Source organism: Camelus bactrianus, chromosome 11, assembly GCF_048773025.1.
Source record: "Camelus bactrianus isolate YW-2024 breed Bactrian camel chromosome 11, ASM4877302v1, whole genome shotgun sequence".
Lineage (NCBI taxonomy): Eukaryota > Metazoa > Chordata > Mammalia > Artiodactyla > Camelidae > Camelus > Camelus bactrianus.
The window spans coordinates 23309496-23429809 of NC_133549.1; the positions used below are offsets into that span (position 1 = coordinate 23309496).

The 120314-nt window shown below is 49.4% G+C and overlaps 1 protein-coding gene and 1 long non-coding RNA gene across 7 annotated transcripts; one reads left to right on the plus strand and one right to left on the minus strand.

Moving 5' to 3' along the window:
• Positions 1-18467: 18467 nt before the first annotated feature.
• On the minus strand, positions 18468-28465 carry LOC105067353 (uncharacterized). 2 transcript variants are annotated; one of them, XR_835148.3, is made up of 3 exons: positions 28342-28465; positions 21912-22025; positions 18468-18681 (listed from the first exon to the last, which is right to left on the minus strand). It is a non-coding gene; the product is annotated as an uncharacterized LOC105067353 (long non-coding RNA). The 2 variants fall into 2 exon arrangements; XR_835150.3 differs by having other exon boundaries at positions 18468-18684.
• A 17447-nt stretch (positions 28466-45912) lies between these two features.
• CHST15 (carbohydrate sulfotransferase 15) lies at positions 45913-119952 on the plus strand. 5 transcript variants are annotated; one of them, XM_010952891.3, is made up of 8 exons: positions 45913-46110; positions 88571-89631; positions 90316-90655; positions 92489-92635; positions 95715-95871; positions 110668-110824; positions 115723-115870; positions 117521-119952. In XM_010952891.3, the coding sequence occupies exons 2-8, from the start codon at positions 89086-89088 to the stop codon at positions 117709-117711; spliced, it is 1686 nt and encodes a 561-aa protein (XP_010951193.1). In that variant the 5' UTR covers positions 45913-46110; positions 88571-89085; the 3' UTR covers positions 117712-119952. The 5 variants fall into 5 exon arrangements, with proteins under 5 accessions (XP_010951193.1, XP_074229539.1, XP_074229538.1 ...); XM_074373438.1 differs by lacking the exon at positions 45913-46110 and adding an exon at positions 46212-46351; XM_074373437.1 differs by lacking the exon at positions 45913-46110 and adding an exon at positions 47072-47212.
• Positions 119953-120314: the final 362 nt, after the last annotated feature.

Genomic DNA, 120314 nt, shown 5'->3' on the forward strand with positions numbered 1-120314 from the left:
TATCACAGACCCCTTTGGGGGCTGACAGCACGGGCAGGTAGAGGGGACTGAAGTGAGGCACCAATCTACTGCGATGTAGCAGAGCATGCAAGTGCTCAGGACTCTCAAAGCAGGGCGCCCCACAGGCTGGAGAACAAGCATGGCCTGTGCCTGAATGACCTGTCTTTGTCACTCTGTTGGAATTGGGGAGGGATTCGGGGGTTAACCGCATTGCCACTGCATCAGAGCTCCACTCTAAAGCTCACTCAGAGTGACCGAGGGGTGTGCGCAGGGGGTAAGTGTTTCCCCCTCCTATTTCAGCCAGTATTTGGGCTTTAACATTGTCTCTTCCCCAGCTTTCTGGGATCCTATTGCTCCTGTGGTCTGCTGTGTAAATCGTGGGAGCCCGCGGGAGCGAAAGGGCGAATGGGGAGACTACAGAGGAGAACCAGCCATCGGCCAATCAGAAATTTGTTGAGCTCCTACACAGGCCAGGCCCCAAGGGAGGGGCAGTCTCAGAGGAGAGGGCTGGTGTTCTGAGAGGTCCGAGGTCACACAGCTGACAGGTGCCAGGGATCCGGACTTCCTGACTTCTCTTTGCTCACTTCCTTATGTGGACCACATGCCCTCTTCAAAGTGGCAGGGTCGGGCTGATGATGGGATAAACAAGAGTGAAATATGCAAGATACAATTACTTAATTAGCCTCATATTTGAAAACATGTGGCTTCAAATTGGGTGCCAGTGGAACATTCTGGCCCACATTCCCTGTTCCTCCAAGACCTGAAGCCATGCCATCTTGCATCAATTCGTGGGTGTTAGCAGCTGCTGCCTTCCCAGCAGACCTGCAGCCGTAGGAAGGAAAAGGCTGGTTGGGGAGACTGAGACGCAGCCGCCCCTCGCGGGAGGACACAGGACCTAAAGTCAAAGACTCTGCTGCTGTGGAATTGCTAATAGCGCATCATATCCCTTCACGTGGATTTACTCTGATTTCCATGAGCAGTAATTTATTGCTGGACATTTGGGTTATTTTTTCCCCCAGAACTTTCAGTATTATAAGTATCAACACAATGAATATCTTTGTATATTGAGCCCTGCCTCCATCTTGACTAAGTCCCTTGGGATAAAGTCTTAAAATAATTACTGGGTCAAATTTATGTACATCTTAAAGGCTGCCAGATTGCCCTTCAGAAAGATGATGCCAATTTAAACACCCAGTGTCAGTGTACCAACGGCCCATTTCTTTGCTTCTTCACCTGGGCCAATCCATTTTTTTAAAAAAATAGCATCTTAGTGTTTTAATTTGCTTTTAATGTTTAGCAGCTTTTGAGACGGAACTTTTTCCCCTGTGCTTTTTGACCATTTGTAGCTCTTCTTTTGTAAGTGGCCAGCTCATAACATTGGCCACTCCTCTCCTGGCTGCCTCTCTCTTGAGTACTTTGTGTATTAAGGATATCAACGTTTGCGGTGAAGGTCATGCCTACTTTTCCCGGTTTGTTGTTTGCCTTGTTTTCTTTCTGTTGGAATCCAACTTGGAAACCTTGACTTTTCGGGTAGAGATGGTTCCCCAGGAAGCAGCGATTGTCCAACTTTTGGGTTAAGGGATTATCTCCCAATCATCTTAAAAGAAAAAAAAAATAGAAAGCTCGGCTAGAACCAGAGAGGTCAGTGGGGAGGAAATTCAAGGGCTCAGAGCATATCCTGTTCCTCTTTTCACAAATCATGCTGCTGATTGCCCAATTTAGAGTGGTTTGGTGGTGACTCTTGGGCCACAGGATGTGCGTTGCCTCACATACAAGGACAGCTGAGGAGGTTTTCATTTTGCTGGGTGGTGCGTCAGGAAGTCCCACGGTCCCACGGTGGCCCCTGGGGCGCAGTGATGAAAGCCCCGGTCTTGGAGTGGGACAGACCTGGGACAGACCTGGGACAGACCTGGGACAGACCTGGCTGAGCTCTGTGTGACCGTCAGGGGTCATTGAACTCCTCTCAGCTTTCTATACCTCAAAGATGGGCTCTAACACTTAGCCTGCAGTGTCGTTGGCACAATTCAATGGGTGGCCGATGTGAAAATGGTCCTGCCTGGGGAGGTGGTGATCTAAAGCCTTTGAAATGACTCTCCTTTGACCCCTCAGAGTTATGAAATGCCATATGAGAAATGTTTATTTATGCCCTTACTCTGTGGGCGGCGGTTCAATTTCCTCTCCCCATCTGTAAAATAGAATTGTTTTTCACGGGGCTGTGTGGCTGTGGCACACGCCCCCTGGGCTGTTTTCCTCCTAACAGAACTCTTGGTCACGCGCTTCTCTGGAGACTCTGCTGCCTGCGGAGTGGCAGGAGAGGGACTGCCTCGTCCTTTTGGGCTGCTGTGACACAGTGCCAACGACGTGGGGGTTGTGGAGGAGTTATAAACACCAGACGTTGATTGCTCGTGGCTCTGGAGGCTGGAAGTCCAAGATCAAGTCTAGCAAGGGCCCTCTTCTTAGCTCATGGCTGCACCTTGGAAACCATGTAAGGGAGCAGTGGGGTCTCTTTTAAAAGGGCACTAATCCCATCCTGAGGGCTCCACCCTCACCTTCATGATCTAATCACCTCTCCAAACTCTACCTACTAAGAACATCAACTTTGGGGGTTAGAAGTTCTCTACATGTGAATTTGGGAGGATGCAAACTTTCAGCCTGTAGCAAGACCCTGCAAATCCCCACTCTGCAATCTCCCTTCCTACAGAACATAGTTATCTGGGGGTGGGGGCTTTGTCACAAGTAACTGTGGCCTTGTGATGACAGATGGCTGAGTAAAGCTGAGTGCCAGGCCCTGTGCTCACACTTCTGAATCAGAGTCTCTCCATGCGTGTGACTGTCACCACGGAAGCCACACCCAGCTCTCCCTCTGAAGGATGTCTGGGCTGGGACTCAGAGACCCCCCACCTGGACATGAGTGTACACACACTCACGCACACACAGACATGCTCACACTCATATACACACACTCATATTCACACAGATACACTCACAGACACATGCACATAACACTCACAATGCACACAGACACACATATACACACAGACACGCACACTCTCACACAGGCAGACACACACCCACGTATACAAGACACAGACACTCTCACACACTCACATAGACGCACCCACACAATGGCATCAGACATGGCCCTGAGTGCTGGGCTGGTTCCTGGCCATCACACATGAAGGCAGACACCAACTGAGGCCCATTAGGAAGACGGTGGGTGGGTGGAGACTGTTTCCTTAGTCCGAGACTTCTGGGGCACCTCTCCTGGGCCAGGAGCTGGGATAATGTGGTGATGAAGGGGCAGACCCAGCGTCTGGGTTCTTCCAGAGAGGGTCGTCTGCAGGGACAGTTAGCTGGGGTATCCACGGGAGCTGAAGGGCTGTGCAGTGCCAGGAGGCAGAACCCGCTAGTTCCCCATCACCACCTGTGTCCGGGCTGACAGGCGACAGGGATGCTGACAGGGGCGGAGCTTCATCACCTGGGCCGGGGGATTGGAGGAGATGCTCCACAAGACTCCCCCTCATCTCCCACTCAGAAGCTGCTGTTTCAGGTTTCACACTTGGTGGTTCTCGCAGGAAGAGGAAGTAATAACAGTTTCTTCTTCTCCCACCCCTGGGCTCTTCCGGTGGCCTTATTAGAGCACATCTCTAGTATCAGTGGTGGGGGAGAAAGGGTGGTCCAGCAGCCCGATGACCATTGCTTTGCCCCTCCCCCACCCAAAGGCAACATGCTTCAGCAGATGACCATTTCCAGTTGGGAGGCCCAAGGGGTCAGAGCAGTGCAGAAGAAAGAGCAGAGTGTGGCCTGGGAGGCAGGAAGCCTGGCTCCAAGCCTCTGCTCTGTAGCTTAGTTGCTGTGTGCCTTTAGGTGAGTTGCTCACCCTCTCTGGGCTTCTACTGTAATTTGAGGGAATTGCACCAGCTGATTTTATAGTTGCTCCAGCCATGAAGGGCTGCAAATATCCCTGTAGCTACTGAGCCCATGACAGGCCCCCACAAAGGGTGGGTGGGTGCGTGGGTGGGCTAGCCCGCCTTGCTGTGGCTGCCAGGCTGAGTTCAAACATCCAGGCAGGAGTAACTGTGGAGTAACGCTATTTATTCCTTTCTGGGTTTCAGAACAAAACCCCAGAAGCAGAAACCACTGACTTTTTCAGCCCCCAGAGGTTTCTTTCCAAGGATGATATGTGCTAACCGAAGACAGCTGCATCAGAACTGAGATTTTTCTTTAAACTCTGCTCTGTAAACCGCCACACTGGACACACCATTTGTCTACTATAAAACTTGGATGGTAACTTTAAATAGAATCCTCAGAGTCTCAGATTTCAGCTGAGGCAATATCCACAAACTACCAAAAGCAAATGAGAAAATGAAAAGTTTCAGAAACTTGTATTTTAAAACTTACAATAAGCACGCAGCAAGCTTTATGAGCTATTCCATGATGCTAACTGGTCCCTAGTCCTCCCAATCCTTAGATGAAATCAATGCTGGTAACACACCAGTCAGTCGGCATAAACTTTGAACCATTTCTACAAACTTCATGGTGTAGGTTGACATCCGTTTCCTCAGCCAGCGCCCACCCTAGGTGATCCAAGCAGGGCTGTCTTCGTGAGTGGGCACAGCATCATCTGCTTGGAAGGGTCTCATGTGTGGTTTCATGTCCACCTGTCACCATCTTAAAAGTCTTGATTTTTGAACAAGAGGCTCTGTGTTTTCATTTTGTACCAGGCTCTGAACATTATGCAGCCTGTCTGAACCCAAGGACAATCTTCTCCAGCAATTATTGAACTGACGGCAAGTGTGCTGCTATCTGGTCTAAAGCCATTTAACTTTCAGAAGAACTAACCATTCACCTTTGATCTACTTAGCCTACTGACTTGTCCAGAGACGATGTCAGGCACAAAAACAAAGATAGGTTTTTTTTTTTTGACTGAAAGAAGTAAAATCAAGTCTGTCTCATATATAATTTTTCTCATGTGTAATTCCAAATACAATTGCCCAAACTTATATAAATTTGATGCGACACCTACGAAGACTGTAAGGAAATTCCAACTTTCCAACACTTGAATTAGATGATTTAGATCAGGGGTGAGTGAACTACAGCCCTGGGCCAAATCTAGCTTGCCACCTGTTTTTGTAAATAAAGTTTTATTGAAACATAGCCACCCCATTCATTTACCTACTGTCTATGTCTGCTTTCAGGCTACAATGGCAGAGTTGAGTGGTTGCAAGAGACAGTAGGACCAGCAAAGCCTAAAATATTTACTGTCCTGCCCTTTACAGAAAAAGTTTGCCATCCGTGGTCTAGCTATTAGAATTTCTAAATTTCTGGAATACTCTAGTGAAGTTCTAGAAGCATGGTTCTTGAGAATAACAATACACCCTTGAGCTAGGGAACAGTTTCTTGGACATAAACCATAAGTGAAAAAGATTTATTTATACATTTGATTACATACAAATAAAAACCTTTGCATGGTGAAAGCCGCCATCAACAAGGTTAAAAACAAACAGCTGTCTAGGAGAAAATGTTTTCAAAATATTAAACAGGAAGCAATTCAGCTTATATGAAGAAATCATGAAAATCCAAGAAAAGTAGAAAAAAGCAGGCAAAGGATAGGCACAGACAATTCACAGAAGACATAAAAATGGCCAGAAGAAGCTTACCTTCATTTAACAATTGGGAATATGCACATTCCTGGGAAGGGAGCTGATACAAACACATGGGTGACCCCGCCCCCCGCCCCCCCCCCCCCCCCGCCCGGGGCCGTGGCATGTGGGAGGCTGAGGGACCAGGCCAGAGAGAGCACTTGGGGTCAGCCTCTGACCAGCACCTGCCCCAAGGCCCGTGCGGTGCTGTGACTGGGTCTGTGATGACCCTGAGCTATCTTAAGGGGCGGGGATCCTTGACGAGGCAGAATCATCAGAAAATGTGATCCTAGGCTGGGAACGTGGCAGGCTGCCCGGAAACAACCTGGAACCCTAGGCAGAGGGGAGAGACGTGGAGAGAGAACACGACGGACAAATAAAAGAGAAAATTTTGAGTCACCAAGTCCAAATGAGTGTGCAAAACACATTTTTAATAAATAAATAAATAAATAAATAAATAAATAAATAAATAAATAAATAAATAAATAAATAAATAAATGGAAAATCATGAGAAATCTGATGCTAATAAATGCAGTCAGCAATTTCAGAGATCAGAATATTAAATCATTACAAATGGAATGAATTTTACAGAATTCTGACAAAAACTGTAAAATTAGTACATTTAAGAGGCTCTCCATGAGCCTCTTAAACAAAAATAAGTAAAAATAAAAAGCTAGAGAATATGTAAAAGCAGCTATTAGAAACCGTAGAAATAAAAAAAAATAGGGTCATAAAAAAATTTTTTTAAAGATAATTGAAAGGAAAAGCTCTAGGGTGAGAATTTGAGATTTGGAAGCAACTATACGCAGACCGTGGAGATACTGAGGGCTTGGCTCCAGGACACCCTAATAAAGTGACTATCACAATAAGGTGTCACATGAAGTTTTTTGTTTCCCAGGCATATAAAAGTTATGTTTGTACTACACTGTAGTCTATCAAGTGTGCAATAGTATTATGTCTAAAAAACCAATGTACCTACCTTAATTACAAAATACTTTATTGCTAAAAAATGCCAACCATCATCTGACAACGCAGGGTTGCCACAAACCTTCAGTTTGTAAAAAACACAGTGTCTGCAAAGCACAAGAAAGCAAAGTGCAGTAAAATGAGATATGCCTGTGCTGAGGAATTTACTTAGAAAGCAGTATGTAGAGGCAAAGAGTTAAAATGCAGGAAATATGGGGGCTATATTTAGAAGCTTCAGTGTAAATCCTTCTTGCTGTCAAAGCAAAAAGGAAGCCACTCCTTTACAGGAGTTCCAGAAGAATAGAAAAGAGAAGAAATATTTGAATGGATAAAAGCAGTTAATTTTCCAAAATTGAACAAAGCCATAAGTCCTCAGACCAAAGTGAACTGTGAAGAGAGATTAAATAAAAATAAATCTCTATCTAAATACACAGTGGAAAATGGCAGAACATTAATGCTAAAGAAAAAAATGGAAAAATATCCCTGAAAGAAAGGGCAGATTAACTAAAAGGAACAACGTCAGACTGACAGAAGAATTCTCATTTGTAACAATGGTTGTCAGAAGACAATAAAGTTATATCTAACAAATGCTGGGAGAAAATGATGGCAAAGTTAGAATTCTATACCTAAGTGATCACTGAAGAGGGAGGAGAAAATAAAGACATCTTAAGACATAGAGACTGAAACCAGGGCTATAGAACCTGGTTCTATACGAGAACACTCAAATAATGTGTTTCAGCAAGAGGAAAAGTAAATATAAGAGAGAAGTTACAGGAGACATGGCATATAAGAAAAAAAGTGGTAACAGATATAGATTTAAATGTTTGCAAATTTGGGTGACTGACTATAAAAATAAAACCCAAACACTACTTTTCTGTTTAAAAAATAAAGTAAAACTAAAACTTTAATAAACAAGGACGAAGTAAAGTGGTTTTCAGTAACAGTTAAACATGCTAACATTTGTGATGTGTTCTGGGGGAGGGTGGAAATCTACATAGATTTTTACTTGGTTAGAAAAATTTGTAGTTGAGTATGTTTGTTTAAGATTTAAGGATAGGCACTAATAATAATAATAATTTAAAGTTCTCAACTCAGTAGAGCAAGAAGGAACCTAGACTACCTAGAAGGCTGAGAGTGAGGAGGGAAAAAAAGTAAACATACCAAAATATTAGAAATGAGTAACCATGTCAGTAATCAGTATACGTTAAATGAATGAAGCTAACTTATTAAGAGAAATATTGTCATATTAGATAAAAATACAAAATCTAGCTAATATATTGTTTGACAGGAAAAAAACCAACATAATTGCAAACTTAGAAAAGACAAAGAAAAAATATGGGAAAAGGTATACCCTAAAAATGCCAGCCAAAGGAAATGTATAGCAATGGTAATGTCCAATCAAAGAGAACGAGGGCAAAGAAAATTACTAGGAATAATATGAGTATTATAATAAAAAAGAATAATGCATCAGGAAGGTGCTACAATATGACACATATTGAACTTTAAAGGCCAAAAAAGTCTTGAAATATATAAAATAAACCTGAAATACAAGAAGAACTTAAACTCACATTCACAGTGGGAAATAAACAAATATCTATTAATCAAACAGACAAAGAAATTGGTGCAGATACTGAATTAAGTTTAATTTTATGAAAGGATATATAAATAACCCTGTAGCCAATATATATTATAACTTATTTTAGCTGTGTATGAATAATTATATAATTTATCATGTAGTAAATCTTGAATAAAGTCTCAACAAATGTTGAAGAATTAACATCATACTCTGTCTCTGAACATATGTAATTAAAATCAGTGGTAAAATGCTAAAAGTATGTTTGGAATTTTAAAAATGTTCTGCCAAATAACTTATGTGTTAAAGATAAAATCACTATGGAATTACAGAATACTTAGAATGGAACAAGAATAAAAGAATGCTACATCACAATTTGTCGGATGTAGCAAAGCAGTGCTCAGAGGAAAACTTATAGTCTTATCTATAAATGAGTTCAGTGTTCAACTCAGGTATCTAGAGAAAAACTTTGAAGTGAACCTAAAAATATAAAAGAAAGAGAAAATGATAAATATAAGAGCAGAAATTCATAAAATGGAATACAAAAGGATCAATTGCCATATTTGAGAAATACGGGAGCCAGGTTCTGTATTTTATTATGCTTTTTCACTGGCATGAATAATTTCATCAGCAAAGGTATCACAAACACAATTGCCTAGTAGCTGTGCAGTTATTTATTTAATGTCTGTCTTCCCTATCACACTACATGTCCTATGCTTGTTTTGTTCACCATTTTAAATCCCACAGCCTGGTCCTTGACAGACACTCATTAAATATTTGCAAACTGAATGAGTGAAAGAAATCCCAGCTCTGCCATTGATGATGCATCTTTGAGCAAGTGATTTGACTAATCTGAGCCTCTCCTTTCTCATCTGTCCAATGGGGGAAAAAAGCTTGTTGTAAGAAACAAATGATGTAATGTATTCGAAGGTTTTGCACAGCTCCTGGTACAAAGTGAATAGTCAGTAGATGGAGAGAGGTATAATTATGAGTCATGGAATTGGCTCAGATGTAGGACTATAACCTGCCTGCCCAGTGGCCCCCACCTCCATCGTGATCCCCCCTCTCTCTGAAGGGCAGCACTTCACTCTGTTGGAAGGCAATAAAGAGGCAGGCTTGAATGGAAAGGGAAATACAGGCAAAAGGGAATCATGAGTGAGGTCAACCAGATGACCAAAGCCACGGACAAGTCAGGAGTCCAGTGCAGCCATCCCTGCCCTGCCTTCTCTGTATTCCTTTGGTCAAAATTCTCTTCCCCTCCTTTGCGTGGCTCCCTCCTTTCAGCATATGGGTCTTGACTCCATATTGCCTATTGAACTACCTGGTGTGGGATCTGCTTTCTCTGTGGGTATGAGATTAAATATCTGGGATTCTGTGACTTTGGTTTGCAATTACTATAATAATTCAGCCAATTTGGAAATAACTCAAAAATTTTGAGTTTCCTTGTCCAGAGTTGTCAGCCCGGTTAATAAAAGCCAGAAATCACTAATTCCTTAGAGTGCTTTGTCCTGGAAAGCCACTGCTCTCTGTTAAGTGCTCAAGTGTCTGCACTCATTAGGAAGAAATGGAACAGAGAGGCCATCACTCAGATTCAGCAATGACCTGACAACGTGGGCAGCTCACACAATCCATTCCAAGTACCAATCAACACATAATTACAGCAGCGCAGGCCAGCAGAACTCAGCCAAGCTCACTGGAACCTGCCATTCTAAGCTGCCTCTCGCAGCACATGGGAAGGCTGCAGCCTTTGTGTTTTGAACTTTAAGGCAGCTGCACACTGAGCAGTCATTTCCATGGGGGCGCACCACGAGCGTTAGAAATCTTTTGAAATGTGCGCTGGATACTTGACAGCTTCTCTCTCCTCATTGGCACAGCCTCTAGCCTAGAGTCCCCTCTACTTCTGGTCTAGACCACTCCCCAGCTTCCTACAGGGTCATCTGTTCCCAGAATGCCCCCTCCTCTACCCTATCCCCTCCCAATCCATCCTCCACACTGCCACGAGAATGACCTTTCCAAAATGCTTCAAGAACTCAATCATTCACCCACTTAATACCCTTAAATAATTCCCTTTTGCTTTCAGGATAATTTCTTGGCTCCTCAGCCTGGCACTCAAGATTACCACATGGTCAGTTCCTCCTACCACATCTGCAGCCTTAACTTTGCCCATCCCCCTCCATATGTGCTTTAAACACCAATTTCTTGTGGTTTCCTCAGTCTATCTGCTCCATTACCTCTCGGCATCTTTGCACATGCTCTTCCTTTCTCCTAGTATACCCTTCCTTCCTTCTTCATCTGATGCTCATCCCTTTCCCCATCAATTTTAAAACAAAACATCTGCATTGAAGGGTTATAAAGAATATCCTTACAAGCTTAAGAAATAAAGTATACCAACCCAGTCAAGGCTGTCTGCACCCCTTCCTAATCCTCTCTCTCTTCCTCTTTTCTCCCAGGTAACCACCATTCTGAATTCAGTGTTTTAACATCTATAAAGATCTTTATATTTTTACCATGAATATAGGTTTGCATCCATAAGCAGTATGCACTGTTGCTTAGAATGTTTAAAAACTTCATATAAATCTCATTCTCTGTGTTCTCCTATAGCTTGCAGTGTGTGCCCAATATCATTTTTAAGATGTTCCACTTTAATGCATGCGGCCTTAGTTCATTCATTTTCAGTACTGTAGAATATTCTAGCATGTGTGTGCACATACGTGTGTTCATATCCATTCTCTTGTTGAGGGACATTTAGATATTTAGGTTGCTTTCTGATTTTTTTTTTTTTTTTTTTTTTGCTATTACAAACCTTGCTGCTATGAACACTATAAACACATCTCCTTGGGCACGTCGGCAAGAGCTCTTCAAGGGCATTCTGCAGAAGTGGAATTACAAATCACAGGGCAAGCACATTTTCAGTTTTGCTTGGTGTTGCCAAGTAATTTGCTAAATGGTTGGAGCAGTATATATGCTCAGCAGTTGCATATAAAGAAAATTCCTTCCCGTCTACATGGTTGTCTAAACTTTCTAATGATACATTTTAAAGATTTTTGACAACACATGGGTGGAAAATGAAATCTCTCTGCGGTTTTGATTTGGCATTCCCTGATTATAAGTGGACTGCCATGGTCCCCCCTTCTGGGAAATGCCTGTTGGTAACTTCTGTTTGTGTTTCATTTTTCACTCTGGTGGGTTTTTTTTTTTTTTAACGTTTTGAGGAATTTAAAAAATACATTTTGGATAATAATCTTTTTTGGAGATTATATATATATAATCTTTGGAAACTTGTGACAGCTAGCTGGGCAGACCAAAGTTTATAAAGCAAATAGCTGTCCTGTATTCCATCGGGACTATATATTTACTGCAGATATCTTTTCCCTGTTTGTGGTTTGCCTTTTTCTGCTTATGGTACCTTTGAATAGCAGTTTTTTAAAAAATTTAGTCAGCTTATTCTATTTTCCTTGTATTATTTATGCCAGTTATCTTTTTTCCTCTATATAATCGGAGGCAGGGATCCATTTTTTTTCCCAATATAGATAATAAATTTCCCAGCACCATTTATCCGATAGTCAATCCTTTACTCTTCTAGTCAACTTTTTCTATTGAATAAAAGCAGTGAACTTTGACATCCTTGCCTCATTCATCATTTTAAAAGGATGCTTCAAAATGCTTTACTGTCAAATGTGATGTTTATGTAGATTTTTAATTTATTATGTTAGGTTAAGTAAATTACTATCTTTTTCTAGATTGCTAAGAGTTTTTATCATGAATGAGTGTTAAATTTTATATAACCCTTTATTTTTACTCTTAGTGAGATTCTAATATGAAGTTTCTTTAATCTCTTAATATAATGAAATAAGCCATCTTCACATTTCTAGGACAAACTTAACTTGGTGATTATGCATTATTATTTTATAGACTTTGATAGATTTGGATTGTTAATATCCTGTTAGGACTTTTACATGTAAACTTGGGAAAAATGTGAGCCAGTGACAGTCCTTCCCTGGTTTTATTATCAAGGTGCTGCTAGCTTCACAAATAACTTTTCCTTTTCTACTGTCTGGAAGAGTTTAAGTAAGATTAGAACTGGAAGTTTGGTAGGATTCTCCCATGAACCCATCTGGGCCTGGCAGTTTCTCAGTGATCCTAATCCAATTTATTTAGGGGTCACAGAACTGCTCAGGTTTTCTGTTGCCTCTCAAGTCCACTTTGGTGAGTTAATTCATGAGGACTTAAGACTAATCTCAGGTGTCGTATCCTACAAGAAGCCTTCTGTGACCACCCCCTGCCTGCCTGGACTAAATTAGCCTCCATTAACTCCCACCTGGCAGTGACATGCATTCATTGAAGACATATTTTTTGAGTCTGTACTATAGGTATTCTTCTGCATGCAAGGGAAACCACAGTGAACAAAACAGGCAAAATCGTGTTCTTACAGAATGACTCTTTCTTAGGGGGAGACAGACGATAAACAAAACAAATGAATGAATTAATAAGATATCCCGGAGGAAAAAAAAAACCAGCATAGATGCAGTCCCAGGGTGCCAAGGCAGGAGGGCCCACAGGCTGTGACACAGAGGTCAGAGATGTCACTGTTGACATTCCTTCATTTAAGAAATATTTGTTGTGTATATACTAGGGGCTGCATACTAGGATTATAATGGACAACTGAATAGACACTGTTCTTGCTTTCATGCTGATATTTTAGTGGGGAGACAAGTAATAAATAAGTAAAAATGACAGCTATTGATGAAGGAAATTGGTAGGTGATGGGATAGAGTAGGGAAGAATTGCATCGAGTGTTAAGGGAAGAAACGGGGGGCCTTGAAGCTGGGGCTTAAAAAATGAGAAGGACGCGGCTGGGTCGAGCATCACATTGAAATGGTCTGTTCACCTCTTGTGTTTTCCTCTAGTCTATGAGCTCCTCAAGGGAAAATATCATGAATTATTTTGGAGGGCTATCCCTGACCTAGCATCGGGCCAGGCACAATGTAGATGCCCAACACACGTGTGTTTGACTGTTCGGAAATCAAGTGTAAGGATTGAAAGGTCTTTGAAAACTTGTAATAGCTGGCTGGACAGACCAAAGTTTATAAAGCAAACAGCAGTCCTCTATTCAATCAGGACTAACAGTCCCTGGCACTGGGCTCTAGGTTGTGAGAGTAACTTCCCCTAGAGGGGTCACAATCTAGAAGGGGAGGCAGATGGGTTTTTTCTCATTCATAACAGAGTCCAGGCCCCAGCAGCCCCAGCACAGAAAGGCTGATGTGTGGGGTGGATGTAGACCAGGAGCTGTGCCTCCAAACAGTCAGTGGTGCACAGCTGGTGTGTGCCAGGTCCCGTGGGATGGAAAGGTGGACGTGGTGTCAGTGGCCTGGGTCATCCTTGGTCCAGGGCCTTCGATATGGATTTAGTGGTGACCAGACTCCACCGGCACATCAGCTGGGCTCCTTGCTGACGGCAGGACACGAGCCATATCTGTGGAGAAGGTTGCCCCTGCAGACGTTGCCCGGCATTCAAACCCTGCTTCCAGCTCATTCAAAGCCCCTGGGGATGCTCCCTGGCCATCCAGGCATGTAAATTGCATAAGCACTTGCTACCTTGTCTCAGGGAGTTTGATAGGACTAATGGGATGATTTGCACTCTTGAGACGGAGATAAACATCCTCCTCTGAGATGTGTCATCAAAACAGTGACAGCATTTGGAATTAACTGGGCAGGTCCATGTTTCTCCATTTCCTACTAGTGTCCCAGTGACATCTTCTGCCAGTTTGCTAGGCGCAGGCCTGCTCAGAAAAGTCGAATGAGTTGATGGGCTTGGGCACCTGCACCATTTGGCTAAGGCTTCACAAGGGAAGCTTCGTCTGGAGGTGTCAGGAAAACAATGACAATGTCTCGTTTCAATATTTATCTACACCTTGTAAGTATGGGCTTCTAAGACTTAAAACCTGCTAATTTCTTACTGATACAATTCAGTAAGTATGACATAGATTCAAAATAAGAGAACTCTCCTCTACTAAAACAAAAATTAAAAAGCCATCTCCAACTACTATAAACAAGAAAAGTAACTGACAATTTAGGAAAGAGGCTAAGGAATTGCAAATGTGTAGGATCAAGCAGATACCTTCTCAGATACTCCAGTTAACAACTGTTCCTGCTCAGTCAAAACCCACCTTTGTGCACAAGCCGTGTCCTGATGGCTACCAGAACCACTTGGGGCCACACGAATGTCCAGCCCTGGGATGCTGGGATCAAAGCCCCTGTCAGCAGCACCCATCCGTTGGGATCCTCTGGCAGGAGGGACTGTCACTGCCCACCCTGTTGGGGGTTGCTGTTGCCCTCCACACTGGCTCTGAAGCATCCCCCAGGGCTCTGGCCTTCCCTGGCCAGGCTGGCAGAGCAGAAAGTGAACAATAAGGTCGTCCTAAGAGGCAATCTTCCTAAAACCTTTCCAAACAGAGACCACAACTGCTGCTTTTCTTACTTTCTCCAAGTTTTCTCCTTTGTACCTTCTAACCACCGCCGACTGATCTCTCTGGGAGGCTTGCAACCTGCCTTTTTCTTCTGTCTAAATTTAGTCAGAGCTTTTGATTCCTTACAGCGCTTTATCAAATAGGCTTTATAAGCAAAAGCCAAACAGATAAGACTGTCTTTCTACGCAGACTCCAGGCTTCATCGTCACATCCCATGGGACTTGCCCCCGCTGTGCACTTGATGCTTGCACATCAATTCTTGTCTTTGATCTTCACCATCCTTTAGCTGGGGGTCCTGGTCAGGGCTTATCAGACACAGTTACCCCATTGCTCTGATGGGAAAACCCAGGCCCCGAGAATGCGGTTACTCATCTGGTCCTGCTCATTCTTTCTCCATCCTCACTGTCCTGAGATCAGGTAGACATCACCCCCTTGTCATTTCACACTTGGAATCCTCAGTGATCCTGTCCCAGGCCTCAGCGTGTCCCGCTTTACCTGTCCCAGCCCCTCTGGGGCCCAGGACGGGTGATGGAGGTATCCTCCCAGTTGCTGCCCCAGCACACGTGCTCGGGTGCTCTCTGCAGTAGCAGAGAGGGCTCTGTGCTATAACCAACCCTGGGGGACGGGGGCAGGGGCTGGGTCTCCGTCACTGCTGGAGCCTCAGTTGTCTGCGCCAGCTGCACATTGGAGTAACCGCACTGAGTAAGTGGCTCAGCAAATGGTATGAACTTACATGTACAAAATGCAAAAGAAAATTCTAAAAATGAAACAGAGTTCTCCAGGTTCCCTGGCTGGTTGGGGGTGGAACTAAGGGGAGAGGCCTAGCCCCGACTTCTGGTCCAGGACCCTTCCTGTCTCCTTGTGATGCCTCTTTAGATGCTGGCATCTTGTTTTACTTTTCAGGAAAGAGTATTTGACAGATAGGTGCTTTTTTTTTTTTTTTTTTTTTTCTCGCTTTTAAAGCCCAGGAGTAGAATAAAAATGTCCTTTGCGTCAATTTACAAAAAAAGTGTTTAAATACTGATTGCAGGCACACTTTGTTTTATTGTGCCTTGTAGGTACTGTGCTGTTTTGTTCTGTTTTGTTTTTTACAAAATGAAGATTTGAGGCAACCCTGCATCAAGCAAGTCTATTGGGCCATTTTTCCAAAAGCAGTTGCTCACTTTGTGTCTCTGTTAACAAAAAGATTTAAGAATTTCTGAAGCTTCAGGTGATGGTTGGCATTTTTTAGCAGTAAAGTATTTTTAAATTAAGATGTATACCTTATTTTGTTTTAGACATAATGCTGGTGCACACTTAATACAGTAGAGTATAGTGTAAACATAACTTTTTTATGAACTAGGAAACCAAAAAATTCATGTGACTCGCTCTTTTATGATAACCACTTTATAGGGATGGTCTGGAACCAGGCGGGCAATCTCCGAGGTCCACCTGTACGGCTGAGATTATGATGCTCTGGGTGAAGGATCCAGTTCCTGCCTCAGAACTTGCCTTTACCTGTGACTGGGCCTAGGGGATGCCCAGGTGTGGGGAGAAGAAGTCTTGCCTCTCACAGAAAAGCTCCCCACTCAGCTTTCTGGAGGGCAACCCATTCAGTGCCCACCTGCCCTAGCAGCCAGACCCTCCCTGGGACACCTGGTGCCCTGTCCCTGAGCCAGCATGACTCTGGCAGTCTTGGCAGGTCTGCAGTGCTTGCTAGGGTGCCACCAGATTGCCTTCCCATTATGCCAGCCCCTGCCCCTGGCCAGGGATCCAACGCTGCTAACCGCTGGTAAGCTCAGCTCACACTCTTTCCCCCCAGCCTGGCTCCATCAAGGTAATTCTTATTAGAGCAGTCTTTTTGTTATTTCTCCCAAGATGACAAATTGTAGGATTAAACTTGACTGGTGTTTTGGGAAGTTTACAAATATTAAAAATATGTAAAACCATTCCAGCAACTTTAAGTGGTGTCATTACCTTCAGAACCAAGACAGGGATGTCGTGGGCAGTCCATAACGTTTGTGTTGTGGAAACGTCAACCCCTTGAACCACTGGGGGCAGGAAAAATGATCACACAACAGCCGAATTTTGAATTCTCTATTTTAGCTTGTTCTTGCTTTAAGAGAAGTGCATGCGCCAATGTTAATGTTTAATATCGAGGAACTTCCAAGTTTCAGCCTGAGGCTAACTAGAAATATCTGTGACTCTGGAGAGAGCTGGCAAAATAACAGCAGGGAAAAAAAAAAAAAAAAAAAAAAAAAAGAATGGCTTCTGCCCAAGGGTCTGCAAGGAAATCCCAAGATGCTGAGTAAAATGCTACCAATGGTGTTATTTTAAAAGACTATTTTCCCTATTTAATTTCCTGAGCTATTTTGTTTCTGTCCTTATCTTCTCATTCCTTTCCTCCTGACTCTGTGCCTTATTTCCTATTTTATGGATTCATTTCACTCCTCCAGGGACTAAGTAGCCCAGCAAATTTCTACTTGTGCCCTGACATCCAGGGAGCACAGGGAGGCTGGGAGCGGAGTGAGAGGGGAACCAGGAAGCCAAAGAGGGAGGGAGAAGAGGAAAAGATGCTCTCTACCTGCCCGTCCCCTTCCCTCCCGACACTGGGTCCCTGGGGCCTCTCCCTGCAGCGGCTTCAGCCCCTGGACAGTGTGGCAGCAGTCGGGTAAATGGCACTGACCTGGCTTCTGATGTGCTGGCCCCCAGCCCTGGGTGACTGCACCCAGAATCGCACAGCCTTTCCCCACCCTAAGGTGATGGTATGCTCTGCATTCCTTGGTGACTGCCTCAGTTTCCCTGCTCAGCACTCCAGGCTTTTGCCCCATCCTGGAACCTTCTCTGAGCTGTCACTTTCTTGGCTGGCACCTGACCAGTGTCCTGGCATCCCTTAGTTCTTCCCCGCTGCCCCTGGCCAGCCCAGCCCCTGCCTGGGCCCCCTCCTGCTGAGACACAGCAGGCTCTCTCACAGCAGAGTTCTTTCCCAAAGTCCCTTAAATGTCCCTCCAGGCTAGAGGAGGATCTTGAGGTCCCTGTGCATCTCAAACCCAAGCCCGTTGTGTGTGTGTGCACGTGCGTGTGTGTGCAAATGTGCGTGTGCGTGTGCATGAGGCTGTCAAGCTCTCCTTTCCTCCATCCTTCCTCTTCCAGGGAAGGAGCAGTGCCCCCAGGTTCCCCCCAGCATGTGAGGGGAGAGCAACCACCTCTCTCAGCACGGGGTGGGTTTGCTCACAGAGCTTGGCAGCTTCGGGGCTGGGCAGAACAGCATCTGGAGACCTGGAGTCCTGGTCCTGCCATTCCTGCATGTACCTGTGACACCATGCAGGGTCCCTAACCTCCCTGGGCTCAGATGGCCATATACCTGTAAACCACAGCGCTGCTGACAGCCTCCTTCTCAAGGCTGCTGGGAGGTTCTGGATGCTGACGGCACTGGGTTAAAGTCTGCATTCTGGGCCAAGCTCCCGGACAGTGAGGACCAGACCAGCTGCCCCTCCAGAATCCTCGGAATGGCAGCCTAGGTACAGACAGGTTCCACTTTGGAGAGCAAGAGCAACGGTTGATATATAGAGAGCAGAAGCTGAGAAGTGGTGGCCCGGCCGTCTGAGAGATCGGAGGCAGGGCGTGGAGTGGGGCCTGTTCCCCGGCGACAGCTGCTCCTTCACTTCTTGTGCTCTGGCACAAAGGCCTGGACCCCCTCGGTGTGGACCTCTTTCTTTAATGATGAAAGGAACAGATGCGAGTGGATTGAACTCCTTCGAGGAAATAGATACTAAAGGCCTGGGTGCTTCTGGAAACATCTCAGGAGGATTTGCAAGGGAAATCAAAGGTGCAGCAAGAATCATAATTGGAAACCCCTTTATTACATTAATTACCCCTCTTGGAGACAGGAGCAGGGCTTCCCAGGAAGCTTTTAACATCCTGCATTATGGCCGTGGGCGTCTCAGGGCTCCACGTGGAAAGAATGGGGCTCGTCAATTATGCATGGTCTGAACGGCGGCGGATGCGGCTCTGCCTGAGTGGTGGGGATGGACGGCTGAGCCTCGGATCATGATCTGCTGGGAGAAGGAATGGAAAATGGCTCATCTCCAAGCTGCCCTGCCGGTCTCCCCCTACCTGGGCTGCGTCTCCCCCGGGAATGACTTGGGAGTAGAGAGAAAAATCACTTGAGTGGTGAAGGTTAAAAGGGAAAATGATTACTGGGAGATCTGTGCAAGATGGGGCTTGTTAACACGTGAAGGCAGACAAGGAAGTGCCTGTTTCTCACACATTCTGGGCCTTGGAGTTTGGATGCTTGGAAGGTTTGAGCTGGAAAAGCTTTGGAGAATGTCTTATCCATGCCCTCAATTTAGGGATGAAGGTGCACAGTGGGGCGTGTGACTGATCCAGGGTCACACAGTGGTGGGGAGGAGGTGAGCAATGCGGGAATACAGGAGGGGCCCAGAGGGGCTTCTTGGGGAGACTGGGGTCTGGAGCGGGGAGAAAAGTATCCCTTCTAATGCCCCTTGTAAGTCTTGCGGCATCACAAGCCTGGAGCTGAATGCCTGCTGCTCCCTCCTGGCCAGGCCTTTCAAGGCAGAGGGGACCCTGCCTCCTGCTCCCACCACGGGTCCGGGGTGCTGAGGCTGGCTCTGCAGGACCTTTCCTATCGGCCCTTGGTTGGGCCAGTGTCCAGCCTGGCATCCTGGTGTCAGGGAGCCCATGAGTGCCCCCAAACAATTTCTGACCAAAGTTGCCTTTAAATCCACAGGCACTGGAGCCCTGCCAGGTAAGGGGACAGAATAGTGGCCATAGCCAAGCAGAGAAGAGGACAAAATGGCCTGGGGAGGGCTGACAGCCGGTCAGTGCTAGAAGGAGGGGAGGCTCAGGGCTGGGGAGCTGGGAATCTTCGGGGATCACACAAGGGCTGCAGGCCTTGGAGCAGGTGATCATTTTAGCGCTGGAACAGTGCAGGAGTAGGAGGGTGTTTGCCCCCAGGGAGGTGCCCTCTGTGGTCTGCTGAATACACACGATGCAGATTCGATGTCATTCAAAGTCTTGACATTTATCTCTGCAGGTGGCTGGCTGTGCTGCTGGATGGGTCTCTTGGGGTGAGGCTCCGGGCAAGGTGAGGCAGCGCAGTCCCGACTCTCTTGCTCACCACCAGGCTGATCACTTACCTAAGAGGAAGCTCTGATGGCCTGTCCTGGCGAGGAGACAGAGTCCCCAGGGCCAGGGTGCTTTGGGCTTGAGGGCAAGGTGAAAATTTCTAGAAACAGGGCCCCCAGAAAGCAGCTGCAAGGGGGTTTTGTGCTTGTCTTGGCAAGGTGAGAATGAGGGTTAAGGGATCCTCTGGCCGGTGGGGGACAACTTTGGTCTCTCCCAGGACCACTGAGCTGTAGTAGTGGGAGATGTAGAGGGCAGTCAGGGTTCTGCCCGTTGCCAGCTATTATGGACTGAATGTTAGTGTTCCCCCAAATTCCTATGCTAAAGCCATATTCCCTAATGTGGTACGATTGGAGATGGAAGTAATTAGGGTCAGATGAGTTCATGAGGGTGGGGCCCCCATGAAGGAATTAGTGCCCTAATAAGAAGAGACACCAGAGAGTGGCTTGCTCTCTGCCGTGTGAGGACGCAGAGAATAGGTGGCCACCTGCAAGTCAGGAAGCCTTCTTGCCAGAAACTAACCCTGTCGGCATCTGTTTCAGCCCCCATGATGGTATTTTGTTACAGCAGCCTGAGCAGACTAATACACATGCCACATGGCCTTCAGTGGTCTCTGAACTCTGTGTGGTGGGCAACTCATTTTAGAGAGGAAGACAGAGCATGCATTTATGCTTGGATATGCTCAGAACAGAAGACCACAGCCCTTTCTCTGGGGGAATCTTCTTTCCAGCTATGTGACTCTGGGGGTACAGCTAAACAGATTCCATTCTTATGAGGATCGATGGCATTTGAAAACACTTGGCATGGTGTCAGCTGCAGAGAAGGCACTTGATGGACACAGCAAATGCTGGCAGAACTGCCTTCTTTTCACTGCTTCCTCCTTGTCCACCACCACAAGAGGCCTGGGGCCAAGAGGCAGGGCTAGACCCTGTGCCCAGTGAGACCAGGCAATGGTGTCCAGCGAGCAATGAATGGATAAAAAGTGGTGGAGGGGAAGAGCTTTGAAGTCCATTCTGGGCTTTGCGTTCAATTCACCATCCAAGGCCTGTGTCTGGTTCCTTATCCCTCACCAGAGAGGGGACAAAGAGGTCTCAGGTTCCTTCCAGGGCTCTAAATCCCCGATGGCTGGCATCTACTGCCATCCTGCATGCTTGCTGGCTGTGGGAGTGATGCAGGAGGCACCCTTAGGGGCCTTGGTGGGAGGTCTGGAGCACAGGCATTGCCCGATTAGCTCACGCTGGGGGAATAAGCTTTCTGTGAACGCGCTCAGCTCAGAGGCCAAAGGAAGACCAGGGCTCGGTAGCTAAGAGGCTGGACAGCCAAACTCAAAGTGGGAATAGATCTGGCAACTGGCAAGAAGACCGTATTAAGAGGCAATTTTTGTTCTGTTATAAATCTATTAGGAAATTAAACATCTAGGCTGTGACTTTAAAATATGGAATGGAATTTTCTTCAGGGCCCCTGAAGGTAAATTTTTTCCCTTAGTAAATGCTGAAATCTAATGAAGCCATATCCTCTCACTGAGGATAACAGTCCCAGAGAGTCTCTGCTTCTCCTTAACCATTCACCGACTTGCAGCTAGGCTCGTGTTTTCAGAAACATCCACATAAAATCTGACAGTATTTGCCCTGAGCTGCTCATAAGTGTTAAGAAACCCCCACAAGGTGCTGGGACCCACAGGCACTGAGCTGGGGGCCTGGAGGTGGGAAGGGCCGCTTCCCAGATGGGTGAGGTCCGCACAGATCCTGCAGCGGGTTTGGGAGATGGACGAGAGAAATGATGCACAAAGGTGCATGTCAACCAGGGCAAGTTCAAGTTCAACTGGACTAGTTAGTCTTCAACTAGGGAAGTTTTTGTACAATCAGGTCAAGGTAGTACAGTCAGAGAAGGCAGTGTATAACCCGGCAAGTCAGAGTACAAGCAGGTCTAGTTACTGTACAAGCAGGTCAGGTTAGTCTTCAACAAGGTCAAGTTAGTTTATGACAAGGACTAGTTAGTGTACTCCAAAGTCAAGTTGGTATATAACCAAGACTAGTTAGCTAGTGTACAGCCAGGGTAAGTTAATGTACCACATGTAAGTGTTTTAATACTCCACTAATCCAGAAATCAGACTTTGAGCAAACTCAGATCTGGAACAAACCTGGAGTCTGGAGCTGGGCGTGCAGACGGCAGGGAGGAGGCTCTGCAGAGCCAGGCGCTTCACTTGGCGGCTCTTCCCTCAACATTTGTGCTTCCAGGTCGGAGCAGGAGGCATCTGTGGTTTTGAGAGGGGCGTCGGCCAGCAGCCCGAGGACCAGAGAAAAGACCCCTGCAGAGGCCCAGGGTTGAGAGCCCACAGACCATCACTGACAAAGCCCGCCTCTCTCTACAAACTCATGCTCATAATGATGACCTTAAATCACCAAGAAAATTGTAGGCCTCCACTGATGTCAGAATCCAAGAGGCACATAAAAATTTTATCGAGCTTTTTGACCAAAGTGGTTGAAATTTTAAAACCTTATGTCCTGCGGGTGAATCTCACTAGCTGAGGATATTTGATTTAGCTTGATACACATTCTCCAGTCATGCTGGGTGAGTGTGAGAATGTCTGTGCGTGTGTATGGTGTGTGTGTGTGATGTGTATGTGTGTGGTGTGTGTGGGGTATGTGGTGTGTGTGTGTGTGTGGTGTGTGTGTGTGTGTGGTGTGTGTGTGTGCATGTGTGTGGTGTGTATGTGGTTTGTGTGTATGTGTGTGGTATGTGGTGTCTGTGTGTGGTGTGTGTGGTGTCTGTGGTGTGGTGTGTATGTGCTTTGTGTGTGATGGGGGGGTGTATTGTGTGTGGTGTGTGTGTGTGGTTCCTGAGCACTGAATACGTGCAAAAGGGCTGCCAACCAGGGAGATAAAGGCCCACGTGGTGTTCTACAGAGAAGAGGAACTTGGCCAACTCAAAGGTAGGGTGGGGCGTTGGAAGTAGAAGAGGCGTAAGCAAATGAATTAACTATTTTGACCCCAAATCAGGTAATAATTTACTCACAGTATGTTTATACAACTTGGTTGTATTCAAACCCTGTCAACAAGGAGACATCCCCTCTGCTAATGTCCCAACAGTGGCAGCGGAGGGTCACAAACATTGTAAGGGACTTGCAGATGTGGTTCCTGAATGATTCAGGGGGTGCAGGGAGGGGGGTCTGTCATAGAATTAGTTAGGAGTTAGGAGACTAAAGTTTTGGTCCCACTCTGCCTCCGACTAGCTGTATGACCTGGTACAATGACCTTTCTGGGTTCCATTTTCCATAAAATCTGTAAATTTTGTCTGAATACCAATGGATTATAAACAGAGTTTGTATCAGAATCACTTTAGATGCGTTTTCACGGGGTGCACACCCAGGTCACACACCTGATCTACTGAACCAGCACAACCAGGTAGAGTTCAGGGACCTGAACGTCAAATAAGCCCCACGTGTGATTTTAGTCACAAGACGAAGCTGGGAGCCAGCTGTGTTAGATGCTGCTGCTCCTGTGACAAGCAGCCCCCAAAGGTCACTGGTTCCGCATGACTGCAGTTGGCTCTTGGTCATGTGACAGTCTATGCAAACATCCCAGCAGCAGTCCTCCCTGACTCAGCCTCCCTGACTCCTTCTATCCTGTGTCTTGTCATCTCCAGTGACATCTTCAGCTGCATCTGTGGTCTTACAGGGGGTCGTCTGCATCCCAGTGAGCTGGGAGAGGGAAGAGCATGGTGGACACATGGACTGTGGAAGGCTTTGAGGGCCAGGCCTGGGCGTGGGGCACGCCACGCCACTCACACCCCCCTGATGGGAACGCAGCCTCAGGGACACTCAGCCACACCCACTGCAGGGCAGCCTGGGAAGTGCATTCTGTAGGAAGGTTCAAGCTGAGTCATTTTGGTGTCACATGACTTCCTGCCTTAGCTGACTGGACCAGGATGGCAGTGACCCAAGGCCACAGATCAATCAAATGGTTTCCCCAGAGAATTGGAATGACAATGTCAGCCCATGAAGGTTAACCTGCACTGCTCATCCTGCGTCCCTGAGCTTTAAAATTCCCCAGAAACAGTAGGCACCTGATAGATATTTACCAACAGAAGGACAAACCAAGCAACCTAGAGGCTGCTCAGCATGGGATGCCACTGAAACTGCAAGATCATACGCACTGTGGCAGATGAGAAAGAGAAAAGAGAGACCTGGAGAGGAGGGAGACTCTGGTCCAGGGAGGAGAGACCGGGACAAAGATAGAGAGACAGAGACAGACTCGTGGAAAGACAGAGACACGTTGAGTCTTCATGGCTTCCCCACTCCACCTGAATTCCACAAACCCTTAAAATTAACTCCCTTTCCGAGCGATAAGGATTAGGATTCAGGATCCCAGAACTCTCTACTAAGCAAGTATCTTTTTCCCCATCAGAGACCATATCAAAACCCCAGGCTCCTCTATGAGAAATAGAAATCAGCTTTCTCGAGAGAGGATTCTTAAGTCCTGGGCATTCTGTTTCTTCTGTAGAATTCTTAACATCTTCCATCTCACATGGGATTCATCTTCTCGTTCTTGGGGCGGGGGCGGGGGTGCTTCTGCCTGAAGAACCCCTGGAGGTCAGAGAGCAACCCAGGCTGCTATGGCCTTGGTTCCATCTGCATGCGTGAATGGAGCTCATTCCACAGGCAGCAGGCAAACACACACACACACACACACACACACACACACACACACACACACACACACCACCACCACCGCCACTTCCCATTTTTCTTTACTGTAAGGCCTGCCCTCTCCCGGGCCACCTCCCCTTCATGCTGCCAGCATCTTAAACACAAGGCGTCTGAATGATTCTGCACAATTCAGGCAGTGTTCCAGTCCCCCCTCATTTCCTCCTATTGTTTGAAGAGTATGCGTTTAATGCCGTGTGTGTGTGTGTGTGTGTGTGTGTGTGTGTGTGTGTGTGTGTGTGTTTATAACGGAGGAAATGGCTGCAAGATGGTCAGTTTGTCAGGTTTATCAGGGAGGGGAAGATGGTGTAAATCCTAATTCCTGAGGGGGAAACTGGGGGTGGGCATCCTGTGTCCTCGCCTCCTGGGTATTTTTAATGCACTGAACACGTGTTTGCTGAGTGCTCACATTCCAGCCCTTTGCTGGGCATTGACAAATGCTCAGGAGAAAACAAGGAAAAATAAGACCTGGACCCACACCTGGGGGAAGCTGACAACTGGCAGGTGGTGAGGGGAGGGGGGGGATAAGGAAAGCAGAGGACATTTGTGGAGCGCTCGCTGTGTGCCTAGGACTGGTCCCACCTAGCCCTTTTCTCCCTGCCACCCGGGAGGCGGGCTCCGTCTTACAGATGAGGAAGTTGGAACTCAGATAGGATGTGATGCAGCTATGAAGTGGGGAGGCCAAGATCTGAGCCCAGGTCTGCCACAGCTGGGTCATCAGGCCAGGTTGACTTTGGAAATAAACAAAACCAGCGAAAGAAACAGTCACAGACCACGAGCTGCTGGAACTGAAGGTGCACAAAAGGGTGCAGGGAGGAGCCGAGAGTGAAGACAAGGCTCCTGGGCCGAGGAAGCCTTGAGCCAGATGAAGTGCCTGCTTCTGGGCTCCAGACAGGAACCTAGGTGCCTGAGTTGATTAAAATGCCCATCCCAGCCAAGTGGCTCCAAGGTCCCTGCCCATGAGTCCAAGAGGCTGAACAGAACCAGCCCTGCACTGGGAACCGTCCTTGTGGCCTAAAGGGAACTTGCCCCAGCATACACTGGCCCCCTCCTCTCCCCTCCCCTCCCCTTCTTCCCACCTCCCCACCCCAGCCTTGCCCTCCTCCCTCCTTTCAGGCAAAGCCGGTGGGGTTGCAGTGTAATGCTGGGTTGCTTAGTGTCTGGAATGTGCTTAGCCGCGACTCTGTTTCCCCAGGAGCAGAAAATTGCTTATTTTACAATGTGCCAAGGAAGAGTCATCTTTCTCAACTTTGTGGGGCCCAGTCTTAATAATTCACTCCAATGGGGAGAAGAGATGGCTTCATGCCATCCTTAGAGTGCCAGCCTGCACTGGTGGACTCGCCCTCTGATGGGAAATTAAAAGGACACAAGAGGATGGATCCCATCTCGGGCCACAACTCAGTTACTGGGAGGAGTCAGGCGGTTGGCCCTCTCTGTGGGTGCGGCCCGCCTGTCCCATGTCTGGTGCCCCCAGCCCCACATCAAAGCCTGCTTGGCCCAGGCAGCCTGGGGACCTGGGGTCCAGCTCAGGCTCTGAGACAAATTCACCGTGTGACCTAACAAACTGCTCTCTCCTCTTGACCTCAGCTTCCCCATCAGTTCAGTGGGGATGTGGGACAAGAAAGTGGCCAAAAGTTGGAATCACCGGGGAGCTTTAAAAACACAGCTAACGACTAACGGCTGGTCCCAGGCCCAGGGATTCTGACTTAATGTGTTTGACGTGGGACCGTTATTTGTGCCTTTAAAAGTCTCCGCCAGCGGATCCTAAGGCACAGCCAGTGCGGAGAACCAAGGTTCTAGGTGAGGGCGGGGAAGCTCCTCCAGGTCTCACCTGGGGCTGGGGTCTTGCCTTGGGGAGGGGAAACAATGGATTTGAAAGTTAGAATTGTTTTCACCTCTGAGGGTCTTGTTTCTCTATCTTGCCCATCAACTCAGAGGATATGTACATAACCTTACTGCGATATTGGCTAGCGCTTTCCTAAAATTACAGCTGGAGCGCAGGGGCAGCGAGAGTGGTGCTGTCCCCTGCAGCAGCGCCTAGCCTCCTGTGAGAAACTGATCAAAATGAAATAAAATGAAATTTTCAGCTCCTCAGCACTCAATACCCCCACGTGACTAGTGACAGCTGGATTGGACGGCATGGGTATAGGACGTGTCCGTCAGCACGGAAAATTCCATGGGCAGTCCTGTGCTAGAGACTAGATTGGAGCCCAGCCTTGTCCTCTCATGGATGGGGAAACTGAGTCCCACAGAGGCTAAGCGTCTCGCTTGGGGTCTCAGAGCCGAGTGAGGCTGACAGACCGGGCATCCCCCACTTTAGGAGAACTGGGGAAAGAATTTGGACTTTCGAGACTGGAGTCCTGAGCCACCCATGTTCTTCCTCACTGTCAGCCTCCTCCATGAAAATGTAATGCTGATGTCTGGTTGTCTCTGCCAGAGCCTGGCACCCACTGGGTGCCCAAATATGTGTTGACTGAATAAGCAAAGATCAGGAAGGTGGCAGGCATCACGCAGAGAGTAGAGAAGGGACTGCAGGAGAAATCTTTTAAAAAGCATCTCAGCTCGAGGAGGAGCAGAATGACAGGGAATGGCCGGAGAGGGAGGAAATGAACCAGATGGAGCGGGAGAGAGAGGAGTTCCAGGAGGAGGGGGACCACCGGTGCCAGGAGACCAAAATAGGGACAAAGTGTAGGGGGACATCAGGGGACACTTTGCATGGAGGCTGAGGGCCAGAGGGGCCGAGGCTGTTAGCTGCATGTGGGTGGAGGTGTTTGTTCAGACCTTGGTCAGTGCCTGCCCACATCCTATCCTTCAGGGCCTTCTGTGGCAGGTGTGTCCCAAAAGACCTCCACACCCTTGCCCCGGGCCCCTGTTTACAGATGCTGGCACAGGCTGGCTGCTGAAGGACCCTCACATCCTCCCCACCCCACCTGACCCGTGCTGGTTGTCAGAAGAGGTGCCTGCCCCCGCAGCCTCTTTCTCTACTGAGCCTGGGGCCTGAGACCAGGGAGGGCGTGGCCTCCTTCCCAGCCTGAGCCTCTCCTACCAGCTTCAGGGGGCTGCTTCTGAAATGGCCCCTGCTGAGCAGAGTGGAAAACAGATTTTCTCTGCAGTCCTCAGCTTGCAGCCCTGAAACATCTTTACAAAAGGGTGTTGATTTTAATCAAGTGTGGATCAGAGCCAAGCCTGTTATCTGAAGAGACACCTGAACTGGGCTCTCAGAATCCAAACACCCACCCCCTGGGCATCCTCCTCCCCCAGTCTCAGCCCAGCCCTTCTCCCGGAGCCTCCACTCCTAGTCTGCAGGCTGAAGGAAAATTTCAAATGGAAGGTGTTTTTAGGATAACATTGAATAAGGTTTTTAAAATGCGACTTCATTTTCTATTCTTTTTTCAAATTCTCGGTGGAACATATGACTATTTGGGTTTTTTTTAGTATTCAGGGGGCTGAGCTAAGGGCAATTAGAACAGTCACCTAAAATATTCCACCCCAATGCTCTGAAAGTGATGTGCAATCAAATTATCAATGCAAGCAGGATTTCTGCCAGAAGGAGGAAGAAGGGTGCAGCTCTGCTGCTCTGTGCTCTGGTCTTCCAGTTGGGATGGAGGAAATCATGTTGGCAGGAAGGTTGAGCTGTTGCAAAACACATGGCATCTTTTAACATCCCTAGGGGTAGGTGGGAGGGTAGTCATGATGGCTCTCTGCAAAGCAAACTGTCTATTCTTAGGAAAGCCGATGGAGGTGCTCAGTGCACGGCCTAAGGGGCAGATTGCCACCCCATCTCTTCTCTCTGCTGATGGCCTTGCACCTTCTTCAAGGGGAGAACTAGAGGAACCTAAGAGACGGCCACAAGCCCCCCACCTACCTGCCTGTTTGCCTTTGCACTTGGTCTTCTCCCCTGGTCCTGTGGACCGACCACGTCTGTGTCCAGCCCTCGGGTGCCAGATCCCATCTTCTCCCTCCTGCTCTAAAGACACTGCTGCAGCAGTTTCCCCCACTTCCTCCCACGTCAGAGCTTTCGTTCTCATGGGCTCACCCCCATCACCATCCCCACCTGCTCTCCTTCTCCCTGTAAACCAAAACCGCTCTCATGACCCCACTTCCCCTCCGTCTGCCACCTCGTTCTGCTCCTTCCTTTCACAGCTAAACTCCTGAAGAACATTGTCTGTACTCGCTGTCTCCAGTGTCTCTGCCTGGCCTCTTATTTCTCACCACACCCATTTGGTTTTCTCCTTACACCTGTCACTGGCAGGCTACGAATCTTATGCATCTGTCCCCTGCTGCCTCCCTACAGTTAATCTCCCTGATCACAGGGATTTAGTCTACTTTATTCACAGCTGTCACTTACTACCTAGGACAGTGCTGGTCTAGAGCAGGGGCTAAATAAATACTTTTTTTGGGTGGGGGTTAGGTAATTAGGCTTATTTATTTATTTATTTATTTATTTATTTATTTATTTTTTATTTTAAATGGAGGTACAGGGGATTAAATCCAGGAACTTGTGCTTGCTAAGCACACACCCTACCCTTCCCCCTAACTAAATATTTTTAAAATAAATGAATGGATGAATTCACAAATGACAAAGCACTTCCATCTATATTGGTGAGTTATCACACTGGATTTTCACAAAACCCCCTGGGGTTGGTCCCAGTTGGTCTCATTCTGCAGAAGAGCAGACAGAAGCATGCTAGGTTGATGTAGGCCTGGATGGAGACGGCTCACTTTGCAGAGAGCGATCATGACTCCCTTCCCCCCTACCCCTACGGATGTAAAAGATGCCATGTGTTTTGCAACATGTCAACCTTCCTGCTAACATGATTTCCTCCATTCCAACTGGAAGACTGGCGCACAGAGCAGGTTGTTGGGTCAGGATGGTGGTGGGCCCAGCGCATGTCTCTGACTCTTAGTTCAGTGCTCTCTCCTTTACCCCTCCCCTAGTTGCCTCCAGCAAAGGGCCTCCACTTCTGCGTCTCTAGGGCCCTGATGCGAGCCATCAGCTTTGCAGACGGAAGCCAGGACTCAAGCTGCAGGTGACCTGCATTAACCCCGTGGCCCAGTGCCTTAGTGCTAACCCCCTCTCCTCCCCCATCCAGGACTGACCTTCCATTGCCTCCCAAACCCTCCTAGTTCAGCAAAACATCGATTGCGTGATGCTTTGGTTAAGATATTACATTTGGGGGGTGTAATTATTTCAAAGGCAATTAAGTACTCGATATTTCTTATTCTGCCTGCCAGTAGGAATTAATAGAAAACCTTTCAATCAGGAACAACTGCAAAACAATTTCTGGCCCCAAAGATAATCAATATTGCCCAGCAGAGCATTCTTCTGTCTTCAGGAGGCTATTCATTTCTGGTACTTTCAAAACCAGAGGGGGACATTCTATTTCCATCTTCATCAGAAGCCCCTGCCTGCATCCCTAACATATAGTCTTTTCAAAGGCACAGAAATCTATATGGCTTTTTCTGACCATCCATCTCCATGTCGCCTTCCAGGGTGCTGGGAGTAGTCCCAGAAAACCCTACTTGGTGGGATGGTGAGTGATGCTTACATTATCAGGAACGCTAGTCGCTGCCTTGCCCTGAGCCTTCCGACCAGACTTTCTGGAGCTTGAGATGGGATATGAGACCCTTAAGCATCTGGTAGTGGAACATTCTAGAAGTTCCCCCCGAGCCCACAGACCTGGCATCCTCCCAGGAGCACCTCGGGAGCAGTTGGTGGCATCTTCCCTCCCCTCTGTGGTGCAGGCGCAACCCCAGGGCTGGCCTCTGTCTCAGTGTCCCTGCTGTCACAAGGGCTGGTGTCCTGCCCGCTTGGCAAGGTCCCTGACATCCTGTCCAGCTCTTGCAGGGCCCTCCGCAGGGTGGAGGCTGTGTGTGTGGTGGGGGTGGGGGGCAGCGGCACACAGAACAAAGGTTGATTGTTGGGTCCTACCCACTGCTACCTCACGTTCTGTGTTCACATCATGTTCCGCTCTTAATTCTGCTTGAATTATGGTGGGAGGGGAGTCACGCATGAATAATGGCAGTCAATGGAACAGGAAGATTTTTCATATGCTAACAGGGACAGCGATCTCAGACCACCATTTACAGACAACAGGGTGAGGGAAACAATAGGGCAATCAGGTCAGAGGGAGAAATGTAAAGAATGTTCTAGAACAAAGGCATCTTTGGCATTGGCTTCTTGAATACAAGGATTCTGTTCCTACTGGAACCAGTGTAATTTCTGTACTTCCAGGCTTTACCATCCGTGAGGGTGTGGAAGTCCTATACCTTGGGTTCATCTATAATCTAGAACGCTGGCCACATAAGCTGCTGTCTTGGAGATGCTGTGGGATTTTGAAAGCTGATGGAAAAATTACCACACAGCCCATTCCAGAAAGGAGACTAGAGACCTATAAGCCTTAAAGGTTTGAAGTTGGAGGTAAATGGCCAGCCTGTTTCTATGGCCAGGCGAACACGATGGTGCTGGAGAAATCGCAGGAAGCCTCAGGAATCCATTGGACCCCTCCTGTATTCAGACTGTGATAACACAGATTCAGGAGGCTGCATGTTAGCTGGGCCAACATGCGAAGCACTTTTAAAACAATCTATTTAAGCTGAATTCAAAGGTGTAATAGTTAATTTATGGAAGAATAAAATTTTAGGAGGCTAAAAATGGGAAAATGTTCATTTCTAATTATAAACCAGCGAGTCCCCCTCTTCCAGCCCTGCTCTTCCCCTCACGTTCCCCTGCCCTCCACCGCTCCTGAATTCCTGGCTTTTAGTTCCTCCAAAGACCCACACCCTTCTCCTCTAGCCGGAGAGGTTCTAACTCTTACCAAAAAGGGTTTGCAGAAACTGAGGTGCAGAGAAGTAAGGTGACTGCCTTGTGGTCACCTGGCCAGGAAGTGGCAGAGCCATGATGTAAACCTCAGGGTGTGTGAATCCACATGCCTTCCCCAGCAGAGACTCCCAAGAGAGGTTGGGTTAACTCCACACAAATGTCCGGTGAGTGCCCTGAGCATCCCGTGGTCCATTTGCCAAGCATTTAGTGCACACTTAGGATACAGGAAGTGGCCTCAGGCTGTGTGGCTCATCCGAGCAGCACATACAGACCAAATGTCCTAACTTGATCCATTCTGTTCTCCGAAGACCCCACAATGGCATTCCCTGGGCTTCTGGTCTGAGATTTCTCCCTTTGTTTATTGTTTAAGGAAATTAAGAGGTGATGGCTGTGATCACGTGGTTTGCAGTAAAAGATGCTCTCCAAGGGCCGCGTGCTGGCAAGTCAGGCACAGTGCTGCCTCCGTGGGCAGAGAGGTGATGGGCATCTTGCCTCTGGTGGGTACCTATCACATTGGATGTCTGATGTCGTTCTAGACATGGCACATTCCTAGTGGCAGGATGGGTGAACTGCTCCATGGGTGGCTTCCCACACCTGGTAAAAGTTCTTTGCCAGGTGAGGGGTGGCATGGACTGGGGGCCTCCAGCCCCTACCGGATGCCAGTCCTTCCTGCTCCTGACTCCTGAAGTCCCTTTTGGAAGAGCCTGTCTCCTTTAGGACAGTCTTGTGCTTTTTGACCGGGTGGTGGCTGTCTGTCCATCTGTTCACACATCCATCCCCTCATTCATCCACCCATCCACCCATCTATCCACCAGCACATTGTCCATCTGTTCTCCGTTGCCTCAGGACAAGGCCCAGACTCCTGGTGCCTCAATTTAGGATGATTTTGCTCTAAGGAATAAGAGGCCTCAATTCAAACTGGCTTCAACTATAAGGACGTTTGTCATCTCACGAACCAGAAGTCCAGGGCAGGGCACACGCTAGACAGGATGTCAAGGCTCTGACTTCATTTTTCCCAATTCCATTGGCTCCACCCAATCCTGAACAATGGCTTTGTCCTCAGCCTGGAGGCAAAGAGCTGTGGCCACTCTGGACATCACACTGTCCCAAGGAAGAGGAAGGACCCTCTTTTCTTCTGTCTCTTTTGGTGGCCTTTGGCTGTGGATTTTCTCATCCCCAGGAGAGGCCATGAGCCAATCACGAGGAATGAATTCAAACCCAACTGGCTGTCTCAGTGGGTCTCAAATCAGGCCAGGCTGGTGGAAAAGGCAAACGATGACCTTCAGCTGATTCCTGGACGCCAAGCGACTGGTCAGCTAAGCACGGTCGCTCTAACACGTCCCTGCTGGGTGGACAGCGCTAAGTCTCTCTCTCTTCTCCCCAGAGCCTGGCTTCACACAGCCAACCATTAAAGGACCGCATCCGAACTGCCTGTTCACCTGGCAGTCTCCTCCCTGCATCCACGCCCCCTCCTGGAACTGACCTCCCCTGGGGACTTCCAAAGAGTTTTCTCACTTGTTCCCTTGGATTAGATTTTCTTTCTGCCCAGGAAGGAAGACAGTCAGTATAATGGCTCCCTTGTGATAAATGTGACACCAGAGACAGGCTACCAGAGCTGCCTGCAAGCTCCTGCCTTTACCCTCTTCCCACTGCTCAGGCCCAGCAGGCTCAGGCCCAGCCCAGCACGCTCCTCTGCCCAACAGAGCAGGGCAGCGTGGGGCTGGGAGATCACACGGTCTCTGATGCCAGAGGACCTGGGCTCAAGCCACGTATCCTCAGGAGGCGGCGAGTAGCGGTAAGTGTCTCACATCTCTGCCTAGTGTTATTATCTAAGAAATGGGGATAATAATTCTGTATCTCAGAATCAAATAAGACACTTGGAAAGTACTTTGCACACAGGGGAGAGCTATGCAAGTTTTGGGATGGGAGGCAGGGGGCTATTCTAAGACTGGAGAGGCTGAAGACTTTGAGTCCCAGTGTCCAAGCAGAAGCAGATGATGAAGATTTTATTCATCCCAGTCATTCACAGTTTCCTTTCAAAAACAAAACAAAATACCAAGCTCCATCACACACAAAAGTCTTCTGCAAATTGAGTTGAGAGAAAACGTCTGGAGGGAGCAGGCACGATGGGGATCTCTCTGGGCATAACTTGCCACTTGTCCCAGTGTCCAGTGGGCAGCCCCTCCTCTCCCCCAGGGTCTACTACATAAAAGGAAGGCCAGAAAGCAAGCATCATTCATATATCATTCAGCAAATGTCACGCTAGCACCACTAGTGTGCTAGAACCCACTGTGTGCTAGAACCAGTGCCAAGTACCAGGAACAGGGAAGTGGATAAGGAAGGGGTCGGGCGGTGCGGAAGGACATCAGCTATGGGCTTGGATGGACCGTCCCTTGGCACCTAGGCAACTAAACAAGCCACATAACCTCTCTGAGCCTCAGTTTCCTGATCTGCAAAATGGGCAGAAGAAACAGTATATGCCCGATAATTAGGATCAGATGAGATGTAGCGTGTGCGAAGCATTTAGATAGCAGTCAGGAAATGATAGATGAGGATGATGGTGACGGTGATGGTGACCACGATGGTGGTGATGACTGAGTCCCTCCCTTTAGGTAAATCACAGGACACGGTAGAAGCATAGGTTGGGGACCTGAGTTTTACTGGGGACCTGGGTCAGGGGCTTCCGGAGGGTGGGACTCTTGAGTGTATGGAAGAGGGAAGGGAGTTCCCCAGGCCGTCAGTCTGGGTGGGTGAGGCCTCTGCTACAGTCACCGCAACGCTCGCATCTCACACACGATTTGCTTCTTGTTCACACGCAGGCCATGGATGCTGAGAGACTGGACATGAGGTGTCCATCCTGCAGTGACTCGGTGATTGAGGCTGCTTTGGCCTGGGGAGGGGGGCAGTGGTTCCACCATCTCACCAGGCCCCACGTGGAGAGCGCCCACCTGCTCTTCTGTGCTGCAGCCAGAAATGACACGTGTCATCTCGCTGGCAGTCCCCTGGCCAGAACTCGCCGTGTGGTCCTGTGAAACTGCAGGGAGGGCTGGGGAAGGGAGGGGAGGCATGCGTAGGGTGGGGGTAGGGAGAGCCTCTGGGGAGGAAGGAGCAACAGGCTGGAGGGCCCAGGGACAGGAGAAGAGTGTCTGGGAGACCGTGAGCTGATCAGGGTCCCTGCAGTCAGGTGGGGGCTGGGGGCTGGGAGGTGGCGAGGAAGGGACAGTGGGCTGCCCTGGAGAGCTCTAGCTGTAACCGATTGGCGGGCATGCCTGGAGTCTATTGCGTGGATCTGGGCAAGGGGGCTGGAGGCCCAAGTTTGGGCCATGGTTTTGGGATGAGAGAAGGGGACAGGGCCTTGAGTCGTCAAAGAGAACCAAGAGACCAGTTGGAAGTCAGAGAGAAGGGTGCAGTTCAGGGCAAGTTCCAGCCTCCTCACTTGGGTGACTGCCATTCCCCGAGATGGGATCAGGGCGGCTGGGGCAGCTCTGCGGGAAGATGAACCCGGTGGTGTCTCTGCCCCAGCCATGGCACATAAGATTCCAGGGCTTGGGAGAGCGGTCTGGGCTAAAAAGCCATCAATCCACGGAGCACAGCCACCTTGCCCACCTCCCTGAGCTGTCTCCACGCTGAGTGCCGCCTCTCCGCTGCTGCCCATCCACAGACCCCTGCTAGGCAGCCATCAATCCACGGAGCACAGCCACCTTGCCCACCTCCCTGAGCTGTCTCCACGCTGAGTGCCGCCTCTCCGCTGCTGCCCATCCACAGACCCCTGCTAGGCGCTGCTTAAGGAGACAGGGAAACCAGCCAGTCCCGAAAGAACAAAGGGAGACCGACAGATTAAAAAAGCACCACGTGTCACCTCAGCCGCTGAAGTGCTGAAGCAGGTGGTCAATTCCCAGTCTGAACGCACCCAATGCCTGGGCAGGCCAGGAATGGGTGGGGGACAAAAATCATGGTGCTGATTATGGCACGTGGAGGCACACTTTTAACACAGGGGACAGCCAGGGCACATTACATCGATATCCTTCTTTACAACTGTTGAGGTAATCGAAACACGATTAACCCCCCTGGTCTTTGGTCTTTGGGATTTGGAATTCAGTATATTGTAAAGGGCTTCCTTCTGAAACTGGCTGTCTCAGCCCCTCCTCTGCAGACAGGAGCTACTCACATAAACGTCATCAAACCTCCTGCATTGTTGAACAGGAGAGGTAGTTTCCGTGTGCCCTGAAGTCCTTTGCTGTTTTCTCTGTTGCAGTCTGGCTTTTCAAAGGCTCTTTTCAAGTCAACATAGAGCCACGGTTCAGCCTCCAGGAGGAGCCCCTGGCCCTGAACAGGGAGGTTATCTGTAGATGAATCAGAAGCCAGCTCTTTACAAATCAATCAATACTTGCATTTTATTCTAGCCATTCTGCAGATGGGTAAACGGAGGTGGGGGGGTTAAATCATTTGCCGGGTTCAGTGAGGAAACCATATTAAGGTGAAAATAGGGAACGGAAGTTCTGCTCTGGTTTCTGTAAATCGTGGCTGCACCCGGCCTCTGCAGAGAGAAGACAAAAGCCCAGCTAGAACAAGAGAGTCACCCCGCACGGCAGTGACAGGCTTGGGAAGGACAGCCACGCTTGTGGGAGCTTCTCTGCCCCGTAGCAAGGCCTGAGCACCTTTTATGAAACAGAGGACTATTCAACAATAAATATTTCTCACACACGGCCAGCAAAGTTACCACAACTGGCTCTTTCCCAGCCAGGCTGAGTCAGCAGGAAATCAGCCAAGGTGCAGAAAACCTTGTGTTCCGTGGTTCTGGCGTGTTGATATTTTTTAAATACCGGGCTGGAAAGCAACAGGACTGAAAAACATCCTTGAATGCCATCACCCTCATGGGTACCCCATCCTGGAAAAAAAAAAAAAAAAAGGGTCAGGATCCCAGGGTGCCCGGAGCCTCCTTGGGTGAAAGGATGGGTGGGGGAACGTTACAGGGGATTTGGGAAGGGGCCCTTGCGAGGAGAAGCTCACTCAGCGGCAGTTACCTTACCTATAAAGTGGGTGGAATAATGCACTCCCCCCAGGGCCGTGATGAGGTGGAGATTTTCTGCTGAGGAAAGAAGGTTTAGTAGAGAAGGCACTGGTCTTGGATTGAGTCCTTCCACTATAGTAAGATGTCTTACCTGGGCCCTTGGGCAAAACCCTTTCTCTTCCTGGATCCACTGCTTCTTTATAAAATGGTGCATTAATATGTCCCATATGGATCTTTGAGAGACAGGTACAGGGGCCCAAAGGACTGGACAAATAAAAAAGATGCGTAAATTGTGACGCCCTAGAGGTACTCCAGGCATGATGGTTTTTTTTTTAGTGCTGTTACTGTGGCCTCTGCCTGGGGCAGGTCCCCACTGAGGTCAGTCAGCTGCATGTGGGACTTTGTTTATTTGTGTTAGGCTTTTAGCTGAGATTGGGGACAGCTTCTTTCTTGGAACTTCATGGAAAAAAAAAAACCCAGTTCTGTTGTTCCCTTCACATAATTAATATTCCAAATAAGAATTATGCAGTCGTTTCTATGAATATTTGATTCCTTGACTCTCCAAATATCGGCTCAGCTCTCGGGCTGAATTGAAAGAGGAAATAATTGTTTTTACAAGGACCCTAACGGACTAGCACGGTCCTGATCACAGCCGGAAACGGGATGGCTCAGTTTGGTTGACAAGATGCATTGTGCAAATGTCTGCATCGTGGTTCCTGAAGGGGAGAAGCACTACTCGCTCCTTTAGAGGCGAATATCCAAGGGATGGACTTCTGGGTCCCAGGCCCCTGGAGGCAGGAAGGATCCCTGTGTGAGGCTGGTGTCAGGGGAGCCCCACAGCAGGACATCCAGGACTCACAGAGGCCCAGCCTTGCGGGGAGATCATGGATGGGGAGGGCAACCCGAGGCTTCATGTCCAATGTAGCCCCCATGGTGGGCACCTGTGGGAGGCAGGCAAAAACCAGGACTCAGAAAAATAGATCCTCTCTCTTCTTGGCATAAAGACAGTGGTCCTCCCAACTCTGGAAAGGAGGACAGCAGGCCTGCATGTGCTACAGAACCCAGGGGTATCTGGGTCTAGAAGATGTCCTTCTCACTTCTTGGGTCTCAGACTCCTCCCTCTGAGATTGCTCCCATCTGTGGGCCTGTCAGAGGCCAGATACATTGTACCTACCATGATACAGGCTGGCCCAGCCAGGCAATAGAGGGAGTAAACAAGAAATGACAGCCTAACCTGATAATCATTGTCATCTGAAAATGCTCACAGTCCTTGTTGGCATGTGCTGTGTGTACGTAAGTATGCAAATTAGGAGTGAGGTGACTGGTGGCCCCTTAGGTTCCTGGAGGAGACCCTTGACTGCATGCTCCATCCTTCTCAGTGCTAACCTGCTAGGGTGGGACTCTCGGGTGATAGCTGACCCATTTCTGGGATGGGGGGGTACCCTGAACAGAGCACTGATTCAACGGGTAATGGGTCCCATCCCATCTCCTGCTCTGCCATTTGCAAAGCCACTTGCAAAGCTACCGGAGCCTCAGTTTTCCCACTTGTAAAATGGCACAATATTCTCTTAGTCCCACTCAAACCCTCATAGGAACAGATTGCTGAAGGAGCCGTTGGTACAGAGCTATAAAATTTATATCCTATGGACATCCCTTGTGTAATCTGGCTGAGTTGGTTCCCACTGTGTTGTACAGTTTTTCCTCTGATTCAATTGCCAATCAAAGATTATTTTTTAAACTGGGCTATTTCACAATAAAACTCAGGTTTCTGGTTCCCATGCCCCAGCTAGCAGGAGCTGAGACCCAGCTGCCTCCTTGGATGGGTGTGTGTGCTCCACAGTGCCCCAGTCCCCACCATTCCCCATTGTCCACCTCTGGTCCCCTTCAATAGTGTCTCGGCCAAAGGGAATGTGCCAGGTCCCCCAGCTCAGCGCCTGGCATTAGCATCCTCTTCCCTTGTCTCTGTGCAGCAGGGAGGCTGGGCGAGCACCTTGTGTTCCTGGAGAAGACTGCTCTTTTTCTCTCCCCTCCCCTTCCCTGTGGCCTCAGTACAGCCAGGCAGTTGGCCCATCTCCTTGCTCTGCCCGTGTCCTTGGGATGCTGGTGTAGGTTGGAGATCAGGCCTCTGAGAGGTGCCCTGAGGTCAGGAGGCCTACCTCCTGGTTGACCACAAGGGCCCACAGTTCAATTCTGGATTGAGGGACCAGCCATGAAACCAGTCTCCTTCAAGTTCCACTGATTCACATAGGTTTCGGCCCCCTAGCTGTGCCTTGGCTGAGTACCTCTCATCACAGACTCCTGAGATGTACAGGATGCCTGAGACTTAGGAGATAGCAAAGCTACCTGCAGTCTCTTCTGAGACCCGGGGACAGGAGGAGAAAGGCCTTCATTAGACACTCAGTTGAGGTGTGGAGGTCCCCAGAATCTTCTCCAGGGTCAACTTGGAGCCAAGGGTTGGATTGTGAGCAGCGCTTTGCATCTTGAGTCTGGGTGGGGGAGGGGGGTGGGGGAGGGGGTGGGAGTGGGATTTAGAGAAGATGGTCAGGTGCCAAGATAAGAGGCGGGGCAGAATTGGAACCCAAGCCTTCCTCACCTAAGGGGACTCTTCTGGAGGCCTGGGCTGTTCCCCTCCACCCTTCGACCCCTCCCCAACCACATCCCGTCTCTGCCCCAGACTCCCATACGGCACACCAGTCACAGACTGGGACACTGCAGGGTCTGGAGGGGCCTCAGAGCTTGTTGGGACCACAGGGGCCTTTTTGGGATTCACGGGCCGGGCATTAAGTACAATGAAGCTGCTTCCTGGGGAAGCTATCAGAAGGATTTAAGGAAAACTGTGAAGTCGTCTTAAACACTGTCCCAGTGAGAAGCCCGCTGGGTTCTGCCCTTAAACTCTGACACCGGCTAATTTTCCCAACAGGGAGAAATAACCCATCAGCACCGGGCTGGAATTTAGCCCCTTTGTTTTCTTTTAATTATATTTACTTTTGGACAATTTTTTTATAGTAAATGATAGTGGTTTTCCCATCTATGATGAAATAAATCATCTTTTATAAATACATTTTTCAAACTCTTCTTACTGTGTACACTTCCAAATATAGACCAGAAATAGAGATGGTCTGGACATCCTACCCTGCAGCTCCAACCATCAGCAGCTGTGGCCAGTGTCACTTGTCTGCACCCCACTCTTCCCACACCCAATTATGGAAGCGCCTCCCAGCCACCTTACAACCTCATCTGTATGCATTTCAGTCTGTAAATTGCTTCTGTGTGAGTTTATTGAAAAAACATGGTAAGTGAGTCACTGTGCAGGAAATTCCAGATAAAGCAAAATCTGAAAGCGGTCTGGATGACTAGGGGTTGTAGGCCAGCCTCTAACTGAGTGCATGAGAAACCTAACCCCAGCCAGGCCCTTGCCCCAGCCCTGGCACAGGCAGGGCACTTGGTTCTTCCCATCTGTGTCCTGTTAGATCGAGAACCTCTAAAGGGCAGGGCTGCAGTCCTGGTGGCTTGGGCATGGCATCCCTGGACCACCCAGGAAATGTTTGCTGATGTGTGATAGGCTGAATTTTAAATGACCCTATCACCTTTGCCCCAGTGTCATGCCTCTGAATGTGTAGGTTACACAGCAAAAGGGACCTTGCAGATGTAGTTAAGGTTACTAACCAGTCAACCTTAAGATAAGGAGATTAGCCTGCATTATTAACACCCTGGACTCTCCTTGATGGGCTCAATGTAATCACAGGAGCCCTGAAAAGCAGGCAGAAGAGAAAGCAGTGGGGTTCTAAGAGCAAGGAGGACTTGAAATGCTTTTGCTGTCTAGTGGGTGGAGGAGGCCACATGCAGAGAAGTGCTGGTGTCTCTGAAAGTAGAAAGAAAACTCAAGCCAACACCCAGCAAGGAAGTGGGGACCCCGATAACTACAAAGAAATGAATCCTACAGACAACCTGAACAGGCTTGGAAGCACTTTCTCCCCTAAGACCTGCAGATAAAAGCCCAGCCCTGCTGACCCTTTGATTTTATTCTCATAAGACCTCGAGCAGTGAACCCACCAGACTTCTGACCCATAGAACCTTGAGGCAGTTACTAGGTGCTGTTTCAACCCACTGGGTCTGGGGTCATTTGTTATGCAGCTATAGAAGACTGATACAAAGAGTGAGCCAATCACCTTCTGTCACTTTTCATGATGGGTAATAAAGATTCTAATGACACTTTGGAGAGGGCACAGTCCAAAGAGGTAATCCAGTTCCACCCTCATGTCTTGGGCAGGGATGTGAAGCCTGGGGAGGGGAAGGGGCCACACTCACATGGAATTCTAATGTCATCAAAGAAACTTCTCTAAGGAGGTGGCATTTCTCAAGTTAACTCTCCTTCTGGCCCTCACCCCAACCCACTGAAATGGAATCTCTGGCACTGACGCCCAGGAATCTGCATTTAAAAAACTCCCTAGGCTTCTGAACTCAGCAGGCTTGGAGAAGAAGATGGCTAATTGGAGCTAGGGGTAGAAGAATCAAAAGCTCAGGATGACACTGAGGTTTCTGCCTCAGGCACTGGGCCAGCTGTGTGGTGGGAACATTTAGAGACCCAGGGGTTATGAGGGTTGAAGCAGGTCTGGGTCCAGGAAAATGAAATTCATTTAGAAGGCTCAGGTATTTCACAGCGAGGGCAGGCAGGGCTGCTCTAAGTGCACCAAGTCAACAGCTCGTCTTTACTCTTGGGTGGGTTGTAGATCTTATGACAGAAACAAGTGAAAATGCTAATGGCTGTAAACTGTATCTCACTGGTGAAATGTCTATTATGCAGCTAAAAATGTCTAGTTAATAGGCACTGCGCTTCAACAATGGGTAGCAACAGAGTCTTAGGCGGTGATAACAATGACATTATGTCTCTTTCATCACCTGTAAGTTCTTTGTATCCCCAATTACTGGCCATTCACTGACTCCTGGCCTCAGACACCGCAGGATAAAGAGGTGTACCACTCAGAAGATGCTGTCATCACTAAACGATGCTGTCATCGTTAAAACCACTTAGAGTCCCCATCTGATTTTCCTCCAGAGGTTTTCATCTGTGCTTTCAGAATCCCCAGCCTTCACTGGCAGGGAAGGCATCTGATTTTAGAAAACAGTCTGGTGGACGAGTCACGAATCAAGCCAAGAGATTCTAAATGAGTCTTTCAGTGGACATTTACTAGGCACATTCGCTGTGCCAGGCTCAGAGCTAGAGGCTGGGAAAACAGAGAATTACACGACCCTGTTCCTGCCCTCAAAAGGCTTATGGTCCCTCAGACTTCTCTGGAGGGAGGGAATTCCAAAATAGAGTTCTAAAACCTTCTGTCTGTGGCAACATCTTTGGAATAAGCGAACTGACCCCCTGGGAGACACTGTTAGAATAGACAGTTCTCATGTAAATACACGAGTTCTGATGTTTGTTTAAAACTGGCCCCATTGCTTTCTTCACTCAAGCCTCTATACAGAGCTGAAGTCTGCAGCTTTAAGGAATCTGTTATTATCCTAAATCCGGTTGAGGTTTTGGATTGGGTGTAGGAAATTTTCACAAGAACCTAAATTTCATGTCGATTTGTGATGGATTAGCATCCCAAAATTGGCTTAAAGTGCACTTAATGGATGCATTACTGCAGAAGGGATCTGTCTAACCAGAGTATTTTTAAATTTATGAAATTGAAATGCACTTCAGGTTACCAAGCAGTCTAAATTCGGCAAAGTCACAGGGCTGGAGGCAGGTCATTGCCAGTGGCAGAGATCTGAAGCCAGGTCCCCCGAAACAAATTTGAAAGCCTGTGCAAGGGCTGAATTGGGAGCCTTCTTGCACTCAATTCCGCCCTTCCCAGCATAGGAACTCTGACTTCAGCAGCCCCACGCCTCATGCTGTAACCTTAGAAACAGCCTCAAATTTGAGAATAAGGTGTAGTTGAATCAAACTTCATCTCGGTCTCTGCTAAAGTGTTAACTGAAAATTAAAGCATTAGCTGATACGGGAGGTCTCTGACAACCAAAACAGGTGTTGCATTCTGACAGGAGGCTCTTGGAAGACCCCAAATGCTCTAATCTTGGTGCTCCTATGGTAAAATGACCAAGAGCAAGTTTGCTGCTGTTGAGCTAGGGCTCGTAATGGGTGGTGCTTGTGGCCTGTCTCCTTCCTCCCTAAGTGGTCTGCTGTCCCCACTTTAAAATCACTAGGCCAGTTCCTGGAACTGTGATTCCCATCCCTCAAGCCTTTTAAGATGCACTTCCAACAGCAATGCCTCTTGAACCCACAGCTTTATAAGATGCCAGAGCCGCACGTTTTGAGGTCCCTCTCCTCTCCAAATGGGCAAACTGGAGGGCAGAGAGGGGCTCAAGGTCTTAGAGGCAGCAGATGGCAGAAGCAGAAGCTCGGTCTCCTGGGCCTCAGTATTCCCTGAGTATCTCGCACGTACGAGAAGAGGAGCCTGACACAGCTGTGTTCACCTCTTTACTCTGTTCTCACTGCGCTGACCCAAGGGTGTGCCTACCATGAACTTGAGCTCGTTGGCACTAGTGCAAGCTGAAGGTATGGGAGTGGCCTTTGGTCTTTCCCTATATTGTTTTGTTTCTGAGCCTTACTCTCCTCATCTGAAAAATGGGGATTAACTAACATTGGTGCACAAGGCTGCTGTGAAGCTCGAAAGATGTAGCACGGGAAAGTGCTTAGAGTGTTTGTCCCCTGGGGGGGGCAGTTTTGTAGGTCCCCATCCTTAGGAGGATATAGAGACTTAATCATCTTAGTGGCTCCAGTGTGTGGCACAGTGCAGGTGTTCAGGGAATGTCTGCTGAATGAATGAACAAATGAGTGAATGAATGAATGAATGAATGAGGGAACGAATGTAATTTGGAGATCATGGCAGGTCCTTGGTCTTCCATTTTTCTGATGTGCTTGCATTGTCTCATAGAATCTTTACTCAAGTCATACTTATTCATTAATTCAATTGACCAGCTAAATAACAGTTATTATGTGACTGTTTTATGTAAAACTGCTTTTAATGATATTGATTACTAATAATAGCTAATAATTCTGAGCTCTTAAGATCCTAAGAATTGTGCTTAGTATTTTTCAAACACTGCATCATTAATCTTCACACCAGTCCACAGAGGGGATGTATCAGCCAGCTACTGCCACAATAAAGCTGTGTAACAAAACTCCAATGTTCAGTGACTTACAACAAGCATTTTGCCCCCTTGCTCATGTGTCTGTAGGTCAGCTGAGGCAGTTCTGAGTCCAGTTGTGTGTGTTTGGGGGTAACTTGGCTCTAGGCTGCAAGTTGAGTTTGGGTCTGCTTCATGTGTGTTTACTTTGGAGCCTTGCTGGAAGAGGCAGCAGCTTCTTGGGATATGTTCTTCTCATTATGGATCCAGAGCAAAAGAGAGCATGCCCAGCCCTGCAACACATGTCAAACTTCTGATTTGGTCACATTCTTTAAAATCTCATTGTCTAAAGCAAGTTGTATGGCTGAGTCCAAAGCCGAGGGATGGGGGCATATGTTCTGTACACTATGAAGCTGTGACAAGGATGTAGAAGTGTAATGCCCTCCATGGGGTCAATAATTCAGTCTACTGCTAGTAGGGGCTATTATAAGCCCCAAATTGAGGCACAAAAGGGAAAAGTGTCTTGCCCAAATTCACTCAGTAGTAGGTGTCAGAAGTAGGATTTGAACCCAGACAATTTACTTCCAGAATTCTGGAAGCCTAAGTGTGCATGTAGGGAGGGGGTATTGGTTTTCTTAAATTACCTGCATTCTCCCCACCCCATTAGTTGCCAGTGTCACATTGGCACCAGCCTCACTCACGGTTACACATCCATCTGTCCATCCATCCACACATTTGTGTATGTCTGGCATTTGGGTGTTCTCTCAGCTCTCCAGAATAACAGACTCAAGGGCAATTCTTGGGTAATTTTTTGAAACTCAAGTTGAGAGGAAAAAATCGCTCTCCAGTTAATCTGAGGCACGTGTATAAATACCTTTAGAAAGTCCCTGGTGGAATTCGTATCAAAGCGGCACCGTGATTTTACTTAAAAACAATTTGCTCCCTGTCAACTGTGATTTCTGACACCCGAATCTGAAAGTGATCTGGGTGGGCCTTGAGCCATCTCCACGACGGAGTGATGTGTTTATCTGGAGGGAGGAGAGGAAAGGCGGAGGTATGTGTGGCCGTGGAATAATGTTCCCCACACCCTTACAGGAGGGGATTTCCTTCTCGGTGTTTCCACAGAACCTTCCCTGTGTTTGTTTAAACCCATTGCACACTCTGGTCTGACAGCTGCCTGGCCCAGGGCCTTCCCTGCAGACGCATGCACAACCAACCCTCTTTAACAGCACCCTGCACTGTGTCCCCTGGTGCAATTACTTAAGTATATAAACCTCACTGAAAGGCAGGCTTTTCTTGGGAGCTAATAAATAAGCCCCAAAGCCACAACGTGTGTAAGACCTTGAAAAATGGCATCATCATCTATTGGGAATTGTGAACCCTGCAAAAAGCAGCTCATTGTATTTTCAGAAAAAGGTTTTTGTTTAAAAAAATAATAATGAACAAAAACCACCAAGTGGCGTCTATATGGAAAAAGCAATCTAGTCTGAGATTCTAAGGCTGGTCTTTTTGCTACATTAATCTTTCTTCGTGGATTTTATGTAGGAGGCCTTATTTGCAGGAAAACAAGATACAGTTTTGAAGAATTCCCCTCTCATCCCAGCTTCCCATCTGCAGTTATAATCCTCCGACTGTGACCTCTGCATTAGTTGCCATGGATGCTGAGTAAAAGGTTGGGACCTCAGGGTGGGGTATAGTTTCTGGGGGGTGAGATGAAGCCTCAAGCAATAAAACAATCACATTTTTCTACAAAGAGAGGAAAGGCACCCTCAGGCGGCACCCCTCAGTGGGGTGCCGGCATTTGACACTTAGGGTGCACTCTCAGCTCCACGTTTGGTTGCTTTGAGGACAGGATGCTGGACTGTGGCCATGGGGACATGGGCAGGCAAAAGATTATGTGACTGAAGACAAGGTTGCTTTTTTTTTTTTTTTTTCTTTCTGTCTCTTGGACCTGTTCCTGAGAGGCTGGGCTTGGTGCTCCAAGCGCCCCTTGAGTCCAGTCTTCCAGAATTCGAAGTGTCTTTTCGTTAATTGATGGTATCTTCAGACAAGAGGCCAGGAGTCGACTCCTGGTGCTGCTTCCTGGAACACCCCAGGTAGTTTCCTGGAGCAGCCACCCCTGGGCCACTGTGGCTGGGCTCGGGGACCCGGTGAGCCTTCCCTCACTGTGGAAGCAAACAGGCTGGGGCGAAGAGCCGAGGAGAGCCTTCTTGAGATGCAAAAATACAACAGAGGGCGCAGAACCCACTAACGCCGTGGCCTTGAATATCCATGTATGGGCTGGCTCCAGACCGCCAAGTTCATTAAAAATGTCTCTGGCGGGGTGTCATAGGCAGACTTAAGGGATTTCGATTTGCTTTCTATTTGGAATCACAGCATCGCACAGACCGTGTTTACTTGAAAGGGGAGGGGGCGGGAACCAAACCCACCGCTCGGCGCACACGCCTTGATCGCACATTCCAGACTCGAGCTGATGTGTGTCAGCGCGACATGGGGCGGGGGGAGGGCTCTCTTCGGATGTTTCATTCGCCATCCGCACGTCACTCCCAAACTTTTCCTCCCTGCGCTCGGGGAGTCAGGTTGACGCGCCCTGGATGCGGGGCTCCAGGCGCGGGGCTGGGCGCGCTCCCGCGGAGCCGGAGCCGCAGAGGCTCCCGGGCTGGACTCGGGCTTCTCAGGTACAAGTTGGGTGCCAGGCGCGGCGGTGGGGGCGGCGACGAGCGCCGGGTGGGAGTCTGGCTCAGGGCTCCGGCGCCCCTCCGTGTTCCGGCGAGGCAGCGCCGGGGGCGGCCGGGGCTGGGCGTAGGGAATCCGGGCCCGCGGAGGCTGCGCGCAGCCTCACTCCCCGCGGCGCTCCCGGCGCGGTGGCGGCGGCGGCGGCCCAGGCAGACAATGAACTTGCGAGCGCGCGGAGCCGAGGCAGGTTTGGGCCCCGCGCCCCTCGGCCCAGTCTCCCCGAGGCAACCGCGGCCCCCAGCGGAGGGCGTCTCCTCATCGCCGATCCTGGTCGCTCTCGGGGCGCCCTGCGCGCGCCGGGGACCCCGCCGGAGGAGCTGGCCGGCGACGGCGCAAGGGCTCGCACGCCCCCTCCCTGGCTCGAGAGAATGCGGCCGGGGCTCGGGGACAGGGGACCCGGCGGTGGGGTGGTAGCGCTGCGAACAGCCGGAGGTCGGCAGGGAGCTCACTCCACGGGACACGCACGGGCGGGCTGTCCAGGAGAACGGTCCCGGGAAGCGGAATCGGGGCTCCCCCGCGCCGCCCCGCTCTAGAAGCTGCAGGCGGAGGACAGACGGACATTTCTCCGTATGAGCGCGCCTTGGGTGGGGGTGGGGGGAATTCCCCAGCCATGCGCTCCGCTCCCCGGCGCACTTCGGGGAAGTTTCCAGGCGCGGCCCGGGGCAGGTAGGTGGGCATCCGCCACTCTCCCCGACTCCGATTCAGAGCCGCCTCCCCGCCCCCGGATCCAGTCCCGCGGCCGCTCCGGGCGGGAAGCGGGAGGCGGAGGGCGGGGGGTCCCAGGCGCCGAAGCCTGTGGGACCGGGTTCCGGGAGGGGGGCCGCGGGGGCGGGCCTGGGAGGAGACCCGGGCGCTGCGAGGCCCGAAGCGGCCTGAACTTTTGCTCCCCGCCCCCTTCTCCTTCCTCCCCGCCCTCCGCCCCCTGCCCCCTCCCAGCGCCCGGCCGCAGCTCAGGAGGCGGCGTGACTCTGGAGTAGCCAGCGCTTCCCGGCGGCGGCGGCGGCGTCCCCGGCCGGCCTGGGCACGGCGAGCCGAGCGCTGCAGGTCTGAGCCGAGCGGCGCGGCAGGGCGGCTGGGCGGCTGGGGCGGCGGGGACCGAGGGGCGGCGAAGCTGTGAGGGGGCTGTGGTGGCAGCTGCCCCTGCGCGGAGGCGACGCTTGCGATCGATCGTGCTGGAGCCCGAGACTGTTGGGTTGTGTGTGCGGGTGGAGAGGACTCGGTGGCTGTGGGCGGTTGAGGGGCGGGTCGTGGCGCAGCTGGCCCCCTTGGAGACCCCTCGGATCACGGGATGGAGGCGCCCGGCAGAAGGGAATCTCGCCTTTGCGGGAATGAATGAAGAGCTGTGGAAGCGCCTTCCGACTCCTCCGGGCGAACGGATTGGCCGGCGTGCGCGCGTGTGTATGCGTGAGTGTTTAGGATTCGGAGCCTCCAGGGTCCTGGGCGCGGCTGCTGGACCGCCCAGCCGCGGTCCTGGTACCCACGTTGCCCGCCCGCCCTGCGTCCGGGGTCGGCCTGCGCGGCTGGAGCAGCGGGTGTAGACTGAAGTCTGGGGCTCGGATGCCGGCTGTTGGCGTCTGGACGTCCACGCTTCGAGTAGGAAGGTTCGACAAGGAGGCGGCACAGGCTGGGGCTGGGACTTGGTCCTCGTGCCCCCATTTTCCCGTTCCCCGAGGCCCTTCGCTGTGTTCACGCTGGGTAAGTTGATGGCACGGAGTTTGGGGGAATGAAGTTGTATCTCCAGGACGCCCCACGAAGAGATGTGGCGCGCCGTTCAGCGAGGCTGAGCAGAGGGCTTCGCAGGGCCCCAGCTGCTCTTCATCAGCTGCTTTTCCTGGGAGGGCAGCCACTCGCTAGTGGAGCAGAAAGTCAGCCCGGGGGCATCTGCTTCCCTAAGGGACTCAGGTGGAAACTGAGGCCTGGAGATTTGCCCTAAGTTCCTCTAGGACCTCCCACACCATTCTCTAACCCAGCTTTCTTACTCCCCCTCCCCCACCCCCACTCCAGCGGCAAAATCAGGAACTCTCCCTTCCAGAATGTGGCACTTATTAATTTTACCAACTGTACATTGAATCAGGATGTCTTGATCGGTACATAAGTACATGCAAATCATATATGAGTTAGTTTGAAACAGCAGGGGAATAACACTGCCTTTTAATTAGATAGTTTTTATCAAATATATTGTGCTCTCCAGTACTCCTGAAAGATTGGCAGGAAAATGTTCTTCCTGCCTCCTGCTGGATGGGGAAACTGAGCCAGCAAGGTGAAGTGGCTTGTCTCCCTCCCAGTACGTAGGTGCGTAGGTGAGCCGCAAGTGGAGCTGCAGGGCTGTCTTCCCTCCAAGGTCCAGCTCCCCTGGAGAACCATCTCTAGGGCCCTCTAAAGGAAATCCAATGCTTTTGCTCCCCCCCCCCCCCCCCCCGGGGTATTGCAAGGCTGCAGTGGGTGAAGCAAGCAGAGTTAATTCATCCGGGATATTGTGTGTGGGGTGGAGTGACAGGTCTGTCCCTAGTGCTTCCCACGTGTGCCTTGCTTTTCTTTGATGATCAGCTGGCCAGGGAGCCCAGCACGGTCACTGTGGCTGCCGTGAGGGCTGCTGTGTCTGTACCTTGCTCCTCCTCTGTGGCTGCTGCCCCTGGCCAGGAGAGGTGAGGCGTTTGGTTTTCCACCTGCCTGAAAGAGAGATGATTAATCCCTGCATCTGGAAGAGGTGATGTTTGCAGGAAAGTATGGGAGAGGTTGGTAAGTGGGCAGTGGACTCTGCTTTAATTGGTGTCTGGAGAAAGAGCAGAGGAGAAACTCCAGGTTAAGCAGCGGGGCCACGGGAGCCTGAACGTGCACTAGTGGGAGCTTTAGGTTAGTGCTGGGTTGTGATGAGATAGTCCAAGACCACCTAGAGCCTGGCTGGAGGTTATCTGGGCTAGCTAGCCTAGCTAGCACCAGGGAGCGGGCAGAGGAGGAGGACTCGAGGGGCTGCCCTGAGCAGGTGAGCGCATTCCCTGCCTAAGAGGGCAGCTTTGACTCAGCTCCAGTCAGTTGAGGGGAAAAACCAACTTGACAGGTCTTGTTAATTTTCAAGAGAATTCTCTAGCCTGGATATGTAAGTGTGTGCTTAAATTCTTGAAGTGGAATAGAGGGTTAGGGGTGAGTGCTCTGCCGAGAGGTCTGAAGCTTGACATCTGGCCCTGTGTTTGTACATTGGGAAGGGTGTCCCGCTGTCAGAGAGATGTGACACATGGTAGGCATGGGGATCACACCCCCCGAAGGCTGAGGGACTAAGAACTGATGGGTGCCCAACGTGCCTGTGGCCATGTGCCAGGCTCCTTCACGAGCTGGGTGTCATGCATCCGTTCAAGAGCTGTTTGATGAATTCTTGTCATGTGGAAAGAGACACTCTGCATAAAACTTTGCATATAATTTCATTTATCAAATAGTACACATAATACAGTGATGAGACAGAGTCCCAGCCCTCATAGGAGGGGAGCAGGCAAAAATGCCTATACCTGATGGACAAATGAACAGTGAACTGCGCTAAGAGCTGGGAAGGACAATAAGGCAAGGAAAAGTGCCGGAGAGGAGAGGGCTGGGGGGCGGAGGAGGCTCCTTTTTCTGATGTGGAAATTGAGTCTCAGAGCAGTGGGTCCAAAGTCACACGCCTGTAAGTGGAAGGTCAGCCCAGGTCTCCTCTCTCCAGCTCCTGGGCAGCTCTCTCCTCCCGCCCTGCTCAGCTGGAGCCTCTTGGAAACTGCCAGATGAATGGACACTCGCTGTGGTGGGCAGCTTTACCTTCCTGTTCGCACGTCCAGACCCTGTCCCTGTCCCCAGGCCTCAGCAGGCCCAGGATACAGAGGTGCCATTTGGAACCCATTTGTATGAGAGAGGAGTTTCCTTAAATTCTAAAAGCAGAAACTATTTTTAAACGGAGCTGGCCTGGGAGTGTCATTCTGTGAGGACTCCCTTAGTGGGCATCTCTTTAGCAGCACGTGATTTAGAAGGGATGCTTTCAGCCACTGGTGAGAACAGTGCATCCGTCTGAGTGTCGAGGAGCTCAGATGATGCTGACTTCTATGGTGAACGTGTTGCCGCTCTGTGAATCCAAAGCTTGTCTTCTCGCTTAGCTGCCAAGGTACCAGGAGACTGTTTTGACTTGCACGGGGTGTTTCTTCATTGTTCTCAAGTGCCAGGGTCTGATTTCCTTCCTGAGACGCTCCTCCTTTAAAATGAAGCACTGGGACGAGATGATTTGCGTGTTAGACCCAGGTCTTCATGGCATGAAATGAAGCGTAAAGGTGGCAGTTTTCTAATGAGGGTGTCAGTCTCGATATGTAGGAAGAAAAGTAAAGGTTTTGTGTTGCTTTGGGCCAATACAGACTTTTTTTTTTTGAATATGGGAGTTGGGATGGAGAACGTTTGGTCGAAACAGCTGTCGTTTCCTGGGTTCCTACCGGTTCCTAGCTGGCCCTGTGCCAGGCAGGTCAGACAGGTGTCCCCCTTTGTCTCAGTCAGAGAATGGGGAGGCCGTTTGAGATCGTGGGAACTAAGCTTTTAGCCATCGGGATGTGCAGGAGGAAGGATCCCAGAATGGCAGTGGAGGAAGGAGGGCAGTGGGGTCGGGGGTGGCGAATGTCGTGGCTCTAGAAGGGGAAGGCGGGCGTGAATCGGCAAGCAGTAAGCTGGGGGGGGTGTGGGGGGTGGCGGAGGGAAGCAGGTTCTCGGTCTCTGCTGATTTCGAAAGGGCTGTGGAGGAAATGCAAGCATCCTCTTTCATCATCCGCAGCTACATGCAGCATTTATACATTCCTTCAGGTGCAGGCCCAGGGCCAGGTGCGTGGGGGCCCAGGGCAGCACTCAGATTAGCGGGCGAGGCAGAACTTGCACGGGTCAGAGTTACACAATGCTGCCGAGAGAGCGGCAGGAACCTGGCTCAGCGACTCTTGAGATTGGAGGGGTCTGGGGAGCCTTCACCCCTGGCCTGAGAGCTGGTGTCCTTTACATGACTTAATGCCTGGCAGGTGCTGGGGGTGGTACCTGACATACATTAAGTGCTTCGTAGACACCGGCTTTTGTGTTATTCTTTAGTGCTCATAACCAGGGATGGGGGAAGTCTCTGATCTCCCTGAAATTGCATGTACAGTTTTTTTATGTAGATATGTATATTTCTTGGGGAGGGGCATGGCTTCTAGTATATTCTACCTCCAAGGGCTTCTCTGACACCCCATGAGGCCAGGCTCCCCAGGACACCTTGGATTTTAGTCAGGCTGGTTGCTTCACCTCTCTGGGCTGTTTCTTCATCTGTGCAAAGAGGGAGCTGGATAAACAGCCGCCGCCTGAGATGCTTCCAGCTAACGTTGCGGACAGGCTGTGGATCAGTTTGGCTCTGCTCCTCCTTGACGCGACTAAGCCGAGGGCAGACCAGGCAGCTTTTGCCCAGGAAACGTGCTGGGGTCCCTGCTTTTGAACGTTACATCGTGAGCCCCACTCTAAGCTTAATAGGGTCCTGAGCAGGTGTGCGGGCCCTTCTTGCTGGAGCAGCTTCTCCCTGACCCCTCTGCTGCGTTTCTAGAGTTCGATCTGGTCCAGGCCTTCTGGGTCTCTGAGGAAAGGGAGGCTGGCAGATCCTCAAAAGCAGAGAGTGTCATTATAATGGAAACTTGGATGCTTTCCAGAATTGTCTTTGTGGTAAAAATATTGAAACAGGCAGTCGAGTCACCCAGGTGCCTGGAAAATACCCCAACATGGGCAAATAATTAGATTACAGGGCAAGGGTAATTATTTTTTTCCTACACTATTCAGGAATCTGGTGGTTTCATGGCTTCTCTTGAAGCAGAATATGTACCTGCTGGCTGCTTTGCCCCCTGTGATCAGAAAGATAGTGGTGTGCCCTCTGAGAGGGAGAAAAGGCCACGAGAGGTGGCGATTTCATCCCTCCCGGGGCAGCCCTGGATCTCAGGAGAAGTTCTTTTCTCTGCTGTACCCTTGTAGGGAGCTGCCCCGAGGGCCTGGGCGTGTGGCACATTTGCTATGAGGTTGGAAGGTGCATTGCAGAGTCTGAGAGTTCTGTGAAGGTGTACTGTTGTCTCCATCCCTCATTGAAAGGGGTCTGGGCAGCGCTGTCTGCCCTTGGTGACACGTGTTAAGGGACTCAGGCTGAATGACGTAAGTTCAGCCAGCACCTTCATCTCCCAGTCAACCAAATGTTTGGTGCTCACTGCGTGGGTGTTTTTGTAGCCTGGATGTTGAATCCCGTAGACCCTTGGAAGGGCAGCATAGGTGGTGGAGTGAGCCTGGGCACCACGCTGACCTGGCTTCAAGCCCCTCCTGTGTTTCTCTGCTCCATTATCATGACCAAGTGGTTTAATCTCCTTATGCCTCAGTTTCCTCATCTGTAAAATGGGGTTAATAATCTCTACCTTACAGTGCAGTTTGAGTACCAATATTACAATTTAGGGTTCAAGGGAGCTGCCCAAATGGAACCCCTCTTTCCTGGGCAAGTTCTGAATAAAATAAAATAAGATAAAAATGTTTGTTCCCGACTGAAGTGGACATTGGAGAATGTGATTGAATCTGTAGGCAAGTGGGCATCGCAATCCGAAGGTGAGAACTGTGACCTCCCCTGAGTCACAGGCAGAATGGAAAAGTGGCAGCCTCTCCCCAGGGCAGCCTCATTCCTCCCCGGGGCAGCCAGCAGGGGGCAGTGGCTACTCTGTGTGGGAAAAGGCAAGGCCAGACTACCAATGTTCAGATACTCCTTACACACTCCTGGGTTGGCATGGACACCACCAGCTGTAGACACAGGTGCTGTTACACAGGTGGAACTCTCTCCAAGAAGAAGGAAACAGTAGGAGTGAGCAAGAAGAGCCCCCACCATGCCTCCACCCCCAACCCCCCTCACCCCACCTCCCCCCCAACAGCAAATAATAAGTGCTCAGGGCCTGGCCCGTCATGGGGGTGGGGAGGGGCTGACACCTGGCACCTCTTAAGTTTACAGTTGATAAGGACGTTAGATGTGCAGTTGATAAGGACGTTAGATGTGCAGTTGATAAGGACCAGGGACACTGAGGTTAGGAAGTGAGCCTGTCAACTATGCATTGTTATTTCTAGAGCATGGCAGTGATTAGCCAAACTGAGATAATGATTAGCCTTTGACCTCAAGGCTGCATTCTAACTGTAAGGCAAGTGTAATTTACAAGGAGGGGCGGAGCTACTGCCTGACCAGTAACCTGATAGGCTGAGTGGAGAGCCTTTCCCGTCTCTTCTTGTTTCCCCCTTATGTCCTGAGCCTTCATCAACCCCCTGCTCCCCCCTCTTCACCACCTTCAGCAAGCTTTGCCAGTCATTCTTACCATTCTCCACATCCTTCCATCTGAGTGTTACTGTCCTCCTCTGAGCATCCTCGGTTCTACTCTACTGAACTCAACCTTGGCCCCACCCCACTTTATAGCAGGTTCTGGTCATCCTGCATGTAGCCCACTGGTCCAGCCTGGAGGGCCTCTCAAGGGTGAGGAGGCTATCTGGGGGCCGACTCAGTCGTAAGAGACTTTGATCTTGTTGAACTAATGCATCAAAAGCCACTATGTCCTGGAGAGAGGGCTGTGATGGATTTCACGTGGGCCTCTCGGTGTGCACCCAGAAGACAGAAAAGTATCTTTAGTTTGGTAGCATGGTACAGGATAGTAAACGTTTGTCACTAAATTTCTGAGGGAGTCAAGAGCTTAATGGAATAACCTTAGCTTTTTGGACAGATTTTGGGGCTATTAAAAGGTAGTAACCACAGTTTTTTGTGTCTTGAGAGTCTTAAGGATAAACTTTATGGAAATTTGGTTGGTATTTCAGGAGTATAAGTAGGAGCCATTTACTCAGGCAAGAAATGTGGGGGCCGTTAGTGTTTCTTATAGCTGATATAAATAGCTTGTCTTTAAGTTCCATGCTCCTTTGTTTGGAATGTAAATATTTGCATTAAAAATAAAAAGTGTGTCCTGGTGTGTATTTATGAGAACCGTAATTTCCAAACCAAAAATCAGACTATTGGTCTACAGAGGATTATTGCCTCTGATTTGTGAACCTGTTTATATAAAGAGTCTTCCAAATGTACACACACAGAACCGTATTTGCTTTGTGCACATAAGGGATCTCCAGGATTACAAGAAAGCGGGGTTGCCTCAGGGCATTGATCCAAGTAATTGTGTTTCCCGACAGACACTTGTGATCACACCATCTGTTACGTTGCAGCCATGCCGGGCAGGGTGAAATTTTGGCCCAGGTCCTGTGGGGACCGACCGGCTCCGCATCCTCAGTTTCCTGGATGTCCAGGTGGGGTTGACCGCAGCTGACTCGTCTCTGGGTCAGGTAACCAGACACCTGATTTCAGAATTGCTGTTGCTTCAGGAAGATGTCGAGAAGGATGAGGGATCGGCGTTCTTTCTGTGCTGTCATTTCCGGTCCAGGGTTAAGTCTGAGGGCCTCTGTCCCATGTCATCCTCCATCACATTCTTGGGGACAGTTGAGCTTTTAAATTTTCCATGAAGAACAGCACAGACTTGTCAGACACTTGCCGGAGGCAGGATATCACCACTTATCTGGTCTCCACCCTCTTCTTTGGAGTGAGAGATTGGGGGCTGCAGTGGGGCTGGGCCAGGGCCTCTGCTCCTGGCATTGTGTGTAGGTGTGTGTGTGGGGGCGTGTGGGTGTAGGTGTGTGGGTGTTGGGGGGGGTTTATTCTTGAAACTCTCTGTGGCAGCCCTCGATGGAAAGCCTTTCTCCAGAATCTCGACAAAAAAGAGTAGGGGTCAGTTGGTCTGTTGGAGAGGGCCTACTTGGTGGATAAGCCAGCCCCGAATCCAGGCTCGTCCTCCACCTGTGAACCTCCCTATCATCACAGGGCAAAGGACAAATGAGAGGACACCCAGGAGGGTCTTGGCAGGGCCCAGGCCCCCCAGTTCTGAACTCTGGTTAGCTGGTACCAGAACCCGCTTTGTCCGGCATCACAGCCAGCCCTGGGCCCTTCTCTCGGGTCGGGCCGACTCCTCCTGTCCCACTTAGCACTGTTGCCCTAGGACCGGGCACTCAGTTGAGGTAGCAGGAATCCTCTGTCTTGCAAAGGGCATGGTGTCCTGGCTGTAGGAGTTTCTAGCATCTCTCTGTTAGCGGTCCCAGGATGCTGAACCCCATCCACAGAGTGGAGAGCCAAGTGGTAGCTCCCTCGCTGCCCCACGCACCAGCCATCGTTAAACATTAAACTTCCCTTAGTTGCCTCTCACTTTGACCCATTGGTGAATATTTCTTATCTGAAGAAACGTCGTCCATGCTTAGATATGGTGAGTCCTTAGGGCGGACCATCTTCCTGTGAGCCTGGTGTTCTTGAACTGTGGGAAACTCCCGATTGCCTTTTCCATACTTGTCTCTAGCCTGACCCACAGCAATGTGCCCTTCCCTTATTCTGTCACAGTTCGAGATAAACGTAACAGTTCCAGGAAGGCCCCCTCCAACCCCACCCAGGCGCACTATTTTGAAAGTCAGAGGAAATAGCTGCTTTTAGGACACGTTGAACTTGCCTAAGAAAGTTATCAGTAGGACTCCAAGAGAGGATAGAAGGATGCTCCAATTAATGAGTGGGAACAGCCTGACTTCTGTGTCGTCCTAACTTTGAAAAGCTATTTATACTCACTCTAGAACAGTTTCTGGGAGAAATTAGATGTGGAGAGATGTACAAAAGAGGAAAGCGAGCTTTGCAAATGTGACCCTCCTCATCAGAAATATCTTCCAGGCTAAAAAAAAAAAAAATCATTTGTGCCCATGACAGTTGAAAATCCACGGATCTTTTGCATCGTACACAGTTGAGCTCAGAGAATAACAATGATGTATTAAAAAGTAGATGAAAGCTCGGTTGCCATTTAGCTGGCTGATAAATTTACTTTTGGCTGTTAAAACTGAAACAAATCAATAGAAAAATGCAGGCCTGCCCAGTTCTGAGTCAGCAGTTTTGTTTTGTTTTAGTTTGGTTTATGGAAAAAGGAGATTTGCCTGTTGCAAATCAACTTTGTACCTTTGGACCAGTTATGAAGCTGCAGGACCATTTAGGGAGGGGTGTGTGTGTGTGTGTGTGTGCACGTGTGTGCTTGTATGTATATATGTATATTTATGTGTATAGATATTTATTTTACAAAGTTCTCTCCTGATTTATTTTTAAAAATCATGCAACACTTTTTTGCCCATTCAACCTATTCTTTTCATAAAACAGCTTTATCGAGATGTAATTCACATAGCATACAATTCCCCTTTTGAATGTATACAGTTCAGTAGTTTTTAGTATGTTCACAGGTATGTGCAACCAGAACTACATTTTATTTGGAACATGTCATCGTATCAGAAAGAAACTGTGGAGCTATTACTTATCAGCTCCTAGCTCCCCATTCACCCCCACCCTCCAGCCCTAAGCAACCAAGAATCTATTTTTTGTTTTTATTGATTTCTCTATTCTGGACTTCATAGGAATGAAATCATATAATATGTGGTTTTCTCCGCCTGCTTTATTTCACTTACTATAATGTTTTCATGGTTCATCCATGTGGTAGTGTGTGTCAGTACTTCATTCCTTTTTATGGCCAAGTAATACTCCGCTGTATGAGTAGACCACGTTTTACTTGTCCATTCGTCTGTTGGGTTGTCTCCACCTTTTGGCTCTTATGAATAATGATGCTGCTATAAACATTCATTTACAAGTTTTTGTGTGGACACGTTTCCATTTCTGGAATTAAATCTGATGAGATATTTTTACTTGCTTTTAATAATAAGATTCGTTTGCTTTTTTTATGTGCTCTTTCCCTGACCCTAGAGAAGACGTGATTCTCAGATAAGGTTCTGATCCCCCGAGTTGCCTAAATTTTAGAGCTTGGAAAGGCCTTCAGGGACACATCATCCAGCCCCATTTTGTAGATGGGGAAACTGAGGCCCAGAGAGGCCACATGAAGTCAGGATTGAGTCCAGGTTTTTGGAGTCAGTCCAGTTACCCTGAATGCTCTCCCTAAGCGCTTAGTAAAACCGCAGGTCACCGTCTTGATTGGCTGAGGATAATAAATAAAGGCTGGTGGGGAGGACAGAGGGTGACCGCCTTGCTCAGGCCCACCGTTCCAGCCCCCTTTGACCTGCAGGGGCCCCGGGACGGCTCATCCTCCACCAGCTGCCAAGCAGGCACTGCAGCTTGCGGCGCCGCGCCTTCCTCGTTCTTTCCCTGCAGCAACGGCAGGCCAGCGCTTATCCGGGGAGTAATTAAATTAGGAACCAATTCAGAGAATGAAATTTTATCTGATCTGGCCAAGCCCAGAAACACGGGGCTGCGATTGTGACTCCAGGGGCCTTTATGAAGTTGTTTTTTACCGAGTTAAGCTGGGCCACAGCAAGGCAGGAAACGTGCGGGGCCGGCGGGCAGCTCCCCCGGCCGGCATGTTGCAGGGGCTGGGGGTGCATCCCAGGGTGTTGAGCTGTGCCCCCAGACTAGCTTTTGTTTTGTGACCGGAATATTCTCGGTGAGGATCCTCACGGATACGTTTTGTGCTGTGATCATTGACACCGCCGTGCACCGCTACAACTGAAACCAGAAGTAAACTTGGCAGGAAACTCTTTGGCTGTAAGTCCAGGGTGCTGCATTGGAACCCCCTCAGGGCTTTTTGAAAGAAATGCACATACTCCAGTCCTACGTGAGTTCTTCGGGGGTGGGCCCCGGGCATCTGTGTGCGTGTGTGCACGTGTGCTTGTGTGGGCACGTGTGTTAAGCTCTTTAGTTAAGACGAGAGGTAGCAGTCATTATGATTGTTCTTTGGAGGAGAATTTCCAGTTCTGTGGCAAAGATGGGAGACATAATCTGCACAGAGATCTCAGGAATGAGCCTCTTTTGCCCTCAGTCTGTCCCCAGCTGTGATTCTCTTTGGGTTTCTTGATCAGATTCCCTGGATGCCACTAACATACATGTTCCATCACTGCGGTGTCTGTGGGATTTAGCTCTGGTTTCCTTCTCTGTGTGAACGGCCCCAGCCCTTATCCCCATAGCGGCCCATCCAGAGGCCCAGGGATCTCCTTCGGCCCTTAGCTGGTCAGTGCAAGAGACCTTCTTTCTGTCTCTGCCACTAGAAGGCTATATTTGTCCCTTTAGGACGGGAGGTGTGTCTTATTCCAGGTTACATCCCCAGAGTCCAGCCCATGGGGAAGAATGAGTGGATGGATGGAGAACTGGATGAAAGGAGGAAAGGCAGGAATACATTGGTTAATTGAAAACCTCATCCTGTTGTATGGAAACAGCAAGAGTCTTACTGGTCGTCTGGTTTGTTTTCCTATCCTGTTCACCCCCCTTTAAAGCTGGAGAAACCGAGACCTGAAGGGGTAAAGTGACTTGCCCCTGATCCTTCAGCTTTGGGAGCCTGACCCTTCCTCTTCAACTCTTATGACTCAAGCTCTGCATCTCCCTTAAGAGTCACCCCCTGGTGACTAAGGACCTACTGTGTGCCTGACTCTGTCCTAGGAGCTGGGAATCCAGCAGTAACTAGACTGGGTCCCTGCACTCACAGAGTGTGTCTTCTCGCGGACAAGTTCACAAGTTTCGGAGAACAGACAGGAATAAATGCTGTGTGATGGGGAGTGACTGTCCTGGTGATGGGGGACACCTTTCCACAAAGGCAGCATCGAAGCTGACCCTTGAATGACAAGACGGCACCACTGTCTGAAGCTTGGGAAAAGCATCCCAGGCAGAGGGAATAGCCAGGGCCAAGATCCCAAGAGGGATCAGTTGATGGCATGGGGTCAGGTAGGCTTGGGAGAGCTGGTCAGAGGACTTGGTTCATAGCATGCTCGGGTTCACGTCCATTCTTTTCTGTTCTACACCCTTCAGATTATCATTACAGCTTCACTTTCTCACTGTCTCATCTCTGGGTGAAGAACACTTGTTCCAGGCTGGCTGGCCCACGGCTGCTGCAGTTTCAAAAAGCAGGGCTAGTGAGAAGCCAAGAAAATCCCCATCCTCCTCGTCCTCTCACTCAAGGTTTGGCTGGTGCGCAGAAGTTATTTTTATGTAAGCACATGCTTCAGAGGGGAAGTCTTGGGGTGGGAGCTGAAACCACACTCATAACAACAAGACTGAAATAGTCTATGAAGTCCTAAAGGTGAGCATGTGGCTGTTCACTTGAATTTGGTGACAACTCCAAGCAGCCAGGTTTGGGGAGAGAGGACCCTTTGGAGGGGGACTGGGGCATCACAGACTCCCATGCTGGCGTGGCCCCTGAGTTGCTTCCCTCTGCTGGCCTTGGCCAGGTCCCATCCCTCCCTCAGGGCTTGACTTCCTCTTGTGCCCTCTCACATGGTGGGGGGGGGGGTCCTTCCTCCCTCCCATTGTTACCTCCAGATATTTCTCTCTCATTGTCTGTGAGAACCTCAGCTCCTTAAGGGCCCTGCTGTTCGTTGTCTCTTTCTTGGCAGTCACCTCCCTACCTCTTAGGTAGTGGACCCCAGGTCCTGCCATCACCCAGGTACCATGGTCTCCATGGATACACCCTATTTGGTGCTCTGGCCTTCTAGATCCTCCACCTGCTCTCCCCTTCAGGATACTCTGGACCTTGTCTGCACTGGGACCCTCCATACAACAGGTAGTCAGTCCTCGTTAATGACTGCCTTTCCTCTGTGGGAACCATGTCCAAGGACCAACTGGTTGACCTGATGCATAGTAGGGCCTCCACAGATTACTCCTATCATTCATTTTCATAAACTTTAAAGCTCTCTCTGTTGCTCCTCCCTGGACATCCTTAAACGTTGCAAAGTTCTAGTAAACGTTTATCAGTAGTTGTAGCAATGTGCATCTCCATTTTTGTTGTCTATGATGAATTTTTCAACTAGGAACAAAATACATGGATAAATTTCCCTACGTTTTAAGAAATGGGGAAATAAGAGAAACAGTTTCTTTTTCAGAATAACTTGATTTAGAATCACTCCAGATGTTCATTCAGCATCTCTTCCCAAAGTTCCAGGCCATACTGCCTGGAAACTGTGACTGCTCTGACATTTTGAAAACTTGCTAAGAGTCCCCTTAGTCTTGTGGCGCTCCTAGATTCTACCTCATCATTTTATTTTAGCTTTTCAGCTTGGAATAATTTTACACTCACAGAAGTTGCAAAAATGGTAGAGTTCCTGTGTACTCTTCAAGCGGCTTCCCACAATGATAACATCTTACATAACCACAGAACATTATCAAAGCCAGGAAAGTGACACCGTGATGGTGCCATACATCACTAAGCCTTATTCGGCTGCCATCTGACTGTATTAAACATAGGGATCCGCAGCACTTTGGACACATTTTAGAATTTCATGAACTTCAGTGTTGTCATTTATCTTTTAAACTGTTTCTGGATCCCTGCCAATTGGCCATCGATTAAAATTAGTTTTTATCAGGTCAACAACTACTAGAAGACCCACAGTTTATGCAATTCATGTCTCCATGTGTCCATCTGGCGCTTTGTGGTGCCTCTTCCTGGGTGTGTGCACCCAGATAGCCTTCTTCCTCAGATCTGGGAGATTCTCAGAGATGAGGACCCATGGAGAACAGTCTGGTGAAATAGAACTTCGGACAGGGAATGGAGAACCTTGCCTTCTGGTAGTAGTAACCCACATTTGAGTACTTAGTATGTACTTGACTTTACATTATTTCATTTACTCTCGGCAACCTTTGAGATAGATGCGATTAACACCCCCACTTTATAGAAGTGAAAACTGAGGCTAGAGAGGGTCACCCTGCCCAAATTTTGGTAGCTTATGAATAATAAAATTGGCACTTGAACCCAGGCAGTCTGACTACAGAGGTTGCTGGCTCTTACCTTGTAGGACTCCTCTCATTTTTTTAGGCCTTTATACCTCTGGTCCTAGTTCTCACTGACTGCTCTGTGTCCTGGGGCTCCTTACTTGACTTCTCTGAGCCTCTGCAATGGGAGGGGCTTGGCTGAGGAGATGTCATGTCCCTTCCATCTCTGAGTGCAGTTGGTTTTACTGGTGAAAATAGTTGTATCAGTAGAGCAAGAAACACTACGAAGATCTGAGTAAAATTTCTGCCTTGTCCCTTGTAGGTGCTTTTAAGGTTGGGAAAATTTCAGCTGCCTAACTTGGCTTGATAGGAGCCTCAATTCCAACTGAATTATGCTCTGGTGTGTTTTAATTAAACCGTCTACAAACTGATTTCTTAAAGATGCAAAATCCCCACGCAGTGTGCTGTGTCTGAACCCCCTACATTCAGCTCTGGGTCAGAGTGATGCTTGTAATAACCAGGAGGCGTCATGTGAAGCTGCTCACTGTCAGCTTTATGGGCACGTTAATTGTGAGATGCCACCGGAACGAGATTCGAGGACGTTATCAGCAGATATGTAATTGATTTTGCCTTCTCCACAAAGGAAGGTTAAAATTAAGTTTGTTTATAAATGGTGCTTAAACCACGCTGTCCTGGGGACGAGTTGTAAAAACTAACAGAGCAGGGCACTTGTGGAAGGGCTTAATTTTCTTTTCAGCTTGTGGAATGAGTTCACCCCTCAACACAGGTAAAGATTTTCCCATTTAAAGGGGCCGGAAGAGTGTAATCTTCAGATCATAAATTTCACAGAAGGGGCTTCCAGTTGAGTGCCTGAGAGATGGCTGGACTCTGGGATGACTGTGTAATCACATTAGCTTGATAAATTAAAGGTCCCCATATTTTTTAAATCGTCAGGCAGAGCTGCATTAGTGAAGATATCATTACAGATTAGAGTTATGAAAAACGGGCTGGTGGAAACTGCTTTTGCTAACTTCACTCCTGGTATATAATGGAAGATTCTAATTCTGAAATGATCCTGGAAAGGTCCCTACTTAAACCAATGATGGGCTTAAACCCAGGGCATAATGGTGTTTTCTAAGCATTCAATTGTACTTTAGCTGTTACCTCTACCAGGAGCAAGAGAAGCTCTCTGGATGGGATTTCTCTCTTAATCCTGATTGTAAAAATCTTTGGGTATCTCCAGAATTGGCTCTATAATTTGCAGGCCCCAGTGCAACATGAAAATCCAAACCCCTTATTAAAAAAAATAATTGAGAACTTCAAAATGGGGATTGCAGAACATTAAGCCGAGTGCAGGGCCCGTCTGAGCACTGGGCCGTGTGTGCCGGCAGGGGTTATGGCCTATGGGGCTGGCCCTGGGCATCTCAGTTCCCAGAGGAGCAGCCCCATCCCTCTTGGCTTTCGTCTCCGGTGTCCACTGCTTGGGCCCCGCCCTCCTAGCTGAGTGGGAGGCCCCTGGAGAGACTCCAGAATTTCAGGGTCACTGTAAGTCACCCTGGTCATTTACCAGCCGTGGAGAGAGCCAGTGCTCAAAGCTGGGTGGGAGGGGGCGGACACATACTCCGGCAACCTGGAGCATCCCTCCCCCGGAGCAAGTGGCCGCAGGGCCCAGAGGGCTGGTTCTTCTTTGTGTAAAGTCTTTGTTCTCTCCAGCACGTTGAGCTGAGACTCGCACAGGCTCAGTGGGTGCCCTTTCCCTCTTAGAAACCAGTGGAAAAGCGGGAAGCAGCATCCTGGGCTGGCTGCCAAAGGGAGGGGAGGTTCCCGCAGAGGGGCCAGGACATGCAGGTTTTAAGTTGAAACAGAGGATCTTGAATGAGGATTAAAGTTATATTTTATGGGCGGAGGAGCCTGGGGGTTGCTGCCCTGCTCAGAATACCTAAGGAAAGCTCTTCAGAGCTGCGTCTCGGGGAGTTACTGTGGCCGCCACTGGATTTCCCGTCCTTTTGTTCTCAGTTTGTACAGAGGTCACTGGGGATGTGAGCTTGGAGTGAGCCAGGAGGCTCTGCTCTCCTTTCATTGTTACAAGCTGATGGGTCTGAATGGGGCTGTGACGCTGGGAGAAAAAAAGAAATCGTCCTTTGTACACCTCCCGGCTGGGGAGAGAGAGCCGGTCAGGAATCTGGCGGCCGCAGCAGCCCTTGCTGAGCTGGAGACCAGGCAGGAAAGTCTGCTGTACCTGGGGGTCCAGAACCAGAGCCTTCCTTCCCGGAGTACACTCAGCCGGGACTTAACTTACTCAGCAAATGACAAGTTACAGCACCTTCGTGTGCAAACAAAAGCTGGTTTTATTTATTTCCCCTCTTAAGACTTCTGTAATCATTGTTTTTATTTTGAAAAGTAAAATAATAGGGAAAAAAAGCCCACAGTGTTTTCATTACCTGGTAAGGGCGTCTCAGATAACTTAAATAATATGTTGGGTTTAAAACTATAGAGGAAAAAAATCTCGATGCACAAAACAAACAAACAAAAAGAGAGAGAGAGAGAATCATGAAAAGATGGATGTGCCAAAACTACCTCTCCCCTCTGCAAAACCTCACAAACTCCAACTAATCTGTCGTGTCTGCCCACTGGGCCCCTGCCTAGCACAGCCGCACTGAGTGGAACTTGTTAATAAATGAGTGAATGAGGTTCTGGATTCCTGTTCCGGCCAGTGAGTTGGCCTTCTTGGACAATGGCCTTAAATGGAAGGAAACTGTGAAGATATAAGAAAATAATACTGTCATGTTTGAGACATTGTGGTTAGTACTTAATATAACTCAGTCTCCCCTCCAGCCCTGAGAGGCAAACGGCATGATACTGGTTTATAGAGGGGCAGATTAAGCTCAGAGAGGTTTGGTAACTTGCCCAGGGTCAACCAGCTGGCAGTGGCTGGGCTGAGGTTTGATTCTTAGACATGCCCCATGGCTGCAGTCTACTCTTTCTGCAGGAGATGTCAGTGAGAGGGAGAAATGACACTGATGGACAGCCAGGTGTTTGGCATGCCTTGCTGTCCCCACTCAGTGAGCCCTAATCCAGAGAGAGACACAGACAAGGAAGTAAACCCTTTGGCTACGACGTGCCCCATCCCTGCCCTCATGGAGCCTGGGTGCCAGTGGGTGGGCGAGGTACACACACTGAGTCAAATGACCATGTGATTTCAACTGTCATGCATGCTAGGGGGACACATGGGCAGGGCGATGTACGCGTGTGCCTGTTGGTGCATTGAGCCAGTGTGGCCCAGGATACAGGGAGATGTCAGAGAGTTCCAGGGACTGATGGAGGAAGCTTGGAGGAGAGGGGGGCACCAAGGCAGCTCTGAGTCCAGAAGGATGGGAGGGAAGGTCCTGGAAGGCCTCCTGCAGGGGCAGAGTCTGCGCCGTTGGGTGAGTCTGACAAGCCCAAGGGCACCCACGTCCCAGTGAGGTTCAGAATGTGGTGGGCTCCTTGTTCCTGGAGAGTGGGTTGATTGCACTGCTGGCCAGCTCTCCCCTGGGGCCGAATAGCGCGTTCCCTTCCCCGGGGGTGCGGCAGGAAAGCTCGGGTTTGCTGTTGATCTCACGGCTTCCGCCCCAGAAAGTCTTCTAGGGGAAGTGGCTAAGAGGATACACGGGAGAGAGCCCTTGTGAGCTATAGACCTCACGCCTGCCCGGCATGTGTCCAGCCTGCAGGTGGCCGCCAAGCTGAGCTGGCCCCATGATGTGGCCCGGAGGGGCTGGGGCTTGCGGCCTCCTGCCCAGGTCCACCCCAGAAGGAGTCATTTAAGGCCCTGGAAACCCTCTGAATCTGGCAACTGGAGGTCATTAGCCTCCGAACTGTGAGCTGGGTCATAAAACGAACGGAGGTGGCTTTGGTTTAGTGCTTTGAAAGGAAACAGGCATCAATCTGATAGAAGGACATTCTCCTTAGTGGCCAAAGCGACAGGGCTGGATGGCATGGGAACATTCATGCTTGTGTCAAGTGTGTGGACAGCACCCCAGAAACCCCCAGTTCCATCTGCTCACTGTGCACCCGCCAGCCCCTAGTCAGGGGAGATCACCATCCTGAACCCATGGCCTCTGCTGATCTCACACGGGTACTTTATATAAATGGAACTACGTGGAATGTTCTCTTTTGTGTCTGGCTTCTTGGGCTCAGTACTGTGTGAGATTCTTCCCCCTGGGTGTTGCTTGCGGCTTTAGTTTGGCTTTACGGCTGGTGCTCTGAGCATTCTAACTCTAGCAGGTGCTTTCGGTCAGCACTGGGATGCGTTTCTGTTGGGCACATGCCTCGGAGCAGAATTTCCGGTCATTGGGAATGAGGGTGCTCGGCAGCAGTGGATGCCACTGGTTTTCCAAGCGACTGTAGCAAATACAGTTCTCACCAGTAGCGTGTGAGTCTCCTGACAGATGAAATAAGAGCCTGGAAAATAACAGACTGACGGGACTCCTCTTTGCCCCCTGCCCCAGAACGGGGGACACCAGGCGATGACTGCTGACCATTCCACAGCTTTGTGCTGGATGGATAAACTGGGGACTGAGTAGAGAGAAGGTCCCTGTGATGTCCCAGGAAGATGCCCTCCCTCCTGGGATTCTGCGTCCTACCGCCATGTTTCACTGGAAGCTGGTCTTGGCGCCTGAACTTGGGAGTGCAGACTTGTTGGTCTCTGGGAAGAGCCCAGAATCCAGGGTCTAGTCACTGCCCTTCTGGATGGCTGCTTGCATTGAATTAGAGCCTCCAAGCTAGTCCTTGAGATGAGTGGCTGACCTGGGGTTCTTCTCTCCTGGAGGGAGGAGGGGCTGCCACCACTTAGAAAAATTTTATTTGTGAATCAATCCAGTCCCAGAACTGACTGGTTCTGCACACTCCCTCCTTTCATGTAGCTTGACCAGCCAGACTCTTCTACCCTGTGTTCAAGGCGGGGAAAGAGCTTTTCTTTCCCTGAAGGCTGCTGCTCGGGGTGACTGGGGGTCCAGAGTAATGAGAAGAGGCAGCTGGCATTTCCTGAGCATCCCTGCATGTTGACAAGTGCTGTGCGCACAGGCAGGCTGGTGTCCTTATTATAGACAGGAAACTCAAGGGGAAAGGACTCTGTCCTCGAGGGCAGAGCCTCGTCGGGGCTGAGTTCCAAGGTGTATGCTCTGCTCTGGCTCCACTGAATTCCTAACTCACAGCAGTGGCCATTGGCTGGATGAGGGTGACCTGGAAGGAAGGAAAATCTGTGGCCACTGGCTTGAGGCTTAAAAGTCACCTGGGGTGGTTGCCCCCCCTGCCTATCCCTGCCCATAGTAGATTCTGTAGATCTGAGACAGGGTCTGGAAGCTGTGTTTTATCTAGTGCCCTGTGGAGTCTTACAGCAATTTGGGGAAACTGTCATTTCCCAGTTCTTTTGTTGGGAGGCCGAGTGAGGAGGGGAATGAAGGAAATTAGAGACAGACCTCACCCTCAGGAAAGCTCTCTGTCCTGAGCAGCCCTGGGCAGCAGAACTTTCTGGGACAATGGAGATGCTCTGTGTCTGTGCTGCCCAGGACGGTAACAGCAGCCACGTGTGGCCAGTGAGCACTTTCCACGTGACCTGTACCGCCGAGGAACTGAAGTTTTGAATCGCATTTAATTTTAGTTAATTCAAATTTAAAAGCATACACTCAGTTCAGTTATTGGAAAACTTTTAAGACTGTTTAGAGCAACTTGGGCATGTGACTCCACTTTCAACTGTAAATTTTATGAAATCTAAATACAGATCAGGTACTTCTGATGAAAATTTGGCATCTAAATTGAGATGGGTTATAAAGTTAAAACAGGCACTGGATTTTGGAAGACTTAGTATAAAAAATAATGCAAACTATGCCATTAATAACATACTGGATACATGTGAAATCATGATATTTTGGATATATTGGGTTGAATAAAATATATGAAAGTGAACTTCAGCTGGAACACTTACACTTGGGTGCATGGCCGACCTCTTTGTGTTGGGCCCCACTGCTCTGGGGACTCCCCTTCCTTGCTGGGATTGGAGCCAGAGGGCCAGGGAGTTGGAGGAGATGAGTGATGCCCCAGTCCGCACCCCCTCCCCCCAACTGTTTTGCTCACCTGGGCTGATTACTCACCTGGCCTCAAGGGTACCTTGTCCAGTGAGAGGAAGCCCTCAGGGAGCTGTCCTGGGGCTCTGTCCTTCCTGCCACTTCTCCTTGGTGGTGCCTTTAGAGATGAACATCTGCTCTGATGCTCCTTGCTAAGAAGGAAATACCAGAACAAGAATGAGCATGTCTGCACTGTGGTCACACATGCATGGACCAGCCCTTGGTCAGGCTGAGAATTCTGCCTTGATATTTTATTAAATGAAATCTCCAGTGGGACGGAGAGCCCCTCCAAACTCTGCGCTGCAGGAAAGTGGTCCAGAAAGTGAATCGGGTTTCATTTCTGCCTCCTGCCTTGGCCCCACTGCTGCTGGGGGGATGATGGGAGTCCCCGGAGGTCGCCTTGTGGAGGTGTGGTGGGCAGTGACACACAGGTTAGCACGTTAGCCTGTCAGCAGCTTGTTCCCCCAGGGCACTCAGCCTGTCTGACGTTTATCTTCTTTGTGGGATTCTGGATGCTTCCACCACTGGCCTCCGGGCCCCACTGGGCACAGCCTTGTTCAGGTCTTTTGTGTTCCTGGCTACACTGAGGCCTGACACGTAGTAGGGGCTTGATGAACTTTGTTGAGTGGGTTAATCTGGAGTGTGCTGTCTTAATCTGGGGGTCAAATTGGCCCTTGGGGGTCAGGGGATTGGCTTCCCTGGAATTATTCTCAGTGGGCACTGGACGCGGGTGTGGTGGGGAACTTTGGATCTGCATTGTGCTTCAGGCTAAAACTCTGAGTGCAGGGTTTTCTCTTCTTCTGACAACCATTTCTTGGATGTCACCATCACTATTATGCAGTGAAAAGGGAAAGCTCCCTGCCTGTACTGAGCTCTTCTCTCTACTGAGCACTGCCTCCCCGACCCTCTGTCGTTTGCTCTGACAGCGCCCTGGGTGACATCAGTATTTTCATGTCATCCCAGGAAGCAGGTGGGGCCACGTGGCCAGAGTCAAATGGCTGATGGGGTACAGAGGGAACTTAGATTTGGGGGAACGCCCATCTTGAGGTGACTTCCTCATGATTATTATTTCCCATATTTAATGCAACCTAATGCATTCAATGCGTAAATCCTGGTTGGTCAGGCCTGGGGAAACAGGAAATGTCAAAGTCAAGACAGGGAGAGAGAAATCTGTGCCCCTCGGAGGGGAGGATGGGATCTGATTGGGCAGGGACGAGCTGGCAGGCTGGAGAGGGCCTCAGGCTGGCATCTGTGCCCAGGTGTCCCTCTGCAGGAGGTCGTGGAGGGACACTGGTCTTGGTGTATTGGTCCCCTGCTCTGCCTCATCTGGTCACAGTCAGTGACTCAAACCTTTACAAGCTGAGTCCTGCGGTCCTGCTGGTCTCGGGGAAATACCCGACTCCTCGCTCTCTTCAGCCTCCCCAGGTCCGCAGGCCCTGCACACTGCTTGTTTGGGTTTCTCCTTCCATCACAGCTTGCGGTTGGGGACACCCTTCAACTTGCCAGAGACCCTGGGCTCTCGCACACAACCCCTGGGGACCAGCCCTCATGCCTCCTGCAACATCACACCCTCCACACCACAGGTGGTGTCTGAAAACTGCAGGGATGAGCTTGACCTTCACAAGACTCTTGCTGTATTTATGGTCCGTGTGGCCTTGATTTGTGCGAAACTTGCAGAATTCAGTTGACCCCAATTCTTGCTGTATTTGGGAGTACTGTGGGATGTGGGAATGCAGGTGAGATGTTGGTTTGGGGAGTTTGCACCTTTGCCCCATGGAGCCCAAATTTCAGACTCACTGCCTCCCTGGGGAAGGGCTGTGGGGCATGATGCAGGAACACAAGTTGTCTCACCACCTCTGAGAGGCAGGGTCCTCACCCTGGCTGGTCGTGTCCCGTTCCTGTCTGCCTGTGTCTTCATCCAGAGAAGGATGTGCTCAGACCTGTTCATAAACTTTCTCCTTAGCTTGCATTATCTCCTTGCTCTGCCATCTTTGTGGGTTTGGGTCCTCAAACACCATCAGACCTAACATTTAAAGTAAAAATGATCCTGCTTTTATTGTTTGAATTTATACTTCTTTTTAAAATGGAATGCTTTGCAGCTATTCACAAGATAAGGTCTTTTGAAAAGAATAACTGTTCTCCTGTCTTTCTGATTTTTTTTTTTGTCTTTAAGAGTAGGGATATCAAAGTAGGTGATATGAAAGCAGAATTTTTTAATAAGAGCATAGCAATTCTTTTTAAACAGGTTTAGAAGACATTCAGATGTATGTGCTTTGATCTTCTTTTTCCGGATTAGAATATGAAGGATCAGTTGTTGCAACAGACAGTGAAGTAATTCATTTCAGATGCATTTCAGTGAGCCGGCCTTCTAGAAGAGGCCAGAATGAAACATGGAACTGCGTGATGCAGACCAGACCAGATGCAACCCAACATGTTTCCTAAACACAAACCCCAGGAGCAGGTGGTGATAGGAGTAACGGTAATGATGATGAAAAACCTAATAAAGGTAGTGGCCAGCAAGCCAAGCCCTTACCGGGCGCCAGGCTTCTTGCTCAGCACTTTCCAGAGATTGTCTCAGTCCTCCCTATAAGTCCATTGGACTAGACATCCTCATTGTCATCCCCTTTTTTCAGATGAACTGAAAGGGCTTGGGGTCAGGCCGTGGAGCCAGGACGAGGACCCCAGCATCTGGATGACCCCGTGTTCGTAGCCACCACCCTGCTCCCGAGAACGGCTCCTCGTCAGTCTCTACCACCCCCTTGGCTCTGCCTCTGACCCCAGAGACGGGCGAACTGGAGGCAGCTATTCCCGGAATTAGCCATATGCTCATTTTTTGCTCCAGCTATTCCACTAATGGAGGCAAAGGTTCTGGGAGTTTTGATATTAAGTATTTGGATAATTGCCTCAATCTATCATTTTCATTTTACATGTTTAGACACAACCTTTAATGAAATTTGAGAATCCAGCTCTACTTGGGGAAATGATATTAACTTGTATTTCTAACTTTGTTTACTTGATGGCTTCAACTTCCAGTCAGTTGTTCAACATATAACCTCCTCCAGATGCCCTGTTTGCCAGACTTGAAAGTCAGCCTTGATTTGGGGCAGATTGACTGACCTTTCCTTACCTGGAAAATGAAGACTTTGAAAAGACGGTCTCTCAGGTGCCTGGGTTTGGTTCTGAGGTTCTGTTCTGGTGGCTTGTATGCCTAACTGGACTGCAGGTCTTAGGAGGCAGGACGAAAGCTGGCCCTTGTCTTCATCCCCCCTCAAAGCTGAGCGCTGATGACCAAACAGATGGGTCTGGACAAGTGTGAAGATGCCAGTGGTTTCATCGAATGATGTGAATATAAATTACTGGCCAGAAAATATCCAAAGAAGATAAATATCTAAGAGCTTCATGCTACCTTTGAAAATTTTCCCTAATTTCTTCTTTGAGATTCCCAAAGAGAATTTTAAAGAGGCTTCTAGTATGCTGTTTGCAAGAATCCTCGCACATTATTGGATCCCCCACATAAGTGCAGAAAGGGACACGTGGGGTACAGTTGTCACATCACTGGGGATCGGGGTCTGCGTGCCTGGCGATGTTGAGGAGCCCAGCCAGTTACTCTGGGATATGCAAACAGCTCTTCTGCTCCAGCTGCAAAGCCCCTTTTGGGTGAGCAGATCCCAGCGGGAGTGGGGGTGAATGGGGCAAGAGGAGGCTGAACCTGTGATAGGGACTCACACAATCCTACTGTCACCAAAAGGCCAAGCCTGGCCTCAGAAGGCTGTAGCGAGAGCGGGAAGGGACCAGGGAGAGGCAGCGCTGAGGAGCTGCGGCTGTGCTGACCCACCCCTCTGGGAGGGAGGTGATTGGCAGTCCAGGTAGGGGAGCCCCTCCTCCCCAAACTGAAATGTCTCCATCTCTTTCTTCAGCTGTCAAGTGAATGCTATCGGCCAGTTGTAGGGAAAGCAGCTTTGTTTTTATGACTTTGTTCATAGTCATTCATTTCTGCTCAAGGTTTTACAACTGCAAAAAGGATGTGAAAACCTCAGAAGAACTGAGTTAACCAAAGAGGGTCCAGCAACGTCGTAAACAGTTTTGTCATCAGAAAGTGAAAATACCTGCAGTGCATGCGTATGAGCATTCAGAAAAAGAAGGTCAGCCCTGATTGCTTTGTGACACTGTACACTTGTCTCTTTCAGCCAATTTCATAGGAGGGGAAGTGGCTGATGGCCGGAAACAGGCAGAAACAGGGGCAGACCCGTCTCGGGTCAGCCAAAGAGGCTCTTGGAGCATCTGCACCACCCTGTCCCCCCACCGCCCCCAACCTGCTGGAATGGAGCTAGTGGACACTTGAACTCTCCCAGCCCCAGCACTCTGTAATGCCATGAATAATGATTTTAACCCAAAAATCTGGTTTCTCCTACCTGTAAAAACCAGCAAATCCTTCAAATTAGTTAAATGGAGGAGCTCATTTAATTACGTAAGTAATTGATATTTTATCTTTTTTAAATATAGAAGAGGGGAAAAGTAGCTGAGGGGACAAAAGAAAGAGAAAGAAGGAAGGAAGGAAGGAAAGGGAGGGAGGAAAGAGAGGGAGGAAGGAAGAAAAAAAAGAAAAAGAGAAAGATTAAGAAAGGTAATTTGGATTTTTAGTCAACTCTGAACACTAGATGTTTTTCAAACATTTCCAGATTTCTTTTACAGGGAAGGAATGAAAATGATCCAAAAAGAGGAGGGATTTTTTTTTTCTCCTTTTGTCCTGAACTCAGTTCCAGGGTTTTGTGGCATGCGCTGAGAAACTGTGTTCACTGAGTGCATTCAGAAATTTGCCTGAAGGGGTTGCAAGAACTGAAAATGGGTAAAAACAAAACGGAAAAAACAAAACTTCTGGCCACAGATAAGAATCATATAATTTGCTAAGACGTATCATTTTGGTGTTTTCCTAAGTATGAAAGCTAATTTAGAAAGGCAGGGAGGCATGCTTGAGGTCGGGGGGATGAGGTCCGGCCCTGCCCCCCGCAGAACTGGGGGTGGGCGGGGGCGGCTCTGTGGGTGTCGGGAAGCTGGGGTACAAGCCCGGGGCCAGCCCACCAAACAGCTCCTTCACTGAAGCCAGTGCCAGCTCCGGGCCTGAGAGATACAAGGAAATGGGTTTTCAGTGCCACAGGGACTAATCCTAGAGAGGCAGAATTTTAAAACCCGCAAAATTTAGACTTCTATTTTTAAACACCAACCCTCCCCCCATTTACTGAGAATTCTCTGTTTATGACTCTGCTCTTTTTGTCTGTGTGTTGCTGGCTGCCTGCCTTCCTTTCTAGTTTTCTTCCTTTAGCGACTATTTTAAAAGTGAACAAAACAGCCTGCGTTGCCTTCATGGAGCTAATAGTCCAGTGAGTAGTCAAGGCAGACGCCAGTCCAACATGCACCCACGAAGATGAGAAGTAGACAGGGTCTGACGGATGAGGGCAGGGGCTGACTCGGTCTGGGGACTTGGGGGGCCTTGGCTGACATTGGGTGAGCAGGAGCTCATGGGTTAAGCGGACCAGCATTGGGGATAACGGTGGCCGTCAGGGAGGCTGGGAGAGGCAGATGCAGACAGATGGAAACAGTGGCGGTGGGATAAAGACAGCAAGAGGGGCAGAGGCAGTACCCGCCTGGGCACAGCCTCGTTTCTCCCGTTTCTCCTCGGGTGAACTTCCCCATTCACGGTGCAGCGGCTGACCTGGCTCAGAGGTTAGGTGGCCTGTCCAAAGTCCTCACGTAGTCAGGCAGTTGTTTTAGGATCTTGACAGCCGTGTTCCTGCTCTGCTCACCATGTGTCCCCGTGGACTCCACGCCCAGTGCTCACCTACGGCTCCACAGCTCCCACTGGGCCTTTGGAAGGACGGGCACGTGGCTGGTGTCAGGAGACATTCTTACTGACTCTGAGCTGAGTCTAAGTGTGAACAACTATGTACTTTGGCCGAATATTTATTTTCCTGAACGGACCAGAGCAGTTCTTGATAGAAAGTCAGCTACAAGGATTTTTTTTTTATAAGTCAAGTTTTAAAAAAGTTGAGACTTTTTTTAGCCCAGGAAGATGTCTGTTTTCTGCAAACAAGTCCTGACTTTTCATAATGAATCCAGGACGCTTTCCAGATCTTTAGGGAAATTCTCTACTCTTTGGTGGTTAATTCCAAGAGGCTACTTGTTTACTTGTTTAGGTAGAACTGAGTTCAGAAAGCAGCCCTTGCAGCTCAGCTGTCTGACCTTAGACCCTGTATCGCTTCCTCTCCGGTCCCCACTCCGCTGTACCGAGTTGCAAAAGGAGGCTTGTCTCTTTCCATCCGCAAGGTGGGCGTGGAGGGCTCAGCTGAAGCAGCATCTTAGCAGGCTCCAGAGAAACAGCTACTCTGGGAGAACATCCTTTTGTTACAACGTTTATCGAATGCCCACCTCTCCAGCTTTAAACACTGAAACTTGGAGAGATTTTTTTGAAAGAAATCAGATGCCACCAAACACTTTCAGAATGTCTCTGCTTAACACAGGAGAGAAAAGAAAAGATTTCTTTGATAGACTGGGGGTACCTGTGTTCATCATTTTGGGTGATGTATCTATAAATAAATACTTTCTTGACCTATTTACTTTACAGAGGTTGAGAATCTGGATTTCAGATTTGAGTGGGGTTGTTAGAAACTGGGTCTGTTTTCTAAAAGCGTCAAGGACGTTTGAAGGAGGGCTTGAAACTACCATTTTAAATTACTTGTTTATTTATCATTGAATACTGAAGAGTTTTATTTTGTAGTTTTAACTGGTACGACTGGATGTACTTTGGTTTTGTTAGCCATTTAATTTCTTTTGAAGGTTATATTTCATTTATAGGTATAAAATATTGGCTAAAACTACCATTATTTAAATTAGTTTCTTCTCTAGGTTTCTCCTTCCATTCAAAAACTAGCTCTTGGCTCCAGGTGTCCTGGTGGGACCAGCATCTCTGTCACCGGGTCACCTTAGGGAACGGCTCCTCTCGCCCTATTTCAATCGGACTTGTTCAGTCATTGCTGACAGGCAGCCTTTGTAACTTTCCTTCTGGCTGCCTTGCGTCCAGACTTGGCTGGGTCTTCGTCCACCCGGCTGGAGTCCTCACTGCTGAGCTGAGGTCCTGTCTGCAGAGATGGGAGGCAGAGAAGGAGGAGAAGTGGGGGAGGAGGGGGTGGTCTGGTTGCCGTTGCTGGAGCACTTGGAGTTGGCGGCACCGGAGAGGCACCTTGCACAGATCATCCTTTTAACCCTCCCAGCTGCCCGGTGGTAGGTATCACCCTGGTCTCCATTCGACAGAGAAGCAAACAGGCACAGCAGTGGAAAGCTCTTTGCCCCAGGGCACACAGCAACCAGATGGGCGTCTGTGTGTTCACATACTTCCGGGGTGTGGACTTCCATCCCTGGCCGTGGCCACCACGCCTCTCCTTCCATGAGGGCGAGGTGCCCATTCCCACGTGTGTGGAGCTGCGTGAGCCATGTCAAAGGCTCATTTGGCATCAGCAGTGAGTCATGAGACGTTGTCCTCTAGGGTCCCACTGTCCCTTTTGCTTGTTGCCCTGGTGCTCTTTTGCACTGTGAGTGTTTATGAACAGGGATGCCCGCCTGGGGAGTTCTGCGGTCGGCTCCGGGATTTCCATGGCTGTGGCCGACAGGGCAAGGGAAACGCCCCTTTCGGATTCACCCCCAGGCATATCATTCTTAGTTAAATGGGAATTGGAGGGTTTTTTTTTTTTTTTTTAACATTGAGCATTATATGACATTGTGTGACATAGTATGTCTCATGGGAAGATATTATTAATTCAAAGATAACTTGAGAAATGAGGGGATACAGTGAGACACTTCCCAAAGTGGCATGTGGCACTTAGCCCAAACCCCTCTGTGTGGCACACCTTGCCTCATGCGGCCCTGCAGCCTCGTTGCCATCCCCTGGCCGCCTCATTGCCTTCCCCCGGCCACCCCATCTGGGGAGAGAGGCAAGAGTGCATCCGTCTTCAACAGATAAGGAAACTGAGGCTCAAAGACGGGAACTCCAGCCCGTTTTCTAGTTGCCACTCCTCTTTAATCAACATTTATTATAATTGTTTCATCTTTCTTGTCTTTGTGGTTACAAAAGCAATACTCCTTGTAAGTCACATTGGAAGGAAGATGGTAGGAAACTGTAATGTGCCTGTGGGTCCCACACTCCCTGCAGGGAGGGGCAGTTTGGGCTTCAACTTATGTTTCAGTCCCACTCTGCCACTTACTGGCGCTGTGGTTTAGGACAAGCCACTACCCTGCCCAGACCTTGGCTTTCTTACCTGCAAAGTGAAGCAATTACATCTACCTTTAACACCGCCTCAAAGTCAATGACAGCTATCCAGTGCCTGCCACGGAACAGGTGTTCAGTTCCTGTTAGTTCTCCTTCTCCCTGCCCTCTATCGGTGTTTCTCAAACTCGCCTCCAGGGTACCCTGAAGGCAGAAGATACTAAATTCTCACTGGAACACCCTGGGCTGGTCCCAAGCAGCTTGCAGACAGCAAGGCAAGCTGCGACTCTGTGTAGATTTTGTATCACTTAGTGATGTATCTGAGTATAACTTAATTTAAAAGCAATGTTTTCAGTGCTTGGACTGTTTAAAGATTTTAAACATGGAGGCTTCAAACTGTCTGGTAGGCATACCTTCACACACCCCTGGGGGTCAGGCATACCTCCCCACAGTCGGTCCTGGAGGGGCCGTCCTCTTGCTGCACCTAGTAAGTCCTAGGCTTCTCTGTGGGCAGACAGTGAATGTTCCAGAAAAATCCCATTTCACCTTGTTCTGCAGCCCTCCATAGGACATTGTAATTCAGGCAGATTGCTCACTCTTTCCATCCCAAAGAAATCAGTTCCAAAGAAGTGCTTTCAGGCAGTTCTTCTTGTTCAGGGGTTAACCAGATTCTTATTTTGCTTATCTTTGGAAATAAAACAATGTTTAAAACTATTCAGATCAGCAAGGCCATCTGGTGGGGAGTACGCAGCTGCTCCCCATTCAATTGTGCCACCTCTAATTTATTCGTTGTAGGGTGCCGGCGTACATCTGCAAAATCATTATTCGCAGTTGGTTTTGAACATGTGAGCTCTGTGTCTATGCAAGACCTCTCTCCTCCGCCCCTCCTGAAGGACATCTGGGTTGGGCATCTTCTGCTGTTTGACAGCTTTTTCACTCTTCTGGAAATCGTGTCAAAGCAGGTGAGAGGGTTCTGGGGAACCAAGTGATGGGGGAAGAGCCACCCTGCTTCTTTTGGCCCTAATACGTAGTCTCTACATTATACATGGAGCCACCTCTTTTCATTCATTTGCCTATTTGTGTTAAGGAAAGACTGTTGGAAGGCAGCTGGAATCTACCTCTCATCTTTGTGGTCTAGTAGTGGCAAGAGCCAAAATGACCTCTAGTCTGAAAATGGGTCACTCTCTTCCCCCAGTGGTTAAGGTTTGTTGTTGCAGAAGTCTGAGTCTTGGAAAGCATGCAAAAAGAATAATAACAGAATGTATCATATAGCTGGGTTCCTGAAATCATTGGACTATGTGATGATGTGTTGTATTTTGAGAAGAAGAGGTTGAGGGTCTAAGTGGTGATGGGTTTGCTTAGGGTCGCGTGGCTGGTTAAAAGGTGTGGCAGGTGCTCTGTCCAGGCCTCTTGATCCCCACGCTGGCTCTCTCCCCTGCTCTCGAAGTCATAAGGTGGAGGAGGTATAGAGCATTAAATTAATCTGTAAAACAGGAATACTAATTGTGCTTTCCTCTTAGGTTATCATGATATATAAACAGGATAATTCATATAAATCCCAGCCTGGTGTCTGGTCACCAGAAAGCCTTCAATAAACGTTAGCTCCTTTCACTCTTACTGCTATTGTCACTAAGTGGCAAGAGCCCTGTTCTGGATTTCTGCTGCGAGTTTGCTCCTTTACTCATTAATTTAAAAATTACTCAGTGAGGTCCCACCCTGTGCCAGGCATGGCTGATGTACAAGCTGGAGTGGGAAATCTAGTAGCTACCCTGATTTGATTTCAGGGCTGGGCATCACTGACTCCATCTTTGTAGAGCTGACAGTCCAACCAGACAGTCATCCTCCTCTGGCGCACCTCCTTGCCTGGGAGACAGGTGGCTGGTGGGCTGGGTGAAGGCTGACCCCACTGCTTTTTGAGCCTCAAGTTCTGAGCGGTTTCTCTCAGAGCTGCCATCCTATGTGACCATGTGGTGTCGGGGGAAAGGTCACAGGCTTTGCAGCCAAATAGACCTGTGGCTGGATTTTTGTCCTGCCCCTGGCTAGGACCAGGGGGCTCTGGGGAAGTTTCTAACCCCGCTGTGCCTAAGGCTCCCACATATAACTTGGAGGTCACAGTGCTGACCTCAGAGGGTTGCCATTAAAAAATAGACACACACACATACACACTCTGGAATACTACTCAGCCATAAAAAAGAATGAAATAATGCCATTTGCAGCAACAGGGATGGACCTAGAGATGATCATACTAAGTGAACTAAGTCAGACACAGAAAGGTAAATATCGTATGATACTACTTATCTGTGGAATCTAAAAAAAAAGTGACACAAGTGAACTTATTTACAAAACAGAGAGACTCACAGACATAGAAAACAAACTTATGGTTAGTTGCCAAAGGGGAAAGGAGGCAGGAGGGAGAAATTGGGTATTTGGGATTAACAGATACAAACTAATATATACAGCATAAACAACAAGGTCCTACTGTACAGCACAGGGAACTATATTCAACAGCTTGTAATAGCCTATAATGAAAAAATATATGTATTTGTTTGACTGAATCACTATGCCGTACACCAGAAACTAACACAACATTATAAATCAACTATACTTCAAGAAAAGGTAAGAAAAAAGAAAAGAGGGAAACAGAGAAGAAAGAAGGGACCTTGTGTGGTGCTCTGTCCATGGCAGGTGCTGGACCCACATTTGTTGCCTTCTCTTTTCACCATCGCTGGACTCATTTAAATCCTTAAACTGGGCCCATGTTTTGAAGTACACATCTCAGTCTGCACAAAGAGTGCTATCTAATTTCTAACTTGAGATGTCCCAAGACAGACTGCACACTGCCTCCTTGACATGCTTTATGTCCTTATGTCCTAGGACCGTCCTCGCTTTCTGGCCCGGAGCCGTGTGGGTGGGCGGGTCCCACAGCACACAGGGTAAGCTTGTCTCAGGCAGGTTCTACTGAAATGGAAAAGCATCTTCGTAGCTGTACAGGCTTGAGTGGAAAATCTAGTACCTACATCTAGCACCGATCTAAATTACTACTGGAAATGATAAAATGAGAGTTTAGAAATAGCTACCCCCCCCCATTTGGTTTCAGAAAGAGAAAATTGTTGGCTGTGTCACAAAGACCTTGAGAATCTCGTGCATGTTGAAATCATGTGGTGACGGCGCCGTGTGGACATGTTGGAAGCCTCTTTTCCCTCCAGCCCCTGAGCTGAGGAAACCTCATTATTCTGTGCTTTTCAGAGAGACTGGGGCATCTGGCTGGGTTTCATCCATATATCCGGCATTTGCACAAGGGAGCAGGGCACGCTGTGGGAGGGGGAGCCGTCAGAAAGGACAATAAAAGGATCCCATTCACCCTCCCACCTTCAGCTGTCAGAGAGCCCGCGCGCCAGTGAGGCAGCCCGGTCGTTAGGATGCGTTCTCAGCTCCGTGAACCAGCGCTGGTTCTCCCAGGTCTGCAGATGCTCAGGGGCCAGTGGGCTTCGGGGCTGTCCTGGAAATGGGATCTGTAATTCTGAGCGTGGGCATTTTTCTGGAGCCTCTCGAGCCTTTGTTCTGGAGTTAGATCGGACGTTCCTGAGGGCTGTGCGTTTTTTTCATATTTGTAGCCTCAGCAAATAGAGTGCCCCGCATAGCGTGAGTGCTTGATAAATGTGTGCTAACCGGTGCGGGCGACTTATAAGGAGAGAACACTGTGTGTTTGGGGTTAATTGTCAACACTAATTGCCTCGCAAGAGGCAAGTACTGCACCAGCTCCTCAGTGCTCGCTGCAAACTTGTTGGCTTCTTAGCAGCCATGCAAGACAGAATAGATGGTGACAACGGGTTTTTCTTAGGGAGGAGTAAACTTCAGATCGTCTGCTCGTGAGCGTTAGGGCTGAAAGAGATAGTCCCAACTCCATATTTACTTATAAGGTACAGGCTCAGGGATGCAGTGGCTTGCCCAGGTTACCAGCCCGCTTAATGTCAGATCTGGATGGAGACCATGCTCGGGGATCTCTGCTCAGGGGTCACGCCCCGTAGCACGCTGCCTGGTTGGAGAGGTGCCACTTTTGTGGCTCTGAAGTTTCAAAGTGTGGATGGTTGTGGAAGCCACCAGCTTGGTCATAGAGTTCAGGCTGGTCCCTTTGATGGGCAAGAACAAAAGAGAGGTTGTGGCTGCGCTCTGGACCCGCCTTCTGTGCGTGGGCCCTTCCTGTTCCTCTCCACCATCTCAGCTTCAGCGTTTCGTCCACTGACTAGTGGACCAGCCCCCTTCCCCGTCCTGCTGCACTTCCTGCCCTCCTCCTCCCCGCCTCACACTTGGTGCCAAGCCAGCCCCTGCGAACGCTGCCCCTACCCTGGTGCCGCACCTCTTGTCCATCACAGTTTGTTCGCAGCTGGAGGAGACACGCCCAAGTGATGAATAGTCTGAATCAAGACAGTTTAGAACTCAGTGCTGGGTGACTGAAGGCAGTCCCTGCATTGCCTTTCATGTTGCCTCCTGTGTGCATCCCAGAGCTCCCTGTCCTGTATCTCTGAATAAGGCTGCACATCTGCTCTTTAAGGGGAGATTCCTGAAGGGATGATCTGGGATGAACTTCTGGACTGTCCAAGGCCAGCCCAGGGTAGCGAGGTGGAGGTCAAGGTTAAGACAGGCTTCCCCGCTAACAGGGCTCCCTCCCCTGTTGATAGTGCAGGTGAAGCCTGGCATGCGGACCCTAGGCCTCTATAATGAGCTGCATGTCCTTGGGGAAGCACAGAACCACACTGGGCCTCGGTTTCCTCGTCTGCAAAATGCAGGCCTGGGTGAGTGGGGGCCTGCAGGTTTGATTCACTGGAGCCTGGACAGGTGTGGACGTGGCCCTGGCTGCCCACCATCATCTTCGAGGTCTGCCAGGTTTTTTAGTGTGAAGGACTTGGCAGCAGACGTCCCCAGGGATCCCTGCCGTGGGTTCCTCTCTCTGTCTCTCTCCTCCCATCTGTAAAGAAGTCGCTCACTTCGCCCGGACCTTTAGCCCTTTGGGGATGGACACCTTTCTTGAAAACTGACCTTCCCTGTTAGTCAGTGAAACAAGTTACACACCAGTGATTGCTCTGAGGGGCCAGCTGTTCCCAGGTTGCACCTGTGGCCATCCCAGCCTCTCCGGGACGCCCCACCCTCGTTACTGAGGCACCTGGATGAGTCCAGCCGGCTCTGCTTTTTCATGTCCTGTTCCTTCTACAAAACTTGGCTGTTATTCCTGCGTTTGTCAGCCTGTCTCTAGCTGCCACCTGCCCCTTCCCATTCATTACTCCAGATCACTTGCAGACAGGAAAATTGGACACTATGCCGAGAACTATATAAACGTTGAAAACAAGTAGGCCTGAGGGCCTCTTCTGTAATAATACAAAGAATACATACCATTTGTTGAGTCTTGCTGTGTGCCAGATGCCACGTTAAGCATTTTATGTATAGTATCTCATTTCCTCTTCACATCCATGATGGGAGGAGATGGTTTTATTCCCATTTACAGATGAGAAAGTAAAGTCACAGAATGGTGAAGTTAGTTACCTGAGATCATAAAGCTGGCACAGAGTGAAAGTGGGGTTGAAATACTGGTCTGCCTCACGCCGAAGGCTGCAAGGCTTTACTGTGCCTGCTCAGAGAACATTTTTGCTACATCCCAACTTCCCACCAAGTTGCACATCATTTGGTTCCTTAGACCAGATGCAGAGGAGGAGCTGGCTGCATATTGTCGAGATCTGATCTCAGAGAAAATGCCTGTTTCCTGTGGACATATTCTATGTAATGAATATATGTAGTTTAGAATATTTCTATAGTGTAAAGCACGAGAAGTGGCCATTATTAACAAATATGTTGATGAAGAACTTAACATAGAGTCAAGTATGCTTTAAAAAATCACTTTTAAAAACTGCCTGTGTTTTGTGTGACGTATGTTTTGGGTGAGCCAAGAAGATCCTGCAGGCCACAGTTTGAGAATCTCTGTTTCAGACAAAGCAGGGATGAGATGTCTTTGTCAAAAGGGAAGATGAAATCTGGCAAGGAAACCGTAAGATCAGGCTGCAGGAAGGGCTTGCTCAAGGAGAGGGAGCAAGAAAGAAATTTTAGTGACTCTAAAAATAGGCAAGGAGGAAGGTTCTTCATCAGGGAGTAGGGAGAGTGGCGTCAGTCGTCAGATAACTGAAACATAACAGCTGTGGTTGTCATAAATACACATTTTTACCAGAAAATAACCTGGTGTGTGACATTTGGATAGTTTTGTCTTGATTTGGGAGCAGCTTCCTCTGGGTTTCCAGCATTATTTTGGCATATCTGCTTATGGTGTGAGCCAAGGGGTTCTTTAAGGAAAAAGCATCGATTCAATGAATCCCTAGGTCTTTGGATGAGTTGCTTTGGCCTGAATTGCTCATGATTCACTTTAGTCATATAAACACACTTTTTGGAATTCTTAAATGTGCTATTATACTGGTTTAACTTAGTAACATCTATTGTTGGTAACCTGTAGAGGAAGATATTGGTTAGTTTTTATCACATAGTAAAACACCTCAAAACTCAGTGACTTGAAACAGCAGCCATTTATTATTTCTCATGCGTCTGCAGAGATTGGCTGGGGGCCAGCAGGGTGATGGCTGCTCCTGGTTGGGCTCAGCCGGGTAGCTCTGGTCCATGTGTCTCTCATCCTCCTCCTGGAGCCGCCATGTTCTCCCCACAGTGATGGTAGAGGTGCAGGGGGCAGGTGGACACATTTGACCTGTTCTAAGGCCTGGGTTTGGGACCGGCATGCTGTCACTGCTGCCTCGTTCTGTTGGCCAAAGCAATTCTCCAAACTCAAGCCAATGGGTGGAGAAATGTATTCCACTCGTTTGATTGGGAAGTCAAACTACAAAGTCATTTATGTGGTGAGGGTGTGAATGTAGGGAGAGATAATAAATTGGTACCAAAATGCAATCTGCCATAAACAGTAACAAATTGCTACTTATCAAATACTTATTGTGGGTCAGGGCTATGTATAGATAATAATAGCTAACATTAATTTAGCATTTACAGTGGGCCAGACACCCCTCTAAGCACTTGACATGAATTGGCTTACTTCATGCTCACAGCAGTGCTATGATATAGACTCTGTGATTATTCTCAGTTTGCATCCAAGAAAAGGGGGGTGGGGCTGGGGGAGAGAGGTTTAGTGACTTGCTCAAGGTCAAAGCTCGGTAACCCTGCTCTAGCACCAAGGCTCCAGTGCTGTATGTGATCTGTTACCGGCAAGGACTTCTTTGGAGAATGCAGAGGCCCGGACCACTTGAGTGACTTGTGCGAGTCTCCAGGTGGACAGGACTTCAGCATCCTGGCCCACATGACTACTGACTGTATTCTTCCCACTGGGCTGTAGGCCAATGAGTGTTCATTGAGGAACGTGGCTTTATTCTGTTTATTGACTGTGGTGTGATCAACAGCATAAAATCCAGGTACGAGAGTAAAGCTGATAATCTGTTGTTTGCACAGAGCTCTCTAGCCTTGTTAGCTTTCTTCCCAGTCTCAGCGACAAACTGAGGATCCCTTTGAGCTAAATGTGAAAAATTTTCCTTTTGCCACTTGTTGATTAATATTCCTCGAAAGAATGTATTTCCACACGCATCATAGCCCAAGGGGAAATGTCAGCAGTCAGACATACTAATCAGAAGAAGGTTTTGTGTTTTAGTAAAGGTTAATTAAAACCCATCAAATTTTTTTCTTTAAAACATTAAAGTAAAATAATATACTTAGCTAATTTTTCTTCTCTACTCCCAGAGGGCAGATGTAAATATTCTACCTAAATGAAGCTATTTATTTAAATCCATCCAGATTTCTTTTGAAGTTCTGTACATCTTTCTTCTGCTATATCAGCTTATAGCTACAATAATTTAATAAGTTTTTCCTAGGGTGAAATTGGATGCCCTTTATCGATCTTACACTGAAGGGGCATTCAATTACTTAATCTTAAGTGGTATTTCTAGGTCTCTCGATTACAATTTTGTTATAAATGGCTTGCTAATGATGTTTAGGGTGCATAGGTTAATAGGGGCCATCCTAGCCGGGGGCTGGGTAATTGAACGCTTTCTATTTTGGGGCCAGTTATCTGATCTCTTACTGTGGTACCAGGTTCCCACCATTACAGCCTGAATCCGCAGGGCACAGTGCTGAGCCCAGGCTGGGGAGCAATCTCACTGAAATGTACACCTGAGGACTCTGGTTTAATACCTGAATGGGAGCGCCAAGGGTCCTGTCTAATCTGAGTCCACTGGCACCAATATGTGGACATTCCAGACAGATGAAGTGCAGGGGATAGGCATTGCTTATTTCTTGAGAAAGAACAACGTGGGGTGTTAGGTTTCCGAATGACTGTTCTTGGGGTAATTTGTGGCAGATGGAAAAAGCCAGTCCAGGAACAAAGCAGCAATGCATTTTCCTTTCAATCCAGTCACATGAATTTGAGTATTCTTCCCCGAGTTATGTTAGTTAAGAGTTGTAAGTATTTTAAAGATGCTTTTGAATGAATACATAGTGTGCCTCCCTCTTTGCCCTTGGACAAATCCCAGCCCTGACCTGGCCCTCCCGGCTTTCCAGAGTCCGGTCCCTGCCTTTCCTCTCACCTGCTTCCTGCCCCACACCTGCCTCACAGCCCAGGGGTCAGCCCTCCTGCTGGCCCCGATGGGCTTTGATCTCCAGCTTCACAAGGTCTTTACTTCCCTGACCCCCACATGGCCGGCTTCCTTTGCATCATTCAGATGTCCCCTCCTAAATCAGGTCTTCCCTGGCCACCCTCTCTACCTTCCCTTCCTCTAAGGCGGCAGTTCTCTCTGGGGATGGAGGCCAGGGATGCTGCTGAACATCCTCCCACAGTGCACAGAATGGTCCCTGACGACAAAGAACTCTCCGGCCCTTGTGTGGCATTGAGACCCTGTTCTAATGGTTTCACTGGATTCTCCCTTTTTATTGTCTTCCTAGCCTTTATCAGTGTCCGAAATGATGCTATTTATTTGTGATTTTTTTTTTTTTATTGTCTGTTGCCCTGCAGTCCCCAACTCCTGGTGGAACACAAGCTCCAAGTGGGGAAAAGGCCTCCCTGCCCCGGCCACTCCCGCACACTGCCATCCCTGTAGACAGGATGGGTCTAGAAGCCTTGAAGCTCCAGGCCCTGCACTTAGAAGGGCTCACAGCCATGTGCTCACCTGGTCATACGGCTGTTACTTTTAATCAAGTACTTTACATACTATGCACTGGCCATATGTTTTGGTAAAATCTGTAAATGTAAGATAGTTTCACATTTTTTTTTTCAAAGAGAGCCCCATAGGGAGTTTTCCCACACCGACAAAATCTTCAACTCCCCAGACACCAGCTGGGCATCCTGGAATTCAGCTGAATTCTTACAGTAACTCCCTGAAATTAGCACAGATTTCTCAAGTTAAGGGCTCAGTCCTCTGAGACTTACCCCGCTTCAGGCACCAGCCACAAGGCTTGGGTCCCCAGGCTGCCCACACATCTGTCCTAACTGACTGCAAATTCAGAAGTTCCCACAACCCCCTCCTCAGGTTCCATAATTTGCTAGAATGATGCACAGAACTCAGGAAAGTGCCTTACTTACTATTACCCACTTATTATAAAGGATCCAAGAATAGGCAGATGGGAGAGATGCGTGGGGCAAGAATGGGGAGGAGGTTTGTGGACCTTCCATGCTCCCTCTGGGTGCACAGCCCTCCCATCACCCCCACGGGCTCGCCAATTAGAAAGCTCTGTGAATCCTGTCATTACGGGGTTTTTAGGGAGGCATTATGTAGGCAAGATTGATTAAATCATTGGCCATTTGTGATGAACTGTCTCCAGTCCCTTCCCCTCCCTGGAGGTTGGGGAGTCAGCACTGCAAGTTTCAAGCTTCTAATCAGGCTGGGGCTTTCTGGCTACCAGCCCCATCCTGAAGCTGTCTGGGATGTCACCTCACTGGCATAAACTGAGGTGTGGTTGAAAGGGGCTTGTTATGAATAATGAAACATTGTGGACCCTATCACCCCTGCCACTCAGGAAATTCCAAAGGTTTTAGAAGCTCTGTGCCAGGAACTGGGGGCAAAGATCAAATGTTTCTTTTTCATTACATCACACCCCCCCATCAGGTATTGGTTTCAGGCCCCCACACCTGGACTTGTATCTTCTGCGGGGCCCAGTACACAGTCTGCCTTTAGAAGGGATCTGGTGAGTGAAACAAGGAAGCAATGAATGAGTGAATGGTTATAGGAGATAACACTGTATCTGAGTGTGGTTTTTTTTTTTTTTTTAAGGCTCTTAGGGCATCCTGAATTGTTTTCCCAGTTCTCTGCAGCTCATTTTATGTTTAAGAAGTGAGCCGTGGAGTGGAAGCTCTGGCTGGAGGGTACAGCCTGCCCAGGGGACAAATGTTCTGACTGACCATGTCCCGGGGCCTCTCTGTTGAGACCGTCAGCTTCCCTGACTACCCAGGTCTACTTATTTACTTTGCTTGTAATCGGAAACTTTTGTTCTTGTTGAGGAATGTTTTGCCCATTCTGCACATTCTTGTCTTGGAGCTTCAAAGACCATGTTTGGAAACAAAAATCTAATTAAGCTTCCTGCAGCCAGAGAAAAGGAGGGTGCGAATTCGCTTCCCATGGTGATCCTGGTTGGAGTCTCATTGTAACCCCACTTGACCTTGTCTTCGACATGTAAAAAATATGTTCTTGGCTTAGCGATGGGGCTTCCAAGTAGGGGAGCTTGCCCTTTTGTTTCTTTGGTTTGGGAGAATTGTTTGTACCAAGTGATGGGTCAGGGGTGGTTGAGCAAGTTGGAGGCAGGGACTTGAGCCTTGAGGTTCCCGACACGTCCCTCCAGCTGCTCTCAAGGATGGCGGGGGGTGGGGGAGCCTGAGATGTTGGCCTGGCTCTGGAGTGGTTTGCTCCCACGGCTCCCACTCCTCTGCTCTTGTCAGAACTGCTCTGACCCGGATCACAATCTTAACTGACTAGCATTCCTCAGACTGCTTCCCTGAGACAGCAGTGAGAATCCCGTGGCCAAATATGTTTTGGACAGTGTGTAGATTATATATTCCTCTCCTGTGGATTCACAGGACTTATTAGCATGTTAAAGTCCCTGAAGAGTCCTGCTATAAAGAAGTCTGTGTAATTTTGTCAACCTCACCTTTTCTCCAGGTAACTTAAGCGCTGAACACCTATCCATAACATGCAGAATATTTTGTGGAAGACATTTTGGGAAACTGCTTGGCTATTTCTTGGTCATCGTGTTTTGATAAAACATGGGCCTTTCGGTCAAAGGGAAGTGGGTATCTCTGCTGGTGAGTTCTGATCGTTCAGCCCTTCAGCCAATACGAGAGGGCTTTATGCAGGGTTAGTTAATACCACTTTTTCTGGGGACAGTAAGGATTGTTTGGTGGGTGTGTGTACAGAGTCAGAAGTGAGTCTGCCACCCTTGGATAATTCTCGGATGCTAAGGAAGAATAACGTGATGGGAATCTCCCATTTTTGATTCTGCATCAGGTGTTCTTGGCATTCATTGACAACTAAAAAACGTAATACTAATTGTCACTGATAATGCTATCGTTATTCATGTCATCCGTCTTTCATGGGATGCTAAATATGTGCAGGCATCATGCAAACTCTTCACATGCATTAACTAATTTAGTTCTTGTTACACACTTAGAAGAGGGGTACTCTTATCCTAATTTTACTGGTGAGGAAGCCAGAGCTCAGAGAGGTTATATGGCTTGTTCAAGGTCACACAGCCAGCGAGTCAGCAGTGGTCTACCACTGATGGAAACTAAGCAACTAAGCAGGTGTCCTTCTTTTTTTTTTTTTTTTTTTTTTGTTTGTTTTTTTTGCTGTTTTTTACAACATCTACAAAGAAGTGTCATTTGGGCAACAATACATTTTAAAACTGCAGGATTCTATTAATGGATTTTTAAGAATCGTGTTTTTCCGAGGATGATGAAAGTGAAAAATTGTTTCGGGGTCTGAAGTGTTCCGTTACTCAGGGGAATACTGCAGGTTGGATTTAATTGCTTAATAACTTAAAGTCAAATTTTTTTTTCATACGGTACATTCTACTGAAGGAGAGAATCATTTCAGTGTTTCTAAACTTCCATTAACTTTTGCATCCTAAACTGATAATGAACGTTAGCTCTAGGTTAAGAGACTACAGGTTCTACTGGAAAAGAAAGAAATTTTTTCTCTGCCTGCTCCCATCCGAACTATCCTCCTTCTTGGATTTTTTTTGTTGACGTAAAGGCACCGATATTTCAGTTCATCCCTCAATTCATAGTTACTGACCATGCATGAATCTGAGAATGACTGCAAGTCCTAGGACTGGGGGATCCAGTCAAGATGGAGGTATCAGAGAATACGTAGGTTGTGCAAAAGAAGAAGTGTTTGCCACAGTGCTGATGGGGTGCCGGTGCTGGGGCCGCATTCGGTGGCACAGACTCAACTCCAAAGCTGAGTACCAAGGGCCTGAACCCTCTCCCTTTCTCCTGTATGACTTTCTGTAACTTGCTTGTGACCCAGTAGGTTTGTCTGAAACCTAGAAGTGGAAAAGAACTGTGAACTTCTCTCCTTGGAAGATGACCCCAGGGTTAGTGCTGTCATCACGTTTCTGGAGAGTAGGTTCTTGCCTTGCACAGGAAAGAATTCAAGAACGAGGCATAGTAAAGTGAAAGCAAATTTATTTAGAGAGATACACACCCCCATAGACGGAGTGTAGTCCATCTCACTCAGAAGGGAGAGTGGCTTCAGAGATACGTGTTCCCTAGGCAGATTGTGGGCCATCTCCAAAGGCGAGAGAGAGGCCAAGAGGTGTGGGGGTGTTGAGTTTGAAGTAAAAGTAGATACACACTCCATAGACAGAGTGCTGGCCCTCTCAGAAGGCAAGAGGGAGAGCGACCACGAGGTGCAGGGTTGTTAGTTTTTATGGGCGTGGTCATTTCATATGCTAATGAGTAGGAGGATTATTCTAACTATGTTGGGGAAGGGGCAAGGATTTCTGGGAACTCGGCGCCCCCACCCCCCACCCCCGGTCCACTTTTTGACCTTTTATTGTCAGCCTGGGAACTGTCATGGCACCTGTGGGTGTGCCCTGAGGCTCAAAGTCTACTAGAAGTCGAATCTTCCGCCATCGGGGTTCTAACTAGTCTGTCCTGTCCTTAACTGCTGTGCCGTTCCTCCAGTGGTTGTGCCCTGCCCTCCGCCCTCCTGTCTCAATCACATAATGTAATAAAACCTCTTTTCTTTGTTGTTTAGGTAATCTGATGTCTAAAAGATTTTGTTCCCCACGAAGAGGAAACATTTCAAAGGAACACAGGGTGTAAGAGAAGAAATCTTCAGGGACTCTGCATGGATGGCACGCCAATCCATCTCTCATTGCGTCGGCCATGAACTCTTCTAATCCTGTGGGTGTTTCTATGTTTTCCAGTGAGAATTCTTCCACTTCATTTTGTGCCATGGGAAAAACCTGAAGGACAGGAAGAATTGCTCCCGACCTTGTGGCTTTTTTCAGGATTGCGGTAGCTCTTACAGAACATGACAACTGGAGATCATTCGTGTTGTCTTTTGGAATTGAGCCAAAGAACGTGCTTCCTCAGTCACTGGTGTTTGGGCGCTTGCTCCATTTTATGTCTGTTTCTGTTGCTTGGGCCTTTCGATCATCTTATGTGATCACGAGACGCCCTTGAAGTTTTCCAGTACGACTTGCACGCGTCTGGATTCCTCAGGGGCTCGCCCATGGCTCGGTGGGCCAGCGGTCCAAGGACATTACCATGAGGCACTGCATTAACTGCTGCATACAGCTGTCGCCCGACGACACACACCCACAGCAGGCTGGCTGTCGAGGAGGCCCCCATCACGGTCACCAGGAGTGCCCTGCATGCAAAGGAGAAAACAGAATTGTGTTTCGAGTGGACGGTAAGCAGATGAACTTGCTTGCTGTTCTCGAAGTGAGGGCTGAAGGGAATGAGAGCTGGGGTGGGTTTTTGCGCTTCAAGAAGGGAAAGCGATGCAGCCTTGTTTTTGGATTGATAATAATGACGTTGGTGATGGCTTCGTACATCCTTTCTGGGGTCCACCAAGAGCTTCTGCTCTCATCGCCTTTCCATTACGGAGCCTTCCCCAGCAATCCCAGCTTGATGGATGGCGGAAATCCGAGTGACGTGAAAGAGCATCATCACCAACCCTCTATAAATAATATTTCACTCGTGAAAGACTATCCAAGCATTAAATTAATTATCAACAGCATCACAGCCAGGATTGAGTTCACTACCAGACAGCTCCCAGATGTAGAAGATCTCAAGAAGCAGGAATTGCATGTGAGTAGCCTGGTGCTCATCACTGTTGACTGATTTTAAAATATAGTTGCTTCCTTTCCTATCACCATCTTTGGGAACACAGGAAGAAGATGAGCCAAAATTTCCCAAGTGTAACAAGGGTAATTTGTTACAGCCTTATGAATCAGAGTTCACTGGAAGTGCTGTACTTATGCTGTTAACATCAAGAAGGCAATGCTGTACTGAATGGGATGCCCCTTCTGTTAATTCCTTTCTAGGACTTCTTGCTTGAAATGTGGTCATGGCAGTTAAAGTTGCTTTTACAGGATTACTGTTATCCTGTTTCTAGTCTGTCTTAATCACTATGTTTGTCTGTAACGGCCATTTAAATATACAACTACGTAGTAAAAAGTTCCAACTGTTTAATTTAGATTCCTCTGTGTGTGTATGTGTGTGTGTGTGTAAAATAAATCATGGTAGAATGGATTTTGATTGAACTTCTATCTTCATTTTCTCCAAATTTTATTTTTCATTCTGGGTTAAGGAAAAGCATGGTCATTGGCTGTTTACCAGGTTTTGCTTTGTTTCAGTATTTAGTCATCATCGCATAACACTCCATGTGAATGCTGTACTAAGTATCAGGGCAGGATCACGCTTGGTTCAAATGTGTTTTTGCTAATGTCTTCCCCTTAGTGTGTCTCTCCCTTTCTTTCTTTTTTGTTGCAGATGTTTTCAGTGATCCCCAGTAAATTTCTCCCCAACAGTAAGAGCCCCTGTTGGTACGAGGAGTTCACGGGGAGGAACACCACCGACCCCTACCTGACCAACTCGTACGTGCTCTACTCCAAGCGCTTCCGCTCCACCTTCGACGCCCTGCGCAAGGCCTTCTGGGGCCACCTGTCCCACGCCAACGGCAAGCACTTCCGCCTCCGCTGCCTGCCGCACTTCTACATCATCGGGCAGCCCAAGTGCGGCACCACCGACCTCTACGACCGCCTGCGGCTGCACCCGGAAGTGAAGTTCTCCGCCATCAAGGAGCCGCACTGGTGGACCCGGAAGCGGTTCGGTGAGCGCAGGCGCAGTCCCCATTGCAGGCGGGGCGTGGGGGCCTCGCGCTGAGCGCGGGGCTCCTGCCTCCTTCGTCCTGTCGCTCCTTCTGCCACGTCAGGGTTGGGGTCTGGGTCAGGGTCAGGGCCAGGGTTGGAGTGGGAGCCAAGAGGCTGACCCAGACCGGCGCTGTGAAGCCCCGTGAGTCGGGCACGGCGGGGAGATGAGGAAAGACGCCGAGACACGGAGATGAGACAGTTCTTTGGTTTGGGGCCCGCCAGGCAGACAACCGACAGGACGGGCACCAGCTCCCTACCACCCAGTGAGCACTGATTGAGTGCCGGCTGTGTGCAGGGCCAGGGGAAGGGTTCAGGATCCGCAGCTCTTGTCCCGAAGGGCCCGGGCCTGGGCACCATCCGTGAATGGTGAGTGCTGGCCAGGCTGAAGTGCTGTTCCCAGCTGCCCACACCGGCAGGAGGCAGGAGAAAGAGGCCAGTTCAGTCCAGGATGGTCAGCCCGTCACTGAGCTGCTTTGGGCCTCTTTTCTCTGACCTACCTCATTGACATCATGGGGTCAGAGTGAAAACCACACGGAGATAATTCTAGGCGACCCTGCTCACAGCACCCCTTTCCCACAGGGTTGTTCTCGGACATCACCCATCATCCCTCCTGTAGGCTGGTTTCTGCTCTGCCCAGTCCGAGCCACCCAGCAGCCCTCAGGTCACTGTTTCCTCTCCTTAAACTTTTCTCTTCTGCCAGGAGACATTTGGTCACCGGGGCTAAGGGATGACAAATGCCAAAGTTTGGGCGGGCCTCAGGGGTTTTTCCCATGTGAAGGACCTAGGGTCCCTGGAAGGGAATTTTGAAAGTTTTCCTTTGTAGGATCTAAGTTTAGACCCAACACTGAATGTGTTTTCTGACAAACGTTTGACTTAATCCTTTTGATGTTCCTCCTGGAGTGAACAGAAGTGTAAATGTGTCTTTTGTGGTTTGGCAGCGGCAGCTGTGGGTGCCAGGGTTCCTGTACTCATCTGTAGGGCGCTTTCCCCTATGCAGTTCACCATTTCCCCCACTGGAAACCAGGCTCCTGCTGGCAGAGGACAGGGAAGCACAGGGGCGTGCGGGCCTCTGGAGTCTGGTGTCCAGTGTCACCTTGAACCTCTTGCTCTTTTGCCCATGGATGTTCTCTCTCCACTTCCTACTGACCTTGGTGGCTGTGGTTTGGGAGGTGTGTTTTCAATACATTATCAAGTGAAACTTACCCAGTTCTAAGGCAAGGGGCAAATTTAGGCTGCTTGTGGCTGATGCCAGAGTAGCCTAGGTATCTGTCTAGGGACCATCAATTCCCCATGTTTGGACAGATGGACAGGCTGCTTGATCCAGTAGAACCACAACAAGCTGCTGGTGTGCCCTGACGAAGAAGATGCATCTGAGGTTCAGAGGATACTGTCCCTCTGATGGGCTGCTTTTTCTTTTGATCCAGGGTGTGTACACTGATGGCGTTGCTGCCCAGTCCCTTGAGGGCCTCGCCTGGTGTACATGTTAACCAGCCCCGAACTTTCTGGCCCTCCCAGCAGACAGGTTTATAGTTCTTGAACAGGTATGCCATCCTTTACGCTGCTGCTGTGCAGCTTAATGGTGGTGCGTTCTACCCCCTCGAAGTGCACATGGGTTAAAAGAGGGTGTCCAGTTCACAGACACCCCTCCCTCTCTTGCAACTCATTGGGCCAAGCCTTGGCTGCTGCATCCAGGCCCTCGGACCTTCCCATCCCTCGGTGGTTACTCCCCAAAGGCCAGCAGCTCGGCAGTGGCAACTTTGTCCTCAGTAACCTTTGCTTCTTGGTTCCTGTAGGGATCGTCCGCCTAAGAGATGGGCTGCGGGACCGCTATCCTGTGGAAGATTATCTGGACCTCTTTGATCTGGCCGCACACCAGATTCATCAAGGACTGCAGGCCAGCTCCACAAAGGAGCAGAGCAAGATAAATAGAATCATTATCGGTATGGCTTCTGTGTAGCTCCCTCGAGGGCCCCGCTCCTGCCCTGGGCCAGGCCCAGCTTCACTGCACTGCGAACATCTGTGTGATGCCTGACCACAGCTGCTGAGTGTGCATTTCCTTGCTGGCTGTCACTATTGCCCCTGTGTAAAATGTTCACATTGCTTGTGCAACTTCTATAAAGCAGAAACCTTTAGTGGACTTTCTAGTTCCATGGAGATTTAAGTGTACCTGAAAATGGCTTTTTAAAAAAAGTTAACCATTTCTTTGCTTTTATGTAAATTACGCTTGCATGCATGATCTCTTTTCATGATACACCCATCTGAGTAAGTTTGGATGGGGCATCATGAACGCAAAATTAACTTGTTAGTCATCAGTTTAATTCTTGTGGCTTTTGTACTCTCTGGCCACTGGGACCCTGAAGATGGAGGCAGCCTCTCCTGAAATAGACACAGCTCTAGTGCATCGTGGGTGACTAATTACTGTTGAAAAAGCTTAGTCCTTGTCAGCCTAATGCCTGTAGACATTCAAAATGAGGTAGTTTGATTAATAATCATTTTTTTAAGTTCACAAGATGTTTTATCAAAAACATATCTATTCACTCTCTTTATTGAATTCAGCTGAGAAGACATTCACTTATACGTCTGAAAGAGAGAAATCAAATCACATATTTTGCTTAAATTGGTTACCTGAGGCAGCCATCTATTTTTTTATTCTCCTAAATTTATTATATTTTGATTCTCCAAATTCAGTGACTGTTAGTGACTAAGAGGAATTGTAATCAACTATTTGAATGATGTCTTTTTACTTTTGACTCCCGTGTCCAGGGGGACAGGCTTACATGCCTAAGCCCTGATTGATTGATTGATTGATTGATTGATTTTTAAACTCAAAGAAATCTAGTCCCAATTGATTGATTGATTGATTGATTTTTAAACTCAAAGAAATCTAGTCCCAGGAGCCAGATGAGATCATGCCCTCCCACCCAGTGTGAATTGGCTACTAGCTATTTCCTTGCAGCCTGGAGTTCAAACACCCCATATTACAAGTCTGATTAGTATTTGTCTGTGACACATGTACTGTATGCCTCTGGGAATATCTCATGTTCTTATGAAAGAGCTAAAAATATTCATCCTAGGGTCACGAAATAGAGCCTAAAGTAATAAAGGGAAAAGGGAAGGTTTAGTTTTTGTTTCCTAATTTTATTTATTTCTAGATTTAGAAATGGAAAATAAGGAATAAATTTACTGCTCTGATGTTTATCTGAAGCAGAATTCAGCGAGTTTTGTGGTAGTGGGGAGGCAAATGGAGAGCTGGCATCTAGCCCTTGACCATACCACCAGCCAGCTCTGTGCCGTGTGGCAAGTCCATCTTTGTGTTCCTGAACTCAGTCTTCTCATCTGTAAAATGGGCTTGTTGGACCAGATCAGTTCTAGGCTCCTCCCAGCCCTGAAATGTGATTCAACCCAGTTTCATCTTCTGGTTAGATCCTTGGTAGAAGCATACGGGTCTTTCTTCATCTTGGCCAGTGAGTTAGAGAGGGCCTTTTCTCAGTGGTTGGGGCTAATGGCTGGAGTCATGAAGGACTCAAGTGACTGGGTTCTCTAGGCTGGGCATCGATACACGTTGAAAGGCTCCTGCCTCTGCTGTCATGGGCCCCTGCTCTGCCCTGTCAAAGTGCTCACGTGGGGCTCGGATTGTTTATTGAAGTATTGGTCTTCCCTGAGATTGTAAGGTGTGAGAGGGGAGGGGATTATCTGTCTTGTTTCTCACATCTATCCCCAGTGCCAAACACAGTGCCAGGCACATATCAGACACCAAATGAGTGCTTTCTGTCTGGATGGATGAAGGATGAATAGAGGATGGATGGATGGATGGACAGGTGGATGGACAAATGTAGAACCAGTTCATTTATGGCATTGGACAGAATTTGTATCAACTTGATTTTAGATACTTCCTTTGTCCTAATATTCTCTTATTCATTGTGAGTAGAATTTTCAAAGGACTTCTGATTGGCTTGTTTTTTCCCCCCGCTGTATGCTATGGTATTATCTCTTAAAAAAAATAAAAAGAAAGATCAGAATAGAAATGCTCACCTGGACATGATTGCACATCCAGCAGAATAAATAGGGCCCTGCTAGCTCTCTGCAGTACTGTGACGTGCTCGTCACTGATCAAAGCAACTTAGTCTTTGGGCTCAGATTTTCTCCCAGCAAGTGACTTTGAGATGTATCATGTAGTCCCCTGTAAAGTGTCTGGAAATCGAATATATAATTAATTGTTTGATTTGCCTTTCTTACTAATCTCTGAAGACTGTCCTTAAAAAAAAAGTCAGGGATTGGTTCAGTTATCTGGGATAGAAATGTTGAAATGTCTGTGTCCTGGCCTCACCGCTCTCCTAAAATATATATTTAACACTATCATGCTTCATTCGTGCAGACCACGATAAAACAAGGGCTAGAACCAACTTCCTGTTCACCCAGTCAGCCCTGAGGGAATGCCAGCTGCATGCAGGGCAACTGGGTGGATGGGAACACAGGCCTGAGGTCCTGTGAGCCTTCCCACAAAGCCTTCCTCACATTTGATCTTAGAGTGTGCACTGGGACTGACCCTTGAGATTTCGAGGAAAGATTGACGCAAGTGGCATGCCGTTTCCTCATGAGGATCAGCTTCCCCGAAGTGCTCCTTCATCCTTGATGCTTTTTGAAGGGAACCATCTAGTACATTCTCAGTGGGCCCTTAAAATGCCACAGAGCTGTGCACTGTGAGCAAAGTTAAACATTGTGAAATTGGGAGGCCAGATGCTAGTAGAGAGTTTTTTGCACCTGATGAGAAGAGCTGGGAGGTAGAGATGCTCCGTGCTGCCTGGATCACCTGGATCACCTGGATTTCTAGGTGGAGGTCCTTGGAGTGGGGGGTGTCACTGCGGCAGGAGGTGGTCGTCAGCCTCCCCTTCCTGGGGTCCCGCCTGGCAGCATGGCGACCCACTCACCTGCTCACAGCCAGGTTTAGCCCCTAAATCGGGCTGCTCTGCAGGAGCCTCTGACTCAGCCTCGCTCACTCCCGGTGTTCTCTCCTTCCAGGGGAGGCCAGCGCCTCCACCATGTGGGATAACAACGCCTGGATGTTCTTCTATGACAACAGCACGGATGGCGAGCCCCCCTTTCTGACCCAGGACTTCATCCACGCCTTTCAGCCAGATGCGAAACTGATCGTCATGCTCAGGGACCCCGTGGAGAGGTGAGCAGTGTAGATGTTTCATTTTGGGGGTGAAAAGAAAAGGCTGTTTTGAAGAACAGTCTTCCTTCTCATCACAAACAAGATTTTGCTGCCTTTTTTTTTTTTTTTTTTAAATAAACAAGCTCAACTTGCGATGTTACTGCTATTTCTTATGTAAACGTTATTCTTGGGGCAGTCTTCACTATGTCTAAACAAACTGTGGATTGTTTTCTGACCCTGGCCCAAGGGCCTTCACCCTCTGGCCCAAGGGCCTTCACCCTCTGGCCGGTCTGACCTGGGGAGTGGGGCTGCCCCTTGGGTTCTATTGGGCATGAGAAAGGCCCTTGGAATCAGGAGTGTCAGGGTTCTCCTAGAATGCCTTGACTCCTATCTTGATCGATGTCTTTATCCCGTTGACTCTGACTGTGCAAACTCCATCTTTCCTTGAGGGACCAAAAGGCAGAAAATATCGGACAGAGCTGCTTTGTTGTGAAGAGTGGGAGTTGCCCAGTGCCGATGACACCAAGCTAGCATGAGACTGAACAGACTGTCGAGAGTGGCCGGGCCAGTACTGTGTGGTGCTTAAATCATTGACGGTGCCTGTGTGGATGGCAGAATCTTAGGGCTGCCAGGACCTTAAAATTGTTTAGTCCAACACCCGACCCCGACCAGTACCCCTACACCAGAGAGAAGAGAACTCCAGTCAGGTCTAGGACTCTTGGGTGGCAGTTCCGCACCCAGCATGGCCAGTCCAGCTCAGACAGCTCTGAGTGAGCATTCTCCCTATTCTGAGACCACGTCTGGCTTTTGGGAGCATCCACTTTGAACCCATTGCTTCTCCATAGAGCTAAGTAGACCACGTCTAATCCTCAAATGGAGAGCCTGCCGGATACTGGAGACACAGCCATGGCCCTGTGTCTTCTCTTCTTTTGGGTTAACAGCCTTTTGCTATGGGCTGAATTCTGCACATCCCCCCAAGAGATGTATGTGAATGTGACCTTGTTTGGAAACACGGTCTTTGTTGATGGACTCAGGTTAAGACGGGGTCACGGGAGTAGGGTGGGCCCTAATCCAGTGGCGGGTATCCTTATGAGAAGAGGAAATCTGGACACAGACACACAGACGCAGGGAGAATGCATGTGAGGCTGGAGGCAGGGGTTGGAGTGATGCTGCCAGAAGCTGAGGAATGCCTGGAGCGGCTGGCAGCCCCAGTAGCTGGGAGGGAGGCCCGAGCAGACTCTCCCTCAGAAGCCCCGGCACAGACTGCCCCTGCTGACACCTGGGTTTCAGACTTCTGGCTTTCAGAGCTGCAAGAGAATAAATTCCTACTGTAATAAGCCACACGTTGGTGGTGATGTGTTACAGCGGCCCTAGGACACCGATAGGCCCCTGGGTCCATCTTTGGGTAACATACGCTCCTGGCCCGTATTCTTGCCATTGATAACAAATAGACATGTTAGAAAATGCATTCAAAAACCATGTTTAAAAGCGCTTGTAATTCCCACAGATAATCGCTATTTATATTTTGGTGTAGTTTCTTCCAGGCTGCTTCTCTATGCAAAGATGTGTGTGTGTGTGTGTGTGCACACACAGCTGTGTGAATATACAGTCTTACATCTCGTTCCTTTCATTTCGCATCGCTGCCTGCAGAAGGCCACACCTTAGAGTCCTGCCCTGGTCACTGCTCCCTGAGTTTACCTCCGCGTCCCCGTGGTGGCCCCTGTGCTCTAAATGTGATCTGGTCAGAGGAGAGCTGGGTGACCCCTGCTCTGTCTCCACCCCACAGCCCTCCTGTGCAACGCCACGTGGCACATTGTTATGCCACAGGTGGTTCTGCTCTGCCTTCTACACACGCTGCAGCCTGGGAATGCATCCACTCTGATTCTGAGGCAGCCCTGACCTCCGAGCAGCTCGCCGTGTCCTACCTACTCGTCCCCACACTTCAGGACACAGGCATTTGGCCCTTGGCTCCTGCAGTGGGCGGGTCTCCCTGGGCTTGAGAACAGTTGACACACACCAGCAGTGCCCTTGTGTGGACAGGATTACATAACTGTCAGCCTTGAAAGGAAAGGCCTTGCAACTAAATGACCCCTCGTCACCCCCGAGGTGTTTTCACAGCTGCTCTGCTCCCGCTCCTGGGCCGCCCCCAGCTGCAGTTTCCAAGGTTGGAACATTTTCCAGGAGTGCTTGCTGCTCACCGAATATCTTCTTGTCACATCCCCCTGGTCCCCATTCTGAGGAATGCCATACTTCCTCCACTGCAGAGGGCCAAGAGAATGAAACCACGGCCTTTGTCACTCCCTGGACACAGAGGTGGGAGCCCATCCGTGTCTGGGCTTGGATCATGAGCCAGCCTTGGTCTCAGTTACGAGACAGGCATGGCTGCAGCCCTTATGATCTGTGGTTCAGCCAGAGCAGGGAGGGAGGGTGAGGTGTGGTGCAGAAGAGAGAAGGAGCTCCTAGTAGGGGGTGCAGAAAGGCTATTCTGTAGGAGCTGAGGCCAGGCTGGGTTTTGAGGGATGAGTAAGAGTTTGCCAAATAAACAGAGAAAGAAGTTGATCAAGGGGAAGATGCCTTCTGAGCAGGCAGAATGGAGAGCACAAAGGCAAAGTCACCGTGTTCTCTTGGAGAGAGGAGCCAGCTTCCCTTTCGTTCTGTTTCCACGTCTGAGGACATGTGCACTGTAAAGGCCGGTGTTTTACAAGGAGAGTAGTTGTGCTGCCCAGATTCTGACAGCTGAGCCAGAAGCAGGATCTATCTGCCTGACTCTACTCTCAGACCCCAGCCCAACGTTTCCCTTTTAGAAAACTCACAGGCCCAAGATGGCCATCCCAAGGAGTCCTGCTTCCTTTCTTTTTAAGGAACAAATACTCTATTTATACTAGGAACTGAAAGTTCTTGCCTTCCTGGTCCTCACTTAACAGAGAGTTCATCAATGAAAATGTTCACTGATCCCTGATCACATGTTGGGCACCGGGCTGGTTGCTGGGCAGACACATAGGTGCCTGCCCTCCAGCAGCTGCACTTAGTCAGGGAAGTGAGGCACTGACTCTCATGATCAATGTGATGGTGCCAAGGAGAAGGGCAGGATGCCATGGCGACAGCCTCATCAGGATGCTAACCCAGTTGTGGGGTTGCCTGCTGTGTTCGTTATCTGCTCCTGCGTAACGAATCACCCAGAAACTTAGCAGCTTAAAACAACACACTCACTGCCTGACACTGTCTTCTGTGGGTCAGAACCTGGCCCAGCTTTCCTGGGTCTTCTACTTCAGGGTCTTCCCAAGGCTGCAGTCAAGGTATCACCAGGGTGGGATCTCATCTGAAAGCTTGACCGGAAAAGGATCTGTTTTCAAGCTCACGTGGTTGTTAGCAGAATTCAGTTCCTCCAGGGCTTTTGGAGGACCACCGTTGTTACCAGCTGTTGGCTAGAGGCTGCCCTCAGTGCCTTAACATCAAAGGCTGCTTGCTTCATCAAAGCCAGCAACGGGGAGAGCTGCTACCAATTTGAAAGCCTCCATCTTTTGTAATCTGATCACAAGAGTGACAGCCCATCCCCTTTGCCACGGTCTCTTGATTAGAAACAAGTCATGAGGTCCAGGCCACGTTCGTGGGGAGGAGATCACAGGGAGTGAGTGCCAAGAAGTGGGGGTCTTTGGGGCCATCTTAGACGTCACCTACCGCACCTGCTTCCTCCTGCTGTTGTCTGTTCCTCCGGGGAGCCGGGGTCTTACAGCCAGAAGAGTCAGTGCCAGCGCAGCACCGTGTGTGGTGGCAGAGCCCCCACCCACACAGGGGAGTGTGTGTGCGTGTGTGGGTTTTCTGTATGGGTGACTGACAGCAGCAGCTGTTCCATTGCTTTCTAAACATTTATAAAAATATGTAACAATAGGAATTTATTCTTTTTTGAACCCCATGACTCATGGCCTGTCCGAAATGGCTGGCTCACTTCCCATCCCAGCCAGAAAGGATGATAAATGCTGGGTGCTGAGGTCACTCGTGAAGAAACAAACTCTCAGGGCCCAAGTTCCCAGCAGTCTAACTGGATCCCAGGCGGTTAGCCACCTCGGTCTTTCCGTGAGCTGCACGAGTGCAAGCGGGGGATTCCCTGGGTTGCCTGCTGCCAGTGGGACTGGACCAGGCTGTTGCTTCCTTCTACAAATTGGCTTGGAGAGGAGTTCGGAGAAACTTTCAATTCTAGTTTTAGATTCACAGTGAGCCTTTATTTCTATAATTGATCAAAGGTGGACGGTTTGCAAATGTTGGAATCGTAAGCAAAATCAAATCAACCACTTTTAGGTTTCCAGAGAAGGGTGTAAAGCAGCAAGTGCGTTCGTGTTTCTGGAGGAGAAGAGAGAACAGTGAGAAGGGGTTGAGGTCGTTCTTAGGGCCAGAAGGGCCAGCCAAGAATTTCTGTTGAAAGTTTTTCTAAGAGATAATGACAATTTAAAATTCAAGTTCCTAGACTAAATTGGCCCAGTTAATTAAAAGGAAGCCACTGATTACAAGCAGGGTTTTTCTTCACTTATTTCAACTCTTAAGTGGAAAGGACTGTTCTTTTCAACGCAGCTTACATTGGCCTCCTGCCTCTTCAGTTGTGGCTAGAGTTTGACTCTTAACTCAGAGGCAGTTACAGCCCCCAAGAAATGTGGACAGCGGCTGAAGGGGCCAACCCCTCCAACATAGGTCGTTCAAGGGACCTTTGGAGGAGGCTCATGCGCCATCTGTCAAGGACTTTGCCATCTCCGCAGCTTAGTCTTAAATCTGCGTGTGGTCGTACCTCAGTGCACAGACGTGACCGTGTCAGGAGCATTTGGTTTTCACATTTTATGATGATGAGTCAAAAGGGAAGGAGAACTCAGCTCTGTTAAGAGAAGAGCTTGATTTTGACCCAAATGCCTTGAGCCTTGGAACTTGGGGAGTTATTTTTTTATCTGCTTTTATAAACTGGCTTTTTAAACAACTCACTGGACTGGTTAAATAATTAACCTGTTTATGACTATGAACTCGGGATGGAAGGAATGAAATGCATCCACGTATATGCATTTGGTCATTCAGACAGAGTAATGAACAGGGATGAACCTTCGAACTGGAACCTTGAACCTTTCATGAATTTCATTCCATCTCCAGAGTGGGTGGTGGGAGTGTAGGTGTGAGCAGGCAACCAGGATTGTGGTTGATAGAGACCCAGCCTCCGGGGGCCAGATGGTCTGTATTTGAACCCCAGCTCTGCCACTCACCGGCTGTGCAACCTTGGGCAAGTTACTCAACCTCTCTGTGCCTCATGTCCTCATCAGTTAAATGGGGGAAAATAGTCCCACCTCTAGGGTTGTAAGAATTAAATGACTTAATGTGTGTAGTGTGTTTAAACAGTGCTGGACAAATGGAAAAGATTATATGATTGTTAGCTATTATTATTAGGCCACAATCGTAAATAATAATGACAATAACCAAACAGAGCACTCGTGCTCACTCACGAAACATTTACCGAGCCCCCTTGATGTGCTGGAGGCAGTGCACATGTTAGAGAGCAGAGCCCCTCCTGTCTGCCCTCCTGGAGTCTCCGTCTATGGAAAGGACCTCATATTTATTGAGCACGTACTCCAGCCTGACTCTGTGCTAAGCCTTTTTCAGGCATTGCCTCCTTTGAACTTGGCAAGCAGGTGAGAGGGCTGTGGGCTCAGATGAGGTGTGTGGGCTCAGTGGGGTTAAGTCACCTAGCCACCATCACCTGGTGAGTGGCCACACTGAGATTCTGTTGGTCTCAGTCTGGTCTGACTGAGGATCCAAGCTGTTCACCTCTGTCATAGGTCAGTTACTGGGATGCAGACTCTGAGGCAGCATTTTGATGCAGGAGGTTTATAGGGAGTGCTCTCAGGACAACCTTTGTGAGGGGCAGCAGGTGGGATGGACAGACAGAGGGAGAGCACTGTGATGACTTCGCAGCGGAGGTCTTAGCCAACCTCACCGGGAGCTGTGCAGCTGGCATGGCCCTTCTGCGAGGCATCTCCCTCCCACCAGTCACTGGCTGTGTCTGCCCTGGGGAGGGTTAACCTTGGGTGGGGCGGGTCTTTTCAGTGGTGGGATGGAACTGTGAGCCATCAGCAGGATGACTCCCCACGTTTGCGGAGTTCTGTGAGCAGTGAGGATGTCGGTTTGTGTAGGTGCCTAAGCCTGGACTTGGCTCATTCACGTATCCCCATGTTAATGAGAGCCAGGTACTGACCCGGGGCAGTAACCAGCTTGTGAGCCGGATTGATGCTTTTGAATTGCCATGGACCTCTGACTCCAGATGAGAGTCTCTCTTGCTGCTCAGCCAACGCTGAAAATCTCGAAAAAGCCCAACTTCTCCAGGTTGCTGGAAGCTCCGATTCAGTGCCAGAGACATGTTCTCAGGCAGGAGAGGCGCTCTGGCACTCCAAGGCTGTGCCTTGTGTTCTCTGTAACAGATTTGCACAAGGACTGAAAAGCAGGCTGTTCCTCTGCGTTGACAGATGGATTATTAATGTAAACTATCTCAAAGGGAAGTTGGGAGCGCTCCCCTGTGGGCAAGAGATGGAGCGGGAGAAAGGCCGTTGGAGTATGAAGGTCGTGACAACAGCCGCGGGTCTGTCTCCGGTCCCTCCGCCCTCCCTGCAGCTCTTGCTCTCACTTTTTCCCCTTTAAGACCTTGGGGGATGAAGAAGTGTAAGCATTGGTCTCAAGGAAGACTTAGCGGAATGTCCGAAGCTGCTTGTTAACTTCCCGGTGCATTCAGGCATTTTGCTTCTCAGAAGCTGCCAGTCCGGGTGTCACTGACACACTTTGTATGGGCCCTAAAAGTGACACACGGTCACCTTCATCGGGCTGCCCTGTGAGCCGCCCAGGACAGCGGGGAGCTGGCAGGGCAGTGGGGGCCTGTCTGAGCATGTGCTCTGAAGGCCGCTCAGGAATGACGGCTTTGAGGGAGGCACATCTTGTTACTGGCGGGAGAAAAACCATCCTGCTGAAAACGCCTGTGTTTAACACTGTTTATTTTTTTGGGAAATGTTTACAAAGTCATTGGCAGTCCTGAGTATTCCCACAGGGGTTGTTTGCAGAGGGCGGTTCTGGGTGGTGAGGAACACGGGGAAGAAGAGGCTGCTGTTTCTCAGCCTGCAGAGATGAGAAGGGATGGGGCCCTGAGCACCAGTGGGAGTTCAGGGACCTCGCCTCCTGTGAGTGCGGCGGCTGACTAGGGAGGATGTCACAGACTGGCCAGCCTGGAGGGTAGTGGCCATCGCTCTGCAGTGGGGCCCACCTGGAGATCTCGGCCTGGCTTTGCTGCCTTAATCAGGGAGAGCTCGCCCACCCTATGCGTGCCTGCCTCTTCTCACCTGTAGAGACGCTTGGTACCGGGATCCCCGGGGCCTCATGTGAAAGTGCCTTGTAAGCCATCCCGGGCCTGTAGCTAGAGGGCGTGCTTGGCATTGCCTCCATGCATGGTCATTCACCAAGGATCCACGGTTGGATGCTCAGGGAGAAACGGAGATGGACCCAGAACGCTGCTCGTGCTCAAGGGGGAGAGAAGACCCAGCCCAGGTGGCCCCAGAGAACCAGGAGCTTTGCATCCCTGTGGACCCTTTTAGGCGTAGACCTGAGTGGGCTTCTCTGGTGGAAAGTAAGCCTTGTCATTGTCACCCACAGGTACAGCCTGAGGTGACTCTAGATATTTCCTCCAAATAAGCAGGCCTGGCCAGTCCTGCTTCATTGCTCCTTGTGCTGATGTGTCACGGTTTGTAGTTCAGTGGACGGAAGGGCCTCCTTCCCAGCTGCACTGCGTGGCTTTTTGCCCTGTAGGAAGAGATGTGTGTATGTGTGTGTGCGTGTGCGTGTGTGTGTGTGTGTGTGTGTGTGTGTGTATAATCATTACTGATGACACCGTATCAGAGGTCGGGAAGTTACTGATCACTGACGTGGGTCTGGATGCCGGCAAATGGAGAGTAGTGACGCTCTGCTCTGGCTGTCACTTTGGTAATCACATGCATGCAACCCTCCAGGTGTCGCAGAACCCTGTGCTCTTGGGGGCTGCTGGTTGATAGAATGTGACTGTTTACACGTGTCACCGAGAAGCCAAGTGGCGGGAGCGTTGGGAGCACAGTGAGGCTGGGACCAGCGTGGCCTGGGGTGCGCCAGCCCAGGAGCGATCAGCCGCTCCCAGCCGTCCTCAGCTTCGTCGTCTGTCTGGGTCTTTCCTCCAAGCACGGCTCTCAGTCCGATGGGTGAGCAGTAGCGGGCAGAGAAGTGCAGCTCCAGGCCTCCGACAGCCCACACGTGACTGGGTGCGCCTGACGCTGAGGCGCCTGCTTTCGTGAGCCTTTCGGGCTGGGGGACCTGAGTGACTTCTGATGCGGCCCCTCTGGGGACTGACAGGTTAAAACCATCAGTCCCTTAGGCGTAATGAAAATGTTCTGGAATCAGATAGTGCTGGTGGTGGCACAACTTTGTGAGTATACCAAAAACTACCGAATTGTTCACGTTTGGTGAATTTTACAATGTGTGGATTGTATTTCGATTTAAAAATGGTATGAAGAAAAACGTTACAAAGGGAGGAGAAACCAGCCACAGGGGGCAGACTCACCAGACTAGCGATGTTTGAGCTAGAACGTCCAGAGCCCCCACGGAGTGGGAAGGCCAATCGACAGATACACCGTCATTTCAGAGCTGAGCTGGTAAAACCGAATGAGCTGTTTGCAGCGACCAGTGCGTATTAGCTTATTCAAGTGATGAAAGACCACACGGTGTGGACTGAAACTGTGACAGACACCTGAACGAACACCTGTTTGTTGTTGATGTGATTTTGAGGTGTCCAGCACCGCGTTCCGTAACACATCTGCTTTTCCTGATGGTGCCAGTGCAGCACCTCCTGTTTACCCTGAATGTGTGTTTGCTGCTCTGTTGCACGTGTAATTGCTTTTCAGTCTCTCGTAACTTAGTAAGTTGCTCTGTAACAGAATTGACTTTTGCTTCTAAATCTCTCTGCAGCTAAAATAATAAAAACTTCAAAACCAACAAAACTCCCAAACCATCGGCTCCGATGGCTAGTAGTACCCCACTCTCTTCAGCTCCTGATTTGCCTCCATCCCGGAATGATGAGGCGAGGGGTCATGTTTTATTGGGTCAGTGGGCTTTGGGGTCAGGCAGGCCTGGGTTTGTTTGGGGCCAACCCTGAGGCCTCCTGGGCCACATGATCTTGGAAAGTTCCGGAAGACCAGTGATGACAGTCAGCGTGCATCTCAAAGGGTGGCTGTGAACACGGAAAGAGAATATATGTGCGGTACCTGCTCCAGGCCTGGTGAGGGCAGCCCTTGGTAGCCACGAGCTGCCACACGCAGGGTGGCTGCCGAGAGGATTCTGGGAGCTGGACCTGTGCAGCACTCAGGTGAGCCTGGCCTGGAGGAGAGGCTCACAGGATGGTGGCAGCCTCTGTTTTCATGATGATTGGTCCACCGACCACTGCTCACTGAGGCTCAGAGCGGTACCCAGCTTTGTTGAGTGAATTCAGCTGTGACCTTGGGGTAACCGTCCAGATTTTACATGGTGAGACCTTCAAGCTTACTGATGGCCACTCCTCTGTCCCCATGGGAAGAGACGTGATCCCTTCCAGAGGCACCAGGTTGAGGGAGATCTCTACCATATCTACTCCCACTCCCCTTCCCAGCAGTGCTGGGGTCCCGGGACCCCTCCTTACCTCCCTGAGCACAAGCCCACCGTCCTGGGGCCGCCCCAGCAGTCTTCTAAAGTAACTGCAGCGCAGAAGGCCAGGAATGTATTTGGACTTATATTTGGAATTGCTGTTGGAAACCATCCTAGCCAAATGTAACACCCATCTGTTTGGGATGGTTTGAGAGTCAGAAGATGAAGTAGTGCAGTAGGAGGGGATTTGACAGCAGCAAAACTCGGCTGGCTGGGGGTCAGGGTCAGCTGGTCCTCACCCAGCCAAGGAGGCCTCAACCCCTCCAGCCTTGACTGCTCCTGCCACCAGGGCTGCTCACACAATGCTGGACTGCCCCAGCTGGAGAAATTTTCCCTTGTATCAAACCAGTCTTTCTTCCTGAACCTTCTGCCCAGTGGCCAGTCATTTGGGAGTATGGGACATGACTTCTCCCAGTTCTGAATAGCCTTGTAGCCATTGAAGCTGGTGTCCTTCCTGCTTCTTCTGATGGAACAGCTCCTTCTCCCTCACTGTTTGGTATCCAGCACTGAAGGCAAGTGGTCTGTGGGGCTCTGACCTCCCAGGCTGGAGCAGAGCAACACCCTTCCACATCCTCAGTGCCATACCTCTATTAATGCATCCTGAGTTTGCATCCCAGCATGTGTGTGGGCTCTAGGGAAGCCCACCACCCGTTCTATGTCCCTAGGGGACTGAGGGGCCAGGGAAATCCTCACCCTGCCAAGGAGATGGGCCTGGCCTGGTTCTAAAGGCCATGAACCTGGTTCATAGAAGGTGGGGTCCTGAGTTCATTTCCTTGCACCCCAAAAAGATGAAAATCAGTATTTTCTCCTGGGTAGACCTGGGCTGGCCTGTTTAGACCACTGGACACGTGTCAGTTTGTCCCCTGGAATTACTTCTTGATCTCTAAAGAATCGCGTGGCGTCAGCAAGTTCTCTGTGAAGTTGCTTTGTATTTAAAATTAAGCCAGCTATAGAGGCTCTTGTTTTATTTATGAGCCAAACGTTTACAAGAGGTGTTATTACCACAAAATAAACTCAGCATGGAAAGCTTGAGCTGCTGGTTGGGTTTTCAGGTGGTGGTTCATGTGATGTAATTCCGGTTCTACCAACGGACGTGCATAGTTCTTTGCAGTCCTTGGTAAAGGCCCTGGACTTGGGCTAACTGAAGTACGGGTTTTGATGACAGTTTCAGAGGCGTCGGTTACTTTCTATGGACATCTTTCCTGGGCAGAGCTGTAGTGTCACCAACACTCATAGAAGATGTATGAGCCAGGAAGGGCCCCCTTCAGACCCGTTGCCACAAGGTGCCCCTTGTTGCGTCCGGCTCAACTGCACTTTGAGATCCCTGCAAATCTGATTTTGGTGTTTATCCATCAGCGTTTAGATTGTACTACGACTGACCCTGTGGTGATAGATGCCATGTTTCAGTCACAACCGATGTCCTATGTTTGAAGAGGGAAAACGGCACAGCTGATGTGGGGGGGGGGACGCCTGCAGTAGACAAATGTAGCGTCATCCCGGGTCCTGTATTCGGGTGACCACGTTTCCGGGGGAGGATCTACTTGCCAGTCCCTGAGTACCTGTAAGGACTAGTCTTGAAGCAAGTCCTTTTGCAGAGTTTGGCTGGCCAGGCTGAGTTGTACAGAACATTCCTTTCCAGCGTGTGTGCGGATTCTAGGCAATCTGTGAGCAGATCCCAAACATCTCAAGACTTCTCAGAGGTGTCCTCTGTGGACGCTGGCTCCTCTGTGGATGCTGGCAGTGGGTCGTTTCTTAAAAGGCCGCGCAGAAGACACCATGCCAAGAGCTGGAGGGGAAGAAGATCTGGTCCCTAAGCAGCACTGCTCTTGTTGTTGGGAAATCTTTGGATCTTACTACATTATATCTTACTATAATGAGAGGAGAGGGGTGCCTGAGAAGGGGCGTTTGCAGTTGACCTGGGCGTCAAGGTCACTGTGGTCTCTGCAGGAGGGAGTGTGGCCAATGCCCCAGGCAGGACCCTGGGTGCAGTCAGCGGTGCATATCTAAAATCTCCAGACATATGGATACGTAATAAAATTTGCTGAATTGACTTTGCTGGAAAGAGGAAAGCCAGATGGGAATAAGGATGGAGCTGAGAGGAGAGAGAAACAGAGCCGGGGGCCAGCCTGCATCAGCCCAGTTTCCAGGGGCAAATGGGTGTTGTGAGTGAGGGAAGGGTGTTGGGCAGAGCAGTGGGGGTCCCCAGGAGATGTGCACAAGAAGAAGGGGATTTTTGAAAACCAAGGAGAGACAGGCTTATCTTCTCTGCCAGCAAAAACACAGGAGGAAAAGGTGCAGGAAACTCAAAACGGGTAAGTTCTGTTAAAGAAAAAAAATTACGAGTAACAATGGAATAGTGTTTATATTAGGCTGCGGTGTGTGTACTACCTGATCCATTTTATGGATGCTCAAAATTCCCCCAAATCAAGTAATTAGAAAAGTGCCATGATAATGTCAGTGGATAGCGAGACCTCCAAATTAGGAAGCCCACCAAAGTGTGAGCCCTTGCCACTGACTGTGAAAGAATTCTCAGTAGAGACAGAGAGACAAAGTGGAAAAAAAAAAAAAAAAGCTGCTTTATTTCTCAAAAGAGGAAAAGGAAGGAGAAGGACTTGAGCAGGAAGCAGTCAGCCAAGATGGGCAGTAGAGATAGCTCCAGACCCAGTCCTGCCACGTGGGTTTTTAAGAGAGGCTCTGTCATCATGTTCTCCTTCCGGGTATTATGGAACCAATCAGTCCTTGTATGGGCTTTTCCGGTTGTTGTCATGGCAACCGTCAACTGTCATGGCGCTGGTGGGCATGTCATTAGCAGCTAATACATTACAACGAGCATATAATGGGGCTCAAGTCCACTAGAAGTCAAATCCTCCACCATCTTGGGCTCCATCAGTTCTAACCAGTTCTTGTTTCTTCTCTGCCACTGCCTCCTGAGACTTAGATAAGAGTAATTGGTTTTTATTTGAGGGAGGGGCAGGGGTATGATCCTGGGGGCAACAGCCTTGGTACCAAAACAGGAAAGTTGCTTTTAATCAGAATGCCTGCAATCTGGTGGACCCAGCATCCCCCCCCCTCCCAAAACCCATCTCTGAAGATTCTGTTCAGCCATGAAAGGTTTAAAGGGAATGGAAGGGATAACTCAGTTCATCATTGAGATGGGTGGTCAGAGCCATCGCCATCCCCCAGTGCCTGCAGGCTTGTCCTCATCAGCTACTTGAGCCTGCTCTTGTGTGACTCAGGGAGACCTGGGGGACGTCAGCATTTCTGTAAGCAAGACGCAGGGGTTGGCGGGGGTGGGGCACAGGGTCCTGCAATAATATTTTATCTTATCCTATCTGATAAAATCTGATACACCCATGTTTTTAAAAAAATATAAAATATGCAGATATGTTTAAGTATGCACCAAGAATTTCTAGAAAGATAGATAACAAATGTCACCTCTGGGGAGTAGAACTGTAAGTTAGGACCATGGTGGAAATTGGGGCCGTGGACTTTACAAGAACAGTGTGCTTATTACAATGTTATAACTTGTTTTGATTTACTTTTTGTTTATTTTGGTGGTATAAGAAAAGAATTATCCCATGTAAAAAAGTGACTTGTAGTGTTGAAAGTCCAATAAAATATATTTGCAGAGGATTTGTTAGAAAAAGAGAAAGAAAATTATTCTGGTAAGTGTTAAAGGGTGGTAAAAGGCAGACTATTCAGAAAGTGTTGTGAGACACAAATGGCCCGTGTTATGGGCAGTAGAAGAATTTACCAAAGACAAAGGATGAAAATAGAAAAGGGGTTTAACAGGTGCACTGCCACAGACAACAGCAGGCCACACGGACAAGAGGCACCTGTGTGAGCCCGAAGGGTGGGTTGTTGGGGTCTTTTATTAGGAAGGGTCACATCAGGTACCATGCAAGTGTTTGATTGGTTGTGGGTAAAGGAAGAGGTTTAGGGTCCACGAAAGGGCTGTGGGGTTTATGATTCTGATAAGGTGGCTGAACCAAGCCAGCCTGAGCTATTGTGAGATTAGGTATTCCCTAGGGCTATTAGTTTGTTCGGGCAAACATGCCGTAAAGAATGGACTTTATTTGTGGAGGGATGGCAGGCAGACATCTGCGAGCCCAGGAATGGAGCTCATTGGACTTTGAAGGATGTCAGTTGGCCCCACATATAGCAGTAGGTGTAAGGACCACTATGATGGGGTCTTGCAGTAGAGGAATGAGACTGAGTTCAGCTCCAAATACAGCAAGGAAAAGGGGGAATTTATAGCCAAGGGAGAGTGTGGGTCAGTGGATGGAAAGTTACTAGGAGGAAACATCAGGGGTGAGGGGGGATTCTGGCCTAACGACCTAGCAGGATTCTTACTAAAACTGGGCGATACAAAGACAAGGAAGTCTAAAAGTCAAGGTGGAGTTGGGGAGAAATTTCAGAGAAGCCTGAGTACAGTTTGGTCAAAGAGAGACGCTGTCAACTGTGTGAAAACACTGTTGCATACGTGTGGTAGGGTCTGTGTGAATGGATCTACATGTGTGGACACACATGAAGGCCTACAGGTGTCTGCCTGCATATGTGGGAGTATTTTTACGTTGTGTTAAAAAGTAGGTCCTTACCATTTTAGACAGATACATTTCATGATTTTGTTTTAATGTTCTGAACGGCTGTGGAAAGGGCTGGGAAATCCGTGCAGGATCGTAACCCTGCGAGGGCGACAGATGTTATTGTTATTTTCTCTCCAGTAGAGCAGGAAGGAACCGGAAGGAGCATAAAATTTTCATGGTCTCTTTTTGCTGTTGTATGATCCTTGTAATCTGGTGTTGTTTTGAAGCTCACTGTTACTATGAAAGCAAAAAGAACTAAAAAAATAAAAAGGGACTACCAGTGGCTTGTCTGGGGCCAGTGTAGACGTATCTGAGTCCAGGAGAGCAGGGGTAGCCCTGTGAAGGGTGGGGAGGTGTCAGGGTTGGTGGGGAAGTGGCTGGTCTGCCAGGGAACGAGAGGAATGGTGGTGTTTTAATGAACCAAACTAGATAACGTAATTGCTTGTTGATTTCCATCGTCACTCGAAGGGCGTGATTTCACATTCACGGCGGTAAAAATATCTATTTGTTTTATTCACAGGTTGTACTCAGACTATCTCTACTTTGCAAGTTCGAATAAATCTGCAGATGACTTCCATGAAAAAGTGACAGAAGCTCTGCAGCTGTTTGAAAATTGCATGCTGGATTATTCACTGCGCGCCTGCGTCTACAACAACACCCTCAACAACGCCATGCCGGTGCGCAGCCCGCCGGCCCGCCCGCTTGGGGGTTATTATGCATCGTGGATCGGGATTTTAGCATATAAACAGAGAAGCGTTTTAATGTGCAAATGCCTCTCCCCATGCCTTTGTGCCAAGGCTAATGAAAAACAAATATTCATGGATGTAAAAACTCTAAAAGCTGATGGGCCCTTTCAGCCAGCTCCCTGCTTTCTTCGCTGTCGATTGCCCAGTTACTACGCTCTCTCCTCCTTCCACAAAAGAATGAGGGCGCATTTGGGAAGATACTATTTAGTGAGGCTTGGAAAACACACCCTGCAATTAAGATTGGCAGGCGTGAAGACCCAACTCCCTGTCTTAAGAGCGTTCTCTCCGATGGTGGGAAAATTACCCACCAGTGACTTTCAGTGCTTCTCTGATGGGGTCTTAATGGAAAAATATTTTCCATTGATCCTTTTTTTTCTTTGCTCTCGTTTGCCTTCAGGAATATAGTTATACATCTCTTGCCCTCTTTTTATGCAAAAGAAGCTGTGACTAATGAATTCAACACGGTTTAGCTAAGGAATGGTTTTCCGCTGCACAGAGCCCGAGGTTGTCGTAAGTGCCTTTTCAGCAGGTTTGTGCAGTGGGTAAACCACCTTCAGCGAAGCTAATACTGTCACCTGCCCCCAGGTGTGGTTCACAGCCTTGCTCTCCTGAGCATGCCACGTGGTGAGATCTGTCTGAGGTGGAGGCTCGGGACCCCCAAGGTGCGGTAGGGTTCAAAGTCAAGAGGGCTCACTCCCTATTCCTTGTCATCTAGGCCATCTAATCTGGCAGGAAGTGCAGAGGCAGCAGGTGGGATCCCAGGCTGTCTTACTGGAGTTTACAGTTAGCAGGGAGGATGCAAACAAAGGCACAGATCAACACAGAATCCGGGCCCGGGGTGTGGGGTGGAAGAAGTGGCCTTTGGAGCCAGACAGTGGTGGGTTCAGTTCCCACTCCAGCAGCTACTAGCTGGGTGACTCTGGGTAGTTACCTTAGTTTCTCTGAGACTCAGTTGCTTATTATAAAACGGTGATAACACGGCTTTACCAGGCCATGGTAAGGTGAGTGATAGTTCATTCACATGTAGGGAAGGAGAAAATCATCCTTTCGTCTACCCATCTTAGGTTCGTTGGCTGGGGCCCCATAAATTAGACTGATGAAAGATAAACGCGAGAAAAGCAAACAGAGGTTTATGAACACGTGTATGCACACCCACCCGGGAGCACTCAGCGATGAGTAACTCAGAGGGGTGGTTAGGACTTGAGCTTACATGGTGTCTTAACAGGAGAACCGTAGATTTCTTCTCTGCCTTCTGTTCACTCACTGCCTTCTGCGGCACCTGAGTGCAGACCAGCCCCCCCACCTCTCCATCTCCTCTCAGCTGCCTCCCCTGCCTCCCTCCCCATCGCTGCTCTGCAGCCACACTCTGTCCTGTAGGTCCTCAGCTGGACCACCTCTTGCCTCAGAGCACAGGTTTGCAAACTGTGGTCCCTGGACGAAGAGCATCAGCGTCCCTCGGAACTTGTCAGGAATGTTAACTCTCAGGTCCAGCCCCAGACCCCAGAATCGGGAACTTTGTCGGTGGACCCCTCAGTCTATTTAAAAGCCCACCGGGTTTGTGTGTTGTGTGGGCGTGTTGTGTGCTCAGGTTGGAGAAGCCCGGTTCTGAGCCTTTCACACTCTCCTCCCTGGGACCTGCTTCTCCCGGTTGCTGCAGGGCCCCTCATCCTTCCAGGCTTGCTTTAATCTGACCTGTTCTCTCTCCATCTTCACAGCGTGCGTCACAACTGGCGATTACAGATCGTTGTTTCTTTACCGGTTTAGCTCTGTCTCCGGCTCCCTGTGGCCGGGGGTCATGTCTGTTACATAGCAACGCATCTCCATTGCTTAGCAGGATACCTGGCGTGCAGGATGCACTGGATTGTTTGCAGAATGAATGAATGAATTAATGAATGAATGAGGAGTTTGTGGAACTAGTGGAGAGGCTCCAACCGAATTCCTAATGGGGAGCAGAGAGGTTTGGTGAGGTGCTTTCAGGGGGAATCCTGTTCTGGCTTCTTGCTTGTTTCCCAGTGTAGGGGGATGGGCCCCGAGTGCAAGGCACTGGTTTCGGGACCAGGCTCTGGCGGGTGCTCTCAGCTGACCCTGGGCAGGCTCCGGCCCCTCCCTGGGCCTCTGGTTTTCCATTCAGAGTTCGCTGGAGCCGATAACCTCAAAGACTTCTCTCAGCTCTGATGGTTTTACATTTTAAATGTATTGGGCACTTCCCCTAAATACCCTCTTCATGCTTGTTCCACTTGGATTCTCCGGCTGATATGGGGAAATATGAGGAAAAAGTGTTGAGTGGGCCTGTCTTGGGTTTGTCTTAATGGTGTGCAGTTGTGGTAGTCATGCTGCATGCACCAGAAACTGTCACTGGAGGTGACCAGCACTTCCCTTGACTGGGGTGGGGGTGGGGGGGTTGAGGGAGCCGGAGGAGGGAGTGTTCTGGGGGACAGCAGAGCCCGCCCTTGTGGGAAGCAGCCTGTGCCTGGGAGGACTCCCCGCCTTCCCCTGCAGAGCCCTCTCAGGTTTGTTCCCTGCCCCCGATGGCCCCTCCCTGCCTGGACCAGCCCCTCTGTGAGGGACAGCTCTGCTACGGGGAGGCCAGGGCCAGCAGGACTTGGTCCTCCCTTGGGCAGGGGAGGGGGCTCTTCCGAGGATGGCACAGACACGCTTTCAGGGAAATACTGTCACCCATGGCCAGGTGCAGGGATGACGGCGGCTACTTCAAAACCCCTTCATCCTGCCACAGACACCCAGATCCTTGCCTTCTAGAAGGTTCTCAGTAGCAAAGGCGGTTCTCTGAAAGAGATGAACCTCATCAGGCTGGTCCTCCCAGGGAGGGGCCGGCCTGCGAGGCTCATGGAGAATTAAAAAGCCCTGCGAGGTCCCTGACTTAACAAGAAGACGTTCTCACAGGGGTTTGTCTGTGTTGGAGGTGGCACATGAATTTTTTAGAGGCTGGCGGGTACTCATTTTCTCTCTAGCTTTGGCCCAGCTTGAGGTCCCTTTCCGAGCTGGTGTCTAAGGTGGCAACAACCTGGGGGCTGGAGGCAGCTAATGAATTTCGGAGACAGCTTCTCCCCTTTAACTACTTTTCTTCCTCCACAGCCTCCCACACGATTAGAAAAATAATGAAATGGAAACAGAATAGCGAAAAGACGAGACTAGTTAGTGCCTGTACATATTTGTCAAGCGTTTCACTGTCCCATTGTTACTGCTGTGTTCAGTGGTTCCCCCCAAGAAAATACAAGTGCCGGGCGCACAGCCTTGCGTGGCTGTGATGATGGGAGAGACTGGTCCCTGCCCTGGAGCAGCTCAAGGTCACACTGGGAAGGGCAGGAAATAGATTGTGAAAGTGTCTGCTTAAGGAACTGAGACTGGGCGCTGGGAGGTGCTCTAGTGGGAGGGGTGGGCTGGGAGTCAAGCCAGACAAAGGACTTTGCACTCGTGGAGAGCTGGGTCAGGCCTGGAGCGCAGGCCGGCCGTGACCAGGCCATTGGTTTGGGAAGCTCACACTCAGGACTAGAGATGGGGGCACTAGTCAGGCTGTGACAGTGCCAGGCAGGCGCTGATGTGGCCTGAACAAAGAGATGAGAAAAGAAGGGATGAGAAGCTTTCAGGAAGACACAGCAAGGCAGAGCCGGAGGCAGGACACAGTGCAGGGGCCCTGAGCGCGTGGGGGTGGGGGCCCTGGGAAAGGGGGCCTCAGGACGGAAGGGGAAGGGCCCGTTTTATCTTGGAGCTTTGCCAAGAGTTAAGAGCCAACTGTGATGTTACAGGGAACAGTCCCCAAGCCCGCTCTCCCTTCTGACACCATCTGCAAGTTGGGGAGGCGTCCCCCAAACCAGTCTCAGGTGCAGTAATTCACTAGAAGGAATCACAGAACACACGGATAGCAGCTACACTCGGGGTCAGGATTTACAACAGGGAAAGGGCGCAGCTGGGAATCAGCCGAGGGAAGCAGTGCACGTGACAATACACTTGGAATATTCCCCCCCCAGGGAAGCTCACCCAGGCCGCCGGTGTCTGGAGTGTTTCTTGGGGCTCAATCAGCTGCTGGCCGCCTGGGCTGACCTTTACTGTCCAGTCCTCCTGGAGGTCAGGCTGGTACTGCGTGGCCCAGAGTAGCTCACACTGTTCGACTGTCCAGTGGCCAGACACCCTGGGCAGGCAAGACACTGTTGTCAGGCAGGACATTCCAGGTGGCCTAGAGGTCACCTCCCAGGAGCTGGGGACGAAGGCCAGACCTCTCTCTGGGTGTGGATAAGTCTTCACCACACAAGCTCGCAGTTTGACATGAGAGAAGGAGCCTGGAGAACATGAGGACGCCCAACATGTAGGTGGGGGGAGCGGCTTCATACAATGCTGCTTGTATTCGCATGTGCATACACATTCAAGGTCACGGACATCCGTGTGGCGCCAGGCACTGGCGGTTCCCTCTTGTGGCTTTTTGCTAGGGCATTTGTAGCTGTTTCTCACGGCTGTTGTGCGCTGGGCATTAGGAGCAGAGGCAGCCAGGATATTGTGCAAAGACCATTGGCACCGTTGGTGGGTGTAACCTGGCCTCTCCCTTCACCTGAGCCCTCACTGTGAAGTGTCATGGAGCTACCTGCAGGGTTGTCCTGAGGATTAGGTGGGACCCTGAGTGTGGGACTCCTTTGTAGGGGTTCATGTAGAAGGAGGAATGCACAGCATTTAAAATCCAACTTCTGAAGGAGGCTATTTGCGAGGACACCTCTTCAGTGTTGGTTTATAATGATGTGCCATGACGCTTTTGGAAAAGTGCCTTAAGGTGTTGGAGGAATTGCTTCTGAAATAACGCCTGCCTTCTTCTTTGGTCCTAGGTGAGGCTCCAGGTTGGGCTGTATGCTGTGTATCTCCTGGACTGGCTCACTGTTTTTAATAAAGAACAGTTCCTCATTCTTCGCCTGGAAGACCACGCCTCCAACGTCAAGTACACCATGCACAGAGTCTTCCAGTTTCTCAACCTCGGTATGAATGTCTCACTGGAGACCCACAGAGCAGGGCTGGAGCTGCGGGGACACTGAGTCACTCGCAGACTCCCTGAGCTGGGGAGGGTGGGGCCGAGCTGGGAGGCCAGTTCAGTGCCTATTTGTCAAGCACCAGCTGCGCACAGGGCCTCGTGCCCGGTGTGACAAGGAGTCTCGGGGGAGGAAGAGATAGCCTCTCGTCTGGGAGCGGAGGAAGCCAAGGGTTGAGGAACTGAGTAACCGATAGAATGACGTGCGGGGAAGTTAGCGTCCTCACAGGAGGTCCATACACACAACTTCGGGTCTCAGCTGCTGAAAGAATTGTGGAAGGAAGGGTGTGAGCTCTGCCTTGAGGATGGAAAGGGGGTCTGGGCAGCTGGAACAGTTTTGCAGAGACCACAGGGCCTGGAGGAGGGGATGGACAGGTCAGTGCTTTGCTGGGGACCTTTGGAGGCAGAGCCGTGTGGCTGGATTTGGGCTGCTGGTTGTGGCTCCGGGGCCTCTGGGGAGGGGGAGCCTGCCCCCAGCCAGAGGATGCCACCCCCAAGTCCCAAGTGGTACTTTGTGGCCACAGGCCGAGTTGCCGGCCACGGTGACGGCTGGTAGAGGTGTGCGTTCAGGTGCAGGGTGCGGCCCCGTGGTCGGCACCTGGGACGGCTTGCGAGGCTGAAGCTGGATTTGCTTTCCTCCTGGGGCACCTCCTGCCGCCCTGCCTGATGATCTCGCCTGGGAATTTTGTTAATTGAATATTTCCTGAAATCTATTTGCTCACCACTAGGAATCAGGACCCTTTTGTCATTTGATTTTCTTTCTCCTTTTCTTGGAGAGCTGGCAATGTGATGGAGTATGATTACTTTTGCCTTTTAAAGCTGAGAACCATTTTTCTTTGATTTGGCCACTGTAGATGCTGTGGCATTAATGAGTTTGTCTGTAGTCCCTAGGATGAACAGTAAGGCCAGCTCTGTCCTATTTCACAGAACCCAAGGAAACTGGGATATAGTTTTACAGGACTTTAGCCTGACTCTGGGGGCCATAGGCAAAGAGGCAGCGATCCTGTGGGTTAAGCCAATGAGAGGCTCGTGGTCGTGAGGGCTAGGGTCGGGGTGGCACCTAGCCTCTCCCAGGCCTCTCCCCACTGATCTTCCTGCTGCAGGTGGAGGTTCAGCCAGTGGTGAACTCCCCACCCGCAGGCCACCTCACAGCACAACACGGTAAAATATGGCCCCGCATCGGGACCCTTTGCATCAGTGGCCCACAGCAGAAATGGCAGAATTCTAGTGGGCTGGTTAGCAGGCAAAATCTAAGTGCGTGGACTATCTGGCAGGTCGCACGGTTATCCAAGGACAGGCTGGCCCCCTTTACAGGCAGTTGGAAATGAAACCAGGAGGTGAGAGGCACAGGTGAGGCTGCGTCCCAAGTCCCAGCTGTGCTCCCAAGGGTGGATGTAAAACCTCAGGCCCCAGGAGCTCTGCCATTTCTTACTGGAATTTCTACCTTCCACCCTCAGCAACTCCGAAATGGTTCCAGCCAAAGAATTTTGATCTCTGAACACATTCTTCAGGAAGCTCCTGTCTCAACAGAAAGCATGGCTGGGATTTTCTGAAAGTTTCTTTTGCCTCCTGCCTCATGGGGTCTTTTGTTCGTATTCCAGGGCCCTTAAGTGAGAAGCAAGAGGCCTTGATGACCAAGAGCCCCGCGTCCAACGCGCGGCGTCCGGAGGACCGGAACCTGGGGCCCATGTGGCCGGTCACACAGAGGATCCTGCAGGACTTCTACGGGCCCTTCAACACACAGCTGGCGCGGGTTCTCGCCGACGAGGCGTTCTTGTGGAAGAAGACGTGAGGGCCGAGGGCCCGCTGCCGGCTCAGGCCGGGTTTCCGTTATTTCCATGATTTGAAATCTCTCTTGGTGGGGATCCTTTTTGCTTAGAGCTTGGAGAAATCCCCTCCCCAGGCACCTGTGTATGGAAACCGTTTCAAAATCTCGTTTGTGATGTTAAACAGCCCAGCAATGGTCCCTTCACCGAGTCTCAGATGGAGACTGTTGGAGATTCCACTCAGGAAAGGGTCCCCTTCTGCTCCAAGAGAGACTGAGCTCTGGGATGAGGCCGGCAGGCACTGGGCTCGGTGCCGAGAGGGAAGCACCGAGTCTGGGATCCACTGGAGGCCCCACCCTGGGGCTGGCCGGGATGAACTTTTCACACTGAGTTTTGAAACCCTCTGTTCAGATCACTAACCTCATTTGGGCAGAGAATGGAAGCTCTTTTATTTTTTTTCCCTTTTACCCCAAAGTCAGCTCTTCCATCTCTTCAAATATAAACCCTGTTAATGTCACTCTTTAACCAGGGAGAAAGACCCAAGTCAGATTTTGGCGGCACGTTTGTGTCTTGGTTGGACCTCCTCCCCGTCTGTCCTTGTGGACTTGACTTACGTTTAACAGAAGACGAGCGTGTTTGAAACAGACCACTTTCTGTGTTTCTCTAGCTAGAGCTCTCTTTTCTGCCCCTTTAGGTGTTTTCTCAAAAGTTGTTTCAGTTTATAATTGGAATATAAATTCAGTTTAAAATTGGAAGGGAAATCTTTGCTGTTAATGCCAGACTGAGCAACTTGAAGGAGTTGATGGGAAATCTAGGCACCATCCAGGCGCCACGCACCTGAGGCCCTCAGACACTGAGGGCTTCGGAAGTTTTAGCTGTGGGTGCAGCAGGCTGTTTGCTCTGCCTTCTTCCCAAACGAGCTTATTACCCACATTCTCCACCACGTGTGGCCAGAGGTCATTCCTCACTCGATGAACTACAAGATTCTGGTTTCCTGATTCAGAAACACATAAGCTATGTATGCTTGGGTGTGCTGGGATTCGGAAGGAGAATGCCAGGAGCTGTGTTCTTGACAGAACTTTCTGGGCCACTTGGCTGCTTGGTTTACTGACGAACAGGCCAAAGGCCTTGCCATTTCCTGGAGACGGTGGGAAAGCGTGAACACATTCCTCACACAGAGGCCCTGGCGGGACCCCCACCAAGCTTCGCGTGCAAGCGTTGTCAAGGGAAGCTTCCTGCCGATCAGAGCGCTCAAGTGGAGATCCTGGCGGTGCACCAGTCAGACAGTGCCAATGCCTACATGCCCAGCCGCCGCCGCTCATGGGCGTGAGGGTTTGCTCAGCTGTCCGGCCCTGGCGCCGTGGTCTTTCCCCTGTCAGAGGTGCGGTGCTCGGCCTATTCAACAGCGAGCGGAGGGCTCTCCCTGGCACGGCCAGGCTGTTTCTGCTTCTGATGGAGCCGTGGTCCTGAACACCTGCTTTCAGGGACAGTCCGCCTTCCCTCCCGCTGTGGCACTCGGAGCAGCAGCCAGCAGGGAACCCTGGCCTGAGCACAGGGTGCTGGGGGGAGGCATCGCTTGCGCGTGCGTATTTATTTGCAGGGCAGGTGCGTGTGCCGGCGCGAGGGAGCGATTCCGAGCGGGCCCCTTCGGTTCTGTTGCTGACGGCCTCCCCTGCTCGGGACACAGCCCCTTCCTGGATTTACTTCTCTGCCAAGTAGCTTGTCACTTGCAGCCCGTGTTTGCTCCTCCGCCCCGACCGTAACCACAACCGGGGCTCTTCCCGCGCACTCCTAGGCATGTGAACAACATGCGGCGTCATTCTGCTTCTTACAGAAGTGATACTGGAAGTCGTATTTCCAATATTATTTGGTTTATTATACAAATCTTTTTATAGACGCAGGCCCATCCCTTGGTGCCAGTCAGTGCCATGCAGACCCGGTTTCTCCGGGGGCCTTTCTCCAAAGGGCTGTCTGTCTGTCTGTGTGTCGCCTTTGCGTTCCTCCGCTCTCCCATTTGAGGCCCCACTCCCAGTGACGGCGCAGCTGCCGTTTCCAGCAGGCGACCTCCAGCCTGTCGTCCCAAACCAAAGCAAAACGAAGCATTTCTCACAACCTGGTACTGAAGTTCCTTTGTGTCCCCAAAGCTGTGTATCAGATTGTATTAAATTGTACTCCCTTAGTTGTGTAAGTTATGTTAAGTGAACCACAGTTACGCTGTACTTTTATTAATATTTAACATAATTAAATGTGGACCCCTGTGACCGGGACCCCAGAGTGCGCGCTCTTCCTCATAAGTCGCCGTGGCTCCCGTGGAAGGCTCTCCCTCGGGTCCCCTGCACTCGAATGAACCACAGTAGTTCCGTGTCTCACCTGCCAGCATTGCACTCTACCAGGGGGCCTGCCATTACCAGAGACGCCCTCCTGGGGCTGCTGGGATGTGAGGGCAGCGAGGTCCCTGCCCACAGACGGACCGAACGTTGTCTTCAGACATTTAGATTTGAAGGTCGGGTGATGCAGTCCTGCTGCTCCCGATAGGCTGCTGTCACGTAACTGCTTCCCTTGTTTACACGGCTGCCTGGCCCCTGGGGGCTGGGCGTGTGAGAGCCCGGGTGTCACTGGGTGCATGTCA

Excerpts from the sequence above, each read along its gene's own strand:
- CHST15 (XM_010952891.3), top strand. The coding sequence starts at position 89,086 with ATGAGGCACTGCATTAACTGCTGCATACAGCTGTCGCCCGACGACACA. Across the intron at positions 92,636-95,714 it reads GATAAATAGAATCATTATCG|GGGAGGCCAGCGCCTCCACC; the intron begins GTATGGCTTCTG and ends CTCTCCTTCCAG. Across the intron at positions 115,871-117,520 it reads CTTCCAGTTTCTCAACCTCG|GGCCCTTAAGTGAGAAGCAA; the intron begins GTATGAATGTCT and ends TTCGTATTCCAG.